The sequence below is a fragment of the Panthera leo genome, chromosome A1 (genome assembly GCF_018350215.1).
Source record: "Panthera leo isolate Ple1 chromosome A1, P.leo_Ple1_pat1.1, whole genome shotgun sequence".
Classification (NCBI taxonomy): Eukaryota; Metazoa; Chordata; class Mammalia; order Carnivora; family Felidae; genus Panthera; species Panthera leo.
Genome location: NC_056679.1, coordinates 17,233,199 through 17,377,377, shown reverse-complemented (window position 1 = coordinate 17,377,377; position 144,179 = coordinate 17,233,199). Strand labels below are relative to the sequence as shown.

General features: G+C 41.7%; 3 protein-coding genes, 1 long non-coding RNA gene and 1 other non-coding gene across 12 annotated transcripts; 3 read left to right on the top strand and 2 right to left on the bottom strand.

Moving 5' to 3' along the window:
• Positions 1-31,423: 31,423 nt before the first annotated feature.
• Positions 31,424-113,088, top strand: PROSER1 (proline and serine rich 1). 5 transcript variants are annotated; one of them, XM_042903856.1, is made up of 17 exons: positions 31,424-31,461; positions 35,804-35,847; positions 72,926-73,105; positions 77,287-77,324; positions 78,073-78,145; positions 88,623-88,688; positions 91,146-91,214; positions 94,082-94,176; positions 95,210-95,303; positions 97,427-97,537; positions 99,101-99,184; positions 100,526-100,604; positions 101,187-101,282; positions 105,081-105,125; positions 108,775-110,557; positions 111,006-111,156; positions 111,780-113,088. In XM_042903856.1, the coding sequence occupies exons 7-17, from the start codon at positions 91,197-91,199 to the stop codon at positions 111,900-111,902; spliced, it is 2,679 nt and encodes an 892-aa protein (XP_042759790.1). In that variant the 5' UTR covers positions 31,424-31,461; positions 35,804-35,847; positions 72,926-73,105; positions 77,287-77,324; positions 78,073-78,145; positions 88,623-88,688; positions 91,146-91,196; the 3' UTR covers positions 111,903-113,088. The 5 variants fall into 5 exon arrangements, with proteins under 5 accessions (XP_042759790.1, XP_042759860.1, XP_042759938.1 ...); XM_042903926.1 differs by lacking the exon at positions 31,424-31,461 and adding an exon at positions 31,542-31,557; XM_042904004.1 differs by lacking the exons at positions 31,424-31,461; positions 72,926-73,105 and having other exon boundaries at positions 35,810-35,847.
• NHLRC3 (NHL repeat containing 3) lies at positions 73,431-85,064 on the bottom strand. Of its 4 annotated transcripts, none has more exons than XM_042904296.1 (8): positions 84,662-85,043; positions 84,414-84,442; positions 84,045-84,197; positions 83,594-83,741; positions 81,252-81,452; positions 79,139-79,230; positions 76,328-76,440; positions 73,431-75,741 (listed from the first exon to the last, which is right to left on the bottom strand). In XM_042904296.1, exons 1-8 carry the CDS (start codon positions 84,732-84,734, stop codon positions 75,486-75,488), a joined length of 1,065 nt encoding a protein of 354 aa, XP_042760230.1. In that variant the 5' UTR covers positions 84,735-85,043; the 3' UTR covers positions 73,431-75,485. The 4 variants fall into 4 exon arrangements, 3 of the variants coding, with proteins under 3 accessions (XP_042760230.1, XP_042760115.1, XP_042760310.1); XR_006193462.1 differs by adding an exon at positions 76,079-76,222 and having other exon boundaries at positions 75,652-75,741; positions 84,414-85,064; XM_042904181.1 differs by having other exon boundaries at positions 84,414-85,051.
• On the bottom strand, positions 107,474-110,703 carry LOC122199411. The gene is made up of 3 exons (XR_006193505.1): positions 110,603-110,703; positions 108,296-108,369; positions 107,474-108,178 (listed from the first exon to the last, which is right to left on the bottom strand). It is a non-coding gene; the product is annotated as an uncharacterized LOC122199411 (long non-coding RNA).
• Positions 113,089-114,584: 1,496 nt separating the features above from the next.
• Positions 114,585-114,716, top strand: LOC122202993. The gene has a single exon (XR_006195009.1). It is a non-coding gene; the product is annotated as a small nucleolar RNA SNORA1 (small nucleolar RNA).
• Positions 114,717-121,979: 7,263 nt separating this feature from the next.
• STOML3 (stomatin like 3) lies at positions 121,980-143,754 on the top strand. The gene is made up of 7 exons (XM_042903727.1): positions 121,980-122,109; positions 134,888-134,991; positions 135,071-135,143; positions 137,289-137,371; positions 138,829-139,032; positions 140,931-141,065; positions 143,138-143,754. Exons 1-7 carry the CDS (start codon positions 122,058-122,060, stop codon positions 143,360-143,362), a joined length of 876 nt encoding a protein of 291 aa, XP_042759661.1. The 5' UTR covers positions 121,980-122,057; the 3' UTR covers positions 143,363-143,754.
• Positions 143,755-144,179: the final 425 nt, after the last annotated feature.

The following is a 144,179-nucleotide window of genomic DNA, read 5'->3' as shown; positions in this document are numbered from 1 at the left end:
ATATAATATAATATAATATAATATAACAATTACAGCCACCAGCAATAGATGGGCCGCCTTAGGAATCAGTGGAGGGAGATGAAGTATTAGACTAATGGAAGGAGAAATATGGTCATTTCAGTATCATGATCCTGTGACTGGAAAAGATTCAACAAATAGCAGAACACCCAATTTTTATAACTTGACTTAAAGTTGCTATATGGGTCTTTATGTGTAGGTTTCCCAAGATTAGTCTCTATTTCCATATTCTCTATTGCTTAGAAACTCCTTAAATGCTTACCTATTCACTAATGTCTCACTCTACTCCCTTTATCTACAGCCTCCTGGGAGAAAACACTTACTATGTTTAGATACTTCAGCCTCATTCATCCTACTATGAGGAAACTGAGTCACACACAGATTAAGTCTTCTCACTTTTTGGTAAGGGAGCCACATTCTCGTGTGTCGGATGCTCAACCGACTGAGCCACCCAGGCGCCCCTGTTTCTTTCTTTCATCTGGATGCCTTTTACAGTTTATGCCAAAGGCTTTCGTGCAGATGCAGTTCTAGAACAGTTTCACTATCACCTTAGACTGCCATACACTATTGTTTGAGAACTGTTTTCCAAACAACATATTAAAATAACTTTTTAAGATCTGAAGTTCTGGAAGAAGCTGGGAGGTCCAGCCTGCTAATTCTAAGATGGAGTGTTGTATTCCGCTGCTCCCCCGTTAGACACACAGGTTTTGTCTTCCTACGGCTTCCTGTCAGCTTCTAGAGTTTATTTCTGCTTGAGAAAGCAGCCAACTCCTTTTCCCCAAATGTTGGCCGGCCAGAGGAAAAGCAAATGTGCAGCCGCCAGTCGGCCTGGCTAGCACTGGCATGCCCCCTAATCGAACTTGCATCTGCCTGCCAGTGTTCTCTCCAACTTTTGAGAGTTGACAGAACCCAAGGTACATTTCTTCCAAAATCTGTGTTCCAAATCCAATTTGAAATTTAACACGTGTCAGCCTTGTCATCTGACAGGGGGAAAAAAAAAAGAATAAGAATAAGAAACTTTTAACTATTTATATTCATTTACCATGTTTCTCCTCCTCAGAGGAAAATTTAAAATGAAGACAGATTTATATGCCTGTTTCTAAAAGCAGACATGTTCAGATGGCTTCCTGTCATAAATTTTTAAAAAGCAAGTAAAAGGTTTGATTGTTGTTAAAAAGTGATCTGTTGGGGCGCCTGGGTGGCTCAGTCGGTTAAGCGTCCGACTTCGGCTCAGGTCCGTGAGTTCACGGCAGTCCATGAGTTCAAACCCCGCATCAGGCTCTGTGCTGACTGCTCAGAGCCTGGAGCCTGTTTCAGATTCTGTGTCTCCCTCTCTCTCTGACCCTCCCCCATTCATGCTCTGTCTCTCTCTGTCTCAAAAATAAACGTTAAAAAAAAAAATTAAAAAAGTGATCTGTTTAGGTCCAAGAAATGCTCTTACTTTTATACTTGTCATCATCTGTTTCTACATTCACCAAGCTGTCTCACTAGAGAAATGAATGCTGTTTCTAAAGTACCTGCCACTTGGGATAAAAACACCCAGTGTTAATGCAAGACCTTTTCTCTCCCTTGCCTGGCTGTGCCCCACCCCCACCCACCCAACTCATCACTCACAAGGGAAAACCCTATAATTAGACAGATGTGCTTTGTGCACGACATAATAATAATGAACACTGAACCTTGGCTGTGTGCCAGGTACTTTACATAGACTATTTTATTTAACCGATGGGGGTAGAACTGCTGTGATTTCCATATGATTGAGAAGGTTGGTCCAGGGTGGTTCGGCCACTTGTCCAAGTTTAGCCAGCTGGGAGGGAATGAAGTTGGCCAGACCCAGACCACCTTTTTTTTTTTTTTTTTTTGAGAGAGAGAGATTGAGAATCTCAAGTAGGCTGCATGCTCAGCACAGAGCTTAGTGTGGGGCTCGATCTCACAATCCTGAGATCATGACCTGAGCTGAAATCAAGAGTGACACACTTAACGGACCCCCCCCCCACCCCAGACAACATAATTCTTAAAGGACAGTCACCCCTTAGCTATCCTGCTTCTTATCATTCAGTGTCAGTTAACAGAGACTGTTTTGTAATGAGACTCATTGCATAAACAGGGTAGACATCTCTTAGTGTATGAAGTCCTGAGTATACAGTATTGGTTAAGAAAAAAAAAAAAAAAAGGACGAGTCCTCAAAGTTATGTTACAGGCAGAATATTCCTTTTTGCTGCACACTAACTGAAGTTTTTAGAAAGAAATCAATCTGCATTATTGGAAATAGTAGGAACAGCTGCAGCCTGAGGGGAAGCCTCCTGTTACAGTTCATAGCCCTCGCACCCTCCAGAAGACTAAGACTCATTTTATTATTTTTCCCAGGGGCAAGAAGGCACATCCAGCCAGAAACTACACACACCTCTTCATGGAGAAGCACTAACTGGATGGAGCAAACACATAACTGTCGTCCAACACGGTAGGTGGCAAATTGTGTTAAGTGCAGAAGACACAGTTGAATCGGGAGGCCCTGGCTATAGGGGACGGGGACGCAGAGATGGGACACAGTATGGAGAAAAAGTTAAAGGGAGAGTGCTTTACAAGATGAAAGAGAAAGGCCTGAGAGGTAAGGAATCAGAGAGTGAGAACCGAGAGTAGGAAATGAGAGAAGTCCATTGGGGGAGGGCAGACAAGAGATCTGGGGGCATCCAGAGGGACTCTTGGCAAAAAGCCTAGACGGTCAACACTGTAACTGTGCAGCAAGATAACTGGTAACTAGACCCAAGAGCACAAAACCCATATTCTCTCTGCGTGGACTTACCACTCATTTACCCTCCCCCAACCCTTTCAATAAAGAGCTGCTGAACCCTCATGAAGGTCACTGGTATTCTCCCAGGGAACAGCGTGTGAGAAGCTGTTCCCAACACAACAGCTCCAGGAGGGCATCTACAAATAGGGACCAGAAAAGGGGAGGGGGGGTACCACCCGGCTCAAGAATACAGCCATTCTTCCCAATACCATCACCACCACTCCCATTGTCTAAGTAAGACTCAGTTGTTTTTTAATTGTGAAATTGAGACTAGATTCCATTGTGAATAATGTACATGTTAAAGAGCAACGGTAAAATGAATATCCACGTAATCTTTAGCCAACTTAAAAGACAAAACATAACCAGGACTTTTTGTTTTGTTTTTAAGTTTATTAATTTTTGAGAGAGAGACAGAGCAGGAACAGGGGAAGGGCAGAGAGAAAGAGAGAGGGAAAGAATCCCAAGCAGGCTCCTCGCTGTCAGCACAGAGCCTGATGTGAGGCTTGATCCCACGAACTGTGAGATCATGACCTGAGCCGAAAGCAAGAGTCGGATGATTAACTGACTGAGCCACCCAGGCACCTCTAGATAACCAGAACTTTGGATGCCACTGCTGTGGCCTGCAGAAGTTGTTTCCCATGCCCCCCTTCAATCACTGTTGTGATGTTTAGTTAACCACAGTGCTGGTATTCTTTGTAGTTTCATCGTTCTCATTATCCTTTCACAATATATTGCTGAGTTTTTAAACTTTACATAAATGAAGTATGTTGTAGATTTTCTTTTGGAATTACTCCTTTCATTCAGTGTCGTGCTTTGGAGGGTCACGAATGATGATATGAGTGACTGTCGTTCATTGATTTTTTTCTACTAATGTAGAGTATGCCAATAAATAAATGTAAACAAGAAGTATTTCTTTTTTTTTTAATTTTTTAAATGTTTATTCATTATTTTTGAGAGAGAGAGAGAGACAGAGTGCGAGCAGGGGAGGGGTAGAGGGGGAGGAAGACACAGAATTTAGAGCAGGCTCCAGGCTCTGAGCTGTCAACACAGAATCCGACGCGGGGCTTGAACTCACGGACTGTGAGATCATGACCTGAGCCGAAGTCAGATGCTTAACCGACTGAGCCACCCAGGCGCCCCAACAAAAACTATTTCTTTCTCCCACTATTAATAAACATTTGGATATTTCAAATTTATATCACAATGTCACTATGTCCTTACTAGGTTTTGTCCCCATAAACAAGAGTTTCTTTGTGTTATAGTCCAAGGAATAAAATGTCTAGCTCAGAACATACGTATTTGTTGAATTTTACTAGCCAAGGCCAAACTAGTTTCCAAAAGATTTATTTTCACCGAGACTAACTCCAACATGTATGAGAAATCTTTGTTTTTAGATTCTTACAGACACTTGTTCTTGTCAGACTTGAATTTTCGCTAATTTGGTGAATACCAAATTGTGTCTAATTTTTAAAAATTTCCATTTTACTGATTATATATAACATTAAAGACATTGTCATATTATATGCTTTTTTTGATTCTATGAAATTCTTGCTCATATGTTTGCTCATTTCTCTATTTTTTCTTACTGATTCATAGGAATTCATTATGTATTCCAAATGATAACCCTCTGTTGAATATTCATGAAGTAAATATCTTCTTTTAGTTTATGACTTGTTTTGAAATCTCTTGATGATGTCTTTTGATGAACAGAATCCTTAATTTTAATGTAGTTCAATTTATCTAATATATGCTACCAATTCTTATGTTTGGTTTTGGCAGTTATTTGTTATTATTTTTGGCTGTACAGCACCTAATAAGCCTGCCCTTGACTTTAACTTGGGAACTAGAGATTCAGAGAGGCAAAGAGTTCTCTCTCACGCAGTGGTAACAATTAGTATAAATGAAGTTTTCAAGGTAGCAGTGAGTACTCATAATGGTGTCCTTTGGCCACCAATGTGGCCAATGTTCGAGGCTAACAACATTAGGAGTACAAGCTGTATACGTTCACAACTAGCTTAGATGTGTCCTTTGGGGACTGTGTGTGTGTGTGGCTGAGTAACCCCCAAGCCACATTCTCTAATCTTGTTGCTATTCTGTGAACTCTTCAGTGTCTTTTTAATAAATTTCATTTGCGAATCAATAATTATGCAAATAATAATTTTCATGTGCGAATCAATCAGAGTAGATATCATTTGCTTATAATGAAGAACTCTAGCCAACATGGTCAATAGAAGACTGTTTTACATTATAAGCCATTTTGCTGCTCGGTATTCCCTTGCCCTAATCTCTGCAAAAAGTTCAAGTATAACACACTCAGTGTGAGAGAGAAAATAACTAGAAAAGTGCCCAGTAAAAATTTCCTTTCTCATTCTGGCTATCTACCCATTTTGTGCAGAAATTTGGTTTTCTTCTTTATTTCTCAATGTTTTCCCTACCCCATCCCCTTGCAATCTCCGTATTCTGTCACATCCCTGCCTGTAAGGTCCCAATTTGGAAGCCTTAATGAGACCCACTCATCTACACGGCGATGCCTTCAGTGTTCCCATCTCCCCAGTGGATCTTCAGGTTTCTGATAAACATAGTCATATGCTTATCAACATTCATTCGTTCAACAAAATCGCTGTGTGAGTTTTATGGCAATAACATTGGTAAATGTGAGAACAGCTAGTGAAAATATTTTAAGGTGACAGATTGATGGCAGCTTTGCAAACAGATTCAGAAATTCTCTCTCAGACATGTTATTCATAAAATGATATTTTTAAAGCACTTCAGTACAGCTTTATTTAAGTCCCAGCCTTATAATGAACAGGCATACAGAATATAGCAGGGAAAGAAAGGATTTTCACAGAAAGCCTTTTATGATCAATTTAATGGATACAACAAATACACTCAAAAATGAGGTGGTTCTGAGATAAATCGAATCACTTTAGCTCATGATTTAAAGCGACTGTCAGCAAAGCTTGAGTTAATCAATTTTACTAATCAGAATGTTGCTTAATACAATCAACTACCCATTGAACAAACGCTGAGTGGGAAATACTAAAAGAGGCCAGGTATAGGGTATAAGACAGCCCGCAAAAGAGCATTAAGTCTTGCCAGAAGTGAAAAAAAGTTGGAGGTGGGGGTGGAGATCTGTCTCATGTGGAGGGAAAAGCACTGGAAGACAGAGAGATGATGTCTGGGTAGTTCAGTACAGCTGGAGAGTACAGTAGCTGCAAGGGAAAGGGATATAGGTGACAAGGTACTTATTGGAAAGAAAAGGAGGAGGGGCGCATGGGTGGCTCAGTCGGTTAAGCGTCTGACTGGCTCGGGTCATGATCTCACGGTTCATGAGTTTGAGCCCTGCGTAGAGCTCTGTGCTGACTGCTCGGAGCCTGCTTCAGATTCTGTGTCTCCCTCTCCCTCTGCCCGTCCCCCACTCATGCTCTCTCTGTCTCTCTCTCTCTCAAAAATAAATGAACATTAAAAAAAATTTTTTTAAAGGAGGAAAGGAACTTAAAGGGCACTGTGTGATTCGTATCATATAGCTCATGGGTCAGGGTGAGGTTTGGATATTGTTAGAGTTGAAGGCAAGGGGAACTTTGGGAGACTCGAAGCATGGAGTGAATGGCTAGATCTGTGCTAAAGGGAAATTACTCTGGCTTCAGTGTGAATAAACCAGGGATCAGGAATGGAGTTGGCAACGGAAGAGGGTATTTAAGAGACTGTTGCAGTAGGGGCGCCTGGGTGGCTCAGTGGGTTAAGCATCCGACTCTTGGTCATCATGACCGGACGGTTTGTGGGTTCGAGCCCCACGTCAGGCTCCAGGGTGGCAGTACAGAGCCTGCTTGGGATTCTCTCTCTCCCTCTCTCTCTCTGCCCCTCCCTTGCTCGAGCTCTCTCTCTCTCTTTCATGCACAAAATAAATAAATAAACATTTTAAAAAAGAAGCTGTTGCAGTAATCTGAGGGAAAGGTGCCAGTGGCTTGAACTAAGGAAGGACCTGTGTTTGGAAATAAGGTTGTATATTTGAAAAATGTTACAGAAGTAGAATAAATAGGACCTGTTGGCTGATTGGACATAGTGGTGGAGGAAGACAGAAAAGGACGCTAGGGTTTCTAACTTGACATCTGAGTGGATGCCACCATGATGTCCACTGAGAGAGGGCACACAGAAAGAAGAGGAATGGGAGATAAGGTTGAGTTGGAGGTCACTATATCCATCTTTTCTAATGGAATAGAAGGTCCACAGGACAGGACCGTGTTCCTTTTGTTTAGGGATATATCCTAAGTGGTATACACAAATTCATACTCAATAAATATTTATGGGAAGAATAAGAAGTTCTGTGTGTAGATCTCGAGCTTAGGAGAATGTCCTACCTTTCCACTGCTGGTAGTAGTTTTCTACTACTTAGTTTTCTATGGCCCTTCTAAGTTTATGGTAGAAACTTCTACTAAACAGCACCCAAGTGCACCCAAGTGCACTCTCACTCACAATCCTGTAGGTGGGAAAGTCAGGTGGGCTCTCCAGTGTTCTCTGGGTGGGGCCTCACAAAGCTGGAATCGGGGTTTTGGCCAGGCTGTGTTCTAATTTAGGTGCTCTGGGGAAGAATCTGTTTCCAAGCCCATTTAGGCTGTTAGTGGAATCTAGTTCCTTGTGGTTGAGGGTCTGAGGTCACCATTTCCTGGCTGGCTGGCAGCTTAACTGGGGTCACTCTCTCCTCCTAGAGGCTGCCTGCATTCCTTCAAACCAGCAAGAGCAAGTGGAGGCTTTCTTATGCTTTGGATCTCTGGGAATTCCTCTCTCACTGGCCAAAGGAAACTCTAGGCACTTTAAGGGCTCACTTGATTGAGTCAAGGCCACTGGATAATCATCATATCTTAAGGTCAACTGACCTGACATCTTGATGACATATGCAAAATCCCTTCACAGAAGTACTACCTTAGTGTTTGATTAAATACCCAGGAGGCAGAGATCCTGGAAACCACCTTTGTAATTCTGTCTACCACTGAGAAGAATCTGGGCTAGAGGTATAATTTAGGAATTTTATGCTTATGTACATTTGAAGGTTATTTTTGCCAAGTATGTTAGAACGAATAGGGCAATTGTTATTTAAATTACTGTATTAAACTCTAGATATTTTCTGGATATTCTTATTTACTAATTGATATTTTCTTTTAACAAAGAAAGTATGCCTTAATTTTAAAAAAAATTTTTAATGTTTATTTATTTTTGAGAAAGAGACAGAGTGTGAGTGGGCAGGGGCAGAGAGAGAGGGAGACACAGAATCTGAAGCAGGCTCCAGGCTCTGGGCTGTCAGCACAGAGCCCGATAAAGGGCTCGAACTGACGAACTGTGAGATCATGACCTGAGCCGAAGTCAGACACTTAACAGACTGAGCCACCCGGGTGCCCCAAGTATGTCTTAATTTTTAAACTATTTATGGATGTGGATGTTATTTTATAAAAATAAAGAGACCTTTGTGGTCATATTTTTAAAAACATAAAAAATCTTTATCCTAAGGTTCTTTCTAGATTAGAAACTGTGTGAGGTTACCTGAGTCCCATCACATCCCTTAGTCACAAGGCAGCAGGTAAACTTGGCAGAAAGTGGAGAATGTGGGTTTGGAGAAGGGCAGGCCTGGGTGGAGCCCACCCTTTTCCCTGTGACCTCCAGGAAGGTGCTTGTCCACCCAGAAGTGAGGTTTTCTCATCTTCAGAATATTAATGAGAGTATCTGCATCACTAGGCTATGTAAAGAATTAACCTGAGTGGTAAATGAAGAGTCTGGCCTATGGCAAACTTTGAGTACAGATGAGTTCTCTTTCCCTAGATTCTGTGTTGTGACCTCTCCTGTCCTGTGATTTCACTGTGCTATGTCCCTGAGAAGGTATCAGCCAAGGGAAAGCCACAGGACAAATAGGGACTCAGGTTGTCCATTTTACATTCAAGATAGACGCATCCTCGACAGCTTCTCCTGAGACTGGGGCTCAGCTTTTACACAGCGCTCTATCCTTCCCTGGGCCTGGCCGTCAGGGCAGGACCAGCCCACCCCCTGGCACATCCGAGCCCCAAGGCTGGCTGTTACACTCGACACATCTTCCTCATAGGCTGTATCCTCCTGAGGCTCACCTCCTTCTGAGAAGCAATGGCTGTGCTTTGGGTTCAAATCTTCCATGTTTGATAAACATCAAAGAAATCTTATAACCAGTTTCTTTGCAGGGCCCCAAATGCACCGTCTATGTGCATTTACTCACAAAAAAACCACACTTGGCGTGTCTTTCACATCTCTTCAAAGGGGAGAAAATTAAATGTATATGTATAGATCTATCTATGCCAATATCTCTATACTGATCCTTCTACCAAGGGAGAAAGAAAGAGAAAGTTTTGGGAAATTACCCACACAAATGGCAAAGCCATATATTGGTCAGGGTTTTAGTTTGTGGGGACCAACGCAACTCAGTATAAACAAAAGAACATCAACAGCCTACAGAGTTACTGGACAGTCAGGTGCACCAGGCTGGATGGAGGCCATGCAGCCAGAAGTCGTGCCAAGATCTCCCCACTGAACTGGCCCAGCATTCCCACTCCAGAAAATTCACCTTCCTGTAACTCACATTGCTGCCAGAGAGAATTTTCTACCGTCCCAGAATTTTTGTACCAGAAACTCCTGACTCAAGTTCCAGGATGCATCTCCCAGTACATGCCCGTGCCCTCCCTCCAAGGAAGAACAGGAAAGTGAGCGACTGGTATCTGCTCTTTCCAGTTACTAATAGAAAAATCCGTGTTCGTTTTCTGTGGTTGTTGTTAGTAACCACAAACTTAAGACAAGAATTTTATTCTCTCACAGTGCTGGAGGCCAAAGTCCAAAATCAAGGTGTCAGCAGGGCCCCATTCTCTCCTCTCTTGGGGGTGGGTCCCATCTTTGCCCTCCCTAGTGTCTGGGGGCTGCTGGCATTCTTGGCCTTGCGGACGCTACTCCAGCCTCTGCCTCTGACTTCAACTGCCTTCTGGGTGTGTGTTGCCAAATCCCCCTCTCCCTTCTTCCAATAACTTGCAATGACAGATAAGGCCCACCTAGACGATTCAGGATAATCGCTTTACCTTGAAATCCTTAATCGCATTACTTCTGCAAAAACATGACCCTATAAGGTAACATTTACAGATTCCAGGTATTAGGGCCAGATATCTTTAAGAGCCAGAGGCAAGGAATTATCCTTTACCTTAGAAGGGATATCTGGACCTGCTGTACATCACTGGGTCCCTAGAAATTTCATGGGGGTGAGTGGGTTAGGCCCCTGAATTCTTCTCAGATTTATCTCCCACTCTTTGACATGCAAATGTCTTAACAGCATGTCTAGAAGAAATGGCTGCTTCTTGCTCACTTAGATCCAATCAGAAAAGAGGTAAGGAATTGCTAAAATATCATGAGGTTCAGATGATGGTCATCAAAATGATCAGTGTCTAGTATAATTAATACACAAGATTTATAACATAAGAACCTATAGACTTTTGTTAGAAGCATCCCATAAATTTTGTTGAACTAAATTGGTTTTAGAAAACAAGACTTAAGCCCAAATTGCTTGTCAATTTGGGAATTTTCTTTTTTAATAAATAGCACAATAGAACAAAGATATATTACATATATATATATATATATATGTAATATATATATTACATACACATATATATATATATATATGTAATATATATATTACATACACATATAACATACACATACATATATATCACCAACAGAGGGATAGCTGCCCAGCTAAGCCTATAACTTGCAGACCCCTTCACAGTGAGGTGTGCTAATGATCTGGTCAGTGAGATGTGCTTAGAAGCGATACGCGGAGTTTCCAGTTTGTGCATGAACAGGCACACCCCTCTCTTCCCCCTTTTTCATCTTCCACTCATTGGATGTATTTTGCTGACGCGGACAACTGCACTAGGGTGGACAACTGCACACGAGGTACCATACGCTTAGTGTTCTTCTCTATTGTCAGGGCCTCCCTTCCCTGGGCAGCTGTGGACACTAACACTGAACATGTACAGACTCCACCTTGCATAGCCCCTCAGCCAGTTCTGACCAAGGTGGCCCATATATCAGCAGGCACCATACCACTGGGGTTGGTGTGCACTAAGCCCAATATATGAGGCCTTTTTGCTCTTGAAATCTCTAGTGCCTAGCAGAGGGCCGGAAGCCGTTGTTGGTCTTTGATTGGCAGGGCCTAGATGACAACCTGTAGCCCAGCTTCTATGTGTCCTCAGAGTCATAATTTAGGGGATTTTTTTAAATATGGGAAAGGTGTTCTCTTCTGCTGGATGGCCAAGAAATAGTGAATAATCTGCACTACAGTGATAGAATATGCAAGGCACCTACTCTGTCTAGTGCCTGGTCTAAGAGGTGATCGATGCTTAAGTGAAGAAATGGTTGTTTACATGAAGAAATACACAATGAGTGTCCGGTTCAGCTCCTTCCTGTACTAGAAACTCTGTGGGGCTGAGCATCTTCCCCAGAGCCTAAGTTATGTGACTGAAGCCTTGCCAACTCTCCTCTACCTTACTAGCCCCACTTTCCCAGAGTGTAGACCCTTCCTTTGATCACTGTTCTGGTTAAGGGTCTGTTCTAACTCAGATTATGCAGAACGACAATGTTACCTCCGGCCGGACTTCGAACACCTTCACTGCGTGAAGACCTCTGACTACTGAAAGACTACTGAAGACCACCTCCTTGGTTTACTGTGCCCAGTAAACTTCTGGTCACTTCTTTCAAGGGCCAGATCTACAGCTGAGTCTATTGCTGAGTCAGAACCCATAGTCCTTTTTTTAATTAATTTTTTTTTTTTTGAGAGAAAATAAATAAGAGAGAGAGAGAGAGGCAGAGAGAGAGAGAGAGACAGAGAATCCCAAGCAGGCTCCACACCATCAGCACAGAGCCTGACGCGGGGCTTGAACCCATGAACTGTGAGATCATGACCTGAGCCAAAATCAAGAGTTGGAGGCTTAACTGACCGAGCCACCCAGGTGCCCCAGAACCCATACATAGTCTTTGATCCTGGCTCTCTACTTGCCTATTCTACTGAAGTCCTGTTATGTCTTGAAGTCTAGTCCATTGTAATCCTGACAGTAATAAGGTGACACAAAGTTCAGTTTCTAGGAGTGTAGAGTAAATAATTATATTAATAGTGCGTGAAGTTAAGTAACATTGGATAACACATTTTCTGACTAGATAACCTGGATTCACTAGGTCTATGATGGTGCAGGGCAATCTGTAGTTTTAAAAACACCACAGGTGAGCTCTCTGATGCATAGCCTGACTTAAGAATCATTGTGTTAGAATTGTGTGAGTGCTAACCACAGAGGCAAAGATGATTTAGGTTAAGAAGGCAGATACTGGGGTTTCAGACCTGCTAACCATTTAAAGTAAGCAATGGTTTTCTAGAAAATAAAAACAGATAAGCTTGAAATCATTAAGGGCCCTCCCAACTTAAAATTATCAAGTACAATATAGAATGGAGAGCTTTTCAAGAGTATTGAGATTCATGGTGAGGCAGGAAACGGGGCGCCCGGGTGACTCAGTTAAGCGTCTGACTCTTGATTTCGGCTCGGGTCATGATCTCACAGTTTGTGGATCTGAACCCACATCGGGCTCTAGGCTGACAGCACACAACCTGCTTGGGATTCTCTCTCTCTTTCTCTCTCTCTCTCTCTGACCCTCTCCCACTTGTGCACATGCACTCTTTCTTTCTCAAAAAAATAAACTTTTTTTTTAAAAAAAAACACAATTTTGGGGTCAGACAGACATGAGTGTGAATTCTGACTTAAGTCAAATTATACAGTTGTCTGAGACACAGTGCTTCGTCTGAAAAATAGGGGTAATATTTGGCTATTAAATTTGTTATAAGTTTAAAAGCAGTAATATGGGGATAAAAACTGTGCTAACTTTTGTGGACCAATGTGAGGATTATATGAGTGGCTATGTGTAGAGCAGTTGGAACTGTGCATGTGGAAGAAATGTTTGCAGCTGTCATTCTTATCTTAAAGACTGCACGGTGGGGCGCCTGGGTGGCTCTGTCAGTTAAGCTTCCAACTTCGGCTCAGGTCATGATCTCACAGTTTCTGAGTTCGAGCCCCACGTTGGGCTCTGTGCTGACAGCTCAGAGCTTGGAGCCTGTTTCGGATTCTGTGTCTCCCTCTCTCTCTGCTCACGCTCTGTCTCTCTCTCAAAAATAAATAAATGTTAAAAAAAAAAAAAAAAAAAAAAAAGACTGCACTGTGACTGGCTCATTTTAAATGCCGGAAATGTTCATTCCTTTCTCTCTGCCAATTCTCTGGCTATTTAATCCACTAAAGGGCTTTAGGCAGAAAGGTCCTAAATTCTATGAACGTGTTAAATTGGTTTTAACTGGCTGAGTGACTTGGAAGTCTTCTTTTCTCTTTTCTAGTTTATTTCAATGACTTATTTCTTCTCCCTGTCGCAAGTCCGCTTGACTGTGATAGGGAGTGCAATGAACCTCACGCCCCATTTAGTACAGAAAGCTCATGCACTGGGTATTGTTCATCTGGTATCTTACAAGCTAGGTGCTCTCTGCTGTTTCTGTGGGTAGGAGAGTCAGGTTGCCCATGGGAAATGGCAGTCGTGAAAAGCCAAAGAGTGTAATGTATGGTCTGAATTAATATCAGCTGCTGCCAGATTAAGAATGAAAGCACAAAAACATTTCTCAAAGCACAAACAAAACAGGTTACAGTCTTAACAATGGTGTTGGTAATTAATCTGCGGAGAGTTACAGATGGTTAATGACTCGTTGATTTGAGCAGACTCAATTACGTCCAGGAATGTGCTCCGCTGGACATTAGAGGATATGAATGAATCCTTTCCTGGAAGGCTGATTACATGCTAACTTCAGCAGAAACGAGACTGAACCTGGATGCAAGCGACAAATGTAAAATATAACGTCTTGACAGTGGGAGGTCCTCTGGCCCAACACTCTCAATTTAAACATGAGGAGATTTTGTTTTGAGTGGTCCACGGAGGTTGAGTGTTTGCACGCCAATGAGCTATGAGTATAAATATTTTATCTGCATCAAGGTAGATAATCTAAACTACAGAATAGCTTTTACCTGTACTTTAAAGTTGAAACATTTGGTGATTGGAACTTCCACATTCACATACAAACATCTACAGACATTTATTGTATGTGACAGAAAATGTCTGGAATACTGGGATTTATGTGGGTACAGTGAGCAGAATGCTCGAAAACAGGATGGCCCAGAAATTCGAAGGGGTACCATCATGATCGCCAAAGGCCACACATGTCTTACACCTACTGAGAGGTGGGATAGCTGAGTGGTTAAGTGACTGGACTCTGAATTCAGACTGCTTGGGTCTGATTACAAGTTCTGTTTCTTACTGGCGGTGTGCCTTTGAGGATATTACCTTTGTTCTTTGTACCTCAGTGTCCACATTTGTATAACAGGATGATACAAGTTGGTATCTACCTCATATGGGTACCATTACGGGTATTAATATAATGTATTTGGAAGGGTGCCTATACATAATAAACACTGCAAAATATTAGCATTCTTTGTGTTTCTGACCCTCACAGTGATATTAACTGAGGGACTCCTGTTTTCAGTTTTATTTTATTAAAACATTTTTTTCATTTTATTTGTTCTAATTTTACTTTTAATGTTTATTAATTTTTGAGAAAGAGAGAGAGAAAGAGAGCAAGTGGGGGACGGGCAGAGAGAGAGAGGGGACAGCGGATCTGAGGCAGGCTCTGTGCTGACAGCACAGAGCCCTACACGGGGCTCGAACTCAGACCGTGAGATCGTGACCTGAGCCAAAGTAGGATGTTTACCCAACTAAGCCGCCCAAGCGCCCCCCATTTTATTTACTTTCGAGAGACGGCATGAAAGGGGAAGAGGGGCAGGGGGAGAGGGAAAGGGAGAAAATCTTATGCAGGCTCCACAATCAGCGTGGGGCTCGATCCCACGACCCTGGGATCATGACCTAAGCCAAAATTAGAAGTCGGAAGCTTAACTGACTGAGCCACCAATGCACCCCTCCAGTTTGCAATTTTAAAGCAGTCAACAGCTGTGTGCTGCTGAAAGAAATTTCAGGGCAAGGGGCTACAGAAGCGGAGTCCAGTGGGAGGGCTTTCTGTGGATGGTGTCTCTTTTGGAAGTGGTGGTGCTCTCTATTGATCTTTTACATTCACGATTTTATCCTTTTCTTTGAAAAGCTCGTTTCTGACTCAATTCTACTCTGCTCTTAACAATAATCAAAATTATTAATTTTGGGGGGTTTTTTGCTAGGGTCCTGGGGCAGTTTTCCACTATACCACACATACAGTCAGGCCTCTCATCACTTGCTCTGCAGTGTCTGTTCTAGTATGCCCACTGATTTGTGTCTGTTTTTCTGTCTCACACCCAGCTTCTGCCTCAGGATAGCCAGTCTGAATGTGCCACTGTGCACTTGCCATATTCCATGTGTATTTTCAGTATATCTTTATCTTCTGTAAGCAAAACTAGTGTTTTAAGTAGCTTTGGGGTTACCTATTTGATAATGACTCAAGTCATGGTCAGGTTAAGACCTTTACCAATCTCTGCTAAGACTGTGGGAGCCCCACCCTGCAACCCATATCACTGCCCCAAAATGTATAATTGAAAAGGAAAAGAGTATTACAATATAAAACTCACATAACAAAGTCCAACAGAATTTGAATTTTTTCTCCATGATGGCATTTTGAAGTATCATGTAGCAAGTTTTTCGCTAAACTGTCTCATTTTTGATACTCATGTCTTCTGGAAAATCCTTAACCAAATTTCCCGTCACAGACCTAAAACCCTTTAACATTTACCAGACTGGCAATAAATTTTCTCTTCTTCAGAGAAATAAGAGAAATTAGCAAATGGAAACCAGTGCTTACTGTACTGAAATACATCACACAATAAATTTCTATGAAAGATAAAGTTCTTATTACTGCAACCAATAGACTAGACCACGGTTGCAAAGTTCCTGTGAGAAATCGCTGCACCTCATCAGGCTGGCTTGCTGTTTAATAATGCTTAAAAAAAAAAAATCCAGAAAGGGATCTGTAGGCTTTTCTGTCCTCAAAGGAGGTAATGAAGTGTTCAATCATTTGTACTACAAGGGAAGTTACAGAATGGGTCCAAATATCTCCTCCGTCTGGAAACAAATGTTTTGTTAGAAGTCAGATCATTTGTATATGCACCCTAAACATTTGGAGGTACATTCCTCCTTGGATATTTGAAACAAGAGGGGAAATCCCACCAGTTAAGGGCTGACACCAGTGTGGTAACATGGGCATAAGATAGTGTACAGGCACTGGGCATAAGATAGTGTAACAGTGTTGGGAGTGAAAACTAAATGGATGTAAACAATAGCCTTTTGACTGGCGGCTGGGTCTCTTGGTATTCAGAATCTCCTGCTTCACTTACTTTTTTAATTTTTTTTTTTTTTTTTTTTTTAGATAGTTACCATTAAGTCAATTTAGATGGTCAACAGAAAGCATGATTCTAGTTTTGGCAAGTACCTAAATGGTGCTGATTCACCCGTGCATTGGCAGGTACTTAAGCTGCTTTTTGCTGGAATGATGTGTGATACATGATTAGCCAGGAGGAAGACCATAAGATCAGGCAAAGAAGAAGGAGGGGGAAGGGGGTTGGGGAAGGAAGAAATAGAAGAGAAGCAAACTACAGAGAAGGAAGAAAATCTACTGAGTGTAAATTATGTGCTAGGTAGTCTTACTCTACAACGCTTCCTAAAGTCTTGACACAGAATGCATTTTTATCCCCCAACTTTACAGGAAGGGCACTGGAAGCCCCAAATTTAGTAATTCTCTGGATCACAGAGATTCACTGGATCACACAGTATTCTTTCCCCAGTGATATTTTTTTCATTTCTGCTTTCAGTGAAGTATTCCCTGACACTTTCAGGTGCATTTCTTGATCTCTCCTTTCTCTATGTCCCCAAACGCTTTGTACAGTGATCCCACTACTGTATTAATGGTGGTGGATGCCCTCCTTCCCACTAAGGTTGTGAGCTCTCAGAGGGCAGGAAATATCTCATTCATTCTCGGTGCTCAGAGCTCAGCACTCAGCAAAGAGTAAACAAACATGACTATCTAGGTAGACAATGCTACCATAACTCACTCTTTATTTCAAAAGTCCTGCCAATACTATTCCAAAGAAATAGTTTTGACCATTTTAATTTAAAAAAAAAACCTGTTAGAAAACACTTTTTCCTAAATTCTTAAAATGGTATTTTTCTCTCTTTTTTGAAGTTATTTTTACTACTTTATGTGAGCTTAAGTAAATCTACTCATCTTTTGCACTAAACCATTGCTAATGGGTGCAGCCAATTCAGTTAAAATTGCTGAACTTTGTGTGTGGCCTGAAACACTGTTCTTGTCTCTTTCAAATCCTCTAGCAAAATATGCTGATCATCGCGTGGTCACAATCTGTTTGCATGACATATTTTTAAAAGAGATTTTAGAAAATTCTTGTATTGGGGGCGCCTGGGTGGCTCAGTCGGTTAGGTGTCTGACTTTGGTTCAGGTCATGATCTCGCAGTCTGTGGGTTCGAGCCCCGCGTCGGGCTCTGTGCTGACAGCTCAGAGCCTGGAGCCTGTTTCGGATTCTGTGTCTCCCTCTTTCTCTGACCCTCCCCTGTTCATGCTCTCTCTCTGTCTCAAAAATAAATAAATGTTAAAAAAAAAAAAAGAAAGAAAGAAAGAAAATGCTTGTATTAATTTGCCAGGGCCACAAGAACAAAGAACCACAGACTGGTGCCTGAAACAAGGGAAACTTAACTTTCTCACACTTCTGCAGGCTGGAGGCCAAGATCAGGGTGTTGGCAAGGTTTGGTTTCTCCTGAGGCCTCTCTCCTTGGCTTGGAGCTGATGGTCATCTACCTGTGTCTTCATATGCTTTTCCCTCTGTATCTTAACTAGGTCCATGTCCTAATTTCTTCTTCGTATAAGGACGCCAATCACTTTGGATTAAGGACCATCCTAATGACCTCATTTTGATGTAATCACTTCCTTAATGACCCTGTCTCCAAACACGCAGTTGCATTCTGAGATATGGGGACTTAAGACTTCAGCATATGAATTCTTCAAGGGACACAATTCAGCCCCCAGCAGTGCTTCACATCATGTCCCCTGCTGTCATTCCTTCTGGAGGATCCTGCTTAAAAAGAGGAAGCTGTTAAGAGGGCTGAATGCCTCCACCCAGCAGGGCCCCTGGGCACCGAGTGCTGGGCTGTCCAGCTGGCTGAGGCCTGCTGAGTGAGGTGGAATTTAGCTGAAACTTCCAGATCTAACTCTGTCCTTCTCAGAAGGAATTCAAGAATTCGGTACAGTGAAAGATCATGCTCTTCTGTGAGCTGTTCTCCAAACTTCTCTCAGAGCCAGGAGCACCACGTGCCTATGAATGTATAAGTACCTAATAAGCCACTTTATCATCTCGGAGCTATGAGAAAAGTATCAAGTTATCTGCTGAGCAATGAGCCATGTCCGGGAACTCTTGGGCCGCTGTAATGGCCTTGGGGTTTGGCCTCGGTGCTAACGGATGCAGAGCCTCCTTGCACACAGAGGAGGACAGTTCTCTGATGACAACTGATTTATGGTGTCCGTAGTGGGGCTTCTCTAATTAGGGACCGGAGCCAGCCTGCCCTGTTCCAGACGCCCTGGAAGAGGCCTGCTTTGTAATACTGTGCCCTGAAATGATGGCATCGTCCTCTATTTGCGGTGTCATTAACAAGTTGAAATAAAACTCTTTTGACGGGTGTTTTTCCTTCATGACTAAGAGTCGATAGCTTTGCGAATTGCAGGGTGTTTTTACGAGCACACATAACTCACCGGGGCACGCATCGCAGTGCTACTTCTCTAGTGAGGCACCGAGCGACGGGGTCAGACCAAGACTTACTTAGACATACACACCCCGTTTGCCTAAAACTGACATGCACTCAAAATGCTCGAAGCCAAGAGGGGGAAGACACCCTTGCTCCGTCCTGGCTGCCATCTGCTTGTCGGCAGCTCGGATGGAATGAGGTGAGAGGAAGCACACGTTGAAAGTAACACAATCTAGCATAACCTCCGGTCCCCGCTTTTGAAAGAGTGAACAGCTAATCAAATGATCAAAGGTGCTTTGATATATCTCATTCTGGCTTCACGGCTGACTTCTTGTACAGTTGTCGAGATGATTAGAAGCCCGGTCTCTTTTAGAGCTGCTCTGGAGAGAGGTTCTCCAAAGAGAAATAGAACCTGAAAACTTTCTAGAATGTACTCCAAGTTTTAAAAAATAAACAAGGTTTGGGGCACCTGGGTGGCTCAGTCGGTTGAGCGTCTGACTTGTGGCTTCAGCTCAGGTCATGATCTCATGGTTCATGGGTTTGAGCCCTGCGTTGGGCTCTTGTTGACTTGGAGCCTGCCTGGGATTCTCTGTCTCCTTCTCTCTCTCTCTGCCCCTTCCCTGCTCATGCTGTCTCTCTCAAAAATAAATAAATAGACATTAAAAAAATAATAATAAAAAATAGGGGCACCTGGGTGGCTCAGTCGGTTAAGCGTCTGACTTCAGCTCAGGCCATGATCTCACAGTTCGTGTGTTCGAGCCCCGCGTTGGGCTCTGTGCTGTCAGCTCAGAGCCTGGAGCCTGTTTTGGATTCTTTGTCTCCCTCTCTCTCTGCCCCTCCCCCACTTGCGCTCTGTCTCTCTCTGTCTCTCAAAAATAAATAAAAACTTCAAAAAAAAAAGATTTAAAAAAAATAAAAAATAAGTTTTGAAAAACAACATGTATTGACCGGAAAACAAAGAATTGCCTTGAAAATCAATTTTCTTCCCAAACTGGTTTATACATTACTCAAATTACATGAAATTTCAAAAATGCCCAATCTTTTCTTCTACTTACACTTAGATTGATTGAAGAAGGTGTCACTTATACACAAGCTAACTTTAATCACTTCTGGGAAATAGTTTTATTTTTTATGTTCTTAGAAAAGAAATGACATTTTAAGTTTAGATTCATAGTAAATAACCCAAGATGCACTTTAGAATCCCTCTGATTGACTAATCAACCACAATTCTAAGCGGTGCTTTAGAGTTCTAAATTAAGTTGAACTGAGCCTCAGTACATTAGACACAACAGTTGAATATTGTAAAATTCTCTGAACCACTGTGGGAGTGGCCAATGCTTCCCCCACAGTAGTTCATGAATGATGGCCTAGAGTTGGCCAGAATACTTGGTGTGAGTGACACCCAGGAAATGATGGGCAGTAAACTACGGCAGCTTCTTCTCTGCCCTTTGTGAACTTAGGAAGAGTGACAACTATTGTCTCTTCCTACTTGGCAATATTTTTCCCCATTTTTTATGATTCCTATATAGAGAACAATGACGTAACTCACGGTACAGATAACATCTCTCACATCTATCTCTGGTGTGACCTCTCCTGACTTTCAGAACTTTTTTCCTAAGTCTTATGAGGCCAGTCTGTAGAGAACCACAGACATCCTAAAACCCGCATCTTCAGAATTAAATTCATTCTCCTCTCTCCCCGCTAATTCAGTCTTTTCACCCGACAGCTTAATTAGACACTCCAAGGCATCCTGATTCTTTCTCCTCTCTTTCCTATACTTGTCACTGCATCTTTCTCAAACCCTTTCCCCCTCTCTCACCTACCGCCAATGACTTGGTTATAGTCCTCAGCAATTTACTTTGTTTGCTTTTTTGATGAGATTTTTGTGGAGGTCAGGCATTAATATTAATGAATTCACACCATCATTTTACAAACCGACACAAATATGACGGGACCTGTGCTGAGCAATGAAGACGCAGAGATAAAAGATACTAGCCTGAACGTATAGATCTGAAGAGGTAGTTAAACCATGGGGGTGGGGGGGGGGTGCAAATAGTGCACTGTATTAAGTCCACCTGGTGTCAGGCGAGTGGTATGGGCTGCGAAGCAGGAAGCAGACTTAGATAATGTTGGGGTCTGATGAGGATTTTGAAGGATAAGTAGATAGTAGAGAGGTAACGAAGTAGGATGGGTATTACAGGCAAAAGGGAGGATGTGCAAAAGCAGGAGCATAGAAAAATCACAATGAGTTCATACGGCTGTGACTAACTTAGCAGATCTGAAGGAGTAGAAGAGGAAGACAGTGTTAGGAATATTGTAAAAGGCATGGTAAGATTTTTCAGAAGGTGTGATGGTCTTAAAATACATCTATGATTTGTTCACAGTCACCCTCCACACCCCAAATATGGAGGCTAATTCTCTTCCTGTTCTACTAATGACTAGAATGTGGCATAAAATGATGCCTGTGACTTCTGAGGCTAGGTCATTCTGCACGAATCTTTCTCCTCTGGATCTCTGCGCTGTGGGAAAGCCAGTAGCCTTATTGTGAGGATGTAGCCTGGGGAGAGGTCGTGGGGGGAGGAGCGGGGGCCTCCAGCCGACAGCCAGCATCTCCTTGCCAGCCACGAGCTGAGCCATCTTGGAGATGACTCTTCCAGCCCCAGTCAAGCCTTTAGATGACTGCAGGCCCAGCCAACATCTTGACTGCAATGTCTTGAAAGACCTGGAAACAAAAGCAGTTGGCTAAGCTATGCCTGAATTCCTGACAGAAATGATGAGATTAATAAATGTTTATTATGTTTCAAGCCACCATATCTTAGGATAGTTTGTTATGCAGAGAGAGAGAACGAAGACAAAAGAGGAATGAGGCGAGCAGACTTATATTTTATAATAAAAAATGTGATTGTATTCTGAACCATAGAGAATTTATGGGACAGGAAATAGAACAGAAATAGTTAAATAACATAGGTGGCTGTCAGAGTAATTAAATAAGGATCTGATAAGACCTGTATTAAGGCCTCAACCTTCCGGTGTAAGAGGAGGAAAACAGTTTGAGAGGTTTAGGCAGGAAAAGTGTGACTGGTTAGTCATGGGGCATGAAGAAAGGAGATCATCAAAGATGTGATTGCAGTTCCTTGCTTAGCAGACCAAGGAGTGGTGGCATCATTTATGAAAATGGGGAGTAAAGAAAGAAAATAGGGTCGCCAAGGGAAAGGAGTTTTTAGTTTTGAATGTACGGAGCGTAAATTGTCTGTGGAATATCAAAATGGAGATGTCTTATTAGTTATATAGACACAAGAACCTTGACCTCGGGAAAGGGAAATAGACTAAAATTACATTTGAAACAAAGAACAGTAAAGGGTGTAATACAAGTTATCCAATGATAGAACAGAACATTGGATCACGTTAACATTGATGATAGACAGAAAAGGAGACAGGGCAGGGTTGTGAGAGATCAAATAACAACAACCATAAAAAAAACCCAAAGAGAAAGCATAGAGACCAAAAGAGCAGAGAATTTAAAGCAAAGGTTGCAGTGAATGAATTAAGATAAAGGCTAATGGGTATCTACTAGAGTTAGCAACCAGAAAGTTACTAGAAAACTTGGCAAAGGGAGATTCACCTGGAGTGACAGTGACAGAAGCCAGGCTGAAGTGGGTTAAAGGATGACCAGGAGGAGAGGCACCTGGGTGGCCCAGTCAGTTGAGCAGCCAACTCTTGATTTGGGCTCAGGTCATGATCTCACGGGTTTGTCCGTTCGAGCCCCTAGTGGGGCTTGGCACTACATGGAGCCTGTGTGGGATTCTCTCTCTCTCCTTCTCTCTCTCTCTGCCCCTCCCTTGCTCTCTCTCTCTCTCTCAATAAATAAACATGTTTAAAAATGACCATGAGGAAAAAAAACAGAGGCAGTAAATGCAGGCTGTGCTTTCTAGAAGCTCACTGTAAGACAAGGGACCTCCTCCCAGCTGCTCCTCATGCCTTAGCTCTGCCTTCTCGACGTCCACTTCCCACTGCTATGGGTGCTATCTTGTCAACATCCAGCTTGGCATGCACTCCTGATCCAACATGGTAGACCAGCCTCAGAGACATCAGTGGGCGCGGGACAACACATTTGGGGAAGAAGGAAGGCAGAGGAGGAGAGGCAACACTTAGAGAGAGGAAAGCTCAAGCACCTGTAGACAGCTGGAAGGGTCGGTCTGATTTACCCTCATAAGACCTCTGGGACTCAGAACAAATGCACACACATGCTGTGAGAGAGAACAGGCAGCGAAGCGCGTGGCTGAAGAATCCAGAATTAATTAAGGGCTGCTTCTACACTGGCTGGGCTTCTATGTGTGTTGAAATTCACTTTTTCGGATAAACAGTCGGGCGACATTCCAAAAGATGATGCTTTCAATACCACAAGCTTAAGAAAGGCTCTCGGGAAAACTGGCAAGGCCCGCAGAAAGTTCTGAAAGCTGACCCATCAAATGGTCGAGACGAGAAGGTCAAACATGAAGTGAAAGGTAATGTGGAGGGTCATCATATAATTCGAAGGAGAATTTTCATACCACTCACAGAACAAACCTTTGTTTCAGCTCGGCTGGTTATGTAAATTAGTGTGTAGAAGCGATTTTTACTAAATTTTTGTTCATTATAAGAAATGCTTTTTTCATTTTTTATTGTTGTGGATAAAGTCCTAACCCAATCTTTGATCCACTACTTACCCTGAAATGGTAGGTACCTTTTAAGTTCTTTTCGGGTGACATTTTCCTGATGTCAACAATTACGGGTACAAATGACCTCCCAGCCGTCCATCGCCCTAAATCTCCTCACAGTACAGTTATTTCCATACATGCTCACGGTTTTGACAGAAGCGTCCTTTTAACTATGAAAGAATTATGACTTTCTCAGTCTTGAATTTCTAGAATCCTGCACAGTGCTTGATACTTTAAATGCTTAGAGAGAGAGAGAGAGAGAGAGAGAGAAAAGAGGAGTGAGGAATGCATCTTATTTAACTATAACAATAACTACCATTATCTCTTTGCTCCTGAACAAGGACCCTGCCCTTTCAGTGGCCTGCAGTGGGGGCCACGGGGCCACAACTGTGCCTACAACCGTGGCCAGAACTGTGGGGAGGGGCTTCAGGCTTTTCTGCGAGACAGACCTCATTCTTGGGAGACCTGCTGGTCAGGAGCGTGACCCCCAATCAGGTAAATCTGTAATATGCTGTCTCTTTTCTCCTTTCCCCCAGGATCTTGACTGGGAACAGTCACTAGAGAAGTCAGTGCCTCATCACTGCCCTTTTACCAGTGTGATGCCCCATAGGTGCGGATAAGGAAGTGAGAAAGAAATGGAGGAGGTGACAGGGCACAGGAGAGGCCAGAACTACAGGGGAAGTCTTACTTCTAGTGTCCACAATTAGATCCTTTTATCTTTTAGGTGAGGCTGCAATTTATAGTTAGTGCTAGTGTTATCGGTACAGAGTTCGGCAATTATAATCGGAAGTGATTAGGCAATTATCCCAATATTCTCCAGGTAGCCCGTTCTGGACCCTAAGTTCGGAAAATGTCACATTGAAATAAAAACTTTGTTCGTGCCAGTTTTGAAAACACTTATTGATTCCCCGTGTTCTTGAATGCCTTAGACTCCAGGACCTATTTTATGTTTAAAAACTATTTTTTAATGTTTTATTTATTTTTGAGAGTGAGAGCACAGGCGGGAGTGGGGGAGGCACCGAGAGGGAAACAGACGATCTGAAGCAGGGGCTCAAACTCACCAAATGTGAGATCATGACCTGAGCCAATGTCGGACACTCAACCAACTGAGCCACCCAGGTGCCCTGACCAAGACCTATTTTAAATACCTTCAAGTTCCTGCTAATGCTCACTTGCATTTGCTTAAAGCTGGCATGTTTTTTTATAAAAGGCTCCTAAACTCTTTCCCAAACACACCAAATCTTTTTAGGGTTTTATTTTTTCCATATATTAAAAAAAATTCACATATTTATGTTTAGATGATCCAGTGCTCTTTCAGAAGAGCGTGGTGCGGCCAGTTCTCAAGATCTGTTATTGCCAGAGCTCTGGGGAAAGGCTGTGGTTCACTGGAGCTCTCTTGTCACGGGACTCTTCTCGGCAGACATGACTTATGCTGAAGGATTGCTAACTCAGCAGGTGCAGGGAGAGACACAGACCCAGGCAGGTGCTCATAAAAAACCTGGAGAAGCACAAAGGGAGCATTCTCTGCTCTCTGCAGAAAATGCCACCCGTAGGAAGTAACGCTTTGTCTGTGAGGCGTGTGGGATTCATCATGGCCCACTAGGCAGAACGAGATCAATGCTATGGTCTGGGACGGGCTCAATGCGGACTATTGTGGCTGCTGTCGTGACTTCAATGACAGAGCAGGATAAACCCCATCTGGTTCCCGCACCCCGAAATGGCCATGGCATCAAGTGGCCATTCCCATGTCCAAGGCAGAGTCGACCTAAAATCCCCCTGGTTACGCTGCCCTGTCTTAAGGGTCCCTCAGTTTCTACCGTTGTTTATTCTCCAGTATTCTGAATTTACACCTACACATAAACGTGTGAAGGGCTGGGAATGCAGAAAAGACCAGGCTGATTTTTCCAAAGACTTCCTCATTTAATTCAATTCTCACCTACTCCTCTGCCCCCGGCCTTAGCTTTTTTGTGTCTATAATTTAGTCCAGCTAGGGTTTGGTGCTTCTCCATCCCCATAGGCATACAGATTTTGCTCAGTGTGTAAGTTCCTTAGGCTGGAAATAAAACAAATCAGATAATTACACACTAAGGAGATAGTGATAAATCTGATTTTTTTTTTCTTTCAATGTCTGGGGCTGGTTCTTCCTTTAAAGAAAAATGTTTATTTATTTTTAAGAGGTAGGATAGGGGCAGAGAAAGAGGGAGAGGAGACAGAGAATGCCAGGCAGGCTTGGCACTCTTAGCACACAGCCCGATGTAGGGCTTGACCTCAAGAACTATGAGGTCATGACCTGAGCTGAAATCACGAGTAGGACATTTAACTGACTGAGCCACCCAGGCGCCCCAATAATTCTTCCTTCTATAAGACAGTCCCTCCCGTTGCAAGATATTTAGTAATCCTGGCTTCATCATTTCTGCCATTCCTGTCTCTATCCTACTGCATTGTGATAACCACAAAGTGCCCCCCCATACGTCTCCAAATACTCTCAATGAAGATCCATCATCAGAGACCGTCATGCCTACAATGCTAAGAACAGCTGCGGTGATGCTGTAAAGGCCTGCTGGGTACTCGGTACTGTACTGCTGGCTATCCTAGATAAACTAATCTCTAATGGTGGAATTTCAGGCACCTGATTGCGTGAATATTTGGGAGCCGACGAGACTTCCTGGTATACTCCAATCACATAGGAAGAGAAGCTGTTCCTGTGTGAGGCCAACCCTTGGCTGAGACCCAAAGTGAGGCAGGTCTCCTTCGTCACTGCCAGCGTCTCGAGCAAGAAGGCTTCATCCACGGACTATGATATTTATTAGGGGCTGTCTGAGGACGTGGTTCTACAAAACAGAGTATAGCTATTTTGTCTGTCATTGCCAGAATTTATAAAAGGTCTATCTAGTTTACACCAAGCTTTCCCACTTCAGCTGCCAACATGGCACGCAAGGGCTGTAAGAATTCAGAGTATCTGATGGCCCGCCATGCCTCCAGCTGTCCTGGCCCTCACTGGCTCACGAACAGTGCTGTTCTGACAGCAGGGAGAAGAACCCCCATAAAGCTGTCTTCGAACACTAGCTCCTAGCAGCCGCAGTTTGAATTCAGAGAGCCTTGGAAATCAGTTTTAACCTGTGACAGAAAAGGAGCCACATGAGAATGTCTGTCTTGAAATGATGGCTCCTTCGAGGAGTTTTGAGGCTTTGGAAACAATAATGAATATTTACACTGACTGAAGAAACTGGTCATTACTTACATCCATTTTTCACATTAGAATCATTGTAACATTTTGCTTGGAAAAAAAAAAAAAAGACTTTCCAACTGTTAAAAATACTTCCAGCCCAATGTTCTCGGCTCCATTTAGGATAAGCATATTCCTTGCTCAGTTTACCAGATTAGATCTCCAAATAGGGTCTGTCACTGGTTTGAAGAGTAATGTCTGACTGAGGAAAAAAAGAAAAAAAAAAAGATTCCTTATCTTTTTCTTGAAAATTATGGAAAAGATCATTTCCACTTTATTTTCTAAGCATTCTTAGGTGCATATATACTGAAATTGTTGGATAGCACTTAAAAAGCCATCTCTTCCATAGATGCCTCTTCTTTCCCAATTTACCTTTTCTCTCACTGTGCACTAGAGAAAACCAGATGTTTCTAGGTGACTGAAACAAGGGAGCCTACAGCGTGATGGGTATGAATGAGTTAAAGTCCCTCAACTGCTTCTGTCAAGGGTCTGCTTCTTGGGGTCACACATGAGCCTCTGGTTTCACTTCAGAGACCAATCTGAGAATAATTTTTGTAGTCAAAGAGAGCATAATCTCAACACGGCCCTCAGCGTAGCTTGCGGTGAGCCCGAACTTCTCCAAGGCATCATGAAAGGAAGATATACCCCATGCTAAGTGCCCTGAGGTTGCAAACGACTCAAGGCTATTTAGTAGTTAACAATTAGTAAATTCTATCTGGGAAATACCAGTTAGTCTTCACTAGTTAGAGGTAGGAAAGTTGGATAGATCTTCTTACACACAGCACTGCTGAAGGGGGGTATATTACACTGAGAGCAAATCTCCGATCCGGTTCTGACATCCATACAAGCCTTGGCAAGCAAGCACAACACCAATCACAGCCTATTCTGTAAGCTCAGTGAAGTAGCAGCTGTCTGTCTTTGTAAGCACTCCCATAAATATCATGTCTGAAAGATTCACTCAGGGCAAAAATCCAAGAGGTGAAATCTTGTCTCAGTAGCCATGTGTGAGACAAGTTAGAGTCTTAAGCCAAAGTTGCCTTTCTTCAGGGCCTGGATTCTCACGGTACCTGTATGACACTTTTGGGCAATCCACATACCTTAGGTGCCACTCAGTTTGCCAATGGAAAATTATCTCTAACACCCATTATGCTCAGATTAACTAGCGATAAAGTCTTTGATGTCCATTGGAGATCGCTGAAGTTCTTGTGACTGCCTCTCTAAGGTAGACCTTTGATTAAGAATCTTTCAGATGTTTATGAATCTCTCATGGGGTCTGTACTCCAGATTGGAGCACATCAATTGTGAAGCAATTGCCCCTACATGTAGAGTCAAAAATATAAATCACATGTTCTACATGAACTATGTAAGATATATTATGGATGATATAAAAGACGGTTTAGAAAGTCACAGGACCATCAGACCAGATAAAGTCATCCATAACTGAATAAGTCAAACAGAGAGAGCAAACATTTCATGGTCTAATATTTAGGACCCATATTTAGGTCCATATTTATAAAAAATAAACAGTCCAGGAAGATGAGTTAGACATACTTTTTCTCATTCCTCCCACTATGTACAACAAAAATCCCTGGATGTTTTATACACAGCAAACATATGCAGAATCTGAAAGGTAGAGACAAACAGGCAGGCTGACTAGGGACTTCCAGGCTTGAGAAATGACATGGTTGTGTGTTCCTTGGGTTTTCCTTCTGCCTCATGTATCCCGGACTGGGTGCTTGGAGAAATGAGCAACTTAAAAACAAAATGCCAAGGGGCGCCTGGGTGGCCCAGTCGGTTAAGCGTCCAACTTCAACTTGGGTCATGATCTCGTGGTTTGTGAATTCGAGCCCCGCGTCGGAGCCTGGAGCCTGCTTTGTATTCTGTGTCTCCTCCTCTTTCTGCCCCTCCCATGCTCATCCTCTGTCTCTCTCTGTCTCTCAATAATAAATAAACGTTTAAAAAAAAGTGCCAGTGGGTCCAGTCAAAACAACAAGAACAACGATAATAAACACCTGCTCTCTCTAGCCAAAGAACCAGGTAAGGGGAAGATCAATAAGACAGAATATTTTTATTTATGCATTTATTTAAAGTTTATTTTTATTTATTTTGAGAGAGAGAGATAGAGAGCAAGGCAGGGAGAGGCAGAGAGAGAAGGAGAGAAAGAGAATCCCAAGCAGGCTCCACGCTGTCAGCACAGAGACCCTTGAGGGGCTCAAACTCATGAACCGTGAGATCACGACCTGAGTGGAGATCAAGGGTCCCAACACTCAACCGACTGAGCCACCCACGTGCCCCTAGACAGAACATTTTTAGATAATAATTGTTCTACTCTAGCCAGATCCCTCACCCATGACAATAAAAGCTGAGTGGGAAGACTAGAGTTTCCCTACTCACCAGGCTGTAATGAGGTCCCCAAGACCCTTCACACAATCATCCAAATGGCATCAGAAAGGGCCAAGTAATGGGCTGGGACTGCCACCCCGACCTGCAGTAATGAGATGCCCCACTGTGATGGTATCAGAACAGAACGAGGAAACAGGACGTTACCAATACCCGGTGGTAGGGAGCCACCCGCCACACGATGGTGTTGGTGGACCTAAGAAGAGATGCTTCAACCACTTCCGGGCAGGGAAGTGTCATTGGAAGCCTGGTGGGGAGCCAGAACTCCCAGCCCCACCCAGCAGTAACAAGGGGTCCTTCTGGTGTCAATGGAGATTGTGTGAGGAACCTTGACTTCTATCCCTGTTTGCAGTAACCAGATGGCCCCTCTCCTCCTTCCCCTGCTAGAGTGCTGTCAGCAAAAAACACCTAAAACAGAAACTTTAAATAAGACCCAGAGTCTCACAACATAAAATTCAAACTGTCTAAGTTTCCATAGAAAATTACTTGTCAACAAGGAACCAGAAATGAAATATATATTCCTCAGACTGAATGAGAAAAAAATCGAAAGATGCCAGTATCTAGATGACAGAGATGCTAGAATTGTTTGGCAAAGGTTTTAAAGCAGCTATCATAAAAATCCTAGCAATTATGAGCAGAATTGAAAGAAATGAAAACAACAGAAAGTCTCAGCAAAGCATGCAATAGAAGATAGAAGAAAGGACCAAATGGAAATTTTAGAACTGAAAAGTAGTCAAAATTTAAAAAAAATTCTTGGGGTGCCTGAGTGACTCAGTAGATTAAGCACCTGGATCTTGATTTCTGCTCAGGTCATGATTTCACAGTCCTGAGATCGAGCCCCACATCAGGCTCCAAGCTGGGCCTCAAGCCTACTTAAGATTCTCTTTCTTCCTCTCCCTCTGCCCTAGCTTGGCCTCACTCATGCTCTCTCTCTCTCTCTCTCTCTCTCAAAACAAAAACACAAAAACAAAAACAAAAAAAATAAAGTAGATGAGTTCAACTGTTAAATGAAGAAGACAAAGGAAAGAATGAGCAAGATTGAAAAATTAAAAAATAGAAATGATCCAATCTGAATAAAAGGGAAGGTAAGACTTTAATAAGAACAGGGGCACCTGGGTGGCTCAGCTGGTTGAGCTTCCGACTTCAGCTCAGGTCATGATCTCACATTTCTTGGGTCCGGGCCCCACATTGGACTCTGTGCTGACAGCTGGAGCTTGGAGCCTGCTTCGGATTCTGTGTCTCCCTCTCTCTCTGCCCCTCCCCTGCTCATGCTCTGTCTCTCTCTCTCTCTCTCTCTCTCTCTCTCTCAAAAATAAATAAATAAACATTTAAAATAATAACAAAAAAGCCTCAGGGACCCATAGAGCTATAATACAAGAGTTAACATTTGTGTCATCAGCCTTCCCAGAGGAGAGGAGGAAGAAGATGGGGCTGAAAAAATACTCAAAGAAATAATGGCCAAAAAGTTCCTGAATTGGGAAAAAGACACAAACCTACAGATTGAAGAATGTCAGAAAATCTCAAATGGATAAACTGAAAAAAGCCATACCAGGAGCTGTCACAGACAATCTTCCCAAAACTAAGAACAAAGAAAAAAATTTTGAAAGCAGAAGGTGGGAGTGTTTGGGAGGGAGGGAGAGAAGGAGAGAAATGCCTTATCTATAGGTCAAACAATTAGAATGAGAGCAGATTAGAATGAACAATTAGAATGAGAGCAGAGAGTCAGGAGGAGGGGGTGTGACATTTTTTTAAGGGTTGAACAAGACAACATTGTCCAGCCAGAATCCTGTATCCAGTAAAAATATCTTTCAACGGTGAAGGGGAAATCGAGTCATTCTCAGGTGAAGGAAAGCTAGGAGAATTTTTCACCAAAGAACTATCCTGACCTAAAAGAATGTCTAATGAAGTTCCCTAAACAAAAAGAAAGAAACTTGGAACATCAAAAAAGAAAAAAGAACATGGCAAGTAAAACCATGGGTAAATAAAATAGGCTTTCCTTCTCCTCTTGAATTTTTGAAACTATGTTTGACTGTTTAAGCAAAAGTCATAGCACTCTCTGATGCAGTTATAAATGTATATAGAGGGGATATTTAAAGACACTATATTATAAATGGAGGAAGATATAGGATGTAAAGGGAGATAAGGTCCTATACTTTGGTTGAGCAGTTAAATGACATTATCAGTGATCATTTAACCATGTATATACATACACAGACATATACTCAAAGTGCACTTAAATACAGTATGTGTACTCCAAACAAAATTCTTAAATGAAATAAAAGTCTCTTGGAGGGGCATCTGGGTGGCTCAGTTGGCTAGGCATCTGACTTCTGCTGAGGTCACAATCTCAGGGTTTGTGAGCTTGAGCCCCACCCCTCGCTTTGCACTCTCTCTCCCTTTCTCTTTGCCCCTTGCTCATGTGAGCTCTCTCTCTCAAACGAATGAATGAACAAATGAATAAATAAGTAAGTAAATAAATAAATAAATAAGAATTGAGATTCAATGTTACCAAAAAAAAAGTTTCTTGGATATTTCATGTTATTCTGGAAAGAAGATGAAGGGTGAGGGGATTTTTTTTATTGACTGAATTTAATCTTTAAAAGGATGATGGTATTTGCTTATAATTAACTAGATTTAACTTTCTGTATATGTAGTGTGAGCTTAAAATAATATATAAATTTATTTTAATAATTATAAAATTATATATTAATATATATATTTGTATTTGCATATGATATTTTTGAATTAGTATCTTGAGAAACTCCTACGAATTGCATGTTTAGTAGCAAAATAGTGGAGTATTTTCTCCTGTGAATTTACAACACTCCCATAAGAGACACCAGGAAGAGACACCATATTTAGAACTACTTTATAGAAGCAAAAATTATGTCTTAGAGAAGTTCAGTGACATATAAAATTGTAGATCGAAGATTAAAACCCAACTCATCTTATTTCAAGTAGGGTCGTCTTTAGTAAGCATTAGGTACAAGAACGTACAGGTGGCATTCATTTCAATTCCTGCTTAAATGTCAATAGCTTTCATTTTGATTCTCTTTCTGTCACTGAGAACCAGTGTAACCTAGTTGTTTCACTTTTTCTCACCACTACCAGGGACATTACTTCTATTTCTCTTCTATTGCCGGGAGTGTAGTTGCTCCGTTTTGTCTCTAATGTCCTACATTTCTCCTAAGATGTTTTTAGGTATTTGTTCAAATGTATTCAAAGAAAAAAAAATACTCTAGTACATGATATTTTTATCTAGAGCAGAATTAATCAAATAAATCACTTATTTTTGATATGGTACAAACAACATACAAATCCTGGAATGAAAACCAGGTTGCTGTGAATTAAGAAGCTTCTCAGAACTGGGCAGATGCCCCACGTCTATTATATAGTCCCGTCTGGGACTCTGACACAGCCCCTCTTCCTTTATGGTCTCCTAGGGAGCCATATTCTCTCTGGATCACAAGCACAGCATATTAAAAAAAAAAAAATAGCATTACATTTGGAGTCAGAAAGCCTGAGCTTGATATAGTGGACATCTGTTGGCTGCTCTAATATTGTGTGTGTGGCAATTTAAAGTAGTATAAAAACAATGAGATGATTGGGCACAAATCCATCTCAATCTGTAACATAGTTACATAGCATTTTGAAGTTCTCTAATCAAGACTTCATGCCCCACTTTTAGAGGTGGTTACTCACTTTAAAATATCCTTACCAAAATATGCACGAGGGGGTCTACTGGGGTAGCTTATAAGACATTACTAATAACTTGTCAATGGTGAAGTGAGTAATGCTCAAATCAGGTAATGTGGATTGGGAATATTGCACAGTCTCTTTCAGGAGTTGAAGTGTAAAATCCATCAGGTCCGGTGGTCATGCCACGTGCCTGCTGGACGACGGGAGCAGTGGTCTTCAATCGGGGCCACATGTACCCTTGGAGGTATGAGAAGATTTTCCAAAGGATGTTAAGGAAATCTACCTCCAGATCTTTACGTTTCTCTTGTACTCTTTTCTAAAATGGGTTTGCCTGGGAATGTGCCTGCTGAAGGTCTCCACTCCTTTCTGTCACCACTCTTGCAATGTTCTTCTATCACAAAAGAAAAGCAGACTTCTCCTCCAGGACCAGGGACATAATTTTTGGAGCCCTGTGCAAATGAAAATGTGGGGCCACTTTTTCCAAAATTATTAAGATTTTCAAGACATTCACAGCAGAGCATTAAACCTAGTGTGGGACCCTTCTGAACTAGGGGCTCTGTGCCAGCACCCACGATACCCCCCTGCTCTCAGCCATAGCACACTTCATAATAGCACATTCTTTGATGGAGGCTGGCAATGTAAAGACACTGGATGACAGATAAAAAAAAAAAATTCCCCATATTAGAATTGGTACTTTATTTACCAATAAAGTACTTTTACGGGTCAGGTGGTTTCTAATTTATTGTTTTCAAAACACTAAAAGAGGATGGAATCAAGTTGTCAGATGAAAGAGAAAGATGATCAAAATTAATTTCGAGGACAGATCACTATGTGATTTTTGGCACATAATTGAGAAGGAGTTCAAAGAATTGAATGACATTCCTATAACAAAACTCCTTTGATTCCCATTCATTTATATGAATTAGTTTTCTCTGAAATTTTGTCTATTAGAATGCTAAATAGGAAGAAAATCAGTCCTGAATCCTGTCTCATTTTAGTTAATAAATATACATGAATATATGTAGATATATACGAAATAAATGTTTTAAATCTCCAACTATCTTATGAAAAAATACAATTATAATAAAATTTTATCTTCTGTTTAATAATTTTCTAACAAAATATGTGCAATATGTTTATGATATTTTTATTAATTTTAGTGTAATTGCAATGACAGCTTAGTCCAGGAAGGAAAAAATTCTTGAGTTAAAATTTAATTGTATCCATGTATTTTTATTATGATATGTTGATCACTGAAGCCCTTTCAAGCATAAAATATAATAAATTAAGATGAAAATCTATAAGGGAAGAAAATGAAAACAAATTCAAAGAGAAAGATGAATACTATAAAACTTCTTACTATTGAAGAAGTTGTTCTTTTTGTAATGGCTGGTGATGTTATAAATTCATGGTATTTAGATTCTATATACTACATTTTGAAAAATAATGTAACCATTTTATTTTAAAATGCCAAATATTTTCAACCTCCCAGAAATTAGGTCCTTAGCAATTACTAAATCTTATGACAAAAAAATTTACATATCATTTTTAAATGTGTAAGTTTCATTTTTTAAAAAATTGGTAGAGTTCAGGATTATAAAGACACTGGAGACTGCCATTTGGGGGCCTAAAGGGCCCTGTGCAAGCTAGTCCTACCTTCAGAATATTGTTGGGACTTTCATATATGTACTAGTTGCAAGTGCCCAGAGCAGTGGTTTTTAACTCTGGCTACACAGTAGAATTACCTTGGGACCCTTTAAAAATACTGATGGTTGATGGAATTAACAAGTCATGGGAATAAAAGGCACAGCGTAAGGAACATAATGATATTGTAATAACATCGTGTGGTGGAGGATGGTATCTACAGTTCTAGTGAGAAGAGCATAATGTATAGATGCTGGTGAGGATGTGGAGAGACGGGAACCCTCTTGCACTGTTGGTGGGAACCAAACTGGTGCAGCCGCTCTGGAAAACAGTGTGGGGGTTCCTCAGAAAATTAAAAATAGACCTACCCTATGACCCAGCAGTAGCACTGCTAGGAATTTACCCAAGGGATACAGGAGTACTGATGCACAGGGGCACTTGTACCCCAGTGTTTATAGCAGCACTCTCAACAATAGCCAAATTATGGAAAGAGCCTAAATGTCCATCAACTGATGAATGGATAAAGAAATTGTGGTTTATACACACAATGGAGTATTACGTGGCAATGAGAAAGAAGGAAATCTGGCCTTTTGTAGCAACGTGGATGGAACTGGAGAGTGTTATGCTAAGTGAAATAAGTCAGGCAGAGAAAAACAGATACCATATGTTTTCACTCATATGTGGATCCTGAGAAACTCAACAGAAGATCAGGGAGGAGGGGAAGGGGGGGGGAAAGTTACAGAGCGGGAGGGAGGCAAACCATAAGAGACTCTTAAAGACTGAGAACAAACTGAGGGTTGATGGGGGTTGGGGGAGAGGGGAAAGTGGGTGATGGACATTGAGGAGGGCACTTGTTAGGATGAGCACTGGGTATCGTATGGAAGCCAATTTGACAATAAATTATATTTAAAAAAAAAGAATAGCATAATGTATAAACTTGTTGAATCACTGTAATACACCTGAAACTAATGTAACTAATGTTGTCACTAACACACCTGTAACTAATGTAATGCAGTTGTGTATCAACTGCACTCAAATAAAAAATATAATAATAAAAATAAAAACAGTGACATTTGAGTCCCTCTCCAAAGATTCTGATTAAATGGTGAGGCATGAGCCAAACCATCTCTGTTTCCCAGGTGATTCTAATGTGCAGCCAGGACAGAAGCCACCGGTCTGAGACAAATATTGGAACTTTCCTGAGCTACAACCTGGCAGTGTGACAGTTTTGTGTGTGTGTGTGCCCGCTTGCTAAATATATGTTGGATGAGATTTTGTTGGAGACTTGCTGTCATTGTAGCATTCTACCTGGAAGCAATATTGGAGGACCGAATTATAGCCCCCTCCGACTCTTACATGAGGTTCCAATATTTACCAAAGAGCACAACATTTGCCATGCAGTCAAACTAACTTAGATAAATTCACACAACAGCCTTTCCAACCCCCTTCTTCCCTTCCCAACAGATATCTGCGTTATGTATGTCCGGGCCTGAAGTCCATCAGCCAAGGTAACAAAATAGCCAGGACTGGATTTGGGGATGGGGGCACGTGAGTTAAGGCTAGAAACAAGATAGCTTCAGGAATATTGCCAGAATGTTTTCTCCATACTGGATATAAAGATGGACATGTATGATGTGAGTTGCTGCGGGCCACTGTTGTGGGAACTCAAGGGAAGCCAGTCTTAGGATGAAGCCAACACTGGAATACAGAGGGCAGAAAGCAAAGGAAATCTGGTGAGAGAGCTAAACCACCAGACTGAGCTGCATCAAATGTATCACATACTTAAGCCCATATACTCTCTCTAATAAGCCAGTCTGAGTCAGATAAGACCATGGGCTTTAAAAGCAGGCTGCCCAAGTCTAAAGCCCAGTTTGGTAATTCACTAACTAGGTCATCTTGGCAGTTACTCCAAGGCACTGTCCCTCAGTGTCCCCATGTGTAAGATGGGCTATTAACACCTTCATTATAGAGTTGCCATGAGCACTAAGTGGGTTAATGCTGGAAAATTCCTTAGAACGGAACAAGGCAAGAACCATGCTATGATTTAAAGCAATTATTGCTTTACTTGGGCTTAGTGTTACTTCCCGTTGAAAACATCCTAACTGCTATGTTTGAATTTTGATTCCACGAGTGATCTGAAGCAAATAATTTAAACCTCTGGGCCCTGGTTTCCCGATTTATAAAGTAAGAAGGTTGATCTGTGATCTCCAAGGTACCTTCCAGCTCCGTTTTAGTAAATATGGTTAATATACATTACATTTCAAGCTGTTTTCTCTCCCAGTATGATTTAGAATGCAAATACCAGAGTTCATGAGTCTTTCTTTTATTCATGTGTTCAATAAATATTTAAGAACCCACCAAGTGCCAGGCACTGTTCTAAGCACTAAGAATATAGTGATGTTCAAAATTGATTTAAAAAATCCCTACTTCATGGAGTTCCTATTTTGGTGGACATAGATAAACAAATAAGTACATAAAATATATAGTATATGAGGCCATGATGCGTTCTATGGAGAAAAGGAAAGCAGGAAAGGAGTAGGAAATAAAAGGGGGCAGGGCCAATTTTAAATAGACCTGTAGATTCCCAGGTTCTTGAGGACTGACTGACATAAATCAGTAAGTATAAAAATGAGATTAAAATTAGTGGTCTCAAGAAAGATAATGGTGGTGAGCCTGTGAGCAGGGTCCTATTTAATGTGAGGTAAGGAAGCCTAAGTTTCAAAGACCCTCACGTGCATGTGCCATTTTGAGGACCCCATGGGGAGCTACCAGTGAGTTCTCATGGTATTTTGTATTCTTTTACTTGAAAAGGACACCCCATAATGTAGAAGTTTTAGGTCCCACAAAATTTGGATCTGCCCTTGTTGTACACATTCAGTGGGCAGGGAGGCAATGGTGTGGATCATGCTAGAAGCATCCAGAGCACCCAGGATGCCCACTCAGACCTGCTGCTGCATAATTATCTGCCATCTCAAAACCACTGGTGGATTGCATTATTGTTCTCCACTCTTCACCCCACCCCTGCCTTTCTCTACCACCTTAGTCATGGGATTTCACAGCTCATCCTACAAGAGACAGGATCCTTGTCTCACTGATGTTACCTTTAACTATAGGGCTTGCTTAGGCGAAAGGAACATTCTGAATGCGATGAGAATAAAGACTTTAAAATATGCCTATGGGCTGGTGATTTTCCTTTTGTGCTCTTTCCTTTTGTCATGAAAAGAATCTGTCCAGCGTAGCCTTCTGGCCTTGTTCAAGGAGTAATACCCAGAGCAGATCTGAACTCAAGCTAAGCCTGAAGCCAGGCCCAGCTAAGCCCGCCTAGATCAGTTGCACCCAGTCAACCCACAGACAAGAGTGAGAAATAAATGCTTATTTTTTGGTACCAACCACGATGAGATTTTGTGGTTTTCAACTCTTTGCATAATTATAGCAACAGCTGACTGATAGAACAAGTTATGCAATTTTGTCAGCTTAGGCTAAACTATGCTGCAGTAACAAAGACCTCTACATTTATGGCTCACCTTAGATGCCATCATGGGGCAGCTGAGGCTCTGTTCCGTATTTTCACTCAGGGATCCTGTCTGTCAGAAAGGCCCTTGTCTGGATTTACTGGTCTCCTAGTGGAGGGTACAGAGATGGGGACTCTGTACTAGCTCTGGAGACTTCTGCTTAGAAATAACACACACATGACTTCGCTCACATTTTACTGGCCAAAATACATTATACAGCTGTACCTGCTTAGGGCAGGAATGCACAGTCCTCTTGCATGGAGCCACACAGAAGGAACGAACCCACAGGAAGGCCTCTACCTCGGGTAGAAGCAGCGGATACTTTGAAAAATAATAAAAATCTACCACAACAAAATAGCTTGAACATTTTGGGTAGACACAATGAAGGCATGGGTTGACTCTAACTTGTGCCACATCATTTTCTGATTGACTGGAATTATGCCATAACTTGAATCTGCAAAGCAGAGGCTGTGTTTGTGTGCTCCTGTGGATCATACACCTCCTCTCATGGGATGTGCCCATCACTCTTCCTAGGACAGACAAGCAATGATAGAAAGCCTGTAATTTTCTCCCTAAAACTATCAACACTGCTCTGCTTTCCAAGCATCAGTGTTGTCCATGGAAAAGAAATTAGATATATAATGAAGGTTCCAAATAAAGCAAAACAATTGCGCAGGGAAGCCATGATGGTATAAGGCCCCCCATTTTCCTTTGTTGCTCTGGAACAGGGAGTTCCCAAGTGTTTGGACGTCGAAATTGATACTGCTGACCTCGGAATTCATCCAACTCCCACCACCCTTTTCACACCACAAAAGCCAAGTTTTATATTTCATCCTAGCACGGAAGGAACATTCTGTAATTTCTTTCACCCATGAATTACTTTCTAAAGAACCAGTAAATCAAAGTTGTGCATAATTTCTCTTTCCCTCCCTCTCTCTCTCTCTCTTTTTTTTTTTTTTTTTTGAAAAGTCATCTTTATTATTGTGTGGTTCTTTCTGGCATTAGTATTTTGCTCATAAATCAAGATGGTCACCTTCTGTGAAGGGGGTTACCAAAGTATAATTTAACCATCCACCTAGCCACTTGAGCTAGAGACCTAGGTATCTCCATAATCTTTTTCTCTTTTTTCTCTGCTACCATGGCCTTAGTTCAAGCCCTTAGAAATATTTGCTATGTTATTCTCTTAGCCTTCTAATGGCCTCCCAACCTTGAATCTCTTCCGTCTCTACTCCCTTAAAAATGCCAGTAAGAACAGAGATTCTTCTAGTACTTTCTTTTGGTAACTGGCCTAGGGAAGTTTGGAATGGTTTGTAATCGATTAGAAATAAGAGATTGATACCTCAGGTAAATTGGGCATCAAATAATGAAACTTTAGCTGATAATTTTGCATTTTCTTTTGATATGTGGTGTCTTTTTGGAATCACGCCGCCTCCCCAAAAAAGCAAAAAGATAAATAGAATCTATTTTGGAGTCTCCTTTATCAGAAGAGCTTAGGAAAACAAAAGGCCTCAATAATAACAAGGCAACTCAAGGTATTTGAGATCTTGATTAAGCACTTGTGAAAGGTGATAGAATTTCATGAATCCCTGGCTCATGGCAGTCACTAAATACTTTTTGTTCTCCCAAGGAATAGCAAATGATTGCTTGCATTGAAATTTCAGGAAGATACTGGAGTTGGCACAGATCCACAGCTGTAAAGTACATGGTTCAGGGAAGGATCAAGGAAAAGAATAATATTTGGATTTGGATCCCAGAAAGATTTTTAACCCACCCTCTATAGCTCATCATTTTATTTGTATCTAGCTTATCCTTCCCAAGTTTCTTTTGAAAAATTAAGCATGTGTTTGTGTGTTTTTGAGTGTGTATGTATGTATATATGTGTGTGTGTGAATATGTATTTACACAAACATATATAGGTATGTATATATATATATATATATATATACTTATATTTACATACGTATGTTATATATATAATTTCCCCTTATTTCTTTTTTAAAAAAATTTTTTTATGTTTATTTATTTTTGAGAGAGAGCACAAGCAGGTGAGGGGCAGAGAGAGAGGGAGACATAGAATTCGAAGCAGGCTCCAGGCTCTGAGCTGTCAGCACAGAGCCCGATGCTGGTCTTGTACCCATGAATATGAGATCATGACCCAAGCTGAAGCCAGAGGCTTAACCAACTGAACCACCCAGGGGCCCAATTCCCCCTTATTTCTTATACAAGGTAGCATACTATATATTTATTTGCAATGTGCTTTTTTTTTAGCTTCTGAATATAGTTTGAAAATAATGCTATACCAGTTCATAGAGCTCTACCTTAGTATTTTTCATTTTTCACTAACAATCTATTATATGGCTATCTTATAGTTTATTCAGTCAGTTCTCTCAGAATGGTCCCAGTTTTTCTCCAATATTTTGTTATTTCAAACAATGTTGTAATTAGTAACTTTGTGCAAATGTTGTTTCAAATTGATTCATGTTGTGGACAGGTGCCTTCACAATACAGTCCCAGAAGGGAGATTGTTGGATAGAAAGGTAAATGCATATGTGGTATTACTGGATACTGTTAAATTCTCTTACGTTACGTTTGTGATAGTTAATTTTATGTGCCAGCTTGCTGGGCCATGGTGCCCAGATACGTGGTCAAACATTATTCTGTGTGATTTTGTAAGGGTGTTTCTTGGGTGAGATTAACATTTAAATTGCTTGGCTTTGAGGAAAGCAAATTGTCCTCCAGAATGTGGGTGGGCCCTCACCAATAAGTTGAAGACCTCTATTGAGCAAAAGACTGACTTTCCCTGAGCGAGAGGGTAATTTCTGCCAACAAACAGCCTTTGGACTTCAACTGAAGCATCAGGTTTTCCTGGGTCTCTAGCCTGATGGCCCACCCTGCAGATTTAGGGCTTGCCAGCCTCATAATCATGGTAGTCAATCCCTTAAAATACATACATTCACACCTACATACACATACACGTACACGTACACGTACACGTACACGTACACGTACACGTACATATACATATACATATACATATACATATACATATACATATACATACATCCTATTGGTTCTGTTTCTCTGGGGAACCCAGGCTAATTTTGTGGTTATACCATTTTGCACTACCAGTAATGTATGAGGAATGCCTCTTTGCTAAGCATTTGAATTTTTGCCAAACTGATAGGTAAGAAATGGTATCTTGGTGTAGTTTTAATTTGTGCTTCTCCTATTATGAGTGAAATAGAGTATCTTTTTATATAAAAGACCACTTATATATTTTCTCCAGTGAAGTACCCTGAGAAGATTTTTATGACGTAAACATCTCTTGTTGTGGACCAAGCTAAATTGCTGTCAGAAAGATAGACTAGGTCTCCAAGGTTAATGTAATCACGTTTCTAATAAGCATAGCCATTCCTCTGTAGAATTCAGAGTACGCATACCCTTTATTTCACTGTACTTACATTTCATTTTTTGTTAGCCAGTATTTGAGTAGCAAGATAGTGTATACCGAGGAATTCTCTTTGATTAAATGTGTCCTGATAAGATTCTAGATTTTACAACACAATTGAGAAAACTCTCAGGTGTAAGAGATGCTTTGTTGGGCACCTGGGTTCCTGACCTGGCATCTTTCTATTAGGTAGAGTAGGGTTTTCTTTCTCTTTATCCTTCATCTTACATGCCCACCCCCACCCCACACCCCTCCAGGCTTTCTGAAGTCGTCTTTGTACTGATTGAATAAACACAAGTCTGTGCTTTTTCCCTGTATAGCCAAATGCTTTCTTTTATTAACACTAGCAAGTGTAAATAGCTTCTCAAAAGGTACAAAGTGAATGCATTTCAAGTCAAATCTGCCTCCAAGGTGCTAACTCTGAAGAAAACTTAACTTTAACATGAACATTAGTTTCCAAGGTGGATTGCGTATCCCTAAATGCTCATCCATTTTCCCAAAACTGCCAGCAGGAAATGTGTTTGATAGGAATGGAGATAGAAAGGACCAGCAAATAGAAAGCTAGCATTTCTCCAATAGCTGATGGTTGCCATGTGGCAGCATGTGAGATGAATACACCTTGCAGACATGTTCTGTTTTCTTTAAGTTTGAATTAGTTGCATTCATCTAAAAGCTCAGAAAATTTATTGAGCAATTTCATTGTGGACAGTTCCTCATTTTTCTCTACCATTTTCTTTCAAACACGTTGTGATGAATGCATGTAATGAATGCAAATGTTGCTTTGCCTGGTGGAGGTGTAATTCCATGAAAAGTTCCCAGAAGGGAACTTCAAGAGTTTTTAAAACTCTGAATGTTTACTTAAAAAAAGGGAGAGATCTGGCAATGCTGGACCAATATTCCTCACTGGTTATAATTCATATGGACATCTTGAGCAAGAAGAACAGAGGTGGAGGCATCACACCTCCTGATTTCAGACTGTATTATGAAGTTTCAATAATCAAAACAGTATGATCCTGGCATTAAAATATAGACAGACCAATGGAAAAGAATAGAGCCCAAAAATACGTTCACACATTTACATTCAACTAATCTCCAACGAAGGTGCCAAGAACACGTAATGGGGAAAGGGTAGCCTCTTCAATAAACGGTGGGAAAATTGGACATCCACAGGCAGAAGAATGAAATTGACCTCTTCTCTCACACCACATACAAAAATCAACTCCAAGTAGGTTAAATACTTAAACAGTACTTGAAATTATAAGACTACTAGAAGAAAACATAAAGCAAAAGCGTCCTGACATTTGTTCTAGATGATTTTTTGGATATGATCCCCAAAACATAGGCAAGGAAAGCTAAAAAAAAAAAAAAAAAAAAGACACATGGAATTGTATGAAATTAAACTTCTGCCCAGGAAAGAAAACAATCAACCGAGTGAACAAACAGTCTATCAAATGGGAGAAAATATTTGTAAATCATACATCTGATAAATGGTTAATATCCAATACATAAAGAACTCAAACAATTCAATAGCAAACAACAAAGAACCCGATTTAAAAATGAGCAAGGCATATAGCCATGTCTTGGAAGAAGATATACAAATGGCCAACAGTTAATTAAAGTGTTTTTAGCATCACTAAGCATCAGGGGAAATGCACATCAAAGCCACAGTGCTGTATCATCTCACACCTGTTGAAATGACTATCATCAAGGAGATAAAATATGATAACAAGTGTTGGTAAGGACGCAGAGAAAAGGGAATGCTTGTGCACTGTTGGCAGGAATGTAAATTCATACAGACATCATGGAAGATAGTATGGAGGTTCTTCAAAAAATTAAAATAGAACTACCATATGATCCAGCCATCCCACTGCTAGATGTATATTCAAAGGAAACAGAACCAGTATCTCAAAAGGACGTCTGCTCTCCCATGTCCATTTTAGCATTATTCACACTAAGCCAAAATATGGAAACAACCTAAGTGTCTGTTGAAGGATGAAGGGGTAAAGAAAATGTGATATAGGGGCACCTGGGTGACTCAGCCCGCTAAGCCTCTGCCTTCGGCTCAGGTCATGATCTCACAGTTCGTGGGTTCAAGACCCGTGTCAGATTCTGTGCTGACGGCTCAGAGCCTGGAGCCTGCTTCAGATTCTGTGTCTTCTCTCTCTCTGTCCTTCCTCTGCTCAAGCTCTCTGTCTCTCTCTCTCAAAATAAATAAATGATCACCTAAAAAAAAAAAAAGAAAGAAAATGTGATATAAATATATACACTAGAATACTATCAAGCTTGAAACAAAAGAAGGAAATCCTACCAGTTGTGACAACATAGATAAACGTGAGGGCATTATGTTAAGTGTGATAAGCCAGACGCAAAGAGATGAATACTACATGATATCACTTATACATGGAATCCAAAAAAACAAATTCACAGAAGCAGAGTAGAATGGTGGTTGCAAGAGTCTGGGGGTGAGGGAAATGGGGAGATGGTGGTCAAAGGGTACAAAGCTTTAGCTATGCAGGGTAAGTTTTTTAGATCTAATGTGCAACGTGGTGACTCTAGTTAATAACACTGTATTGTACACTTGTAACTTATTAACAGAATAGATCTTAAGTGTTCTCACCACACACACCCACACAAATGGTAACTATTTGAGGTGATGGAAATGTTACTAGCCCGATTATGGTAATCATTTCACAAGGTACATGTACATCCAAACTTCATGTTGCACACTAGAAATATATACAGTTTAATTTGTCAATTATACCTCAGTAAAGCTGGGGGGTGGGGGAAAGAAACCAAACTCAATGTCAATTTATGCATGATACCTGGAAAAATGTTCTGTTCCTGCCTCTGGTTCACAAAGTAGTTGCCTGTGTCTTTACTATAGATCTCATCATATCTCTTGTGTTTATGATTACCCATCTTTCTATATACCTCATGATGGAGATTTCCTCAAGGTCAAAGGTCTATGTGTCTTTGGATCCGCAGCACCTATCTGGCACGTAGTTAGATGTGATATATGTTTGTTTGTTTGTTTTCTGTGAATAAGCAATGAATGGTCTCTGGATCTAAAAACAGTAGAACACCAGGAAGACAGAACAATATCGCTGTCTGAAAGACCAACATCCAAAACTGGCTCAGCCCCTGGGCTGCACATCATTGGTTTGGACTAGTTTGTTTGCAATTCATACTTGAAAACCTGAAAATCAATGGAGATATAACCCTCCTACTCCAAACAGATAAAGTTTCCATTTTTGATTCGGTCAATCTTAGCTATGTAAAGTGAATTAAACTCATTATCTAACATTTCCCAGGGGCAACACAGCCACCCCAGGAGAGCTAGAGGCCCACAGGAAGAGCATTTACGTATGAAAAAAAGTTCTAAACACAGGCCCCTAAGAACCACAGCACACAATCTTTTGAACATTCTTATTTTTCTTATTCCTTAGGATTTCCTTAACTTTTCCTTTTGTTTCAAAAACAACATCTGTGAAAAACAAAGATCTTTTCCTCCCTTCTTCTTTCAAGCCCATTGCCAGCTAAGAGGGACACGGGGGTTCATGGTTCCTGAACTTTAAAATCTGATCCAGTGCTCGTTTCGGCAGCACGTATACTAAAAGTCCGATCTGGGTCGTCATTTGAGACTAGACTGGATCTGACAGACAGTTTTATCTGCCTCAGAGAAACTATAAATTTTTATAAAGTCTGGCTTTTAACAGCCGAAAGGCCAATCTCATCATGGAATAGGAGAAACGCGCAGGGAGAGACCGAGGAAATTCATCTCTGGAAGCTCGCGAGTCAGACGTTTTCTAATGGAACAAGATTCGGAACTGGTTGCTTTCAGAAGATATTAAACTCCACCTCGGGTCTCATCGGGCCGGGGCTCCTCGGGGATCTTGCGGACCAGAAAGCTCCATGCGAAGGAAACATGACAGAAATTGTCATTCCCCTTGTCACTCGGAAGAGCCACCTGCTCCTGAGTTAAAGCCGCTTTCTCTTCAACTCGCCAGCATGCTAATTAAAGAATGACTGCAGGATGGTGCAGCTGCCAGGTGCTATGAAGATCCATCACTGTCTTTTTATACGGTTAGGCGAACGTTTAATTAAAACTGCATGCACCGTGTCTGCCCTACCCACCAGCACAGCTACATTTCATTTACCTGAGAAGACCATTCCCTATTAGTGTCTTTCAAGAGGTAAAGCACGCTGAAACAGACTTTGCTGAAATATTTAATGTCTCTGGACATGATTTAATTAAGGGCGTCAGGAATTACATCAGGACAACACGAACCTGACTTTCCTTGGGGTTCCTGTTGTGCCTCCTGATAACTAGTCAGCTGCCTCTTCAATGGCATCCTCGTCTGGAGAAGACGGCAGAGAACCGAGGATGGGTAGGAGTGCTGGCCTGGCTCTGTTACATGTTACTCGGGCATACGAGTGTTAATGCGCCGAAAAGCCCTCTTTTTGGAAAGAGAGAGAGAGAGAGAGAAACTCTGAGAGGAGATGGAAACGGAAGGTGCTCCCAGGACTCGCTTGTTACGGAACTCTTGCTGACGACTGGCATGATCATCCACGCTGCAGACCTACACTGAGCACCCTCTTGAAACAAAATTATAGGCAATTTCTTTCGTTTTGTTTGAATTTTGAGCTTATGCACACTCCCCTCCCTTTTAATCGAGCAAAATATTTTGGCCGGCGGTAGATTTTAGCTGGAAAACATGCTGCATGCCACAAAATTCGAAAACAAATCGTAACTATGGATGGATGCTAACTTCAGGTCAAAGTAGAGAAAACTGTCTTACGCGAGGATCTTGAAGACTGGAGATAGGTCCTCTCCACTTGTGAGTTTTCAGGTTAATGTTTTCGGATCAAGTACAAGGGAAAGGGGTAAAAATGAGGCTTAAAAGCCCTAGGTCCGCTAAGAGCTGAGCCTTAATTACAGATTCCCCTGCTCAGCTTCAGGGAACAGAAGTTTCCCTGGAGGTGGCCCTCTCAGTCTCTCTGCTCGGCAGATCTCCAGATGGCTCTAACAGTCCCTCGTGGCCCTCTCAGTCTCTCTGCTCGGCAGATCTCCAGATGGCTCTAACAGTCCCTCGTGGGTGGGATGGCTTGTCCGAAAGAAGCAATGGTGGGGTGTGGCAGGAAGTGTAAGAGAACCATCATGGGCCTTGACTGAGCTGCAAATTGAACCCAAAGAGTTTTGGATTCCATTGGCTCTCCCTTGCCAGCATGCTTGACATCCCAGCGAGCACTCGTCAAGCACAACCAGACCATTTGTTTCCTTCAGACTTTCCAGCACCAAGGCGGTTTCCCTCCCAGAAGAGCGAGGGAGGCATGTCCTCGTCACCATTTTGAAGGGGCAGACTCACAATGTGCTGCCACTGGGGCTGCAGGTTGGACTTCACAGTTATTTTTCTTGCTGAGGACCCAGAAGGAAGTTTGCTTGGAGAAAATCTGCGATATTGTCACATCAATGCAGTAAATATTTTATCACCCTCGTACTGGAACAGCTTGGTACCTCACCAGCCATCCCTGGAAAAATGGCTCCCTCCCTCAAAAAAGAGTTTCTAGAGCACCTGGGTGGTTCAGTCGTTTAAGTATCTGAGACTCTTGATTTTGGCTTAGGTCATGATCTCATAGTTCGTGAGTCCAAGCCCTGCATCGGGCTCCATGCTGATAGCGTGGACCCTGCTTGGCATTCTGTCTCCCTCTTTCCGTCCCTCCCCTGCTTGTTCTCTATCTCTCTCTCAAAAGAAATTAAAGTAAACTTTAAAAAAGGGTCTCTAAGAGCAAGAGCTGAGAATGCCCAGGAAAGCAGTAGAGGAGACACATAGAGGAGGTATGAAACAGTAAGAGCTTGAGGGGAGAGCACTGTTTGGGAGCCTGTACCCTGGTGTGAATTGTGATCCATTTCATTCTAATAGTGTCAAAATGTATGACCCTGAAATCTCTGGAATCAGCCTTTTCCTTCCAGAGGTTTATTGTTATTATTGTTTGCTGTTTTTTCTTTTTAAGGAGAATATTCACCATCCTATAATCATGCCACCACCATGTTTTGATGGTGTGAGAGACACAGCCACTAACATATGGGTCTCTTTCTTAGTTTTCATTTGGGAAGAAACCAATGCGGAAACTAAGAAGGCACGACACACAGAATTGGGAGTGGGATTCCTTGTAAGCAACTTGACGGGGAAGCGTCAGACAATTACTTCCTAGCTAGTCTGTCTTAGATCAGTCCTAGGAGTGTCTTCTCCACCTTTTTGAATATTGAATTGATGCCCCGATTAAAAAAACAAATCAGACAATCAACCAGGAGGTTACAACTTGACTTGGGCCTTTCTGGTTTCAAACTTACCATTTACTGCAACCTACCATTGGCAAGAGTTCGAGAAAAGCACCGCGGCTCTAGCTGCCCAGTGTATTCTGACCCAGACGTAGGCTGGACTGGAAGATATTAAACCAGAAGCTCTAATTACAAATAGGTATGATTTCACCTGTTGTTCCTTCATCAGGATCAACTGATCCATGTGAATTCTCTTTGGGGAGAAATTTATAAGTGGAGGAGGTAAATATGCCTATGGGAATTCCCCCATTCTTCTTAAAAACACACGGAGTAAACAGGTTTAGATTCTTAAAAACCTAATTCATAAAAATTAAGTATCCATGATGACATAATTGAAGAGCCATTCATTTTCCTGTGAGTCAAATAAAGAGGGGGAAAAAAATTAGTTACCAAGAGTCAATTACAGGAAAGTAATGGAAAGTATATCAGAACAATATTTTGTTCTTAATTTATAAGCATGGCACTTATAGACCACTACTCAGGAGGAAATGGGCTTTGGATTGATTTCCCAGCAATGGGGTTATTCAGTTTCACTTTCCTGAGATGACTGGTTGTGGCTAAGAATGTAATTTGTGACTTTGTATTACAACAAGCTAATTGATCTTGGCCTTATTAGCACCATCTGGAAACGGTTGAAATGTACAGTCAAGACAAAGCAATAATTTGTAGAAAAAGTATAATGTGTATTTTTTGGGAGGTTCCCAATCATGGCTCTTGACAAGAGCCAGAAGTAGCTAATTCAGATGGGACAGTATATTAATCCGCTTAGGCTGCTGTCACAGAATCCCATAGATTGGGTGGCTTAAACAACAGAAATTTATTTTCTCACAGTTTTGGAGGCTGGAAGTCCAAGATCAGGATGCCAGGATGGCCAGATTCTGGTGGGAGTCTCTTCCTGGTATGCAGACATCAAGCTTCTAGCTGTGTCTTCACATAGAAGGGAAGGGGACAGACACATGGAGAAAGAGAGATTAGAGGGCTCACTCTCTGATGACTCTTCCTTTTTTTTTTTTAAGTTTTTATTTATTTATTTTGAGAGAGAGAGAGTAAGTGAGGGAAAGGCAGAGAGGTGGTGGGGGGGAGAGGTAGAGAGAGAAGCCCAAGAAGACTCCATACTGACAATGCAGAACCCGACATGGGGCTCGAACCCATGAACTGTGAGATCATGATCTGAGTTGAAGTGAAGAGTGGACATTCAACCTACTGAGCCACCCAGGTGCCCCCTGATGTCTCTTCTTATAAGGGCACTAATCCTATGATGAGGGCCCACCCACATCTCAACCTAATTAATTCCTGAAGGCCTTATCTCCAAAACCATCACATGGAGGGTTAGGACTTCACCATATGAATTTTGGGGGAATACATTTCAGTCCTTACAGTTAGCAAGAAACACAGACTGATAAATGCACTCTCAACTCAGTTGTGCTCTTATTCATTTAGCAATTATTCTTGGACACTACTATGGGCATACAAAGAAGGCAAATATTACTATTTTAAATGTTTATTTATTTTTGAGAGAAAGAAAGAGAGAGAAGAGACAATCCCAAGCAGGCTCTGTGCTGCGAGCGCAGAGCCCAATGCAGGGCTCAAACTCACCAACCCTGGACATGAGAACCTGAGCTGAAACCCTGAGTCAGATGCTTAACCAGCTGAGCCACCCAGGTGCCCCAAGGATGCAAATATGATTATGACACACATTGTCTGACCTTGAGTAGCTTTTAACCTCGTGAGGAAGCTACACATGGAAATCAAAAATTGCAATAGGATGTGATAATTATTAAAATTTTTTTAAATCTTTATTTTTGAGAGAGAGACAGCGTGTGAGCAGAGGAGGAGCAGAGAGAGAGAGAGACACAGAATAGGAAGCAGGCTCCAGGCTCCGAGCTGTCAGCACAGAGCCCAATGCGGGGCTCGAACCCACGAAGTGTGAGATCATGACCTGAGCTGAAGTCGGACGCTTAACCGACTGAGCCACCCAGGCACCCCTAGGATATGATAATTATTATAATAAATGTTTGCAAAAGACATTACGGCAGGGCTTTATTACAGTGCAATAGGCTAGTCCATCATCATGTCCCCGACTTTCTTGAGAACCAACCACATGCCAGGCAATGTGCTCGGCACTCGGAATATAAAGATAAATAAAAACATAGAGTACTAGCTCAGCCTGAAAGATCCAGGAGAGAGATCCTAAAGAAAATGATGGCATATGTTCACCTTAGATGAGAAAGAATTATCCAGCTTGGCAAGAGGGGAATGCGCATCCCTGCAGGGAGAAGAGAGTGGGCACACACAATGGTGTGATGTGCTGGGACACAGCAAACCCAACAGGGTGGGTGGAGCACAACATCCAGGTGTGAGAACGGCCTACGCTGGTGGCCTGACTCCAGGTGGCAAGGATGGGAAAGAGGTGATAAGCAATAACCTGGATCATATTCCGAATACATTTTGAAGATAGAGCTATCCAACTGGCTGTGTAGGAGAAAAGTCAAAGACGACTCAAAGATTTTTGTGCAGAGAACTAATAGAATAGACTTACTATTGATATAAATAAAGACTTGTAGAAGGAACAGATGGCTGGGCTACCTGAGAATCAGGGGTATGGTGACTATGGAGACTCATTTATCCCACAAGTTTTTGGGGGGGTGGGCCTGGAACTGAAAAAAAGATAAAGATTTAAGAACTCTTTAGTAAGTAAGTAAGCAAGTAGTAAGTAAGTTCACAGAGCCTGTGAACTTAGCGGATGAAGGAAGTGAGGAAGAAGGAGAGTAAAGTCTAGGATGACTGACTGCCCAGTGGGATTGCTAGATGGACAGCAGGGCCTTTCATCATGATGGGAGAACAGGAGGAAAAGGGATTTTATTGTGGGGAGGGGTCAAGCTCTGTTTTGTATGTGTTCGATTTCAAGGGCCTGTGATAGGGGCACCTGAGTGGCTCAGTAGGTTCAGCATCCTGCCTTGGCTTAGGTCATGATCTCGTGGTTCGTGAGTTCGAGCCCCACATTGGGCTCGCTGCTGTCTGCACAGAGCCCGCTTCGGATCCTCTGTCCCCCTCTCTCTGCCCCTCCCCTGTTTGCACTCTGTCATAAATTAATTAATTAACTAATTAATTAATTAAAGGTCCTGTGATACATCCAAGTGGAGACAACATTTAGGGCCTCTGAAGCTAAAGACAGTGCTAGAAATTTGGGTAATACTCTTCAGTGGTAGAAAATGAAGCTAGGGGGTGAATGAAAGGCATGTAAAGATTGGACAAAACGCAAAGAGAAGTGATGTAAGGACAGAACTTACATGAGCAACATTTAAGGAGACAATGAACCCAAAGAACATCAATCCGGAACTTAGTTCAAACCTTCCTATTGGAGAAAGTTACATATTATCTATACAGAAGAGTCATTAGAGGCTTAAGGACCAAGTCAAATTTTTATAATAAGAAGAAGACAAAGAACTAGGTTTCAAAGATCAAAAGCAAGTTTAATGAAATTAATTCTCCTATGCTTTATTTTTGAGAAATCTAGGCTATCTGAATTTGAGAAAATATCTAAAACTTTTCATTAAAATGTGTCTTCAGAAAAGTACACATATCACAAGAGTAAAACTTGATGACTTTTCATAAACTGAACACATTCATTTAAGCAGACCCCCAAAAAGAAACAGTATATTAATGACGCCTGAAAAGCCCCTCCTTGGGCTCCTATCCAGTCATTACCCCATCAAGGTAACAATTGTCTCATTTTCTAACAGCACAGAATACTTTAACCAGTTTATGTACTTTATAAAAATAAAATCATACAGTATCTATTCTTTTGTGTCTGCTCCTTTGCTCCACTTTATGTCTGAGAGGTTCATTCATATATGTGTGGATATATATCTATATGCATTTACTGCTATATGGCATCCCATTGAGTGAATGTTCCATGATATAGTCATCAATTTTAATGTCAATGGGCACTCGGATCACTTCTAGTTTGGGACTAAATGTTGCTACTATAAATATTGTAAAAAGTGCCTTTTGGTGAATATATATAGAAGCGGATTGTGGGAGCATAAGCCGTGCCCATATTTAGCCCTACTTTTCCGAAATGGTAGTACCAGCTTGTACCAAGCAGCAGTGTGTGTGAGTTCCAGTTGAACTGAAAGCTTTCACGAGGGGAAATTGTTGCCAAGGGAATTCAACAAGAAGAAAATGGCCAAATCCCACGACTAAAGTTTTTTTCTCATTTTAATGTTTTAAAGGCTAAAGGATTAGAGATGGAAATAGGAATTGCTTGAGTACTACCTATATAATTTTCATTCTATCACTAGTGAACTACAACCTCCTCATCTTCCAAGTTAAAACTCACTTTCTCGAAGTCCAGCTCGAATGCCATTACTGACTCCATCAAGTTTATCCTCTCCACTAGTAGGGATGTCATTCATTTAAGCTCTTTTTCACTTTATGTTCCTCAAGCTCCAATGTAGTTTGGACACTTTGTATATCTTGTCTCCTCTGATTTATTACTGGCTTGAGTTGGCTTGAGGGCAGGGATTGTACCTTTCCTTTTCTTTTTTTTCTTTTTAGCATCATCACCTATTCCACATAGGCTTTTGCCCATAAAGGGAGGTTTTCATATACTTGTTTGGTGACTAAATAATTTTCACGTTTATTGGGCTGAGTCTCACTCATTACTCTCCAGCATCGCCATGTGTCACTATCCCCTTGCCCTAGAGAACAAATGACTAAAGAATTTCATAAAACTTAAGTTTGAAGCTCATCTCCAGCTCGCCCCAGGGAGCCGGGTGTGGGAAGGAATGTGGAAGGAAGGCAGAAAGTTAAGCAATTTTTATTGTTCAAAGGAATGTGATGCAATATGCTGTCTTGGAGCTCCGGGGATTTAAATATCAGAGGGATTGCTGGCCGCTTGGGTTTGCATATGCAGCACGGTTTGGGAATGCTCATCTGGTGTGCGATTGTGCCGTGCCTAGAACTGACAATGCCATCTGTTCCTTCCTCTACTGAACGATCGGACTTAGCCTGTCCTCTCCAAATGAGCACACGTGCATGTACACTCACACACACACACACACACAGCCCCAACCCCTACCCCAGCCTAAACAGAAAACACTTAATTGGCTTTCCATTTCAGGTTTTAATCTCAGCAGGAAATTTAGATGAGTCAGGTATCTAAATCTAAATACAGCCAGAGTCAGAGTCAGATCTTCCTCTTTCATGGAGAACTGAGAGGTCCAAGTGGCTAGGAGACCGGTAATCATCACACGCAAAGCCACTCAGCATAGGAGAGGAGTTATAATGACAGATGGCAGTAGTCAAAAACAACAACAACAACAACAACAACAACTATAGAAAGAAGCATGCTGCTGAAAATGTATCAGTCAGACACGGGCAATGTGATAAAATAGCGACAGGAGATGATGGAACAATTTTTTTTTAGTGTTAAGAAGAACTATTTTGTTAAGTATACTTGTAAATCTATCCATAGTTTGCAAATAGTAGTTATTTCCTTATGTCATCATCATCACCGTGAAATTATAGAAAAACAATGGAGCTCAGTGTTCCACAGATGCAACTGTGTTGCAGGAGATCATGTGCCCTGAACTGAAAGGGAGAAATTGAGCGACATGATTAATGAGCCATAGGTGCAGAAAACATATGTCCAGTGTTTTCTGGGTTTGCCTCAATTGTATGTGGTTTTATTCTTTCCCAAATATAGGAGTGAAAGTTTCACGAAACATAACATAATTTGATTTTTACACAATGGCAAATCTTTTCACTTTAAAAAATCACAAATCAAGAAAAGTTTTATTTTCGGAATAGAGATCTTCATTTTGGACTCAGAAAATATGGCCATCGTGATGATGGCCTTTGGAAGATAGATGCACGTTGGTGTCGACATATGCAGGTTGCTGGAAGCAGCAACTATTTTCAGCAACATGTTCTAGTTAACCTGAAAAAGAGTCGTTCATTCCAAAACACAGTGAAATGCTAGATAAAGTGTAACAAGCGTTCTTTCCAGTGTAGTAACAGAGCTTGTAAGACAGTAAGAACAATTCCTGTGGAGCCAAAGTGAAAAGGAAATTGAAAACCTTCGAGGTAAGCTTGTAAGCTGACTCTGGAAGACTTCTGTTTTGAGGAAGGAGGAAGTTTCAGTAACCTAAGAGCTTCAGTTTCATGCCCACTGAAGACTAGGTCTTGGGTAGCCTGGTGCAAAAGTTCAAGTCCAAATAGGATATCTGCAAAGCTTCAAAGTGTCTATCCCCAAATATGTAGTAATTACAAAGGGAAAAGTAGTCAATTTATGTGTGCGCTTCCTGGCAGACATCTTAGCCAAGTGACGATGAATAACAGTAGCTCTATTCTGACCTCATGTACCCCTGGTATGATGCGTTTGGAAAGTGACAGCACTCCGGTGGTATCCTTCCCAATGATGCATGACATCAGCACAATCATGAGAAGACATCAAACAGACCCAAAGTGAGGGACACTCTACAAAATAATTGAGCATTACTCTTGAAAAATATCAAGGTCATGAGAGACAGGAAAGAATGGGGCACCGTCACAGATTGAGGAGACGAAGTGGTCATGTAAATGTAAGACAAGTGCCTAGAATGTGAGATCCTGCATTAGATCCTAGAACAGAAAAAAGACATTAATTGAAAACCTGGTGCAATGTGAGAAAGTTTTTGTTTTATTTTATTAACTTTAGTAAATAGTATGGTAACAAGGTTAATTTCTTTGTTTTGATAAGTACACTGTGGTTACGGAAGATGTTAATGTAAGGGTGAACAGGTGTATGGGAATTCTACGCTGTTTTTGCAGTTCTTCAAAACTAAAATTATTTCCACAAAAATTAACTGCTAAAACAGAAAAAAAAAAAAGGTACCAGTGATGCAGTGACCTCACTGTGGTTATAAAAGGGATCAAGAAAGAAGGTGAAACACTAAAAACAAAAGGGCCATTAAATCACAAATAGATGAATTTATTAAATTCAACTCATCATGGGCTGGCAGGGACTCTCTCTCTCTCTCTCTCTCTCTCTCTCTCTCTCTCTCTCTGTCTCTCTCTCTCTTCACTATTATAGACTGTGTAAGAAGGTGTGAGACCATACTGAAGTCACCCCTATGAGTTACAAGCCACGGCTAATGGAAACGTAAACCTCAAGAGGAAGCTGTCAGACAAGCAGGCACCATTGATGATGCAGGTTGGCTTGAAATTTCCTGGAAGCAGCTCCTTCCTCCTTTAGTAAAACGCTGCCCCGGGCACTGTGACCTTAACGGAACCATGAAAGTAACAAGGCATTAAACCAATCTCGGACTGGAAAAGTGAGAGATGGCGAAAATATTTAAGTTAATCAAATCCACCTAATGATACATTCGATCGGCGTAAACCAGTTTCTCCAAGCCTTGTGGTCCTCCAGCTCCTGAGGTTTTGCTCTGGCATTCTTAAGAGAACGGAAGAAAATAGCAAGCAATGGGGCACCTGGGCGGCTCAGTTGGTTAAGTGTCTGACTTTGGCTCAGGCCAGGATCTCAACATTCGTGAGTTCAAGCCCCACATTGGGCTCTGTGCTGACAGCTCAGAGCCTGGAGCCTGCTTCAGACTGTGTAACTCCCTCGCTCTCTACCCCTCCCCTGCTTGCATTCCCTCTCTCTCTCTCTCGAAAATAAATAAACATTAAAAAAAATAGCAAGCAAAAACTGATACGACTTCAAGGAAAATTAACAAATTCATTTTTCTCAATAGCTCAAGGACATCAAAAACTTTTTAATACAAATAGCAGACTTTATAGAGTGACAATAGTTAGAGAATACTCATTCTTTTTCAAGCATAAATGGAGCATTTACAAGATTGGCCATATACTTAGCTGCAATTCAAGTCTCAATATTCCAGATCATCTATATCACACATACTGCTTTCTGTGTCAGTTATGCAGTTGAGTTTGAGATCAGTAACACAAAGATGAATAAAATTCCTCATACTTGTAACCTTAAAAACAGACTTTGAAGAAGAATCATTATGGAAGTAAAGTATTTGGAACAGAATATAATGGAGATACACACATGAGAACTTAAATGGCCCAACAAAAGTGGCACTTAGAGGGAAAACCATAGCATTATGCGACAGAAGAAGGATTTAGTATAATGAGCTAAGCATACACTTAAGAAGTTAGAAAAAGAACAGAATAAACCCAAAGAGAACAAGAAGAAAGAATAAGGAGCAAAATAGGAAATCAAGGTATTACAGAAAAAAATCAACAAAGGCAAACACTGGTTCTTTGGAAAGAAAAATGGGTAAGTCCAGCAATATTGATTTAAAAAAAAAAAGAAGGAAATTTCAAATGAACAAGATTAAGAATGAAAACAAAAGTGAATAGAGCATAGCAGATATTTAAGGAAAAAAAAAACAACAGTGCATGTTTATGGTTGAGTGGGTATTAAGAAGGACCTATTTTAGTCCCTCTGGGTTTCAGCTTTTTTTCACGGGCCGCTCCTTTTTTGGTTCACCCTATGCAATATTTTGGTCTTTAAAATGGAATATTCCATTTCTCAGGCATAAGCTCATCTTCTGGTGTATTCAGGCTTGTGCTTGTGGAATCTGTATAGCTCTTCAGTCAACAGAATTATAGAAAAAGATGAAGGTATTCAATCATAGCACCTCAAAGGAGAGAAAAGTCTCACCCAACACAGTGTTCTCTCGTAGTCAGACCGGTGGTGTTCCTTTTCCCACTATGCTCCCAGTCTTTGTTACCCCACTGGCTGATGCTCTTATAGCCAGTGAGACGTCTATCTCTGCCCTAATCTCTAAGGTATAAAGTGACAGACAACTTAATTGTGGCAGATTTGGAGATCTGAGCAAAACAGATTTTTCTTTCACTCTGTGTTTTGATGAGCACTCAGAAGCTGGCTATGAAACCAACCTGCTATAGTTTCTGTCGAAATTTCTGCCCAACTGAAGGGGACTGGCATCATTTAACAGGGCACATTTGCCCAGGTAAGGGACAGTTGGTGGACACCACAGTTACAATCTGTGTTTAGATCTGTTGGGTTCAAATACTGCCTCTTTTCCTGTCCTCCCTTCGAGGTTAAATCCTGATTTCCTGTGACACATCGTCTCTCTATTTATGCACCTTTTATGTTTTCCATGCTTTGTGTGACTGCCTTAACGACTTCCAAACTGATACCAACATAGGTGTTCTGAATAATTTTACACTAAGGAAGGATGTTATTTAATTGTTTATAAAGCCCTAAATGCGATGTGCCCTCATCAGGCTCTGCAGGCACATAAAGTAAACCTTCCACGCAGTGAGAGCACATTTTGTTCCAATGGTAATCTGTCTCTTCACTTGAAAAATGAGAGAAAGATGGAGAATTGGAGCAAATATGCATCCTTTCCGTCCCACTTGACTAATAAACTGACAGTACGGGGACAGACTTCCCTCCCTTCTGAAGTATCTAAATTAATACTCGCAGGGATCACAGAAAGAGCTGTAATGTCTTGGGAACTGATTATCACCAATTCTGTAATACCACAAAAATCCTAAGGATGCACTTTAAGATAACTGAGTTAACAATAGCTTCAAGTCTACCCTGTGTTTGAGATCAAGCCAGTGCAGCTTTGTGTGGTTTAAGTGAGAGGTTTATACTAATCACAACTATACTTTTTATTTATAACATTGTTCCGACACACAATCTCTGTGCCTATAAATGTGCGTATCTTCAAAATCTTGAGGCAGTGAAGGGGTTATGGGCTCACTGTAGAGAAAAAGTGGGAAGTTATGGGTAGGTAAGGAGGGAGAAAACAAATGTTTTCCCCTTCCTCTGTGGTATTCTTTCTCTTGCTTTCCCAATTTGGTGGAAGGAGCTTAAGGTATAAGAAAAACGAGGGCAAACTCCACTGCCCATTCTGTGGTTTCCCGTCCCTTCCTGTGACAACCATCCCTTCTTTTCCATTTTTAAACTCTCTTCTCCTCTCAGCAAATATTTACAGTTTTCTTCAATCTTAAAATCAGACATAAATGCATTAAATCCTGGATCCTTCCTCATTAGCTGCCCACTCTATTTCTCCCGTTCTCTTCTCAGGCAAGCTTCTTGAAAATTGCACTGTTCATCTTTCCTTCACCTCCACTTGATTTCTCAACCCATGGCAAATTGGTTCCCATCTTCCCAGATTGTTTAACTGAAATTGCAGTTACCCAAGTTACTGAGAACCTCCTCTTGGCTCAACCCAATGGTCATGTCATTATTTGGTCTGTCTTTCACATGTTGAAACGCTGACCACATCCTCTTCTTAAAATTATTCTTGCTGTCATATTACTCTCCCCCAGATTTCCTCCCACTCTTCTGGTTGCTCCTTCACAGTGTCCTTCACTAACTCTTCTCTCTTACTCTCCTCTTAAAACTTGTTGCTTGAGACTTCAGTTCTCACTCTTCCATTACTCTTTCCACTCTGAGTGATCTCACTTATTGGCTTAGTTTCCACTTCTACCTAAGCAAAAGATATCTCCCAAATCCCCATCTCAGCCCAGACCTTTTTCCAGAGCTCCAGGCTGGGATATCCAACTGCCTGTAAGACATCTAATGTTAAATATGCCACAAGCATGTCAACGTCAAGCCATGTCCCAAATTAAGTTCTTTGCTTTTTTGCTCCAAATCTGTCGAGAGTCTTTAGTTTCCTTTTCCAGAAACCTCAAGCCAAAAATCTGGAGTCATTCTTAACTCCTTACTGTCCCTGACTCTCCTCATCCGGTTCTAGGGAGAGAATCTGGTGCCATAGATTCTAAAGTCACAAGATTACTCATTTCTCTTTCCTCCTTTATACCAGACTGCTGGAGGAGGTCATCGGGAGGATGTGGCCACCTGTTGGACCCTTGAGCTGAACCTGGGCAATTGGAGGCCCCTCACTTCCTCTCCCATTGTTGGAATGTACATTCTACCCATCATTCTCATACAGGGAGCTGCCACAGGATGCAGCCTTGAAAGAATAATGTGTTATGGCTGTGTATAGGACTGAACTCCATTAGCTGACATATATTTGTTAGATGAATGAATGCCCCAAAGATCTTTCTAAAGGATCAAATGCCCAAATATTAGAAAATGAAGCTAAATGGCAAGAATTGGTCTTTGATCTGAATTAGGTCCAATGGGGTTTCTGGGTGGTTCAGTCGGTTGAGTGTCTAACACTGTTGATTAAGGCTCAGTTCATGATCCCAGGGTCATGGGATCGAGCCCTACATCCGGCTCCACACTGAGTGTGGAGCCAGCTTGGGACTGTCTCTCTCCCTGTGCCCCTTTCCCCAACTTGTGCTCTCTCTCTCTCAAAAAAAAAAAACAAAACACACAAAAAAACATCAACTCAGGTAAATTAGTTCCAATAAGTCAAAAGCTAGACCAGTATCAAACACCAGGATCTTTTAGTCCCTAATCCTTACTTTTCAATCTGATGCTCTGATTCATGGGTCATTTGCTAAGCGGTATAGCAGACTCTGGAGAGCCTAGTGTTTAGAATATTTATATACCCACGGATGAAATAAACAAACAAACAAAAACCCCAGCTGTTTTAGTGATGTCCATCAAGGATCAAGTATTGTCTCTTGAGGAACCTATCACAAGCCAGGCATTGTACCTGCCATTGAGAATACAAAGATTAAATAAATACAGCAGAGTTATGCCCAAAATCTATTGGGACACAAAAAATGTATTTGATTAAATCTGCCTGAAATACTATGCCCGGTCTATGAATTCATAGAATATTAGTTTATGGAAGCCAAAGGTGATTTCTTAGATAATAAATGGTTATTGTTCACAGCAGAACTTGTACAAACAAGATGATAATAATGCAGCTATAATAGCTGTCTATTTATGGACCAGAGCCCAAGCTGTGATAGATGCCAATAGTGGCTATAGAAGACAGCAATGATGAAGTAACCAGTGGAGTCAGATCTATGTGCACTTGTTTACTAATAGTTTTAATTATTTTCTTAGATCAAGGAGGGCCCTATGCCTTAATTACATCTGGCAGTGTAGAAGTATTGACTGAACCTGGATTCCTGATGTTCAAGTAGAAATCACAACGTAGGTTCTTCATCACTGGGTCATGCCGATTTAAGGGAGGCAGGATTTCATATATCTCATTTTCATGGGGGAAAAAAAACTATTATTTTGTACAAAAGGAAACTGAAACCCCAGAGAGATTTCAATAAATGATTCAAAGTAACATACTGGCAGTCGATTTCATTTCAGACTCCAAGCCCACTCTCTTTCCGCTGCACCCAAAATTGGATTACCATAAATAACGGGCTGGATTTACAACACAAGTGTAAATTGTCACTGAATTCACTTAACTGATCATTTCTATTCCAAATATGCTGTGGCCCAGAAAATGGTACAGCAATACTAAAAGGGTGCATTCCTTCAACACTCTTATGTCCCGAGCCGTTAATACATGAGTGACTTGGGAGGAACTGTAGTTTTTTCAAGTACCAGGAGAGGAAATCTGTTCTTTAAAATTCCAGGCAGCCTCCAGAGGGGTCAAGTCAGTGAAATTTCTCATTGTGATTTCTGTCTTCATGTGATAGAACTTATGACCTAAAAATGAAAAAAAATGTCAAGAATTCTGCTTATTAGCTATTAGGCACGTACTGGCCAGTAGTGGGAATAGCCAGGCTCCAGAGGCAGGGAGATCTGGAAAGTCAGCTTGGCTACTTTCTATCCTTGTAACTTTGGCCTTCAGCTCCCTTATATAAATGATAATGCCGGGACCGCTGGGGGGCTCAATCGGGTTAAGCCCCGACTCCTTCATTTTGGCTCAGGTCATGATCTCACAAACCGTGAGATCAAGCCCTGTGTCAGGATCCACACTGAGAGCACAGAGCCTGCTTGGGATTCTTTCTCTCCCTCTCTCTCTGCCTCTCCCCTGCTTGCTCTCGCTCTCACGCTCAACAATAAATAAATAAACTTTTCAAAAAGCGATCATGCTAACAGTTGCCTTGAAGGGTAGCTGTCAGGAGTAAAGGAAATAATGTATGACAGGGAACCTGGCACGGGATGTTCTTAGGGAGGCTTCATGCCCTCTTTTTTCATGTGAGGCCCCAGGATTATTCCTCAGGCTCCAATGGATGCCAAGCCTTCTCTTCTTCCCCAATTCAGGATAAGGATGAGGTGCGTGAGGCACTCTGCTCGGCCACAAAATTTAAGGGGTTTCTAAAAATGCAGTGACTCACGTAAATAACATTTTAATGCAGTCTTTCGAACACTCATCTTGCATAACTTGGCCTCAATTGCTTCACCTACTATTGGCCTTATTTAAAAGTTTGATATTTTCTTCTTTATGTTTTTTTTCCTGTTTAAATTTTCAAAAATATTTTATTAAATTTTTCTTGATTATTGAGTATTTTGGTGAATCTTAAATTTTATACCAAGCCAAGTGGCCCACTCGCCGTTTCCTAATCCTAAACCCGTTTCTTCCTCCTCTCCAGCCACAAGCCTCAGCCGACTTTGTGCTCCTCAGAAAAAGCCAACATTCTAGCCTTAGAGCTCTTCCGTTCTAGATGGGTGTTTGCAGTGGGAGGCGGGCTTTTCAGTGCTCCTCTTCCCTTGCCTCCCAAAGGCAAGAAAAAAAGACTTTTTTTGTCTTAAGACCCACTTTGAAGAAATGAGGGAGAAGACAAATGTAAACTGAAGGCCATATTGTCTGTTAAGAGTCACTGCATAGAGCCCAGAACCAATGAACTACAGAAGAAAGAGTACTACAGACACTACAGAAGCGTAAGAGTGTGGTGCTCGACCACCTATCGTCTCCACCCCTCACAGGCTGTGTGACCTGGGAGGGTACTTAGTCACGGCCCCTTACCAGCTGTGCCATCTTGGGAAGTTGCTTGAAGCCTGCTAGTTACCAGTTGTTGCCCTAGTAGACAAGTTCCTTTAGCTCTACCCGTTCATAGTTTTGTCACGTTGGTCAAGTACCTTGAGCTCTGTCCTTCCTAGTTGTGCCATTTCGGACAAGTACTCAAGCTCTACTGGTGTCATGTTGGGTGGGACATTACGTGAGCTCCGCTCCTTACTAGCTATGCCATCAGGGGAAGCCACTTAGGTTCTCTGCGCTTTGGTTTTTCTCATCTGTACAATGGAGGCAGTAGAGGTACCTATCTCGTGGTTATTGTGAGGATTAAATAAGTGAAGGTATGTAATGCTCGTAGGACAGAATCTGGTGAGCATTAAGCACTCAACGCACAGTGGCAATTATCATTTGAAAAGTGTTTCGGACCTGGGGCGCCTGGGTGGCTCAGTCGCTTGAGCATCATCAGACTCTTGATTTCAGCTCAGGTCATGATCTTACAGTCATGAGATCAAGCCCCACGTCGGCTCCTTGCCGGGCCTGGACTCCGTTTAAGATTCTCTCTTCCTCTCCCCCTGCCCCTCCCTTGCTTCTGCGTGTATGTGCGAACGTACGCACACGCGCTCTCTCTCTCAAAAAATCTTTCAGACCTAAAAAAAATATATCCAAAATGAGGAAAGCTGTCAATAGTAAAATTATATGTATTTTCAAAAATGTTATGACAGCAATTCCATTGACTTGAGAATTTGACTATATATATTTTATCTGTTTATTTTGTGTATTGGGGTCTTCCAAACAAGAGGCCCATGGTTCTTTCAAGGTCCTAAAACAGCCTTGAATTCAAGTCATGAAGTTTGTGAGTCCCACAAAGTATCAAGTATCCTGACAGCTGTATCTGTTGTGCTCCTCTCTACAATAATAACTAGTATTTATTGAACGGTATCTATGTGCCTCACATGGTTCCAAGCTCTTTAAGTGCAGTATTTCAATAAATCCTCACAATATTCTCACGAGGCAGGAACCATTGTCACGATCGTATTTTAGAAGAGGAAATGGGTCTGGGGAGTTTGAATGACTTGTCTGAGATCCCACTGCAAGTGGAGGTGAAATGAGGGCCATCATGCACTGTTTTTCCAATTTCTTTCCTTTTAAGGTAAAGGACTCTCTGTGACCACATCCCTGATTCCTAGGCAGAGGTGATCTGACTATTCTGGGAATGTACATAGTTAAAACAAAAATGTCCCCAGATATGGAGGCGTCCCTTTGGAAAGGATTCTGCTCGTTTAGAAGTGTCTTTGGTGCGTTTTCTGCTCTCTAGACCTCGAGTAGACTGGAAATTTATTCAACATGCATTGACATTATGAGATCCAGTTGTACAGAGGAGAGGCGACTTAGAGAGGGGTAGATGACCCACCCAATAGCACGCCACACCTGGGAAGAATTTCCAATTCTTCACTTTACCGCTGCCTCCCATGGCTATTCATTGTATTAGATGGTGGCATTCCGGGTTCTGGAAGTCTACTGATGGAGGACGAGAGGATACAGGTGAGTGGCTCATGCCATTATCAGACCTTTCAATCCTCTCCTGATGAGAAACGTTGAGATTATCCTTGTATAGTCACATAGGGGAAAGAAAGTTAACCTGTTTAAGGGAGGGCTCCTTTGGGTCTAACAAGTGGGTACTTAAGTTCTGGAGGAAGAGCCCTTCCTCCTTTCTGTGCTTGCACCAGTCACTGTGAGAGACTCCCCCTTGATACATCCTTGCTGCTCTTGACTCACCTCTGAGAGTGGAAATTCTGCCTTATAGCTCTCTTATTCTCTACCATTGAAGGATCTCAGAATCCAGGTGTGACTGTATTAATTGAGCATTTATTATGTGCATAGCACTAGGCAAAGCATTATGAAACATACCAAAATTCCATTCTCTATTATTTTGCAAGCTTGATGGAGGTCAAGACATACAGAAGCAATTGATGGGGCACCTGGGTGGCTCAGTTGGTTAAGCATCCAACTTCGGCTCAGGTCGTGATCTCACAGTTTACGGGTTCAAGCCCCATGTCAGGCTCTGTGCTGACAGCTCAGAGCCTGGAGCTGCTTCAAATTCTGTGTCTCCCCCTCTCTCTCTGCCCCTCCCCTGCTCATGCTCTGTCTCTCTCTGTGTCTCAAAAATAAATAAACATTAAAAAAAATTTTTTAAAGACATACAGAAGCAATTGAGAATACATTTAAGTACAAAAGTGACAAATAGACAATAGTACTTTATGAATTGAAAGGGGAAAGGTCAGTGCAAGAGGAGAGTCTTCAAGAAACATTTCCAAAGCTATTAAAAAATAAGTCATGATCTTGATAGCTGATGTCCTATCAAATGTCCGAATGACACTTTTGTTTCAAACTTGCCTTTTCTATGCTCCTAACCAGGAAAAGTAGTGTTCTTTTTTTTCTGTATTAATTATAAGCTGTTGTTTCTACATAGATACTTATAGGTCTGACATACAGTTGGTGCAGGTAATACTCTTTATGTGCATTTGTCAAATTAATTTAAGATTGACTTTAAATTCAATCTCCAGACATTTCTCAAGGAGTCAGGTGCTTTATTGATGAGCCAAAATCTCTTTGTCCTCTTTTTCTCGGGTAGGAATCATCCATCATCAGCCCTATTAAGGCCCTGAGAGGCTAAAAACATTTTAGTCCAATGTTTTTTCGTGGTTTGTTTTTTTTTTTGTTTTGTTTTGTTTTTTGTTTTTTTTTTTTTTTTTTTTTTGTCTATAGTGAACTTGGCTTATGCTTTTAGGAGTTACACCTTAAAGCATACCCTGCACTGTGGTCGGTAAGGCCCACAATGAATTGAGAGACTGGGCACCAAGTAACTCTTAAAAAATGTGTCATCGAGATCCATACACTAAGGAGAATGAGAAATACATTTCTGTCAAAGGTACAAGTTGATAAGTTTGATGTCCATTGAGATTATTCCCTACAGAGAAGGGAGGGAGTTTTTTTTAAGTCTGTACCCAGTAGAAGTGTTTTCTCTCTTCAGCCTCAGCTACCTACCATTACTACACAACTTTGGAAAGCTCAGGTTGCATCATGTATCAACGGATCATAGAAAATATTTTTCTTAGTCCCATTCTGACATCTCACCTTTCCCATATTTCATACATGCTCTACCTGTTCTTTCCTAACCAAGGTTTACTGCTCCTACCCTTTAAATACCGAGCAGTCTTATCTACCTTGCTTTCCTAACACTACGTACTTCCGAGCCATATGTGCTCTGCAATTCCTAACCCTTAGTAATGCCTCCTCGGTGCTTTCTCGAGGCTACAAACCATGGCTAAGGAAACTAAAGGAAATGACAATACCTGACATTCAATATTCTGGCTCTCTGGTTTCAGTTGACAATGAATTCATTCATTTTGTTTTCCTGGCATCTGCTGTACAACTGCTGTTCACATTCTTTTTACTTCCTCTTACACCTAATCACGTTCTTTCACTCACCAGATGTGCTTGTGGGTCAAGGTTATCCGACAGCTATTCTCTCCGCCACCATTCCTCCACCGAAGTCTCTTTTCTGTTGTTTTCATTCTCCGTTTTCCCATCTTCTCTCTTGTTTCTGTTCCCATTCTCCAATCTTCAGTTTCATTTTTTACTCAAATCTATCGAGGCTTAATTTACCTTCAGTAAAACCCACCCATTTTAAGTGTATGGTTTGCTGAATCTTGAGAGATATTTTAATCACCAAATGACATACAGATATTTTAATCACCAAAATGAAGATAGTTTTACCTTTTTCTATTGGCTATTCCATATGTGTTTGTTTTATTTTTGGTTGCACTAGAATTTACAATACTCCTCTTTACATTGTCAGAATCTACTTCAAATATTATATTATTTCTCATATTTTTACAACAGCATGTTTTCATTTTCTCATCTCATCTTTTGTGATATTTTTGTCATTTTTTTACTTCTACATGTTATATAAATTCATCAGTCATTAGTTCTGCTTCAAATGGTCAGTTACCTTTTTTTTAATGTTTATTTATTTATTTTTATTTTGAGAGAGAGAGAGAGAGAGAGAGAGCTAGCCCATGCATGCAAGCAAGGCAGGGGCAGAGAGAGAGGGAGAGAATCACGAGCAAGCTCCAAGCTGTCAGTGCAGAGCCCAACGTGGGGCAGGTTCTCCCGAACCATGAGATCATGACCTAGGCCGAAATCAAGAGTCGGATGCTTAACTGACTGAGCCACCTAGGCACCCCGATAGTCACTTATCTATAAAAAAATTTTTCTAAAAGAAAAAAAGTTCTTTATATTTAGCCATAGATTTTCCAATTCAAGCCCTTCTTTTTGTTGTTGTTGTTGTTGTTGTTGTTTACTCAATTTTGAGAGGCAGAGAGAGACGAAGTGTGAGCAGGGAAGGGGCAGACAGAGAGGGAGACACGGAATCTGAAGCAGGCTCCAGGCTCTGAGCTGTCAGCCCAGAGCCAGATGTGGGGCTTGAACCCACGAACCGTGAAATCATGACTTGAGCTGAAGTTGGATGCTTAACCGACTGAGCCACCCCGGCGCCCCAATTCAGGCCCTTCTTATTCCTTTGTGTAGATCCAAGTTTTCAAATGGTATTACTTTCATTCAGACTAAAGATCTCCATTTACTATTTCTTGTAGTATAGATTTGATGGCAATGAACATTCCAGCTTGAATGTTTGAAATATCTTTCCTTTTCTTCAAATTTCAAAGAAACATTTGTTGGATACAGAATTCTAGATTGGCCTTACTTTTTCCAGCAAGGTAAAGGTAGTCCATAGTTTCATAATTTGTAGCCATTCTTGTGTGTTCCCACCATATAACAAATATCCCCTTTCCTCCAGTTTCCAAAAACATGTTCCTCATTTCCTTCTGAACCTTTACTAGCAACACCTTTAAATTCAAATGTTTACTAACAGTCTGTTTACGATGCATGTATTATCTAAGATAATACAGGGTTTCAACACTGTGCTCAGTTCCTTCCGAGCTCTCACCAGTTACGTCTTTAATATCTTTCTACCAACCATCTAAAGCAATCTAATCTTGTTTACATCATACTTACAAATTTTTTCCAGCTTCTACCTATTATCCAATTTCATATTATACTTTTACATCTTTAGGTATATTTTCCAGGTATCAGCTCGGTATTACTTTCCTACAGCTGCTGCAGCAAAGTATCACCAACTTAGGGGCTTAAAAATCACAGAAACTTATATTCTTTCACAACGTGGAAGACCTAAAGTCCCAAATCAGTATCACGAGGCCAGAATCAAAGCCCAGGCAGGGCCACGTCCACTGTGGAAGTGCTGAGGAGGAATCTCTCCCTTGCCTCTTCCAGTTTCTGGTGGCCGTTGGCATTCCTTGGCTTTGGTGGCATCACTCCAATCTCTGCCTTTGTGGCCATACTGACTCCCCTTCTATATGGCAGATCTCCCTCTGCTTCCCTCTTACGATGAAACATGTGATTCTATTAGGGCCCACCCAGATAATCTAGGATAATTGCATCTCAAAATCCCTAATGCAGTCACATCTGCAAAGCCACTGAATGCCAGCTGGACACAAAAAATACAGCAGTTGTTGAGAAAGTAACGTTCGAAAGTGGATTTACGGGGAGAAACAATAGGAAAGCAGGTTGGAGGTGTCTGTGTAAAATGTAATATGGAATACAGAACGTTTTCGAAATTTCTTTGAAAACAGTATTTCAATACCTAGGGAAGGACAATAGATTCTTGTACCTAATTTGATGAGGAAGAAGCAGGAGGTGGCATACGAGTCCTCTCTCTACAGAAAAAAATAAGCAATAGAGATAGCAATGCTCAAAGTCACAATATTAGTATGGATATTCTAGTGAGGCCCTGAATTCTGAAAAAGGAAACAAATCCAGAATTGGGGAGGGGGAGGAATGGTCAAACAGTGACAAATGAATAAAGGCAAGCAGAAAGGAAATATGAAAGGAAATAGGTCTCAAGAAAATAGAGTAGGGCAAGTGCAGACTGAAATAAAATCCAAGTAGATAGATTAAAAGATTATTTGACCTGAGAAGCTTAAGCTAGTTAACGATCCAATAACTATTAATATAAAAGTTGAGTAGATCATTAACTAGTAGGTGATCAAGTAGGTGGTCACTTGGTCAAGTGTGGACTAAATGAATGACACCTACTACGTTCCAGACACTTGGGCACTGAACAAATTAATCTCAGCCTTATATGAAAATTTATATTCCAGGGGTGCCTGGGTGGCTCAGTTGGTTGAACGTCCAACTTCGGCTCAGGTCGTGATCTCACAGTTTGTGAGTTCGAGCCCCGTGTCGGGCTCTGTGCTGATAGCTCAGAGCCTGGAGCCTGCTTCGGATTCGGTGTCTCCCTCTCTCTCTGCCCCTCCCCTGCTCATGCTCTGTCTCTCTCTGTCTCTCAAAAAATAAAAAGAAGGTTTAAAAAAAATTAAAGCATACAAATAAAGATGGAAACTAATACAATCGTTAGTAAAGATGCAATAATTCAATATTACCAGTAATGAAGCTGTGATTGCATTTTAGTGCCTTCTAACCTGATTTTTAAGATATTTGCAACAATTACTGTGAATACCTCTATGGAATGCATTAAAAAATCTATATGGGGGGACCTGGGTGGCTCAGTTGTTTAAGCGTCTTGACTCTTGGTTTCAGCTCAGGTCATGATCTCACAGTTTGTGGGTTTGAGCCCCGTGTCGGGCTCCTTGCTGACAGTGTGGAGCCTGCTTGAGATTCTGTCTCCCTCTCTCTCTGCCGCTCCCCTGCTTGCCCTCTATCTCTGTCTCTCAAGAATAAAGAAACATTAAAAAAAAAAAATGTATGTGAGACAAGTTTGCATTGAAACCTGAGCTGTTGCATGTGAAAAATAGTTTCTTTTCAGGGGGGAAAAAAAAAGATAGAAAAACAGATATGTTCCCAGAAGTGAGCTGATAAGTAAGTACAAGCACACATAAACACTTAGAAGCTTTTTGAGAACCATTTTCCTCAGTTCTGAACAGAATGACTTCACTTTCATTTGGAAACTATTTAACAAAAGTTTCAACAATGAAGTATTTCAAGATGCATGATAATTTTTCATCTTTAATCTTCGTGGAATTATTAGAAACATTGCCAAAAGGCCACACTACAGAGAAAGCAAATCATACAAACGAACAAGGAAACTGAGTCGAAACAAACTGCTGGCCATTATTATGAAAACCTAGTCACCTGCTGTGTTTGTCCAATACAGTAGCCAATAGCCATATGTAACGATTTAAATTAAGTAAAAAGAAGGTAGAAAATTCAGTTCCTCAGACACACAAACTACATTTCAAGTGCTCAAAAGCCCATGTGTTAGGGGCTACCATGCTGGACAGCAGAAATACAGAACATTACCACCATCATTCTATCAAGCCCTGACAAAGACTGTGCGTCCAATCCGTGGTGTATACGACAAATAAGAATACTTAATATTTATTGAGCCCTTAAAGACCCTATCCCTTTCTCACACCTCCCGTGACTTTTCATTACATTAAAAAAAAAGTTTCTTCGTGTTATATTAAATTTTTGTTTTATAAATATTTTTATAAATAGTTTATATAACTTATATAAATTATAAAAAATATATTTTATAAATATTGTTTCATTTCACCTTTAAAGGTCCATGCAATGGAAAAATGGGGAAAAAAGTTCTTGCTTCCTTAAAGAATGGATCTATTTCCTTTTATTAGATGAAAATTATATATCCACATTTCCTTCTTTGGCTACAAGAAAACTCAGAATTAACTTAATGCTTAATTGCCATAACTATGAATCCAGGTTTTGAATAAATGTGTTTTCCTCCTTTCTATGCAATTTTTGACATTACTCTATTTTAACATATTTTTAAAATGTTATCGTAAAGAGGTTCAAATTCTTTTTGGAGATGGGTGGACCATAATTGATAAATTCTATATGATGGCACTCTACTGCCCTCTTTCTTTGAAGAATAGAAGTTTCAAGCAAGAAATCAATTACCAACTAAAGTTTTTCTAACAATAACCATAAGAAAATATCTGTACCTTTCATTAGCCAATATATTGTACACATCAATGCCAAAAGCCATTATAAAATTAAGCAATAATTCTTTACAACTATTTAAAAAAAATTTTTTTAATGTTTATTTTTTAGGGGGGGGGAGGGGCAGAGAGAGTGGGAGACACAGAATCTGAAGCAGGCTCCAGGCTCTGAGCTGTCAGCACAGAGCCCGATGTGGGGTTCGAACCCATGAGCTGTGAGATCATGACCTGAGCCGAAGTCGGACGCTTAACCAACAGAGCCACCCAGGCAACCCAAAATTAAGCAATAATTCTTAATAAAATTCTGAGATTAAAAAACTAAGTATGAAAATTACCAACATTCAATAGCAAATATCATATTTGGTAAAGTACCAATATTTCCATTAAAATCAGAAATAAGACAAAGATACATCATATCGCTACTATCATTTAACATTGTTTTGAACAATGTAGCTAATGCAATAAAATTTTAAAAAATCAAACAAGCAATAAAAATCTTGAAAGGCATATAGTTATCTTTATTTTCAGAGTGGTATACCTACAAAGTCTGAATATCTATAATAGCTAATTAAAATTAATAAGGGTTTATTAAGGTGAACAGATACGACATACATAAGAAAGAATTGATACCCTTTCTCTATACCACCCAAAACTAATTAGCAATGGGGAAAAAATCCTACTCTAGTAGCTACAATTAATAAATGTGCAGGATAAATTTGACACAGGAACCTAAATGTGTCTCAGAAGAAATGCACAGAATCTAAATTAAAAAAAAAAAAACCCCACCAAGAACATCTTATTAAAGGACATAAAATAAGACATAAGAGCAGACTATTTTCCTGGATATAGAATCTTAAAACCATAAAAAAAATATCAATCCAAATGAACATAGGTTAACTTAATACTGAATTTCTTAGGAATGCTTTTTATCTGCAAGAAAACACCCAACCAAAACACTGGCTTAAGTTAACTAAAACATTTAATTATCTCACATAAAAATCTAGAGTAAGGAATTACCAGGCCAATACAGTGGTTCCCCAATGATAAAAACCCAGCCTTCTTTCTGCCTTCCTTAAGAAGTCATTTGTTGCTTTATAGTTCCAAGATGGCTGCTGCAACTCAAGGCATTACATTCAAGTTCGTCAGGGAAGGAGGGAGAAGGCGGTGGTGCTAAGCATACCTGTTTATTCTCTTAAATCCAAAAGCAAATGATTCTCCAGAAATCCCCCAGTAGACTTCCATTTATGTTGCACTGGCCAGAACATCATGCGACTACCCCTAGATGCTGGTTAGGCTGAGAAAGCAAGCACCTAGCTCTTCCAGTCTCCAAAGTGGTAGAAGGAAGACAATTGAGAATGGGTGTTTAGCCAACCAAGTGTTAGTATTTACCACAAAGTCTCATCAGAATCTCACTTTTTCACTCAAACTGTTCTGTTTCCCAATGTAGAATGTGTATTCCAGAAAAGGAGTCTACCTTGCTCACCACCATATTCCTAGATGACTAAAAAGTGGCCATTCCTAAATGACAGATGACTCAGTGTATTACAACGGTATCTTTAGTCTTCAATAGTGTGACTAAACACAGAATCATACCATAGGGAAGGTCATCTGGTCTTCTCATCTTCCCAGGGTAAGAATTTCTGCCCAAAGATGGCACGACTGCCGGTCTCTGGCTGACATACCTCCAACGAGTCTCTTAAGGAGTGGGGAGTGCTTACTGTGTGTCAGGGACTAGGTTTAATGTTCTACCCGCACAATCTCATTTCTATTCACAATGACCCTATGAGGAAAATACAAATATTTCCATTTCACAAAGGAGAAGAATGAGGCAGTGTCAGAACAACGCAGCAAGTAAGTGGCAGAGCTTGGATCAGAACCCAGGGCAACTTAACTCCAGATTTCGGGTTCTGAATCACTGAACTTTACCACCTCCCATATGAACACAGTCTGTTCCACTGCTGAACAGCTCTTTGCTAGAATGTTCTTTCACTAAGCTGGACCAATGGGCCATACTTATTTCCATTTATTATCTTCATTCTGAAGGACAGCTCAGTAATCCTATGCTCTATGATCACCCTTTGAAGGTCTCAGAATTATTTCCAAACACCATGTTATTATTTTGGTCAACTGCTTTTGGATTAGAGTCTATTTGTGGGATTCTTACATGTAGCATCCCAAGGGAAACTCCACACCACAAATCTGTTTACCAGGGTCACAGACTATTATAGGCGCTGAAAACAGGATCCCCCAAGATGGGCCACTTTGACATAAAGGCAGAATTAAATCATAACAATATCCTTTCATTGTTTACCACGGAAGAAACAAAAGTTTCAAAAAGCGCTATTTTTCGCTGCTTAAATTCCACTCAGTTCTTACATACCAAGGGAGTATCTATATGTCACTACATGTTCACAGGACTAACTTACTCTATAAACTCATGGATTCTATGGGTAAGTGTCTGGTGGAGAAATCACTGGGCCTCTTTGTAAATAATATTTGTAAAAGAGTCAGCAACTATGAAGCAAAATTGTTTAAAACAAAAAAATCTAGTAAGGAGAAAAGGAATAATTTTCTGCTAATATGAATGTATTTTCTATTACACTAAACTCCTCTTCAGGTTACAGTTTAAAATAAGTTATTCCCTTCTGGCTGTTAGTTTGGCTTTTATTGAAAGTGTTTTGGGGCACCTGGGTGGCTCGGTCGGTTGCACGTCCGACCTCGGCTCAGGTCACGACCTCGCGGTTCGGGAGTTCGAGCCCCGCGTCGGGCTCTGTGCTGACAGCTCAGAGCCCGGAGCCTGCTTCCGATTCTGTGTCTCCCTCTCTCTCTCTCTCTGCCCCTCCCCCACTCTCTCTCTTTCAAATATAAATAAACCTTAAAAATTAAAAAAATATTAAAAAAAAAGTGTTTTGGTTTTTTTTAAAACATGGAAATGTCTCAACAGTAAATATCCCAATAATCCTTGGAAAGGAGGTCACCTACAAGCTAATTTCCTCAAGATACACAAGCTAAAGAAAAAAAAGTATGGTTTACCTCAATTGTTAAAAAAGTCAAAGTATAAAGATGAAAATCCACTTCTGGTTTCAAGAAATGCTTGTAAGCAGGACTCTACCGCCCTCTCTTGTACCAAGAACGTAAGACACCACCAGTGCAAGGAAGGCACCTCCCAGGGTGAACTGAAAGGAAACTTCTGTCCAGTAGATGGCCAACTACAAGGGCGAGGGCAGAGGACACCTGCCTGAGAGCCTTCACACATCTGCGCTTTCACGTTTTTGTTGAATAAATGAATCTCTTTTTTTAAAGGTTTTTTTTCTTTGATTATCGCTGAAATTTTAAAGAGTAAAAGAAAGTCATACATTTAGGGTACTTTTTTTTTTCTTCTTGATTCCAACAGACTTATTTTGGTGAGTCAAAGGAGCAAAAATCTGGCAGTTTCCAGTTGCAGTGTGGGCTATCCAATGTACCCTGTTTTAAAATCCAGGGTTCAAAATCAACAAATGCAGGATAAAAGTTGGGACTTGACTGCCTTTATTTAGCCTGACGACCGCAATGCTTGAAGCAGTCTTTTGACCTGGTAAGTGACCGAAGCACAAATTATATGGGTCTTCTTAGTTTACCCTCTTGATTTCACACAGGCTGCCTCTGCGGACAAATAATTCCATCATAGAGACCCGATGTTCTAATAGGGGTTAGGGAAGATACAGTCTTTGGTTCCCTAATTTAGAAAAGTAATCTCCCCCTCCGGGAGATGTAGCCTATACTTTACACGTGAATGAAGGATATTCTCTCAGTGCCAACTTGTGCTATCAGGATTGCTGAAATTCTTTAACAGAATAAGAAGTTCTAAAACTGCTTTTATAACAATAAAATCAAACATTCATTAGAGAGCCAGATAATACTGCCTTTTCTTTCCAAAAGTTTAATTCATATTTTTTAGTCAAAATACAACACATTTTCTCAATCATTTAACCAATTAACCCAAAGGAAAAAAAGTGAAATACTATGATTACAAGTATGCTAATAAACACTTTTAGCAAGATATATGGCAACAATACTTTCAACAAGTTTTATAAGAAACTGGCATAAAACAAAGTTAACTATAACATTTTTAAAATGACAAGATCAGTTTACCTAACCTGTATTCCTTCTAAGAGGTATTTGCACTTCTTGTCCTGGCTTAAAAACAAAACAAAACAAAACTCTCAAATCACTTCCTTCTATCCAAATAAATTTACTATATTTGCTAAGCTGCATAAAGTTCACGACGATAGGTTTTGAAAAAAGCACTCAACGCAAAATTAAGGCAAACTGGATAGTTGCTATCAGGTAAATTAAGCAGCTGGAAGGATCTCTGTTTAAGAATTTCTTCCTCGAATGCCCTGGGAGCTTAGATTTCAAAGGGCACATTTGTATCTGTCGTACATATGATCCTTGCAGCATTTCTGAAGGAGGAAGGAAATGATGCTCCCATTTTACTAAGGAGAAAAACTAAGAAGACTCACTGAAGATCATACAGCTTGGTCAGTGGCACAAACACACTTATCAAAGGCCTTGGAACACAGGACAGTTTCCTGTTGGTAGATTTAACTTTCTAACTGTGTCAAGATATGATCCGAGCATCAAAATAGTGTGAATTCCTTGAGGTCTGGAAAACAGACGGCAGCTACAATGGGTGATGAGGAAAGTCAGCTCAAGATTTCTCACATGCTACACGATTTACAGTGCAAGTCCGGGATAAGGAGGGAGGTGAATACAAGAAGAAGGGGACGAATGAGTTGACATCATCATACGGCGAGGTCTGAACAGAACCCAGAATAAACTAGAACCGAAAAGATGGTCTTTCATCTGGTATTCAGACCAAAGGGTAGAGAGACGTAGAAATAGAAAGCTAAGAAATTATTCACCTTAACAGATCCCCATATATACAATTCTAAAACTTCTTTGAGGTAGACAGATGTTAGGAATGAACTGAGTTCATGTTTTAAAAAAAGAAGATAAGGAAGGGAGGGGGGTCGGGAGGGAGGGAAGGAGGAAAAAAGGAACGAAGGGCCCTATTTTCAGTCGTACCTTTAATTAAAAAACATCCCAGTTAGTACTTGTAAAGATCCCTTTCAGTAAAGTGCTTAAATGCCTGCTGTCTTATTCCTACATTTAGAGGTTGAGACGAAGTATCTTCCAGCTAAAGGACCCAGGCCAAGCTGGCCTTTTAAAAGAAAGCCTATCAGGGTTCTCAGCAAGTCTGTAACTTTTTACAACTTGTCCATTTAGACCACCTTGTTTTCCCCTCTTTGGTTTCTCAAGTTGGGAGCTCGAATGGACTTTCCCTGCAAAATCTCCAGGATTCTCTCAGTCAGATGTGATGTTCCTACAAGACACGCTTGAGGCCTGCTGACACGCTTGTATCAGTTTGCACACTTGTGTCCCACTGGACTAGATGCTACTGAACAGGCTCACACAGCTAAGTCCTGATTCTTCCTCTCTGAATCTTTAGGAGCTAGCATCCTGTGGGTACTCATTGATCAAGAGCCCATCTGACTTAATCGCTCAAAAGGTACATTTTATAGAAGGTGAACAAACTGGAGGTTTGTAGTCCTTCACGTGAAGTTCAATATATCCTGCAAAACCCGTTTTTATTCCTTTCCCTCTTCCTCCCAGGGAGGATTAGTCTACCTGGGCAAATACCTACCTTATGGTCTTAGTCCCTCTTTCAGATCCCATTTTTTAGAATTACATTTCCTTCGTTAAAATAGCCTTATGCACTTACAAGTAAAACTAAGTCAGGAAAACAGCAACAAAACATATGGTTCTGAAGGATATAAGAACAAATTCTTCTCATCACTAGATCACGGGAAAATAAAGAAACAAATACTGGTGCCTGAAGGTGATTTGTAAGGACATGACAATGAACTTGAGAATCTGAACTTCCACTTGAAACATCTCCGGGAAAAGAACCATTACGAATGTGTGAACGAAGGAAAATAGCCCTCCACTGGGACATATTTTTGCACTTGCTTTGCTCCGATTTCTGCTACATAGATTGCTCCAGTCTTCCCGCTGACATCTAAGAGATGAGGTAAAACCTGGTCTGCTAGTTGGATTGTGTTGATCACGGAACAGTTGCCAATGCTTCCCACTGGGGGTGCGGCCACCAGTAAGACCCTGCTGAGATTCAGCTGGGCTACGATCACGTACTTCCCGTCGGGAGTAAATCTAAGGACAGAGACATTTTACAGAATAAATGTATATGCAAAATCAATATAAATGTTGACTTCAACATTTTTCTCCCCTACAACGCTTAACAACAATAGGCACCTATACTTGCTGAAGGTTGCTTTCGAGGAGAATTTAAGTTTGTCTAATTCTGTTTATGAGGGAATAAAGATTTGTGAAGGTAGATGTAGCCAAAGAATAGCTTGAACAACAACAAAAAGTAATACGCAAGAACCACACAAAATGAAACTAATGGACAGGAGAGTCGGTGCTAGGCTGACACTACAGACTCCAGATTTCTATTTCCGTTCTACGTTTAAAAATTCACCACATGTACCCTGAGGGTGAAAGCTGTAGGAGGTCCGGCATATGTTATCTGACACCCCGATCCCACAGTGCACTGGGACTTTAATTGCTTTTCTTCCTCTGCTTGGGATCTGAAATATTCTCTGCAAACTTGTTTCTGTTCCTTTTCCACCTTCTGAAAATAATATTTTAACGTTTCAGCTAGCTCTTCAGAGAAGCAAACATAAATCAGATTTTAAAAAGCATTAAAAAAACAAAAAAAAAAAAAGGAAAACGTTACCTGACTGAAGAAGGTCCCTCTTCTGTGAAACAATTAGTCCATGCTCCTAACCACTCCCCAGTGTCTTTATCAAATACTTGAATTCTTTTATTTCCTCGGTCAGCAATCCATACCTGAGAAAGCAAAAAAATGTTTTTTGGAAAAGATCCACATATAATGAGAAAACAAAAAGGGAGAGGGGCGGGATGGATGTTCATTTCTACTAGTTTCCCATACATCATCTCATGCGGTTCTCAGAGGGCCTCAAAGAAGGTAAGCCCTATCTTCAGACAGGAAATTAAAGTTCAGAAAGTTTAAATCCCTTGCTTGAAGTGAGCTTCCAATACGTGGGAGAGCCACTTTAGGCCACCTGTCTCAACTCCAAGCCCATACACAGTACTCTGCCCGCTCTACCAAGCACCCGAATAACAAGAAAACCAGAGTCCTCCATCATGATGCGGAACATGAGCAACACTGAGGAGGGACAGAATTCATCCATTCCTCTCACAGGCATTCACCTTCCGGCTGAGTACTGCCACCCTGCCAGTTCCAGGGCTAGGTTAGAAGACAAAAAGAAAGAAACACAGCCTTGTTCCTCAGGAGCCCAGGCTAGGGTATTCATTCCTACTGCAGTATCACTAAACATCCACCTGCTATTTAGCAAGGCATGTCCAAAGTGCCAACCCACTGGAAGAGGAAGCTCAGAAGACTTCGGTAACTTTTAAGAATGACAGTAGGCTAACAACAGGTTTAATTCCGTTTTGCTATAGGCTGGTATGAGTTACTAAGGAAACTACTGTCATAAAACAGGAGAGTAGATTCATGTTAAATGGCATCTCATGTACTGTATCTGATACATGCAACCTACAGCATACATACAGCGAAATCATTTTATGACATGCAGCTAGGATTAGAGAGGGGTAAGAATGGACTGGAAGTATGGGCCTGCCCCACTGACCTCTACCTTCTTCTCCTTTCAGGATCTTGGGTTTGTGGATTCAGGGACTGTTTCTTCAAGGTAACCCTAACTATGTATTTGTCAGTATGCTTGAGTTTCAGTAGCCACTAAATTCATCTACAATAAGACACAAATAAACTGTTTCACTTTAGAGAGGTTGTTGATCTCTATGTAAGGCAATTTCTCAAGACCTTTTCCTGATCCATGATTCTTTAGTAAGGATGGATTTCCTTAAAGATTTTGGGATTACTGTCTTAGATGAGTGACCAAGGAAGAAATATAGTTTAGGTCGTAAGACTGAATAATACTTTAGATTGTTACCATTATCTTTCCTACTGAACACAATCTGAGAAATCTTGTTTAAGATAAACACCGGCAAGTTTACCTCTGGACCTAATGAACTTTTCACATAGGCTTGGATGATGACTGAGTCAATCACGTAAAACGTTCAGAACAGCATGACTGTGGTTAAAACACAAGTGTGCGGAAATGAACACTCTCATTTCTCATCATTCAGTAATGCCAGAGGATGTCCATCAAATGTTCTCCAAGGCCTCTCAAAAGGGCACTTATCACTGTGGAGAATTTACCAGGGTCTAAGTCTTGCCTGCTCAGAAACTTGATCTTGTTCTTATCCCACAAAGGGAGAAGTTAGCCAGGCTCAGCAGGGTAATGTGTTTAAAACCAGAATTGCAACTTTCTAACTCCCCATTTACAGACAAAATTCACATGTTCAGTTATCTTCCTATCTACACTGAGAACTACCCGAAGATTTTATGATTAAAACAGTCTCATTTTGTCTGCACAGGAAGCCAAATCACAATCAGAAGGTTGCTTGCTAAACACAGAGCCAGAAGTGGAAACGGATTAAATTTCTAACGGTATGAAGCCAAGATTGTCTGATGCATCCACTGTGTGTGTAGTAAGTCCTTTAGTCATTTCAGTTACATATAAGACGACCAGTATGTGCCAGACGCCGAGATAGAAAGCAAAAGAGACTCAGTACGTGCCCTCATACAGCCTACACTCTGTCAAGGGAGACAGTTAATTGATACGATAGTGTGACAGTTACTATAATGGGGGAAGTACAGGCCACTACAGGAAAACAGGAAAAACTAAGGTAACATTTTGGGTGGGGGTTTGGTTTTGGGAAAGTAACCCCAAAGAAGCGGTATGTATGCTTAACGGTGTGCAAAAGAGACGGGTGGGAAAAAAGAAATGGGTTGACATGCATCAGTTAAAGTTTTCTGTTCCCCACACCGGAGCTAGTGAGAACAGAGCTTGCCAAGGTGGCTCTTGTTTTCAAGCTTCCGAGGTTAACCTCTCCCTTCTCCCTTTTGGTCAACATATTCTAGAATGAATTTATTTCTAAAGTTAAAAATATATTCAAATACATCGTAGTTTTCTTAGTGGGAGGGTGACTCATTTCTTCTTCAGGTTACTTATTGTTCTATTCCTTTATTTGTTCCTTCTACCTTTAAGTGACATAGAAAATCTATTTTGTTCATTTTTAAATATTTGGGGAGCTCTCTCCAGTATGGGACCCAAACATTTGTAAGAGTACGTGGGTATACCCAGCCCCAAAGGAACTGCCCAGACATACCCAGATACACACAACCACAAACATTCATACATAATTTATATGTCCAGAAACACACATGTGCACCAAGATCCACATATATATATATATATATATATATATATATATATGTATATATATATATATATATATATATGTATATATATATATATATATATATATATATATAGGCCCATACACCAACACACACACACACACACACACACACACACACACACACACACACACACATTTAGATACACAGTTCCAGATACAACGAGAGTGTATTTTTTACCCGACCAGACGAATCAACTGTAACGCTGTGAGGTATGTTGAACTTGGCAGGCCCTGTCCCCCGTTCTCCATGCAGCCAAAGTATCATAAAATCTGGACAGTGGTAAACATAGTTAGTTGGTCAGAGCAACATATAGAATACCTGACACATTTGCATGTTATATTTTATGTCTTAAGTGGCAAACAAACTATTCAATTATACCTCCAATTGATTATGCTTTACTGGCTTTCTGTTGGTGTACCACTTTGTTTAATTCTTATGCTTTACCAGAAAAAAAAATTCCTTCTCTGTGTCAAGCAATTAATCGACTTCTTTAATGACTATCTCCACTTGAATCTTTTATCACTCAAAACCACTGCTGTGATTCATGTCAACATCTCCCTCAAACTGATACCCCTTCCTAACTAATCGGTTATTTGGTACTACAATTCCTCTGAGCTTAAAAATTCACATTGTCTTTATATTCTGTCTCCTTTATTACCTCTACCCCTATTACCTCTACCCCTAAAGATATGCCCAAGCCCGAGTCACAGGTACTCCTGTATCTGTAAATGTGACTTTATTGGACACAGAGTCTTGGAGATGTAACGAAGTTAGGGATCTTGTGAAGAGATGATCCTAGATTTAGGGTGGACCCTAAATCCAATGACTAGTGTCCTTGTAAGAGAAAGGAGAGGGAGATTTGAGACACAGACACACACACAAAAGAAAGCCATCTGAAGACAGAGGCAGAGACTGGAGATATGCTGCCCCAAGCCAAGGAATGTCTGGAGCCACGGGAAGCCGGAGAGGCAAAGAGGGATTCTCCTCTTGTGCCATTAGAGGGAGCATGGCCTGCCCATTAGGTTCAGACTTCTGGATTCCAAAACTACGAGAGAAAACATTTCCATTTAAGCCATTTAGTTTGTGGCAATTTTTTTAAAAAGATAGTTTTGAGAGAGAGAGAAAGAGAGAGTGCACGAGCGCAAGTGGGGGAGGGGCGGAGAAGAGGCGGGCAGAGGATCCAAAGTGGGCTCTGTGCTGACAGCAGCAGCCCCAAAAGGGCTCAAACTCATAAACCTCGAGATCGTGACCTGAGCCGAAGTCAGATGCTTAACCGACTGAGCGACCCAGGTGCCCCTGTGGCAGTTTTTTTTATCACAGCCATTCAATCTGTCTCCTGAGTTTGGTTGTTTCTTTCATAGAATTTTTTGAGTCTTGCTTTATCCCTACGTCACCTCCCTTTAACTATCACCAACCAAACTCAGTTACTGGGTGATAAGCTGACTACACAGCTTCCATGTAGGGGTTTATATCCTGTCCAAATAACAGCGCTTACTGCAAATATATCTCGGTACAGTGTCTATTGTAAACACTGCTTCTATAACATCGCTTTCCCACTAAAAAACCTCAGACATTTCAAAGGCAAAATTATGGCTTCAAAATTCTTTGATGAGCCTTCAACATCCCAAATCGTACTTTCTACTATTCAAAAATTACATCCTAAGCTCCTTTCCTGGAAAACTTGCTAATTACCACCTGTAGACCTTGTGTGATGGAGCTTGTGAACATTCCTCCCATCTCCCTTCTCCTCCCACCAAAATCAGTGTAGTTCAAGAACTACTTCTTTTAGGAACCCTTGCCCTACTTCTCCAGTCAACAGAAGCTTCTCCTCCTAGTCCCATTTTACTTTACCAGTACCGCAGAGTACCACTTAACGGTTTTATCTGAAATAGACCTGCACCTAGAATACTACTGAGGACACAACAACAGTAAAATACAAACACAAACTTTAGCTGATCAAACTGAAGGATACCTCAGCCCTGGGATGTCAGGTTCCCAATCTCCTTATTCTGAACTGGACAGGATAAGCACTTACTTCTTGAGCCCACTATAAATCCCCAAAGTGCTTCCAGTGTCGTTCAAAGCAAACGCCTACCTTTTGAGAATTAAGCAAGCCTATCATCAGCACCATTTATTACTGGCCATCCCACACATCTCACTAGAGCCCTTTACACACAGCTTCATATACAACCTGCAACAGTTATGATATTTACCAAGTATCAAGCAAACTAAAGCAATGCAACTTATTGAATAACATTCTTACAATGCCATGCAAAGCTAAGCCAGGTACCTTGGGACAATTTGATCAATCTGTTATTCAATCCTCCGTCTCCATCCACGATGTAAATATCTCCTGTGTCGGCTACGTACAATTCTGCGGGGTTATCAAACTGTAGGGGAGTCAAACCAGTGCCTTTCTTGCCTGGGGTACCCAACACTTGAACAAGATCACCAAAGGAATTGTATTTTTTAATAGTATGACCATAGGATCCTATAAAGATAAACACACACACTTCACAAATACAGCCACTGTCCAAACATTCACGTTTTTCAAGTAAGCAGAGAGCAAAAATGTACTAGAATTAAACAGTTAATTGAGCTTCTTCATTAGTTACAACCAAACTTATTATGAATTAAAATCTCAGGTACTTCTAAATTCAAGTAAATCAAACCAAAACAATTGGCTCCTTATACAGGAAGCTTGTGATGCTAAATTATAGGTAGATCATTTTCTTTTTTATCATAAATACAACCTTGAAGGAGCATTCCTTGCAAAAAGAAACCAAAAAGGAACTGGAAAAGGAACTTATATTTGAAAATCATTATTTCAATCATATGCGCTCAAATTTTAGTAGGTCAACAAAAAGTGCACTATAATACAGATTTTAAAACTACCCTTTCTCCTAGTGGAAACAAGTTCAAATTCAACCCATTAACATTTTTTTCCTAAGAAGGGAATAAATCTTCCCAAATTGTTAGTATCATATCCTTTCACTTACATCAAGACTTGAGTGGAAATTCCTTACAAGCAAAAATATAAAGTATTAACAAATAGGAAAAAACCATAAAGTAGTTAAGAGAAATCAATTTGAAGGCATACCAAGACCAGACTAACTGTTAGGCATTCAAAAGATAAATTGGATACACTGAGCTTACTGGAAATAAAGTGAATCAAACTTGCATTACAAGTCTAACTTAAAAAGTATATTTATTATTATGCCTCATTTGAAAGCTTGAGTTAGTTTGTAGCAATAAGAGAATATAATATTATTACAGAATGCAACCTTCAAAGTTCCTAAAAAATTGGCAAAGGACACAGAATACCAGTGGAAAACATTCTTGTGGGGTTTTTTTTTTATAGGCTCATTTACAGCCATATTTTTATTAAAGGAACGTATTTCTTCAAAAAATGGGAAGGAATATAAAGTGTCTCCAGATTTGTGCATGAAAAAAACCAGCTATAATGGAAAGAATGAAGAGGTCATGTGTGTTCTTTTTATTGGTGGGAATCAATGAAGTATTTTATAAAAAAGGATCACATGAATGGAATAAATGAAAAACTAAAGGCTTTTAACAGTAAATTCTGAAAAAAAGAGGGAAAAGAGCCATATTTCATTACAGTATTACAATGAAATCAGATGCAGTCTAGATTTTTTTTTAACCAAAATCTTACAATCCAAACTACATTTTGAAATGAATGGATTATCAGCTGAAGCTCAGAAATCTCTTGGGTTCTGAGAACAAATGGTAATAGCACTTCTAACAAAAACTGAGAGTTCATTAATTCCAAAATGGCATCTGAACTAGCCAGAAGTGAAGAAACAGGATGTCCTTCAAGCCATGAATGTAACTGGGCCAAAGAATACTAGAAACACTGTCTTTATGATCCCATTCATCCCTGAGATCCTGACATAATTCCAGGTTATCTAGAAATACTGTCTTTATGATCCCATTCATTCTTGAGATCCTGAAATTATAATCACAAGTCATCTCTGGTACTATCTTGTCTTAAGCCACAATAATACGCAACAGTTACCTATGAAACCATTCACAGCTATAAATTCAACTGTGCTTGATTTACAACATACTCTACTAAAAATGTTTTTTGGAAGGAAAATTTCAGACATGCTGCAGTAGGTAGGATTTCAGAAACATTAACACCAGCAGTTTCTGCAAATCTTGCATTTTGGGCAACAAAGCAGTTCTGGTTTCTTAGCACAATCTCTTTTGAAAGAGAACTGGTAAAGGAAAATGAGACAGGGATTTTACTAACTCTCAGAGATTGTTAGTTCTGTGGCTTCACACGAGAGGTTTACATTTAACCTGGGAGGAGCAGCTGATGTTTTAAAAACTATAAAAAAGGACCCCTGAAAGGACAGTCTCACAACTGGTGCTACAAAGAGGAAAAGTCCCTTGACAAGTTAATGGAAGAATCACAACGGTAGCCTTCTTGTTAAATGTCTCGACTCTACGGAAGTACAATATAAAGATTTTTAGAAAGAAGTGATTTCACAAGTCATTAAAGAAATTACAATTAGATTTAGCAACTCTTGATTTTAAAGCATACAAGCAAGAACATGGGCAAAAATATGATTTCTAGCAAGACAATTTAATAGATATTACTACACATACCACTTCCTACATCCGTGATCCAGACAGACTGTTCATGTAGTGTACTGGCTGCAAATATACCATGAGGTGTGTCAACTGTATAATTCCAGGATCGTAGGAAATATCCATCCTCTGTGAACACTAATACCTTTGGGATGTTATCCCCTCTCTGAAGGTATATAAAAATAGCTGCTTAGATAAGATTATTTTTTAGAAAGTAATCTTTATATTGGTAGAGAGAAACAACAATTAAAGGTTAATTGAGAAATTAATAATGCTTAAAAACCATCTTCAAAACCTAACAGTATTAACTATTATATTCAAAACCAAAATATTTACTCAAAACCAATCCAAAAAAAACAAATTTCACGATTACCGTAAACATACATGGTTACTTAGTGCAGCAAATCAAGAAGCTGTTTCCTTTGTATTCATAATTTTTTTTTTTTTTTTTAATGCCAATTTTACTAACCTGGGCTACGTAAACCAATCCGCTGAGGGAGTCAATTGCAACACAAAATGTCGTTCCAGTAAAGTATTCTGGACGATTAGGCCATCCCACATCCAGCCGGTAAAGAATTTCCTCGGTTGTCCAGGAAACTTGAAAAGCAAATTTCCTTAAAACCTAAAAAACAAAAACAAAACAAAAAACAAAACAAAATAAAACAAAAAACCCAGAAGATTAAGATTCAGTTCACTCTCTAGGTTAAAAAAATAAATAAATAAATGTTTATTTTTAAGCATGCCTTGACACCTGACACAGAGGTGTTGAGGCTGCTGGACAGAAATGATGGGGGAATGGGTTTATACGTCGAAAGACCAAGGGGGCCACAATACAAACCTGCAAATTATCTGGAGACGTAGTGGGGTCTGGGGAAAGAAAGAACACAGGGAAACGGCGATGCATCATATACAAACTTTTAAACCCGAAGAGACAAAGCAGGACGTCGGCAGTTCGGCCCGGGTGGGGGTTTTGAGACAAGCCAGTGCGGGAGCCAAGGCCCGCCACCTCCACCCCACAACAGCGGCGTCGCCTCTCAACGGTGCTGTCCACACACCCGACAGACACGTCTTCACTGCTCAACTCACCGGTGAGCCACAAAAACGCGAATGCAAAACCAGTAATGCAACAAAGAAGCCAGCGCCTGCCAGGCCGACCCATAATCTCGCCATGACGAGACGGAAGGGTCCGCAGGCGGCTGGGGGCCACCGAACGCTCTCAGGTCCACGCCGTTCGTCGCCGCATAGGGCGTCGGCCCAACCTCGGGGCCGAAGCTCCTATCTCCAATTCCCTCTCCCTGGATGTGCGGGTTTTGAAAACCCAGAGGAGAGCACAGATCGGGGTGAGAGAAAATCAGGATCTCGGGTAGCGGTTTCCTGGTGCGTTCGGGGTCCACGCCCCCAGGTCACGCGGCTCGGGCTGACCCACTGACCACCCTTTTCCGCCCCTTGGGGCGGTCCACACTGCGGACTTCGCCCGTCCGCCGAAAATAAGGGTATCCATAGATATGCCTTAACCACTCGACGTTCATTTTTTTTTTAATTAAGATTGAAAAATCACAACCCAACACACGCAAACCCGCAAAATAGAAATGTGGCTCTCAAAAAATGATTTTCAAGCTCTGAGAAAGATTTCAGCTACCTCCGATTCTGAGGAATCCAGGCATTTGCTGTAGACACCTACGTTCCCACACCAGGACCCCCTCCTTTGGCTTTCGGGAAAGAGAGGCCGAAGCTCTCGGCGCAGAGTTGGGTTTACAGGGGCGCGACGAGCTTCTTTAAAGGCCCCCAGGAGCCGGTGGGAGCTGTAGGGGTAACCAGGAAGGGCTCTAGACGCCGTGGGCGCCGCGGTATTCGGGAGTCCCCCTACCGGAGAGTGTGGGCCCCCTCGCCCGGCTCCCGGTGCTCTCCGGCTGCCGGCCCGCTCCCGGAAGCCGTGGCAGCTGGTAACAAAGAGCCTGCCCGGCCTCCGCTGCCCGGGCTACGGGACCCAGGAGCCAGCGCAGCTGCTGGGGTTGAACGCAAGTCGGGCCATGCGCCGCGGTGAGGGGCGGCGGCCGGCGGCCTAGGCGCTGGTGCGGGTTGAGAGGCCGGTACCTCCTTCTTCGCCGCCCGCAGGATCCGGGGCGCAGGTGCATCTGCTCTCCCGGCCGCTCCACTCGGGAGAGCGGCTTCACGACCTTTCCCCGGCGGCGCCTGGCCTTCAGTTGCAGGGGACCGCAGCTCAGCTCCGGCTGCCAAGCCCTGGGCTTCTTTGCAGGACTCCGAGAGCACCGGACTCTTCCCCGAGGTGTCCTGAAGCTGAGAAAGTCTGGCGGTTTTTGCTTTTAATAAAAAGTTTTTATAAGTGTCCATTTTTAGAATTTTTTGCAGAGTTTGAAGTACTCTCTACCTCTTTGCATCCTTTTTCTTGCTCCTGGAGTCTTTCCTCCTCAGCTATAAACGTTTTTACTATTAGAGCAGACCAGGGATGAACATTTTCTGATTGAAAGTGCAACTGTGTAAAACCACGTCGAAACTAACCAAGATGGACAAAAAGTCCTTTGAAACGGTGTTGGATGAAATTAGAAAGGTAATTTCACTTAATGCCTTAAATCAATCTGTGAGCTACGAATTCTCGTAGTTAATTCTCTTTGAAGGACTGCGTGCCGATGGTGCAAAATACGAGTTTTAGGATTGCAAAATTGGTGGGAATTTTAATGTACACTACGGGAGCTTGTATCGCGATATATTTCACGATACAAATAGAAATTAAGTTGTTAATGCTAAATTTGACGATCAGTGCGGTATTGTGGAAAATATATTAAAAGAATACTCGTTCGGAAGCCGGCTCTACAAATCTAATAGCTCTGTACTTGGCGGAAAAGTGATTTAATATTTAACTTTTTATCTCATCTTTCAGTAACCTAAGACTGACAATTAAGAGATAATACGTATAAAATTTCTTTAATGGGAGTTCTCATGGCAGGTTTTTCAAATCTGAAGATAGGCTATGTGTTGCCTGGACGGACACAATGTCCAAATGTATTAGGTTTAAAGTCATATTCTTAGGAATGGGCTTCAATAACTTGAATTTCAACACCTTTTTTCTTCCTGTTTTCTAAATTTTTGCTTCTTTTCGAGGCTGTTGTATGTAACCTACCTCCCAGAATGAACCAAACAGCAAAAATACTTGGAATGTAGCCTTGAGCCCAGTAAATACTTAAAGCACAAAAGTGTTTACATAATTAGATCTGGAAGGACCATCTGTACCATTAGTATGCTAATACTGAGTGTTTTGCTTAGAACTTCTGGCCATTTCCAAACCTTTAAGACCCTTGACTGACAGGGTAGCATTTGTTACTTTATGCTCTGGTGATTGATTTATTTCAGCTTATGAAATGAATGAAATTGCCTGTAGACATGCTGTTTTTCTGCATTTTCTATAAAGCAAAGTGTTAGTTTTCTTCATCTGTCCTAAAACTGTTTTGCAAATTCGCGTATTAGGTTAAATTTACATGTTGGGCGATATTGAATGTTGTTTTTGGTCAAAATTTCAGCTTTTGCAAATCCAGCTTGTCCAGTTAAAATTTGCTATAAAATGTCAGGTTGTCAACTATATGTATAGAATTTGTAACAATTTGTTTATGAACTGATATTTACTGTTTATGAGGAAGTAATTTGTGGGTTCAAGTAGACCAAGTAGATTTCTACTTTTGGAAGTTATAGGGTGCAATTTGCAAAATCTCTCCCTTCTATGTTGTGAAAAGATCACATACACACACACACACACACACACACAGATATTAATGAGGGGAATAGGATATTTTCCAGAGATCAAAGTCATACATGAGATAGCAATTTACTTTCTTATTTAAATCCTTATTTTTGGTCTGCAAGCAAATTAGATATATCAGCATTGTCTTAAGTCTGTTAAAATGGGATAAAAATGTAGGCATATCTAAATGAGAATTACTATTGGTTTTTAAAAAAATTGCTTTCAGACTTTGTAGATATAAATTCGTTTAAACCAGGTAATCACTTCCTGAGATTACATCTCAACAGTAAGAGTACCTTACCCAGAGTCCCATGCTCTCTTCCTCACTTCCCTTTTCAGTGAAAAACTACTGGGCAACCTGGATGTTTCTTTCAGTAAACTGGTCATATTTTCTCCTAGCAAATGATATATATACCAAGTACAAATATTGTTTTATAGTACAAAGGGTTGATTTTTATTGATTAGTAGCTACCAAATTATGGTTGTTTCCATCTCTAAGCTTGGCAAACAGTTGCAAGGACAACATATGTGATTTCAGCTGGTTCTGGATAGTGCTGGGTCAAGACCACCATACTTTCTCCCTGAACTTCCCATTGATAGAGACCCTGTGAGGAAAGGAACCATAAGTTAGTACTATTATGTGTCAGATCTACTATTGATTATTTTAATTTTCACAGTAACTCTGAGGTGGGTAGTGAATGTTGTTCCCTTTTTATGGTTAAAAAGGTTCTCAAGCTAATTAAAATGCCTTTCAGAGGCCACGAGGCCAGTTAGTAGCAGGCACACAGATTGAATTGAGGGCCCTTTTAGGCTCCCTGGAGTCTTAACATTCCAGTGGAAGTACTGAGAACCTGACCAGACCTTGTCATTCATGTTTCTCTATCACTTAGCACATAATAGCTGCTCAATAATTGATGCATGAATGCGTGAATAATGTTTGATATAATTAGGCTTCTTAAAAATGACAGTTTGGTTGAATTTGGGATGTTCTGAACCTCTAATAACATTTACAGGAATTCTGTATGGAATTTCTATCAATGTCAACGCTTGCCTATTACAGCTTTGTTCCTTTTCCTGGTAGGAGTGAGTAGGGAGACTCAGGAGGTTTTCCTGCTGTCTCAACATATCCCTTATTGCATGGAACCTGGAAGGGTAGAATGTCATGTCACCCCAGTGACTCGCTGCCTGGGCTGGGGCTGAAGAAGGGCTGCCATGTTGCTTAGGCAGTTTTGACTCTGCATGTTACTATTTAGCTTACATATGCTAATGCTGTTTTTGTTTTTCCTTTCTTAGGCTGTTCTGACAGAGTACAAATTAAAAGCAATTGAATATGTGCATGGATATTTCTCTAGTGAACAGGTATTTGTGTATACAAAGATCTTTTTTCACTCTGATATTCTCCTTAATGTCTATTTACTTGCTGGTCAAGTTCAGAATTGCTTTTAGTTTGTTGCTGTATTTATTCAGAAACTTTAGAAGCTTTCCATTTGGGGAGAAAATTTTACCTAGTGTATAGTTAGAGTATTTTATAAACATACCTACTTTCACTGCAATATCATATATTAACTTTATTTTATTTTTTGTTTTAGAGAGAGAGCACGAGCGGGGGAGAAGGGCAGAGAGAGACAGACAGAGAGAATGAGTGAATCTTAAACAGGCTCCAGACTCAGTGTGGAGCCCAATGAGAGGCTCAATCCCAGGACCCTGGGATCATGACCTGAGCTGAAATCAAGAGTCAGACATTCAACTGACTCAGCCACCTAGGCACCTGTGTTAACATTATTTTATTTTATTTTATTTTATTAATTTATGTTTATTTAGAGAGACAGAGACCAAGTGGGGGAGGAGCAGAGAGACAGGGAGACTGAGAATCTCAAGCAGGCTCCACAGCTGTCAGCATAGCTCCCGAACCGTGAGATCATGATCTGAGCCGAAACCAAGAGTCAGACTTAACCAACTAAGCCACCCAGGTGCCCCTGGTAACATTTTAAAATTCAGTGTCCAAGACCAGTTTTCAAATATTTATTCTGAGCACAGCATCATGAATTTATAAATTTCTAATGGTAAACATACCCAAATTTGTACAGTATTTATAAGTCAGTAATTACGAAATTGACTACACGTTAAAACAAAATGTGGTGTTTAATAAGTAGTTTCTGTCACTGCCAGACAAATAATGTTTTAAGCATGGTAGTTTAATGAAAACTCATGCAGCTTTAGGGGGAGTTTGCTAATTTAAAAAGTGTATGCATATGTATGCATACACGCAACATACATAGAGAGGCCTGATTTCTGAGGAATACTTAAAAAACACTTGATAGAGAAATAGGGCAGAAAGAGAAATGTGCATCTGAAGAGTTCTGGGAAAGGGTAAGAATGTGGAGAGGGTAGACAGTGGATGAATCTGTAGGTGGCGTTGGTAAATGCCCCAACTTCTCATCTGTTATCTCAAGATTTTTAAAACTTGAGGTTTGGATCACTTTAAGCCTACAGAGGTTTTGACTCTTAAATGCCTAAAAGCCACTTTACAAATTGTGCATTTACAAATGCATTGTATTGCTGTCTATTTAGTGAGTGTTTTTCAGCTGTCCCATTACTTTTCAAAATCACCTTAATTTAAATGTTTTACAAAGATTTATAATATCTCATAGATGATAACTTTTCTTCTTTCGAGTATATGTGTGTGTGTGTGAAATTTTGTAGAAAACTTCCCTTGGTGGTTATTCCACTTTGCTAAAGTCATCAAAAACTTTAAAAAAACTAAAAGCTATTTTTTAAGTATGACCTTCTAAGCCTCCTTATTGTATTGAAGGTTTTTCTTCCTATCTCAGACGTGATAGCCACGTTTTTTTGGTTGGTAAAGTGGCAGGTAGCATTTTCTACGTGTATATATAGTAAAACCATTATTCCCATGATAGTAAAGAACATATGCATAATACCCATTTGCAGCATACACATCACTTTATAAGGAGTGAAAGTATTTTCTGCTCTTCATATACCTCTCCAGTCTCTAGCATTAATTTTGCTTTGTAGAATAATTGAAACCTTAACACATTAATTCACTAACCCAGATTTTATTACTCCCTCTTTGAGTCTTTTTTTTTTTTTTTTCTTTTCTTTTGGATTTCCCTTGGAGGCAGTGAAAAGGGTGGTGGTGACTATGCAGGAACTTCAGGGTTGTGACCTTGATGCCCTCCTCCTCTTTTATAAGAGATCTCGTAGTATCTCCCTCATTCATTTGAAATTCGCTGGTGGCAGTAGTGGTGGGAGAGCCTGGCTAACTGTGTTCCCCAAATGCCCTACTGTTTACAGATTGCTGGAGTAACTCATGGTGATTCTTAACACGTTTAGGGAATAGATCTGTGGTGTAAAGACGAGATCCGTGCCCTTCAGATTCAAGGAAAAGAGCAGGAGACAGCAGACCTATTCTAAACTACACCACTGAACACCCTTTTGTGATTGATTAAAACTGTCACTCTCCACGAAATTTTTAAAGTTTTCCATTCGTAACACAGCTGACATTTATCTCCATCTAGTACTTTTTCATTCTCTTTTCTTTAGGTACTTTGTTTTTCCTGTATTTCACACTTCTTGTTTATTTCTGTAGCAGCGCTGCCCCAGTCTCTGTGATGATCAAAATGTTCTCTTTTTGCACTATTCCTCGTGGTAACTACCTACTTCAGATGGCCATTGAGCACTTAAATTGTGATTTGTGCCAGTAAGGGACCGAATAGTAATTCATAGTACTGAAACAAATCTTGTAGAAATGTTGGCGAATACATATCATTAGAGCTAAAGGAGTTCTTTCTTTTTCAGGTGGTCGATTTACTGAGATATTTCTCCTGGGCTGAACCTCAGTTAAAGGCAATGAAAGCATTACAACATGTAAGTAACTTACTTTTCTTTAGAATGAAGAATTTAAGTATCTTGAATTCTCCCCTTGTTTTCTATAATTGATCTCAGGTTGTAATTTGTTTGCATTAGAAAAACTAATCCTAAGTTTTATTTTACTTTGATTAATCAAATAATTGTTAAAAAAAAATTAAGACTCCCCAAACTGTGAATTTAAATTGTATGTACCTTATTAAGTTGTGAACCATAGGATCCTAATTGGCAGGTTGGAAGAGAAAATATTTATAGGCAAACAAAACATAGAATTTGAATTTTCTTTTATAGTTTATTTCTTTTGAGAGAGAGAGAGAGAGAGTGCAAGCAGGGGAGGGGCAGAGAGAAAGGGGGAGAGAGAGAGAGAGAGAGAGAGAGAGAGAATCTCGAGCAGGCCCCCCTGCTGTCAGCCTGGAGCGCAGCGCAGGGCTTAAACTCAAGAAACTGAAATCATGACCTGAGCCAAAACCAAGAGTTGGACGCTTAACCGACTGAGCCACCCAGATGCCCCCCATAGAATTTGAATTCTTATTTTTTTTTAAAGCTTATTTATTTTTTTGAGAGAGAGAGACAGAGCGTGAGTGGGGGAGAGGCAGAGAGAAAGGGAGACACAGAATCTAAAGCAGGCTCCAGGCTCTGAGCTGTCAGCACAGAACCTGGCTTGGGGCTCAAACTCATGAACCACAAGATCATGACCCGGCCGCTTAACCGACTGAGCCACCCAGGCACCCCTAGAATTTGAATTCTTAAGTGTTTTTGTGTATGTCCTTCAAATTTTTGATATCTTTATCCTTTCGTATTTAGTTTTAGAACAGTAGTCAGTTGGGTTTCTATTTATAATTCTTTAGACCAACACTGTCCAAATGGAACTTGCAGCGATGATGGAAAAGTTCTGTATCTCTGCTGTCCAGTATGGTAACCACTGACCACATGTGGCTTTTGAGCACCTAATGTGTCTGGTCTGCCTGTGGAACTGTATTATTTCTTTCATTTTAATTTAAATAGACACATGTGCCTAGTGGCTACTGTATGGCCAGCACAGTGCTAGAGCCTAAATTAAAGGAGACATTTAAGTCTAACAGTATCTGGCTATGTAGGAAGATTCTCCTCGGAGGATCAGGCACGGATAGCTTTAAGGAAATCTACAGATCCTTAGCTTCCTAAACTAATTTGGCAAAGAAAGTGTCTGGATGTGTTAGTGTTTCTCCTCTTTAACAATTTTTTTTTTAACTTTATAAAAAAAAAAGGTTATCTCACCCATCCACCTGTCACCCCAGGGTGAAAATCTTTTCCCCAAGGACCAAAGAGACCAGTAATTTCCTAAGAGGGAGAGCAAAGCAGAGAGGTTTTGTAAGAAATACTGATGGGGACCTCCCCTTATTTTATTAAGACAAAAAATTCATGACAAAGCTCTGAGGCCTGCTTACTTGGACCTACCTTAAAATTAAAATTCTAAGGTATTTAGAGGCAAAAGGCTAGCATGGGCACAACTTAATGAGTCCAGCCTTTTCTGACAAAGTCTGATTTGGTTGTTTTCACAGAGGACTAATCTTGACAATTAGGTTATACAATAGACATTTTCATAAATGAAGTGAACTAAATCAGTAGTTCCAAACTTTTTACAAATATATAACGAAGATAAATCAATTTTTTGTAAATATTTAAACTTGTAGCATAGTTTTTAGATGTCCATTTAAAGACTTGCAAAAGGGTATATAGTTAAACCAATTCTCTTGGTGCTAACCTGGATAAAATTGTCTGAAAACCACTGCTCTAAATTGTAGGAATCTAGGGGCACCTGGCTGGCTCAGTCGGTTGAGCGTCCGACTTCGGTTCAAGTCATGATCTTGCGGTTTGTGGGTTTGAGCCCCGCGTCGGGCTCTGTGCTGACAACTCAGAGCCTGGAGCCTGCTTCGGATTCTGTGTCTCCCTCTCTATCTGCCCCTCCCTCACTCACGCTCTCTCTCTGTCTCTCAAAAATAAATAAATGTAAAAAAAAAAAAAATTTAAATTGTAGGAATCTATTGGGCAGTGATTCTAAATGATCTGGCATTGACTTTCCTTTGAATTCCGTCCACTGTTAACATAAATCTGTAAATTGGCTGAATCTTATCTTCAAAAACAAAAGTACCCTAGTCAAATTATGTAACATTGCACACAATCTTGGAGTGTCACAGTGCATGTTATTATAAGACTCCTAAGAAAGTTCTGCAGTAAAGTTCTGTTTAGGGGTGCCTGGGTGGCATCTGACTCTTGATTTAGGCTCAGATCATGATGCCACGGTTCATGGGGTCAAGTCCCAAGCAGGGCTCTGCGCTGATAGTTCCTGTTTGGGATTCTTTCTCTCCCTCTCTGTCTGCCCCTTCCCCTGCTCACACACGTGCACACTCGTACTGTTTAACCTGTCCTTTCCCTACTGAGGTGACTCTGCTGTCACCCTATCTTAGTAACAGTATTCAGCACGTGGACATCACTTTAGGAATCCCTGATTATAGACTACTTGGTGTTCTAGCTGAGGAATGTAGTTTTTTTTCTACCTTCTCAAGCCAAGTATTTCCCATATTTATAAATCCCCCCTTTTTTATGACCTTTCTGAGAAAAGTAGTATATGTAAGTATTTTTTTCTATAAATGAATCCACTGAGAAATGATAAGAAAGAGTGCATGGGGAACTTAGGTCTTCAACTGAAATGGTTCTATAGAAAAAGCCTGAGTTGAAGTCACATGGTTGTTAGGGCTTGCTTTTGAGTAAGCAGTTTTACCTCAAATATTTACATTAAGAACATTTAACCATGTTTCCCTAAAAAAGGCAATTTCTGGCATGAAAACTTGTCATGTTGAAAACAACATTATTTTTTATATTCATAGAAAATGGTGGCTGTTCACCCAGCAGAAGTGGTCCATATTCTCAACTGTTTCACCTTCAGTAAAGACAAGCTAGTTGCTCTTGAGCTGTTAGCTTCGTAAGTATTTCATTTTCTTGTTACTTCACTGGAGAAAATTTGGAAAACTTTTTAAATCTTTTTTAACTCATTAGTGTGTGTTAGAATTTTATCAGCAAATGGAACTCTAATAAGATCTGTGAAAATGTAGACTGAATTTTTATATCTAAATATCTAGTGTACTTATTACACGTGGTTATACCTTAGAGAATAACAGGCCATACTGAGATTATTTATTTGGTTTGTCCGCATTTCAGTGACTTCCATTGCCTTTCTACTCTGAATAGTTTGAAAGGCTTATTGAGAAAGCTACGGGTTTGTGGTTAGGTTCTGCCACATTCTGATCAACGTGTTTTTTTTGGCTTGATATGTACTTATTCTTTATGGACCTTATTTTCCTTGGGTGTAAAGATAAGGATCTCACCTACTCGGTAGGATATGTGAACTTTTGATACTGTAAGATATGTGAAAGCACTCAGCGCTGCATGGAGTAGGTGACTGTGATGAATGTCAGCTCAAGGAGAAAAAGAGCCTGCTGTTCTGCAGGATGGAACAGTCTGTAGGTTGCTGTTTATTTCGAGCACGTGCATTTTGAAGTGCTGTAAGGGACTTATAACATATACCATGTAACATATGGGACTTACAACCTACAAGTGTTTTGTAGATGTGCACAAAAATACAAAATTAAAGCACAAGGTAAGCTTCAGTGTTAGATCAACCATGACTCTTATGCGTTTGGCCACATAGGTTTTTTTTTTTCTATTGCCTTAGATCTCCTACTACTCCTCGTGAGGGGACGTTTTCAAAGAATCTCAGAATGGTGCTCTTTATTGAATTACTTTGTTACTTTTAGGTAACCAGATGAGCCTCAGCTCAGTTATATTTATCAATTTTATGTAAGCATGTTGTTTATATTCACCAATTAAAACGAAATAATCACTTTTCTCCCTGTGTCATTGGGGAGAAGCTTACTCAGGTAGAGTTGTATGGTAAAGATTGTGGCCTTTGTATTGTATGTCCAGGTTCTTAAAAGCTAAATTGCATTTCCTTGTAGAAACATTGTTGATGCACAGAATTCTCGTCCCATTGAAGATTTATTCAGGATAAATATGTCTGAGAAGAAACGGTGCAAAAGAGTACTTGAACAGGTAATTTTCTCAAGATTGCTCTATAAATAGAACACTGGGTTCTTCTGAATGTTGATGAAAAAGTACAGTCTTATTCCCGTGTTTCTGTGACAAATGACCTGACTGCTCTTGTGCGATGGGTCAAGAATGACAGCCCTACAGTCCGTGGAGGATGAGAGCTGGGTGAAGGGGGTACTGACGGATGAGGAAATGGCTTGAGAGTGACCTATTCAGCTCCTCAGCTTAAGCCTCAGTCAGTATTTATTCTCTATCCCCTAGTAGCTTTGCCATGCCTCCAAACTTTTGCCTTTAATCTTCTGTAATTGTGAATGTGATGTTTTAAATTTGTATCGTTATCAGTCTTTTTTTTTAACTTTAAAGAAAATTTTTTTTTAATGTTTATTTATTTTTGAGAAAGAGTGAGAAAGAGAGGGACAGAGCACGAGTTGGGGAGGGGTGGGAGGGCAGAGAGAGAGAGGGAGACCCAGAATCTGAACAGGCTCCAGGCTTGGAGCCCTCAGCACAGAGCCCGACGCAGGCCTTGAACCCACAAACCACGGGGTCTTGACCTGAGCCAATGTCAGAAGATTAACCGACTGAGCCACCCAGGCGCCCCTCATTGTCATCAGTCTTATGTTAATCAGATCTAAGAGATAGATAATGAAGCAAAATTCCAGTTTACTACTTTAAAATCTCAAGAATGGAAGAAGTAGTACTTACTGAAACCTACTTGATTTGTTACTTAAGGTATTTGTTTCTTAAGATCGTGATGGCTGGAAACTGAATTAATGACTAAAAACCCGCTTGAGGAAGATGCAGACTCCTCTCCTGGGACCTGACTGCCGAGGCACATTAAATCTTGCAGCCTCTGCTAAGCTCAGAGCCAGCAGAAAACTTCGCCTTACTCATGAACTATTGGAGTGGAAGCAAGATCTGAGCCCACAGTTCTAACATTAATAACTTGTTCATTGGTTCTCTTGACAAAATTCTTTAAGGCACACTGCATTTACTGCTGTTGTTTTCTTCCACATAAAGCATTCTGATCGGGTCACTTTTCCTTCTCAGAAGTAACATGGGCCTGAGTATTCTGTGGAATAGGCTGTCTAGTCAATGTAAGTTAGTACAACTTCTCTGGAAGGTAAACTAGGAGAGCCTTAAAGTGTTCATGCCTTTTGACCCCAAAACTCTATTACTAGGAATTTATTCCAAGGAAATAAATATATACCAATTTGTATATAAGGGTATTTACCCTGGTACTATTTATAAAAAGCAAAAATTGAGATAATTTTTAGGGTGGGATGATATAGCCAATTATATGTGTTGTGAGTGAATTTATAAAACCAATATACTTCTGCAACAGAATATGTGACATCGTACGTAGCTGTAAAATACAGCCATATATAACCTCATACCCCTGTAACATAATATGGGTCTATTGGGATATATGTCGCCTAATGTAGTGTTTTTCATTCATTTAATATTTATTGAGTATGAATTCAAGACTGGTTAGTGTACCATTGTAGAAGCTGAGAATGCAGTAGTAAGCCAGAACATCCCTCATTGTGTCTCATGACTATGGAACACTATGATGAATGCAGTTTGCCCAGATATCTCTTGCTTTTTAAACAGTACAGCTCTTTGGATACCCAGTGTCCCTCCCACGTTACTTGCTTGTGTTTTCTCCACCAAGTTACACGTGTCTTCAGAGCAGACCCATGTCCGTGTCATCTGTTGCTCTCTTTGCCTCGCCTGTAACATAAGCTTGGCATTTGTAGAGTTGGACGATGTTATTTCTTGGTCATTGGAGAAATGGGACACGTTAAATAGTAAATGAACTTTTTTGCGCACAATTTGCAAAACCTCCTGTGGAGATATCTTTGTGTAGGAGTCTGTTCGTTGTGACCAATAGAAAGCTAATTAAACACATGTTACCGCTTGAGTAATTCCATTGAAATAAAATGATTTTACTAAAGAATTTTGGTCATGTTCACTACTGTAAGTGCCGATGAATGTATGAACAGATTAATGTCATGCTGTTCCTCAGTTCATGTTTTTTAACGGGTCTTCCTAATACCCAGAATATTTAGCCTATGAGTTTGTTTTTTGTTTTTTGTTTTTTAACTACCCTCTTTTTTTTGTTACAGGCTTTCAAGGGGGGCTGCAAAGCTCCTCATGCCATGATATCTTCTTGTGGAACAATCCCAGGAAATCCATATCCCAAAGGAAAACCTAGTCGCATAAATGGAATTTTCCCAGTAAGTATATGTTTGTGACTATAGAAACTTCTTGTGGCTAAGTATGAAATTTAGCACGGTTAAGATATTTAAAGAAAATACCAGTTGATGATGCTTCTACCAAGCAGAGGAAATTTATTACGTTGGCAGCTTAATTCATGGATTCCTTACTGATTGAAAGTTCAGACTACTTTAAAGTACGCGTGTCAAATGTATAGAAAACAAGCCAAACAGAAAGGAGGATGAGTTTGTTTTGTTAGAAGCACTTATTTGCACTTAATAAAGGACCATTTCTCATATTCTCAGTGTTCCTCGGTTTCACAATTAAGTGTGTTTAGAAAATTATGTGCAACGTTTCCTTCCTGGAGAGTCACACTGCATGCTAAAGGCTCTGAGAAGTCCTGTAGGAAAAAAATTCGTTTTGATACCAACCGGTGTTCCTCAAATGTCTTTAAAAGATAATCTTTTCAAAGAATGGTATATATTTTTTGTGCTATAACAAATAACCCTAAAACTCAGTGGATTAAAACAGTGGATTAAAACTCAGTGGATTAAAACAGCCTCTCTCAGTGGGGAGAGGCTTAGATTGGTTCTGGCTCAGAGTTTCTCATGAGGATATAGTCATCAGAAGGCTCCATTAGAGCTTGAGACTCTGCTCCGAAGGGGATTCGTGTACATGCCTGGCAAGTTAGTGTCGGTCGTTGGTGGGGGTCTTTGTTCCTTACCATAAGGACTTTCCTGTAGTGCTGCTTGAATACCTCATGACCTGGTAGCTGACTTCCATCAGAGCAAATAATCCAGGAGAAAGCAAGTGGAAGCTGTGTTATCTCTTAGGACATAGTCTTGGAAGTCAAATTGCCATCATTGCTGGAATACCCTATTTGTGACACAGGTCAGCTCTGTTCATTCTGGAAGGGAACTTCACAAGGGCATACAGGATGTGGGGACCTCTGGGAGCCATCTTGGAAGTTGGCTTCCTTACTAGTATGTACCATTTAGGGACACACCCTTAGGAGGATGCATCGTAAAAGTCTGTCCGCTCATTCTGATCTGTTAATAATAGCAGTCTTGAATGAGGTCTCGTTTATTCTTGCGTAATGTAAACTATCACACTTAATGCTTACTGAGAACATCATTTTTTATCATCTATTTTTGGTTGTAATATAGGCACTCTCTTTGATCCTTTGACCGTTACACATCCCTAGGCACGGAAGTCTTGTTTCTGGTTGCTCCAGTTGCGGAGGGGAAAAATTAAAACCTACTTCATTCTGCTCTCCTGTCATCCTCATGAGTATTGCGTGCTTCTGGGTGCCTGCACATGTTGTGAGGGTTCTATGGCAGAGGAAGGCTGAGGACCTTAACAGGGTCTTAAAGCCAAGTCAGGATTGGATCTGGAATCCAGGTCCTTAACCCCCTTACCGTGTTCAATCCTTTTCTTCAGTGTAATACTGTGAGGGATTTGTTTTGGTTTTGCTTTGAGGTGATTTTTTCTTTTTAAGTCTCAATTCTTTTCTATTTATTTATTTGCTTACTTACATATATACGTACATATTTATTTACATATTTACGTATTTATTTAAATAGGGAACTCCCTTGAAAAAAGATGGTGAAGAATGTACTAATGAAGGCAAAGGAATCGCCGCACGGATTCTTGGACCATCCAAACCGGTATGTGTAGAGAAGAAATGATGAAACGGGTCTTAACTCTTACATGTAGTTTTCTGTCTGTCCACAGCAGACAGCATAAATTCTGTTTTTGTGTTGTAAAGTTTAGAGTGTACCAGAAACTCCAGGAAAGTGAAGGGTCTAGGGAAATAAAAAAGCATAATTAGTTAACAGCGTTAAGGGCCATTCTGAGGTTCCGTGTTTTATTTCAAAGCGAGACCAGTCAAATTTGTTTGTTTTGTTTTGTTTCGCCGTCCCTATTCAGCTGCTCCCTTGCAGGAGTGGAGTCGGAGACCTTTAAGGTTGTGGCCAAATGAGTGTTACTGGTGAAGCAAGAGCGGAGCCAGGAGGCTGAGGGTATTTTTAAGGGAGTGATTTTAATGATTGGTTAGGATATAAACTAAACCCACAGATGACCCTGCAGGTTGAAGGATTGTTCGAGTTGAAGTGGCTGAGGCCTTTACACAGCTGTCTTGCGGTCCCTGCTTGTTTACATGACAGGAATTCCAGTGGCAGTTGTTTATAGCAAAACAGTCACAGATCATAGTCCTTGCACAAGACTAGTGCATCTTACTGGGCTGCCGTGTGTGAGAGCTAGAAAGAATCTAGGTCTTTTACTACCAGTGGATGCCCTCTGCTTCAAGAGCATGAGTGCGAGATTCCCCGAAGTGGGGTCCCTCTCTCGCTCACTGTAGTGAAAAATACAACGTTTGGCGTAGCTTCAGATACCTCTGGCTTTCTAGAGACCAGCTGAACTGTAAAATAAAAGAGTTGTGGATTTCAAAAGGCAAGAAGACCAAAACACCGAATTCATAGTCCCCCCCAATCCACGTTCTCCTGGAGTTGTCAGAGTGCTGAATGCTAACAGATATAGTGCTTTTTTTTCCCAAGGTGACAAGAGGGTAAGAATGATAACATGAATCTCTGATGAGTTTAGGAGGATGTTGGAAGTTCTTGGGTAGCCAAGGCTCCAAAACCTAGCGGAATTCTTGTGTGACAGAAGAGGAGCTAGGAATTCTCACATTAACCTCTGCTGGTTCAGAGAGGAGTTTGCTATTTTGGAGAAGATCTGATCCTTCATGAGAGAAGATTTAACACGGAAATAAAAAACACCTCTACAGCAGTCTTTGGCAGCATCTGCCTTTGGAAATTATAGGAACCACATTTATTAGAGCAAAGACATTTCCCTCATTTTGTGCCGCGTATCGGTCCAGTAGCCTTTGATATGCTGGAGCATTTTTAGCCTCTTAGTACTAAATATGTCAAAAGACGAGTTGTATTTTGTTTTGTAGGGAGGCTCCTGACTTAGTTTTCTTCTAACTGCTGTACTTCCCCTTCGTCTAGCCTCCTCCAACATACAATCCACATAAGCCGGTCCCTTATCCGATACCTCCGTGCCGGCCACACGCAACTATCGCACCAAGTAAGCAGCAGTTCATACGTTTTTTACTTTTTCTTCTTTTTGCCCTTTATTCTTAAGTTGAAAGTAAATGTTGGTCTATGTACTTGGGAAAATTGGAGCACTTCTGAAACACGCTCTGATGAGTCTCATTCTGCCCCCACAGTGCCTTGGTCTATAGCCGCGCAGCAGCCAGTTTAGTTTAGGGCATTTACTTTTTGGTAAATTAATTATAGATTCTTTTTAATCATTATTATGAGTTTTTGCTTTGGTGAATCATCTTGAATCCCATTTCAGTAGTTGGTTTTCAAAGGTATCCTCAACTATGTGTGCTTGACAGAAGAGGCAGATCATTTAAGTACGGCGGGATCTGCCCGCCATGCCGTTCAGTGAGCTCATGTCCGGAATGAGCCTGCAGTGGGAAATCACAATCTCCAGTTGTCTCATGTGATCTCAGCTTTCTCCTAGCAGTAGACCCAAACCGCCACGTAAAAGGCAACTCTATTACGTAACAGTTTTAAAGATTAGATAGCTGTGTTAATACGGTTTGAACTCGTGGCCACAGAATGATACTGAATTATGCTTTTTCCTCTAATTTTATTTTAGGTGCTTATAACAATGCAGGTCTGGTACCATTAGCCAACGTCATAGCTCCGGGTGTCCCCCCTCCGCCTCCATATACTCCTAATCCAGTAGGAACAGGTAAAATCGTGTTGTTACGGGATGTTAAAAGTAAGAGTTTACTTAGACACAAATGTACACTTGGAGGGAACGGTTGTTTGCCGTGGTGTCCTAACGGGAGAACGCGCTCAGCCTGATGACGGATCTGAGTGTGATGTTTAGGTTCTACCAGAGCGGCCTTGGCCCACCTGTGCGAACATGAGCGGGCTAGAGACAGGAACGAGGAACAGTTGCGCGTGAGCAAGAAACTTTGAGAGGCTGTAGAAAAGTACAGTTGACTTAATGAGTATTACCATTTGGGCACATCACTCCTATGTGGGGAGGAAAAGCTTGTAAGAAGGTGCTCAGAGGGGCTTAAACCTCCCCTGGGTTTTCAGTTCACCATTTTCCTTTGAGTCTGTAGGGAACATGGGATTTAGCCTATATTTTCATTTGTGTTCTTTCACAAAAATGTAATATTTCACTTAGGTATTGTTTATTTGACTCCTCTGAGTTTTGTCTTGCTAAGGAAACCCTTCCCCATCCCAGCAGTATGAAAATGTCATCTGTATTCGCTAATTACTTTTATAGGGATTCTTTCTTAACATATAGCTTTTAATCTACTCACGATTTATTTCTAGATATGTGTAGGGTAGGGACAGAACTTAATTTTTTTTTTTTCTATCCTTCTCAGAGACCCAGAGTTACTTAATACCATTTATTAACAAATTCTTTTTTAATCACTGGAGTGGTTCCGTTGTTTGCAGCCAGGTACTCCGATGAGAGTTGCTAAACAGTTTTTTCCAAAATTATCATTTTATTTCTTACCCTTGTTTATGGTACCTTTAGCCTTTAGAGTTTTGTATTTTTGCATAGACAAAGAGAGGCTAAGAAAGAAAAGCTGGAACTGTTTTATCTTGTTTCAGATCTTCTTAACCCTAGGGAGTCCAGGTTATCCGGGTCTTGTAAGACTCTTCGGCATCTGGAATTTATTTTCATGTAGGGGTGAAATAGAGGGTCTTCTTAATTTTTTTCCAGAGAGTAGCCCGTCATGCCAGCACCATTTATTAGCTAATCTGTGTTCCCCATTGATTTGAAAGATGCAGTTGTCTTAAGTTTTCATATACACATGTGGTTCTAATTCTGGATTCTTTATTCTGTTCCAGTCTAGTTATTTTATGTTATGATGACATGTTGATTTGATTAGCAGATTTATAGTGTGTTCTGATATCTGGTAAGGCTAGCTTTCTCTTACTATATTTTCTATTTTTCTTACTATATTTGGAAATTTTTTTTTTCTATCTGAACATGAAGATCATTTTATGCAGTTAAAAACAGTTGAATGTATGTGTACATGTGTATATATATATTTATAGTTATAGATATTAATATTATATAACTTTATATCATTAATTATACATATAATTAATATGTAATTATATAATATATAGAGTTATATAAATTTAGAGAGATCTGACATTTTTATGATATTAAGTCTTACTATTCAATCCTGTGTCTGTCTTTATGTCAGGTGGTAGTGATTTTGCCCCAAGGCATATTTTATCTCTTTGAAGATTTTATAGTTTTCTTTATATAGGTTCTTTGCCTTAGGTTTGTCTCTAGGGATTGTAAAGGTATTTTTTATTAAAATTATAAATGGAATATTTCATTTGTACGTGCTTATTACTAATTACTTATTCTACTTTTTTTTCTTGAAAGTCTCTTGAGTTTTCTAGGTATAAAAAAATGTCAGCTGAGTTATACTTTAAGATAGTTCTTTTCTTGTGTGGTGTTATTGGGTATTATTGTCTTTTTTGTTTTCATATTGTAGAAATAACGATATTTGATTTTATGTTTATGTTTACTTTTAATTTTTATTTTAGGGTTTTATTTTGTTGTTAGGTTAGTTGGTTTATAGATTACATATAGCTGGATTCTGATTTTTAAACCAGTGGGAATGAGGCTTAATAGGCATTTTCAGTCATCATAAAAATTGCATATTTGTTCTTAGTCCTTCCATTTTATTTTTGTATTCATTATTAATCTTTTGTCCCAGTTTTTCATTTCCCTTACTTTTGTTTACTTGTATTGGTCACGCTGCTGTTTTATTTTTAATAGCTCCTCTCGCCTTACCCCACCCAAACTTAGAACTTTTGATCACTAGTGATTACTTTGTATCGTTAATGGTTGTCAGTATACAAAAACTTGAGAAAGCTGCTCCCTGCTCCACTGACTTCACTCTCACTCTCCTTTTTCATCAATATGTGTGTTTTGCTGGAATACCATACGTGTTTCCTTCTGGGCCTCTGAACTTAACGGCCTCTTACTACTTCCTCTGTTCCCTGATCCTCGGTCCCGATGTGCTCATTGTGCTTTTCTGTGAGCAGAAAATTTCTCTAAGTGCTTTTTTAAAAGGGCACATATACAGAGTTGTAGATGAAAAACCCAATTCCAGTTAACTTTCTCTTCTTTATTAGAACCTCAGTCTCCTTCTGTAAGCTTACAAAGAAAATATTCCTTATCTTTCGAATTCAGAAGTGTCTTTGATCTTGGAGTTCAGCTATTTCATCAGGATGTCTAGGTGTGGATCTTAGCATTAATCTTTCACAGAACTCTGTAAGCCCTTTAGATACGAAAATTCAAGTCTTTAAAGCTTAGGAAAATTTTGTTTTCATTATTCCATTAGTTACTGCTTTTTCATCTGTTCTTTCTTTCTCCTTCTGGTACTTTTATTTTGCACTGTATTTGTCTTCTAAGTCTCTTACCTATTTATTTATATATCCTCTTTTTTTGTTGTATTTTTACCATTTTAAGTGTGATTTTGTTGTTGTTTCTTATATAATCCCAACTAAGCAATTTAGCTTTTATAATGTTATTTCTAATCTTCACCATTCTTTACATCTATTGATTTGGAATCAGATTTCTATATCTAAACCTTCACCTTCCCTGCTTATATTTTCTTGCATATTATGTGTGTGTATGTATGTGTTCTCAGTTTGCATTACAAGTTTTTAAAGATTTTTTTCCTTTCATTGAATCTTTATTGATAGACACCGTATGTTGTGGTTGTTTATTTGTACCAGGTTCCTTAGCCAAGCTATGATCTTTTTTTTGCTCACCACGTCAGAGCTTGCAGGTTCCTTCTGTGCCTTGTATCTGTCCCACTGTTTGTTTCTTGGGCAGTTACTGTCAAGCTATGAGGTAATTTTCTTCCCGTTGAATCTTTGACTGATGGTCTAGTTAGGTCCTTTCCCGGGGGGGGGGGGGGGGGGGGGAGTGTGCTCTTGGGTCCGTGTTACAGGCTTCAAGTCTACCTCCATTAGGGTGGTTCTCGGCAGCTCCTAGCATAGGGCCTTTTGCAGAAGTGTGAGTGCAACCGGAAAGCAGGGCCCCTTTCTTTCTATTTGCTTGGATCGTCACACGGCCTGTGAGATCGCTCCCTCAGGTGGCAGTGGATTCTGTGCTCGGCATCCGTTTCCCACCTCTAAGTCCTCCTGCACTTGCTCCTGGGTGGCAGTCTCAGGCCATCACCTTTCCAGAAAGTGTTTTTAAATATGTCTAAAAATATCAATGGTGATTTAAAGCCCTATAAGTTAAGGAGAAGTGGTGGGGGACGGAGGTTAGGGGTCAGTTGCTCATGATGCTGTCAGTCTTCACTATAGTTACTACCATTGTCTCCATTTCCTTTCTCTCTCTGTAAGCGTGCGTTGTTTTTCCTAACATAGAATGCATCCACATCCCGGGCTTTTCTTTTTTTGATGCCAATCTCTGGTTGTTATGGTGGTGATTAACTTGAATAAAACTTGAAATCAACCTTTTTATTTATTTATTTTCATATAGAAAATGAAGACCTTTCCAGTCAGTCAAAACCTACACAGAATCAAAGTAAGTACCAAATTTGCTCCAGACGTAGCTGAAGTCTTTGTCCCGGTTTTCTGCTCGGTTACCCACTGACAACAGTTTGAATTGAATGTATCTGGAATCTATGCTTTGGGGAAAGTTCCTACTTAACGAATTTCATCAATACTTGCTAAAAGTTGCTTGATAGTGGTACATTATATACACAAGGAAACGTACATATTAACTGGGTTTAAAATTAACCATATGCCTTTGTGTCTTATGTGAAAAACTTGCAATATAGTGGGAGTGCTGTGTGGCGTTACATTCCACATTCACTTTACATTATGTAATATTAGAAACCTCATTTTTGTTTTGATAGAAACACATAAGGTTTTTGATAAAAACCCTGTTTCCCAAAAGCTATTTTAAATACTCGTTTCAGATTTCATTATTTTCATAAGTATTAGGGGTAGCGTAGTTTAGTGTAGAACAAAAAGTAAGGGTTGCCAAAGCAGAAAGTGGAATTGAAAAATGAAGATGGAAAATGTTGCCAGCACAATGCCTGCAGGGGGCAGTAGAGCCACAACATTTTCTTCTTCCTCTGGATGAGGATCTTTGTGGTCAGGAAGGAGATGCGAGCCCTCTGGTAGGAGACAAAACTTGGGCTCCGTTCTTGTGTAGCAAAGCAGCACATGAATCTAATCATTAGAGGGCATAGTTAGGAGCCTCTGTGGGAGAGTTCTCGCCCCTGAGCAGGGTGCCTAAACAGGGCTTTTTAGCTGTGGCTTCTAAAGGGGGTAGCATAATGGGCTGGAAAACACTGAGATGTCAGGACATCATTTTCTTATCCTGGCTCTGGTGCTGCCTAGCTTTGTGACCATGTCATTTAACTTCTATGAAATGGAGGTTAAGGAAACTTGAGCCTTAATGTTCAGCTTCACTAATCTATTTTTGAAGGGAGTTAAGAGGCATAAGAACCAACGTTAGAAATAGCATACCTTGATTTCCTATGTTGTGAATGTTAGCATGATATTAAGATTTTATTTGCCTTTTGAATAATATCAAGAAACGAAAAGATAAACTAGGATAGTGGTTAAGGATGTGGGTCTGGGGTTCAAATTTTGGTTCTATCACTTAATAGCTGCATGACCCTTTTAAAATTATTATTATAATAAGATCTCAAAGAGATCTACCCTCTTAAATTTTTTTAGTACACAATACAGCATTGTTAACTGTAGGCACAGTGTCATACAACAGATTTCTGGAATTTATTTATTAGCTTGCATAACTGAAACTTTATTCCCTATCTTTTTAAGTTCATTTACTTATTTTGAGGGGGAGAGGGCACGCATGTGTCCATGTGAGCAGGTGAGGGGCAGAGAGAGAGGGAGAGAGAATTCCAGACAGGCTCCATGATGTGTAGATCCTGGGCACGGGGCTTGAACTCACGAACCATGAGATCATGACCTGAGCCAAGATAAGAGTCGGACACCCAACCGACTGAGCCACCCAGGTGCCCTGAACCTTAGTTCCCTTTGAAAAATACTTAATAGCTATATGATCTTCTAACAAATTGCTTTAACCCCACCAAGCTGCAGATTGCCCGTCTGTAAGATGGGGTTTTTAGTACCTATCTCAGAGGGTTATGTGAGGGCAAATGAAATGACAGACATAAAGTACTTGGCACCGTATCTACTGTTTTCTGGTTGACACCCAAATCACGTGACAGGAAAGTAGTATTTATTATGGTATATTTTTGGAGTTTTTTCGATTTGTTGTTGTTTTGTCACATTTTAACTGTAGGCACTACGATCAACAGTGCATGACTTTTGCTCTGTTATATAAAAGATCTCCAGTCTTTTGGAGGCTGCTGTAAAGAATGCTGTCGGACAGTTTGGTCTTATCTTATGATCTGCCATTAACTGCATGGTCCTCAGCATGTCATTGTATAAAATAGTGAATTCTCAAATATTTCCCAACCAATGCTGACCTAAATAAATTTTTAGTACATTATTTGGTACAAAACTAGGTATATATTCCTTGAGCTTCTGCTTATAAAACAAATGCCAACAAAAGTACAAATCCATTTTTCATATGTTCTCTAAATTTAAAATAGCTAGTCTTTCTTTTCTTGAAACGAAATTACTGGCAATCACATGAATATGGTACACGCCTCTTGGTTTGAAGTGTATGTGTTTATATATTACTGTTTGTCAATTCTGCCATTTTTCCTTTTTTTAAAAAAAGTTTATTTTTGAGAGAGAGAGAGAGAGAGAGAGCGTGAGTGGTGTAGGGGCGGAGAGAGAGGGAGAGAGAGAGAGAATCCAAAGCAGGCTCTGTGCTGTCAGCATGGAGTCCCATGTGGGTCTCGAACTCACCAAACCATGAGGTCATGACCTGAGCTGAAAGCAAAAGTCGGACACTTAAGTAACTGAGCCACCCAGGCGCCCCTCTTTTTGAAACTACTGTAAATTTGTTCAGCCCAATATAGCATCTTTTGGCCGTCTCTTAGTACGAATGGATTATGTGTATGTTATTTTCTTCCATTCTTTTCCTATGGTCCCTTCCCCACCATGATTCGTATAGTACATTACTTCATTGACCATGTCAACTTTTTTATGTAAGAGTCTTTATTATGCATAAACTTAGAAACTTGAATCTTAGCCCATGAAAATATCTTTTAGTTGATTATCACTGCAAAAGGAACATTCTCTGCCTATAACTGAAACAGACTTTGATAAGAGCGTGGCAGCAGAAGATAGTTGTCATTAGGACTTCAGCAACCTAAGTCATGCTTTCCATTTGACACTAACAAGATCATCAAAGGCTAACATTGTCACTAAATTGATTCAGGGAGAAGGCACAGATTATCCCCCAAAATACTTACAGTAATTATTCGTAGAGTTTATCAGAATAAAAATGTGATAGCCAACTATAGTACAGTTCTTCAGAGTAAGTCCTTGGATGGGTCTGGTAACTATAGTTGAGGTAATGGTGATATATCTAGTGTGGCAAACATTTATTAGATGCCATGCACAGCGCCAGGTGTTAAGGCTCTAAAGATGAATTAGATACAGCTTTTGCCCCTAAGGGAGCTCCTAGGACAAAGCAAATATTAGAGGTTGAGATTGCGTAGAGGAGAGGAGGCAGTATGAGAAAATGCTTGGGAGAAAAAGCCGTATAGGTTATAAACTGGAATATCAAGTTCAACTCACCGAGTGGCCATAATACTGGAGAAATAGGCATGAATCCTGGAAGGCCTACAAGGAAAGTGATGTCCCAAAAGCTCCTAAGAGGGGCAATGACTTGTTATTACTCTAGGTAAGTGGTTTGAAAGAATGAAAGGTAAAGTCAGTACACCAACACTAACCACAAAATAAATTTTTAATTTTTAAAAATTGGGAAAATATGAAAAGAGAATTTGCTAATGTCTCAAGGCTTTCTCCATGTGCATCAGAGGGCTCGTCTGGGCAGAGTCTAGATAGAAGACAGCTAGCTCTAATGGAGGCTCCGCAGTGCAGATCAGGGTCGTAGAGTCCAGCAACGTGGGTGCCAGAATAGCCCCTTATACCTGTCACTGGTTTTCTTTGTGTTTGTTAAATGTTACAGATACAGACATTTGGCTATTTCTCTTGGGTTACAATTTGACACTTCAGCATGGTGACCGATTCTTGCCTCTTTCTTCCCTCCATAGCATTCTCTACCCCAGGAAGTCAACTCTTCTCTCCTCATGGTTCCAACCCTTCAACGCCGGCTGCAACTCCGGTCCCCACCGCATCCCCAGTCAAAGCAGTAAATCATCCGTCAGCACTGGCAGCTGCTACCGTTTCTGGGATGAACATGCCGAATACTGTCCTCCCTGTGTTCCCGGGGCAGGTCTCCGCGGCCGTCCATACGCCCCAGCCAGCAACGCCAAATCCGACAGTCATCCGAACCCCTTCCTTGCCTGCGGCGCCCGTTACTTCCGTCCACGGCACAACTGCGGCTCCCGTCCCGTCCGTTTTCTGTGGCCTGGTTCCCCTGCCGGGTCCCCCTGCACCTTCCGTCCCAACCCCTCAGGCCACATCCGCACCTCGGGCCGCTCCTGCTTCCAGCGAAACCTTCGCTTCTACGTCTGCCCCTTTCCCCGGCCTCCCCTTTGCTGCCACCTCTACCGCTGCTTCTACCAACAACCCGAATTCCGCCTCTCTGTCCTCAGTGTTTGCGGGCCTCCCCTTGCCCTTAACACCCACATCCCAAGGCGTGTCCAAACCTGCCCCTCCTGTACTTGCCGGCGGCTCTGCCTCCAGCGTGGCTTGTCCCCTCGGTGCAAACAGTCCTCTTCTGTCTGCTTTGAAAGGCTTTCTGACCTCAAATGACACCAGTTTAATCAACTCATCTGCTCTGTCCTCTGCTGTTACAAGTGGGCTGGCTTCGCTGTCTTCTCTGACTCACCCGAACCCTGACTCCCCCGCTCCAGGCCCCAGCAAGTGCTACGCCCCCTCGGCCGTGCCCGCCGCGCAGAGGTCGTCCACCCCCGCGTTGGCCACGTTCCCGGGCCCGCCGGCTACCGTGGCCAACTCGGCCTCCACGCCATCTACTTTGCCCGCACATTCTCCCCTGGTGACGCCGGCGTCGTGTCCCGCCTCCGTGCCGGTCAGCGGGGGCTCGTCGGCTCCGCTCTTGCAGGGCCCCCACCCGGGTAACTCGGAGCTGCACGGCGTGTCCGCCCCCGCCGTCACCACCATCCCCGTCATGATCAAAACCGAGCCCACGAGCCCCACTCCCTCGGCCTTCAAGGGCCCGTCTCACTCGGCGAATCCCCCCCACGGCACTTTAGGTTTGGGGACGCTGGGCCGCGCGTACACGTCCGCGTCGGTGCCCATCACTCTGTCTACTTGCCTTAACCCCGCCCTGTCGGGCCTCCCCAGCTTGCCCGCCCCCCTGAACGTGTCCAACCCGCTCTCGTCCATCTCGCTCCCACCGCACGTTTCCTCCGCGCCCATCACGCCGGTGTTCACGGCTCTTCCCCCGTTCACGTCTCTGACCAGTAATTTCCCTCTAACTGGCAACCCGTCTCTCAACCCCTCCGTGTCTCTTCCAGGGTCGTTACTAGCCACCTCGTCTGCGGCGGTCACGTCCACGCCCGTGCCCGCCGCCAGCTCCACCGCAGCCGTGCTGCCGGGGCTTGCGGCCTCGGCGCCGGCCTCGGCGGCCCCTTTCCCCCTTAACCTGTCCACCGCCGTCCCCTCCCTCTTCTCGGTCACGCAGGGACCTCTGCCGGCCTCAAACCCCTCGTACCCCGGCTTCTCCGTCTCCAACACCCCCAGCGTCGCCCCCGCGCTCCCCTCGTTCCCGGGGCTGCAGGCGCCGTCCACGGTGGCCGCCGTCGCCCCGCTGCCCGTCGCTGCCACGACCCCGTCCCCGGCTCCCGTCCTCCCGGGATTCGCCTCAGCGTTTAGCTCCAATTTCAACTCTGCTCTCGTTGCCCAGGCCGGGTATGTGGCTCGTGCGTGGGGAGGCTGCGGTCGTTCTTGGCCTACCTTGTGGTTTAGAGTCTCCGAGCAAAATCGTTGTTCGCCGGTGCCGCAGTCTGGTTTTTCGGGGCCGGAACTTCAGTACCCAGGACACGGGGAGCTCTGCAGCCACGTTGAGCGCAGCGTGTGCAATATTAACGCCCGCGCAGGCAGTTGTAGTGTTTGTCACGTGTCGTCATTATAAACCAGCGGGAAGTATTCTATGCAAAACACAGACTTCCTGAATTCAGAATAACATACTGTGTACGAGAAAGTACATTTGCTATCAGTGAGTGGCTGACTTTTAGGGTTCCTTGCAACAGAGAAATTTAAAGGTTGTTTTACGTCTTAAGGTGGTATTTGACAGATATAGAAGCAATAGCTTTTGTCTTCGCTGCATTTTGACCTATTCTTCTGTCTATTGTTTTAGCTTGTCATCTGGCCTTCAAGCTGCAGGCAGTTCTGTTTTCCCAGGCCTGTTGTCCCTCCCAGGTATCCCCGGGTTCTCCCAGAATCCTTCCCAGTCATCCTTGCAGGAATTACAGCATAATGCAGCCGCACAGTCTGCCTTGTTACAGCAGGTAAGCAGGCAGGGTCCACCGGGAGTTCAATGGCAAGACCCGGAGGTGGCTTCTGTAGTGGTGACCTGGCTGTGCAATAATGGTAGCCCAACGTTGGCCACAAAATGGCTCTCGTAGCAGAATGTTTGCAGACTTAGGATTAATCTCCCCAAATGTGCAGATTATCCTCGTCCTCCTTCAGGAGAGTAACAAAGGTGCTGGGGTCTATTCGTCTGTATGAATTCTTTTCCCGCTTTGAGACTTTCAGATCTTAGTTTAGAGCTTACAAATGGAATCTTCATAGGTGTCTGTTAAATATGAGCTGGTCTTTTATAATTTAAGCTGAAATAATGGACCATTAAAGCATATTTTCTCTAGAAAACTTACTGACTTTTCGGAAAGAATATGAAGTCTTTCAGTGGTATCTCTCATTACCTCCAGCATCTGAAGTATTTTGAACGTTTCTTAAAAATTTCAGGAGAATAAGCAGACCTAATCTTGCCCCAGTGTTTGTTTTGTTTTGTTTTGTTTTGTTGTTTTTTTTGTTCTTTCCCATTCTAAATATCTGTGGTGGGGTGTAAGCAAAAGCAAGTACAGACTTGAATGAATTTGGCACTTGCTAACCTGCACCTTCTTTCTACCAGGTCCACTCAGCTTCGGCTCTGGAAAGCTATTCAGCTCAGCCAGATGGATTTCCTAGTTATCCTTCGACACCAGGAACACCATTCTCTTTACAACCAGGCTTGTCCCAAAGTGGGTGGCAGTGAATATATTCTCATTTGTATTCTCCTCCGGAGCAACATCGGATATGCCTAAGGACTGCAGTGAACAATCTGACTAATGCGAGGTTGGCTGACATTCTCAGAAAATGAGAATGAGGATAATCTTGGGGAAATTGGGATAAGAGTTTAAAACAATGACGATTGCATTTTTTAATGGTTTTAAGTGTGAACACTCCCCTATGTAAATATGCTGATGTCGAACTGTATGGAGAATAGTATTAAAAAGGTGTCGGGGACTTTTCATCTCCCACCCTATGAAATGTTGAGTCATGTATGTGATCTGTGTGGGAAGAATACTAAAGAGGAGGTTGAACTCTTTATAGCCGAATACAGCCTTAAATCTGCTTGTATAGCATCCACTGACAGAAGTAATAGTTGTGCCTCAGACTCATGGGTTGCATCTGGCCCTGGGGGCATTACTGCCCTTGGAATGCAAGAGTGGTTCCTGTTAGCATCGTTGGAACGCAGTACTCCGTATGTAGCCACAGAAGGGAACTTGAAACCCACCGTTATTTCTAACTTCTGACATTTATGCGCAAACATTTACTGCTGAATTTAACTTAATATATTTCAGGTAAGTGAAAATGGTGCTTAATATAGTCTTTAGAATGACTTTCAGGTGTTTTCGACTAAAAATGTATCCAGAACTACTTTCTTACAGAAACGCAAGTAAGGCTTGTGATGACTGGCCTTCGACACTTATTTCTTAATCTCAGCAGTATCCGAGCGAGTGAGGGACATTTGACTGACCATAGGGCCACCTCTATTACTCATTGTACTCCGGAAGCTCTTGGTGAATGTTTACAATCACGGGATATAGTATTTCTTATTTGTACTTCAAGTCCAACGCTTCTCCAAAAGTCTGATGTGACAACCAATAGAGAAGACTTGCTCTGTTAGTAAACATGAAGTGTGTGCTCTAAGGGTCTGTGGTAGCATCGAATGTGAGTGAATGTCATTCATTAACGGGAAGAACTGCCACATTCGGGGGGGCGGGGGTGGGGAGTAGTAGGGAGAATGATTTGCAATCTTAAAAGTGTAAACTATAGAATCTACTGTAGTACATTTCAGCATCTAGAAGTTTTACTTTTATAAAGATGGTGTCTGGAAGATGTTGCTAATGTATTTTCCTTCAACACGGGGAACAAACTTTTTAAGTATATTAATAAATATTCCTGTATGGTTAGTTTTTAACAATTTTTTAAAATAAACTTTATGGATATGACAAATATTTTAGAAGTGTTTTATTAAGTGCTTTGATAGGCTTTTTAATTGTTCATATACACTAATACATAGAGCATAATTTTATCCAAATTCAGTTGAAACTCCACGTAGACTACTGATTGTTCAGTCCTTTAAATGATATCTTACGTGAAAGTTCTATTATAACCAACACTAGAAACAAGCTATTGACGCCTTAAATTATCTGCAAACAAAGAATGTAACTGCGTAGTTACTCCAATGCCAGTTGCTGGAAGTTGTCATTTGTTCTAAGTTTACACTTATAAAAATTTTTAGAGGTTATATTTTTTTTATATGTTGACCACCCAAAAAAATTTACTGAATGAGTAATCGCTCTATAGTGCTTCCTGCTGCCAGGTTTAGTTTTACCATCCAACGAGCCCCTATTCTCACAGCAAAGGAGCTATGTCCTGTTCATCTTTCAGATGCATTCCTGGCCTCTTGTGCATATCAGGCACTTCAAGGTTTATATAAAAATGGAGAGAACATTTTTGGAGCACTTGTAATAATGACTGGGGTCTGGTTTTACGTATCATAACCCTCTGAAGGAAGTACTAGCAACTTAATTAACCAGATAAATAAGATGTAAGTCCAACAGTGAGTAAATGGTAAATTTGAACCAAGCATTTAATACCAATACGAGGGTACTTGTACTACCAAGTGCTTTGAAAATACATAGGAGAGGGGCGCCGGGGCGGCTCAGTGGGTTAGGCATTGACTCTTGATTTCGGCTCAGACCAAGATCTCACAGTTCGTGAGTTTGAGCCCCGTGTCAGGCTCTGCGCCTGCTTGAGATTTTCTCTCTCCTCTCTGCCCTTCCCCCACTCGTGCTCCTTCTCTGTCTCTCTCTCTCTCAAAATAAATAAAATTTCAAAGAACTATTTAGGAGAGAAGGTGAGTACCTTTCTGCCTGAGGGAGTCCAGAAAGCCTTCTTAGTGACCTAAAAAGTCTTAGGATGAGTAAGAAATAACATCCCTCATGGAGGCCCAGTGTGACAGACTAGGACAACAATATCATCCTGTAACTGGACGGAGTTTGAATGAAGTTTGTAGTTTGGGAGACTCGAAAAAGCAAGGGACCTGATTGTAAACCATGCTAAGGGTTTGGGCCTTTGTTAGGGGTCAGCAGTTTGAAATAGAAAGCACTTTGCAAAAAATCACTTAGGCTGCAGCATGGAGGTTGGATTAGAGGTAGAACACTGGGTGGTTTTTACAGAAATCTAAAAACGAAGATGATGATCTGCATTATGGAAAGGGATCAATGTGCCCTTGAATGTAGGGAAATGTACCTCTTCATTCTCTTTCCATAAAGCCCCACAGTCTCTGTGGGATTTGCAAACACTGTGAATTCATATAATCGGTTAACCTTAATTTTAAGCCTTACCACTTGACTTGGTGAATCTAGTCAAGACTTTATTCCCTCCAAGCCTCATCCTAGATGAGAACGGGCATTGTTGTTTGTGGAGTCCACAGATTGTTCGTGCGGCTACATTGAGGCACAGGTTACGCTCCCATCACAAGTGTATTGCAGGGGTGACGGTGAGACCCGTACCATTTCTTGTAGGCTCATGAGTTCAAAGTGGATGGAACAAGACTTTTCAATATTAGAAACAATTAAGGAATAATATCCTTTACATCACTTGAAAAAATAAAAATCAATGAACTTTCTAGAATTTAACTTCTAGGGCCCTACAGCCAATTGCTTGAAGAAATTGGATTCCAAAGATTACTGGTGGGGACTTTGTGACATATGTCCATATTCAAGTGGAGATCAAAGAAGTCCAACTGAAAGAATTATGGACTGACTGACCATGACAACTGTGGGTTGAGCCAAAGTTGTTTTTAAAAAGGGCTACCTTGGGGCGCCTGGGTGGCGCAGTCGATTAAGCGTCCGACTTCAGCCAGGTCACGATCTCGCGGTCCGTGAGTTCGAGCCCCGCGTCAGGCTCTGGGCTGATGGCTCGGAGCCTGGAGCCTGTTTCCGATTCTGTGTCTCCCTCTCTCTCTGCCCCTCCCCCGTTCATGCTCTGTCTCTCTCTGTCCCAAAAATAAATAAAAAATGTTGGAAAAAAAAAATTAAAAAAAAAAATAAAATAAAATAAAATAAAATAAAAAGGGCTACCTTGGGGTGCCTGGGTGGCACAGTTGGTTAAGCATCTGACTCTCGGTTTCGGCTCAGGTCATGATCTCAGGATCGTGAGATTGAGCCCTGGGTCAGGGTCTGCGCTGAGTGTGGAGCCTGCTTGGGGCCCTCTTCCTCTTTCTCGGTGCCCCCTCTGCTCGTGCTCACTCCCTGTCCCTCTCTCTAAAAAAATAATAAATAATAAAAAGGGCTACCTCGAAGATTATGACAGACTTTGGAGGAACTAAGGTAGTAGGAGGAATCACATGTGAAGTTCCTTAAAGTAAAATTTATTGACTTAAAAAGACTTCAAATCAAATTTAATGAGCCTTTGTTCCTAAAGATGACACAAGACTAGTAAGCAAATGTCCCATTTGGGTCAGTTAAGAGATAAAATATTGGGCAACATTGGCAAGTCAGTTGGGAAAGGAGGTCAAAATTAAAGTAGTCCCAGGTCCTTGTATTCAGGAGGGGCATTTTGATACTAAGTAAATATTTAAATTTCTAATTTAATTTATATCTGGTAAAAGTTTTATAGTAGAGTTAAAATCCATTGGTGTTTTTATTTTTTTAACGTTTATTTTTGAGACAGAGAGAGACAGAGCATGAATGGGGGAGGGTCAGAGAGAGAGGGAGACACAGAATCTGAAACAGGCTCCGGGGTCTGAGCAGTCAGCCCAGAGCCCTAGGCGGGGCTCGAACTCACGGACCGCGAGATCGTGACCTGAGTCAAAGTCGGACGTTTAACCGACTGAGCCACCCAATCGCCCCGCCATTGGTGTTTTTAACTCCTAATTGGTACAGAGGGAAAGTGGAGGAAGATAGAACACCAAGAACAAGGCACAGAAAAGTGGAGGAAACCAGCACATGGTGAGATGTCCTACTGCATGTTGGTTTCACAACACTTGGAAATGGAAAGGAAGCGGGAGGCTCAGAAGGCTTTTTAGCCTCATTCTACTGCATAGACTCTTCCAAGAGAATATGAGGAAACATTCCTCAACTCACTCTTACAGACCAATTTAATACTAAAACTCAGACAAGCGTAGTATGAGAAAGAAAAAATGCAAGTCAGGGGCGCCTGGGTGGCTCAGTCAGTTGAGCGTCCGACTTCCGCTCAGGTCATGGTCTGGCGGTCTGCGAGTTTGAGCCCTGCGTCGGGCTCTCTGCTGACAGCTCGGAGCTTGAAGCCTGCTTCGGATTCTCTGTCTCCCTCTCTCTCTCTGCCCCTCCCCTGCTCATTCTCTGTCTCTCTCTCTGTGTCATAAGTAAACATTAAAAAAAATTTTTTTAAGGAAAAAAAAATGCAAGTCAACTTTACTCAAAAAAATAGTGAAATATAAAATATTAGCACAAATTTATTCCTAAGAAATGATACACCATAATCAAGATAGATTTATTAGTAGTAAAGCAAAAATAAAATTAACTGTTCAATCATCACTAACAAATGGAGAGAAACCGTTTTCTCAGTCTATAAAAAATGGTTAATGAAACTCAATCACAATAATGGTTAAAAAACATACACTTGGCAAACTAGGAAAAGAAGGAAGCTTTATCAGGTAAGGAAATCTATAAAAATAGAGCACACATTATTCATAACTGGAATTTTATAAAAATCCCTTTAAAATCAGAGACTGGTCAAGTAAAACGTAATTGAGCATTGTACTACACACTCTAATGTGCTAAGGTACAAAAAAGAAATAAAACATAATTGGAAAAGAAGATATAAAGCTTAGTGAGATTTAAAAATATATATTCAAAAGTCAGTTGCATTTTCAAATATGAGGAACAGCAAAAAATGCCATTCAAACAAAGGGAAATGCCAGGCAATGGAATACTACTCAGCACTGAAAAAAGAGGAGGTATCAGGCTATTAAAAGACATAGTGGAACTTTTAATGTATAATACTAAGTGAAAAGCCAATCTGAAAAAGCTTCCCTATGATTCTACCTAAGTGACATTCTGGAAAAGGAAAAGAAAACCACGGACAGAGTGGAAAGGTCAGTGGTTGCTAGAGTTTGCGGGGGGTGGGGGCGGGGGCAGGGAAGGATGCAGAGGTGGAGGGAAGAGGATTTTTTAGGGCAGTGAAAGTCTGTATGATACTATATGATACTATAGTGATGGATGACATCCTCATGATAGTATATACATTTTTGCAAACTCATAGAATGTACATCAAGAGTGAATCCTAATGCAAACTCTAATGAGTACGGAGAATTTTTTTTTAACTATATGACAGTCATTAAAGAGAAACTATTTAAATGGAGGATACACAATCATCATGGTTACAAATATACATACTCTTCTCAAGACCATGAAGAACCTGCTCTACCAAACACCAAGACTTATTGGGCCTTAGAAACTAAGACAATGAAGAATTCATTGGAGATAATCAAAATGATAGTGGAATATAATAAGGAAACCATGAAAACCCACTCGTAGGGGAACTAATTTATAACTGGCACGGAAGATCCGTTAGATATTTGACTATTTATCAGGTGCTGTGATAACGGGTTATTTCTGTGAAAGAAAATTAAAATGGATCCCTACACTATGCCATGCCCAAAAAGCAACTCTAGGTAGATTAAAGACTTACAGTCAAAAAGAACAAATAACTCTTAAAGCTTTCAAAGAAAATATAGGAGGAGCACCTGGGTGGCTCAGTCGGTTGAGCGTCCGACTTTGGCTCAGGACTCGTGATCTCACGGTCCGTGGGTTCGAGCCCCGCGTCGGGCTATGTGCTGACAGCTCAGAGCCTGGAGCCTGCTTTGGATTCTGTGTGTGTGTGTGTCTCTCTCTGTTCCCCCCTGCTCATGCTCTGTCTCTCTCTCAAATAAATAAATAAACATTAAAAATGTAAAAAATAAATGAAACATAAGAGCATACCCTTAAGACCATAGAAAGGGAAGGATTTTTAAATAAGGCGTACCAAGCACTAAATGTATTGAAGCTTCCTATATTTGACATCATAGCCATCATTAAAAAGGTGAAAAGATAAGCCACAATGGGGAGAATTATATTTACCACTCATGTAACTATCAAGAATCAATATATATGTTGATATATATTGATATCTATATATGTATATAGAAAGGGGATGAAGTTTAGGAAGAATACTCAAATAGCTTTAATGGTGTTGGTTATGTTCTAGTTCTGAGGTTGGGTAGTATATTTATTGCCCCTTTTATTCAATAAGCACACGCACACATTATATACATACACACATTGTATATATTATTCCACATGCATCATCAAAATTTCTATAACAAAAATCTATTTAATAGAATGCTTTCTAACAGGTAGAATATTTCACTGGTGGGGGGGTATATTTGGGTAGAGATATTTCATGAGCTGATAGTTGAAAGTACTTATTATTCTGGAGAGAAGTCTAGGCCAGATTGGCAATTTGGGGAGTTATCGCTACATAAATATCCATACGGATCTGCAGACTTCATTCGTTATTTAAAGATGTGGAAATTCAAGAATTGTATACACGAGAATGAATAAAATAGAATGGATGATATATACTGGTGAAAAGTTAATGAAATCAGAGCACTTCATCATTTAAAGAAAAGGGAACATTTTCCTAAGGGAGTAGGAAATGTCGTGGAATGTATTTGTGCATCTTAGCAAGAAACGATGGTGGGTGACCAGTGGTGGGAGAGCATTCCTGAAACCTGAAGTTTGGGGAAGAAGACAGGTCTACGGCCAGAAGGAGTTGTTTCAAGATAGCGTTTGTGCTCTACGATGAACATTCAGGGAAAATCAAATATACATATTTAGGGACATCTTGCATATCAGGAGCTGGAATGGAATTAGGGCTTCTAAACACACAGCTGTCCGAAAACAAACAAACAAGTAAACAAACAAAAACCAAACAACTGTCCTCATTCAGGACTTTGCCCTAGTTCGGTACTTGACAGAATGAAAATGTAGAAACACACGGGAAAATGCCCATTGGGAGTACATTCCAGCAATTCTTGACCCGCTTCATTCCCCCACCTTCACCACTCCCCCACTAAGGGGGGGGGGGGGGGGGAAATTCCAGTAACGGGGCCCACGACGGTTTATACTTTAGACAAGAGAGGAGGAAACCTAGAAAAGGATCCCGTGTTTCATTCATCCCCGGAGGCCTGCTTGTTCCTTGCTTGGTGAAATCAGTCTTGCTTTCTAGGCTGAGATACTTACAACGTTTTGCAGGAAGAAGAATAACAGTTGCTTAGTCATCTTCCACGGGGATGTATGTGTCGCAAGCGCGCTGCAGGCTCCTGCCAGCCGCCACCAGGGAACAATTACTGCTCCTGTTGTTTTCAGCGTTGCGCCTGCGTGATGGGCAGCGCTGGCGTAAGTGCTATTTGGCGAATAGTAAGGGCGGTATTTAGAAATGACCTGAACTCGTACTTCCCATTTTGCAGCATGACTGTGGAGGGTCGTCCGATTCGAAGGGCAAGGGGCTTCCTGTGCCAGGCAAGGAGAGTCCGTGACCGAGTCGCAGGAAATGATGGAAATAGGAAGTTTTCCTGTTCCTCTTTTCCATGAGAGGTTAGTCCCACTGCGACGACGCAGTGATTAAGCAGAGGCCAGGAAGAAACAGAGTGGAATGCACGGATTCCCAGAGCCGGGAACCGGGGGCGGACCCCCAGTTTTCAAATCTGCAGCAAGTTGGAGAAGCCTTAGGCAAGCGAGAGGTGGGGAGTGCTTTGATTCACCTCATCAGTCCCTACTCAAGCATGCATTTGCTGGAGGCAAGGATGAAAGAGTACTGTGAAGGTTAGCCCAACATCCTCATTTCAGAAAGAGAACTGAATTCTGAGAAATGCAGCTCGGCTGTCATCGACGGTAATAATAGTCACCATTTATTAATGGTATTAATCCATTGGTAATTATTTGATAACATAATGAGTATTTTACACGGAACATTTCATATACTTCTCATGCAGACAACTCTGATAGAGACCATTATCAAACCCATTTTACAGATTAAAACAAAACAGAACATGAGGGGGGGGGTGGTAAATGAGTTACCCAGTGTCACATGATCAGTTTGTAGGAGAGCCAAGGCTTCTTTATACCCAGGCGGTGCGAGCCCAGGGCCCGCTTTCTTACCCACTATGCCTCTGGCATGATTTCCACATCAAGCCATAACCAAGGATGTATGGGCACAAGGCAGAGAAAAGTATTCTACAGCAGACACACTAACTCTGTGCACACGTATCTGTTTTAATCTGAGTTTCTGGTCCCTAGCCTCCTTTCCCAAAGTTCTAATATTCCATATTAATTCTTATAATTACAAACTGTGCGTGACAGTTTTTGGCTATTACTGTAATTTGAGTTTGTAGAGGAGGCAATTAAGAGTCTCGAGTAGTTGGCAAAAGTACCCCACAATCTGGGAGAGGACAATAGCTAGATAGTTGGGGAAGAAAGACCGGAAAAGACAGGATGGCCTGGGAAAGATCCGAGTTTGTTCTTTATTGCTTTGTTTTCACACCTGGGAAACAAAATATTGTTTGGAATATTGATATAAGAAAGATGAACATCATTAAAGTAGAAGATTGGCTCTTTCTGTAGTGGAGGAAGACCTACATTGTCCTTGACCGTAAGTGGTATGATGAAAGAAGCCCTCCTGAGACAGGAGCCTGGGGACCTGAATTCGAGAAACAGGGTTGCCATTTGTGAGCTGTTATTGTTGACAAATTACTTATTCATTCATTCTACATGTATCTGTTGGGCATCAGCTATGTGCCTGGGTTGTTCTAATGCTGCAGGTGCCATGGCAAAAAAATAAAGAACTAGTCACACCCCTTAAGCAAGTTATCGTATAGTTCAGGGGTCATCAAACATTTTCTGTAAAGGGATAGATAGAAAATATTTCAGGCTTTGCAGGCTGCATGGTGTCTATAGCAAATACTCAACTATGCAGGTGTGGTACAAAAGTGGCCACAGCCAACACAGAAACAAATGGATGTGGCTGTGTTCCAGTAACACTTTATTTACAAAACTAGGTGGCAGACCAAATTTGGCTAGCAGGCTGTGGTTAGCCAACGCCTAGTCTAGAGGAAGAAGCAAGTATTAACCAGATAAGTGTGCATGTGGCAACATATGCAAAGGCCCTGTGGCACAGAGGACACAGATAGCTTTAGTGGGGTTCATAGAAGGTCAGTGTGGCTATTTGCCAAGTGAGTGAGGGGATTACCATGTGAGTGAGACAGGAAAGGGAGAGAGGGGCAGACTAGCAGGAACTTTGGGGGCACTTAAAATTTTAGTCTTTGCCGTACTAACAGTTGGCAGTCATTGGATTACTTTAAGCAGGATGGCAACATGATCAGATTCAGGTTTTAAAAGATCACTCACTACAGTGTATAGATTGAATTGAATGAAATCTCATCATCTGAAACATAAGAATAGGTAAACTATATCAACAGTTCATTGTGGTGAACAAATCACACAAGGTGCATAAAAGTGTGTTATGAAATATAAATGATGTAGAGAATTACCTAGAGCTGTTTTACAGGATGCAAAGGTCATGTTCTTTTGAATGTTCTCTATGAACAAAGGCAGTCCGAATTCATGAAAGAAATCGTTTGTTTATGTTAACGGGCTTCCTTCACCAGGGAAACTGCTCCTTGGGGTGCTCCAGAAAGGCGAGGAACTTCTCTCTCTTGCTCATTCCGTCTCTGTCTCCTTTCCCTCTCCCAAGCACATCGGGGTGCTGCCTGGAGCCCAGGCCTGGCTCCAAACCCATGAAAATTGGCCAAGCATAAAAGCTTCTCAAGAATGAGATGGATCCTGGGGCATCTTCCCCCGAGAAGCTGGATAAAGAGAATTTAGTGGGTAAGTCCCTCTTTTCTGCCCTAAGCTTGTTTTTTGTACGTTAAGCAGAGCAAGAGTTGTGGCATTTGTGAGAGTTGCAGGGTTACCCATGAAGGGGATTGATACATATCGGGACTGGCGTCAATTCCAGTTGGAGCCCAGGATTTTGGATTCATTGCTTTCTGTGGCTTTGTTTTTTCTTCTCAAACAGCAGTCTATCATCTGCTCTTTTCTTCAGTGTTAGCTAGAATTTGTGTTTGTCTTTACACTCTTTGTTTTTCTTTTTTTGCATTACATAGCAAAGACCTCAGGATACAGAAAATGTATCCATTTTCAAATATCAGCTGGTGATGCTGTGATTAAAAAGAAAAGTTGATTTGAGCTGCATCATGTTTGGTACATGGAGAAAAATTGAGGAAAATAAAAACTTAGGCCATAAGCACTAACTACTACCTTGAACGGCATGTCGGTATTATGAAGCATTTTGCTTGCGTTATATTTTTAAATTTTTTTTTAACGTTTATTCACTTTTTGAGAGACAGAGACAGAGTGCAAGCAGGGCAGGGGCAGAGCGAGAGGGAGACACAGAATCCGAAGCAGGCTCCAGTCCCTGAGCTGTCAGCACAGAGCCCGACGCGGGGCTCGAACTCACGAACCGTGAGATCATGACCTGAGCCGAAGTCGGACGCTCAACCGACTGAGCCACCCAGGCACCCCAGATTTTTAAATCCTACAATAATTCTGAGGTAGCTTCTTGCATAATCTCATTTTATGAGGGAGAAAACTGAGTTTGGGGGAGCTTAAAAACTTGTTGAACTTCCAGAAAGTGATGATATACATGTGTAGGTATGTGCATATGTGTGAGGAGGGAGAGGGGGGTCCTTACCCACCTTCTCTATACTTTATGCTGCTGAAGAAGTCCCAGTGAAAGCTAGAAATAGAGAACACACTTGGCATTATCGATTTGCAAAAGGAAAAGTATACGTGTAGAGATATTTATCTACATCCATATGTTGGAGGCAGTAAATATCCCTTGGAAGCTAAGAGGGAGGTCTCTCGAGAGTACCTTCCATTATCTTTTTAAACAAGAAGTTTCCTGAGACATTTTAGCTTCCCATCAACAAGAGAAAGCAGCAGCTGAGAAAAGGGTATGGCTGGAGCAGACCAGTGAGATATTTAAAACTGTCCACAGGGTTACTTGGTTTTGGTTGTTTGAAATCTAGTGAAAACCCTGCACTATCACAGTGCAAACAGACATGGAGCTTATATGTCACAACTTCTGACTTCATATGCTTTTGGCAGTTTATGAGAGATGTGGTATCGGGTCGTTCTCTGGAGATTTGGGGGGTGAGTTCGCCCTTGCCCTCCTCCATCTTGGATACGTCAAGGAGCTGACCTTAGTTAGTGTTTCAAACTGTGCAGAAATTTCCACTTACAAATGTTGAGGGGATTAAATGAGTGATTGAGCCCTCGTTGTCACCTCCAGCAGGAGACTTCTGCAGTACTGTGCCACTAGCTTGTGGCACAAACGTCCGGAAGCCACCAGTGTGCATCTCTTTCCAACTCCAAGCTCGGTGACATCACAGGGGAGATCAAATCTATAGAGTGCTATAAATTAGGGCTCCCTCCCTCCCTCCACCTGGTTGTTAAACACGTACTCATGTCACGTGTTTACACGTACTCATGTAACGTACTCATGTAACTCAGGACGACACTACTCATTAGCCGTTGGCTTCTCTCACACTCCTTATTTTGTTCCTTTTCTCTTTAAGGATTAAAGTGAAGCCAATTGGAATCTTAATCATCCAAATCTTGGAATTTCTTCTCCATGTTAATATGAAAAAAAATTTTTCCCAGGGAATTTTTTACAACACAGGGGCTTTGGTCCTCATCCCTGGAAGGCCTGGTACTCTAGTTCCGGGATGGGCTCACGATTTTGCATCCAAGTTAGTTGCAAGCTGGTGAGGTTGCCAGGCTGAGACCACACTTCGAGTAGCACGGGATTTCTTTCTAGCAATTCTGTGTTTTCCCTGAAGAATGTCCCTTGATGCAAGCTGGGTGCACATTTCAGAGAAACAGGCAGGAGGGAAAATGACTTACAGGTGATGAAAAGATAGTATTTACCACGAGGGGTTCACTTCAGATTTTATGTCGGGCACCTAAAATCCTTGATTCTCTGAAGAAAGAACCAGGAAGGTGCTGAGACTGTACTTCACTGACTGTATCTCCGCAGGATTGGAAGTGAATAGAAAGAGGAAGAACTTGTAACTCTACATCCCCAGGCCCAGGGAAGGTGATCTCGTTCTGCACACTTTTTATTTTTCCCCTGGGAGGCATCCAGGTTTTCCTGCTGTGGAAACAGAAAGGACTTTTTTTCTTTTTTTACTTGATGCGATTAAGTTTCTTATTTAAAGATCCCCTTTTAATATTATAAAGGTATCAAAAATTAAGAAAACTTAGGACAGTCTTGCGGAGGAGGAAAAATGTCCCCTTACCCTTCAAAGACTCTTCTGGCTGGCCTCGGAATTAAACTGACCTGAGACTAACGGGAGATAATCAAATCTAATTGTGTACAAACAGGAACCCCACATGCATAAGAGGTTCAAAGACAGAAAGAGAAAATGAGGTACATATGTCATCCTGACCTACGGAATGGGCCAGCGCCCTGGGGCCCCAAAGGGGAGGAGGGCAATTCTCAGGGCAATAAGAGCAGGTGCTTGGTAATTACATGTTTGCTCTGCCACAGAGATGGGTCACTTAGAGAAAATTCATCTCTGGTAAGAACTCTCATTCTGGGAAAACCCCCCGATTTAAGTTCTTCTAGGTAGTTAAGGGAGGAGCAAAGATGTCTCTTGAGCTCACTGGGTCTTGATTTCTCCTCCAAACACTCACATGCCAAAGTAGCCCACTTTGGGGAGATTTGTTCTGACCCCCTTCAGTATAAACCCATCATACTCGCACTGGTCAGAATTAACCACTGTTAATATTTGGGTCAGTTTCTTCCAATATTTTTCCATGCGTGTATTTTGTGCTGATTGGGATCATATCGTGCATAGAATTTTTCCTTCTCCTGCTTTTTTCTTTGAACATCATACCATAGGCATTTTCATGTTTTCATAAATTGTTTACAAAAATATCCGTGATGTGATATTGTGTGGGTATGTGGTGGTTTGCTTCATTATCTCTCCACTGGACTCTCAGAGAGTTTTTTACTTACCCGTGTCATAAATAACACTATCACGAGACTGGACCTAAATCTTAAGGACAAAGTATTTGTTGTTGCTGTTGGCCATGCTGTTATTTCATACAGAAGAGGGAGGTTGAGGAGACAGAAGAATGACGCAAGCAGGGGAGAAGACAAACCTTTTCTCTACCCTTTTAGGTTCTTTGGTGGGTCTACTAATTAAATGAACGTAAGACAACTCGCGGGAGAAAAACACCTGGCGTGAACGCGAGAGGCTCTACGACAGTCAGGCGATTGAGGGTTATGTGCCAGCCTGAGCTAAGAAGAAGGGGGCGGTGGGCTGGGGCTTCCAACACACAGGAAGGGGAGAAGAGCAAACGTTTGGTAAATAAATGTTGGTCATACCAGGCAGAAACCGTGGGACGCGGAGAGGAATTTAAACGAACAGGTCCTGCCCATCTCCCCTTGGCTAACCACACCCTTTGTAATGATCTCCGATGATCTCTTCCTGGACCAAAAGCTCTTCTTGAGTCTTTTGGGCCTTGCATACCTGCAGTTCAGAATAATTCGTGTGCCAAAGCAGCCCGTTCTGGGGAGGCTCATTCTGGACGCCTTCATAAGGAAAACATGTTCTTCGTTTTCTTCTCATAATGGTATGGGGGTTTGGTGCAGCAGTAGCGTGAAGGACAAAATGTGAGGCCAGATGGTTCTCAGTTTAATTGCCTCTCTGGAGAGCAGGCAGAATCTCTTCTGACGGATCATTATTTCCAGACAAGAGGCGTCAAACTGATCACTAAATCTATTGTGCTGCTGAACATCATCCTTTTTTTTGTTTGTTTTTGAGCATCATTTTTGATCATTCGGTGCATTTGGTTGCCATTCACCTCATTCGTTTGATGAATGAATTTAAAATCTACCGTGTGTCAGGAGATGGAGACCTAAAAATTAAATGCCTGCTCTCAAAGCCCCACAAATCTCCAGGCAAGACACACGAGTTAGCTGAAAATTACAACATCCTATGAACAGCCACGACGGAGGGTGTACGAGAAAGTCAGAAGAGGAGCGCCCAAAGGTGGGGGTGAGAGAGAAGACTCTTCCTAGAAGAGGTGACGAGTGAGGGGAGCGGTGTGGCCAGGTGAAGGAGAGGAGAATGGGGGACGTGAAGGGGGGCTGGGGGCCACAGAGGCCCACACAGAGGCACAAAGATGTGTGAGGACACTCGTGCTTAACTCTAATACAGGGGTTTGTGTGCTGTTAGCATGTGGCTTAGTCAGCTAGACCCAGGGGTGACAGACCAAAGCCCTGCCACCTGAAAAACTGAATTGAAGATTTCCTCAGAGCCCGTGTGTCAAGCCTGGTCTCCTAACGCGAGCTTGGGTGTTGCTGCATTTGACTGATGGGATGAAGGCTCATTGGAACTCATCGTGAGGAGGCTGCAGGCAAGGTTCCTCTGGGGGGAGGTCATGACACGGGCCGCACGAGGGGCTTCCCTTGGGTTGGCCGTGCTTGAATTCTTAAGCTGAAGGTGGGAGGGCATAAGGCGTTAGAAGCAGTTATTTTTACACCTTCTTGAACATTTAAACATTCTATTTCAAAATATGTCTTCCATATTTCTATAAGAGACCCCACGGCACAAAGGAAATCAGTATACGTGTGTCGTCAGGTTCACGTAACTATTCAGCACCGATCATCGTTCTGTGGGTGAGACGTAATTATCACATTTTAGAGAACCCTCATGGTTATGAAATGTGGTAGTCATAGGTGGAACGACGATAAGATCACCACGTAGCTCTGATTTAGTAGTTTTGCACTGAAGATCTGGTCTCTCTCTCTCTCTTTCTTTAAGTAAGAACTTACAGTCAGGGGCTCCTTTACTTTAGGAGGCAGATACATTCAGGGGTAGGGATTTATTGTACATTCTTGAAAATGTCGTTCTTGCCCACATAGAGGGGCCATCATCCGGACAGACCAGAATATCCACAATGTATATGTAGAATCTTATCTGGTAAAAGAAAGCAAATTACCAAATAAATAAATAAATAAATAAATAAATAAAATATTCTGTAAGTGCTCAGAGTAAAAAAATGCACCAAAGTTAAAAGACTTAGTGAAGGCTATTGCAATAGAGGAGAGAGGCCACAACTCAGTGTGAAGTCGGATGCTTAACCGACCAAGCCACCCAGGCACCCCAGGAGTGCTACCTTCTTAGAGGATTACATTTCAAAAGAAGGGCTCTCAGGTCCTCGAGAAAATAATCCTAGCAAGAGGCTTTTAAAAACCTTTTTTAAAAAGATTTATGGGGGCGCCTGGGTGGCTCAGTCGGTTGAGCGTCCGACTTCAGCTCGGGTCACGATCTCACGGTTCGTGAGTTCGAGCCCCGAGTCAGGCTCTGGGCTGACAGCTCAGAGCCTGGAGCCTGCTTCCGATTCTGTGTCTCCCTCTCTCTCTGCCCCTCCCCCATTCATGCTCTGTCTCTCCCTGTCTCAAAAATAAATAAACATTAAAAAAAAAAATTAAAAAAAAAAAAGATTTATGTCTTGGGGTGCCTGGTTGGCTCAGTTGGTTAAGTGGTCAGACTCTTGATTTCGGCTCAGGTCATGATCTGGGCTTAGGTCATGATCTCACAGGTTGTGGGTTCAAGCCCCGTGTCAAGCTCTGTGCTGTCAGCACAGAGCCTGCTCTAGATTCTCTGTCTCCCTGTCTCTCTGTCCCTCCACTGATCTCTCTCTCTCAAAACAAGCAAACAAACAAACATACAAACATAAAAAAAAAAAAAGAAGATTTATGTCTTGAAGGGACAGAGAAAGAACTTACCATAAGTGTTTCTAAAGAAAATGCTCTAAGAAAACAGAGATCTATAAAATCTATAAAAAATCTATAAAAATCTGTTTAATGTTTAGTCAATCTGATGGAAATGTTAAGGCTGTCTTTTTTTTTTTTTTTTTTTTTAAGTTTATGTATTTTGAGAGGGAGACAGAGAGAGAGAGGGAAAGAGAGCATGCTTGTGATCAGGGGAGGGTAAGCGAGAGGGAGAGAGATTCCCAAGAAGCTCTGCATTGTCAGCACTGAGCCTGACCTGGGGCTCCAGCTCATGAACTGCGAGATCATGACCATGAGATCATGACCTGAGCCGAAATCAAGAGTTGGACGTTTAACCGATTAAGCCACCCGGGTGCCCTACAAGTGTCTTGACCAAAATACACCTCTAGGACAATGCTAGGCAGTGTGTTGGTCAGTTAGAGGGCCTCCTGATACGGCTAATATCCTTTACATGTAACCTAATCCACGCAACTGGTTATTATTGTATTAACAGAGGAGGAAACTAAGACTTAAGTGGCTTGCGTGGTGAGTAGGATGTCATCCAACTTTCACGTGAAGGCGTCTCAATTAGAATGTGCGGTGAATGACTCAGGGCCTCCACTGCTCATCGGGGCTGGGCACTGTGTCCATCTGTCCACAGGCTGGCTTTGCTGAAGGTTTCCCATTCTGCCTGTCCTCTCTCTGAGAATGCAGAGTAAGCAGTGAGTTTTCCATCCTCAATACTAGCCTGACCTTATATCCTCTGGTTTATATTTGATTGATTGATTGATTTTTAATGTTTATTTATTTTTGAGAAATAGAGTGTGAGCGGGGGAGGGGCAGAGAGAGAGGGAGACGCAGAATCTGAAACAGGCTCCAGGCTTCGAGCTGTCAGCACAGAGCCCGACGCGGGGCTCGAACTCACGGACCTCGAGATCATGACCTGAGCCGAAGTCGGACGCTTAACCGACTGAGCCACCCAGGCACCCCTGTTTGAACTATTTATTGAAGTGTGAGATACATACACATAAGTGCACAGGTCTTAAGTGTTTATCTGGAGAGACTGAATAGACAAACAGACAATGGCTGGACCATATATAAAAATAGAACTCTGAGGACCAGCCTGTAGCCGCCTGTCCCCCAAAACAACCCCCTTTGTCTGTAATAACCAGCCCAAGAAGCCAGCCTGTCAGGAAGTCAGTCTTGCAAGAAACTGGATTGTTATCTCTAGTGACAACTCAGGAAGCTAAACAATAACTTCTGTAACTATCACTCCCAAAGGGCCGGGACTTGATAAATAACTGACAGCTTCTCTACTTTTTTTGTCCCTGCTTCCAACTTAGGACCAACTAAAGAAAGCCAAGTCTTCTCCTTTACCCAATCACAGGGGATGCCCGGCTTCCAGGGAGCCCAGCTGTAGCTTCCCCATGCCAACAGCCTCCAGTCGCCTGAAGCCTTCCCCCTTTTCCACCATGAAGCCCCCCGACTCCTCTGTCTGCCTTTCAGTCTCTGACAAAACTCAGGTGACAGAGGCTGACTCTTGTGCCAGATAGCAAGGCTCTGGATAAAGAAACTTTGCTGTTCTCATTTGATTGGTCTTTGTTTATTTCCACAGCCTTGATATGTGTAAGTCTATGCGATCACCACCCTGATCGAGATATGGAAAATAACAGCACCTAGAAAGTTTCCTCATCCCTTCCCAGAAAATACCCAACCCCATTAATTAGAGACAGCTACTACTCTGAATTCAAACCTAATACATTAGTTTTGCTTGTTTTTGAATGAGATGATGCAAAATAAGTGAGATCTTACAGTATATATTCTTATACATAGGGTAGGAATATAGATAAGTATAATATAATAAGTATATTACACATGGGATCAAAACACGTGCCCTCTTGGGTCCAGCTTATTTTGCTCAATATTTTGTTTTGAGATTCATCTGCATTTTGCATATGGCGGTAGCTTTGTCTTTTTTTCTTTCTGGGTAGTACTCCTTTATATGAGTATGCCACAATTTTATTTATTCATTTTATTATTGATGGATTAGGGTGGCTCTACATTTCTTGAATTTTATGAATAAAATTGCGATGACCATTCTTGAACGTGTTTTCACTGTCATTACCTCTCATTTCTCTTAAGTATTACTTAGAAGTTGAAGACTGAGTCATAGAGTCAGTGTGTTTAACTTTAGTAGATATTTTCAAATAGTTTTTCAAGCTGATCGTGTCAATTTGCATACCTGAGGGTTCGCTGCGGCACAACCTTGCCACAATGTGGTATTGTCTGTCCTTAACACTTGCCTCTCTGGAAGCCGTGTATTATTATCTCATTGTGGTTTTGCTTTTCATTTTCCTGATGTGTAGTGTATGTCCTTCTGTTCTGGTGTTTTGAAGCAATGTCACAAAAACCCAAACAGCTATTTCTGCTTAGAGAAGAAATAACTGTTTTGTAGTAACACGGATCTGCGGGCAAGGGTCGTATGTAGTATTGACCTGATATTTAAATACTATTGACCGAGCCAAAGTAAGAAATAAGCAACCAAGTCACCTCGCCTGCTTTACTAAAATTCGTTTCTACTTCGAGCGCCATATAAGTGGGGATTTGGAATAATCTCCCTTACTTCCTGGCCTCACCCAAGTAAGTTATCAATCTTGCTTTAAGCGTTTACCCCTAGTCCTAAAGGTTATGTAAGTTTCCTCTGGTGCTACAGGCCGGGGCTAAATGCAGAAACAAAGGCCCGGAGGCATGCCTCTGTAAGTGAGGCTCCATTTTGCCTCATTGCCTAAATCATTAAAGGCACACAGGAATTACTGTCAGTTTGGGAGACGTGCGGGTCCCAGTTTACCTAAAAAGAGATTAAGATGATGACGACACCACTAACCAGGAAGTTTTCGGGCTGCAAAATGAAGGCTTGGCCTCCGTTATCCCTGAAGTCCTTCCAACTGAAAGTCCCGGGGTCCTTCCCCCGAGGGTCAGCAGTGCAGGGTCTCGGGTTCTGTGCGTCACGGCTCTGCCTTTCTGTTTCCAGCTCGAAGGAAGTGTAGTGACTGAACACACTGCTGTTCTTTGTCACAGCCACGTACAGGAGGGAATCGCCGCTTACTCTGCCAGGGGGACATTTCCTAGAAGGCAGCACAGCAAAGACCCGACCCTGTGACTTGTCCCTCCTGTGTCTCTCCTGCAGACATGAACCCTTGCTGGCAAGTTCCCCGTCTTCTCCTCCTTTGTATCCTCGGCCCCAGCATGATGCCTGGTCTAGAACTGGGAAAATACTGCTAAACGGAGGGATGAGAAATCGAGAGGAATTTGTTGGGGGTGGCAAAACCCAGTTCTCTGCTGGGCAGTGAGCGTACGAGGATGGCCATGTGATACTGTGACAGTTACCGAAAAGACACCTCCGTGGATTTGGAGGAAGCGGGAGAGAATTAGGCGTGCCGCGAGCTTAGCGGGCTAATGCCGAGGTTGTATGGGGCCCTTTTCTTCCGTCAGGAAGGCTCCTGCAGCAACCTTGTGGAGGCTGCAATGGAGGCGCGATGGGAGGTTCCTGAAGATCCTTGGTAACACAATCCCTGCCCATCTTCTCAGTCAGAGTGGGGAGCCTGGGTCCCGCTTCCCAACACTTGCTTCGTGGGTTCTCTGTGAAGGGGAGGCTGGAAGATCGCCTCTGCTCAAAGCCTGTACAGCTGGCTGGCCAGGCTGGCCGCTGGGCCTGCAGGGAAGCTGGGTAACTGTGCTCCCAGCCCCACTTTAACGACAGCTAATGACACCCCCGGGCTCCACAACTCTCCCAGCGGTAGTGGCCTGGGGGATGCTAATGCTCAAGGGTAAATCTGGGCAGATTAATCACACTCTCATCTGTTGTGTCTCTCAGCACGTTTAGTACCTAACAGAGCCTCACTGGCAGCTGGTGACGCAAGGGCTTGATGGGGCTCCGGAGGCATGCCGACGGTTGGGGGGGACGGGCCTGGTTCTCCGCCGCAGACACTTGCTCATGCAGCGTGGTGTTCAGAGTGTAGCTGGTCTGGAAACGTCTAGCGCTCCCTCAGGGCACAGAGTGTAGCTCGTGTCCTTGTTGGAGCCCAGCTGCCTGTGTGCCTTGCCCTGCTGGAGTCACAGCCCCGGGACACCCCAAGGGGCCTGAATAGCAACGACGTCACCGAGATTCCAGGGAAGTGCAACTTGTCCCCGAGAGAACGTGTACGAGCACGGGTTCAGGGGGGGACAGTGTGCGGTAATTACGAAGAATGAGGTCGATCTGCACGTACTGACATGAAGCATCTCTAAGATACGTTTGGTTTTTAAAAAAGGAGTTTAGTGTGGTGCCACGGCTCACCAAATCTACAAATGTAAGCATTTTTAATGCGTATTTATTTATTTTTGAGAGAGGAAGAGAGAGAGAGCACAAGCAGGGGAGGGGCAGCGAGAGAGACACACACAAAATCTGCAGCAGGCTCCAGGCTCTGAGCTGTCAGCACAGAGCCCAATGCCAGACTTGAGCTCATGAACTGTGAGATCATGACCTGATCTGAAGTTGGATGCTTAACTGAGCCACCCAGTGGCCCCGAAGCCAAATGTTTTCTAATGATAGTTACATGTATATAAATACATTGAATCGGTCTATAATGAAATGCACCAAATCAACAACTATGGGACCATTCTAGATAAAAGTGGACTAAGGGGAGGACGGTCAGGGGGACTTTGGTTTTATCCATGTTGCTTTGGATTTTTTTTTTTACAATGAGAATGTTTATAAACAGGCTGTGTCATTAATAGTAGTTTAAAAAGCACTAATAAGCAAAATGCAGCAAAGATTCTATTAGAATGTACAAAATGTCTTTTTAGCCTGCATAATGATAGTCGCATCCACTTCAGTGTGGTCCGAGGCTTTGGAAGGTGATATTTTAAAAACTTTGGGGGCGCCTGGGTGGCTCAGTCGGTTAAGCGTCCGACTTCAGTTCAGGTCATGATCTCACGGTCCGTGAGTTCGAGCCCCGCGTGGGGCTCTGTGCTGACAGCTCAGAGCCTGGGTAAACTTTGGGTATGCAGGCCAGCCCTTACTGCTATTGAGTATATCTTTATGTGTGTCTAGAGCCTATTAAAGGGCATTTGCCCCCAAGTTTTTAATACTAAATATGTGTCTAAAACTTAGATGCTTCTCATCTGTCGGAATGTCATAATTGAGAAGACTCAAAATATCTAGTGAGGAGAAGCATGTGGAAATAGCCATGGTGTCACAGTGTGCCATTGATGACAGCGTGGGGTGGTCTGAAGTCTTTGAAGGGCACTTACCGCTTAACAAAATTGTCAATACTCATCTCTTTGACCTAACGCTTTCACTGCCAGGCATTTACCCTACATAAAGTGTGTCAAAACACATATTAGAAAGCACTCATCACAAGATTGTTTGTAAGCGCGAAATCCTAGAACTCTCCTGAATGTTCATACGCTTCTGGCGTGGGCACTGACGAGCCAGTAACAGTAAAGTGGATAAGTGAGGATGCTTTTGAGGTGGCATCAGTTAGACCTCGTGACTTCCGCGGCTGAACAGGGAAGGGGCAGCGATAACCCTGTGTCTCTAACGTGGACAATAAGGTGCGTGGTTTAGGCATTAATGGAGACAGTGCAAGTTGTTTGTGGAATTATCTGGGGAAAGGTATCTACTATGTGCAGTTAATTGGGGTGTTTGTGTGGAGAATAGGACTCGGTTGGAGGAAGTGTGGGGTGAGGTGGGGCGGTCGTCAAGAAGAGGAGAGTGAGAAGGAATGAGAACGAAAAAGAGGGTGGAATAGTGAATATAAACAATAAAATAAGCATACAGGGTCAGCCAGACCTGTGGGTTTTACAAACATGAGCTCGAAAACCTGAGAAATTATGTAATTGAAGTGGTGAAAGCTACCAAGTTTTTAAGTGATTGGAGTCTGATTTGAAGTTAGCATTGTAGGGCAATAGCCTTTAAGCCAAAATGGCCCTGTTATCATAACGTGGGATTAGCAAAAAGACATCCAATGTAATGAGTCAGTGTAACAAGATTCTGTGAAAAGTCAGAAATGTCAAATACCAGTGGCTGACAAGTCCCTGTAATATCTGTAAAATGAGAATAAGAGTAATAATATATATTTACTAATGTAGATGTTAATGTATGGGCCAAGTGCCATATAAAAATTATCTCATTTAGTCCTCATCAAATCCTTCAAGCTAGTTGACTGCCATCCCCAGCCTATAGATGAGGAAGTGGAGGCTTAGAAAGATTGAGTGCCTTGCCTAAGACCTCAGCACTGGCAGGTGAGAGATCTCTCGTAGAAACTCATACCTTGGGCTCTTCAAAATGGTTTTCCTGCCATACTGTCTCCCTTTGGGGGTAATGATACCTACCTGTCTCCCTAAAAGATTGTCTTGAATTTCAACCTGGAGAATCCTGGGGGCAAAGGAAGTTGTCTTTTAAAATGGTACCCTAGTGATTCTGATGTAGGTAGTCCATACTCTGGGCAACAGTGTTTTATATGTTTTGAGGATTATAAACCATGTCAATCCTACTAAATAGAATGGTAGTTATTATTATTGATTGCTATGAGAGTTTGCTTGGGAGGGACAGGTCAATTTCAATCTAAAGCCCTGAGTGAATAGTGAGTGTGTGTGTGTGTGTGTGTGTGTGTGTGTGTGTTTACTGCATTTATAGGTGTGCATGGATTTAGATCTCTGCCTCAGTGCCATCAGGCATGGCCAGCCGTCTGGGTAGCATCCTTACTCATGCAGCTGAATGGCTTTTTCTAAGAACCACATAAATTACAGGCTTGCTTCCTCCTCATTTTCTAGGCATCAGCAGTAAACGGCTTGGTGTATGTGGCTGGATCCTGTTTTCCCTTTCTGTCCTGTTGATGATCATTACCTTCCCCGTCTCCATATGGATGTGCTTGAAGGTAATACCCTGGGAAATAAATTGGACTCTCTAAGAGCTGATGAACCATTAAGACTAAATGCTGTCCCTTAATCTCTTAGATCATTAAGGAGTATGAACGTGCTGTTGTATTCCGACTGGGACGCATCCAAGCTGACAAAGCCAGAGGGCCAGGTAGGACACTGTGGGTGCCCCTGACAAGGATCACGGGCACCTAATACTATGACTATTGCCACCAAACCTTTTCCTGGCACCTTCTACTGAGAAGAAAAAAAAAATCACAGGAAGCTGGAACCCTTGCCTCTCTGTACAATTGAAGGATGTGGTTCTGTTATGCAAGTTAATATGAATGACCACTAAACCATTAGTTTGAGAGTTTGGAAATCTGGTTCTGTTTCTTAACATTTCCCTCCGAGAGATTCAATGAACCTGAGCAAACAGTGGCTCTGTTACTTTGGCTGGATGTCACTTATTACCGAGACCACTAAAGGAGTGACAGAAGAATGAGGGGAAGGAGTAAATGGCCAAGGTAGATGATTAAATTACTCAAGAAGAATATTCCAGGAGCTGGTTTTTGATTCCCAGTCTTCGAAAAGAGCTAATGGAAAAGTAAAAGGCAATTTCCTCTTCTGGCAAGTAGATTAATAGAAATATAGAGCTGGAAGCCATTGTAGAACTCCTTTGGCCAAAGGTAGTATTTCTTTTCATCTTTGCTCTTAGAATGAAGAGTGTTCTAAATTCATGTTGTAAAAGGATGGGGTTTGGGAGAGGGGGCATGAGAAGGTCTGAGGTACTAAAACTCTAGAAGTTAGATATTGATTTAATTCTCGTCACTTCTCTTGGTCTACATGTAGTTGAACTATATGAAGTGGCTAATATTTGTTTTTGACTCTCAAACATGACAATTTCATAGGATAAATTCTAATATTTTGAAAGGAGAGGTCACCAAAAATAGCATCCTAGAGGATACATGAAAAAGACGGGTTATCTGCAATACCTCTCTAATAACATCTGTTTCCTTCTCCTTGTTATGATGTATGTGAGTGAACACGTTCCCTGTCCAGCTGGACTATAACCCCTCTGGGGGGGCAGGAACTCTCCTATCCACCGTGACACTGCAAGTGCTCTGCACTTGACCATGCACCATGGCAGGCACTCAGATACCTGTTGCATAAAAAAATATAAGAAATCTCAAAAGCAGAAGCTTGCTAAAGACAGCTGGTCATTTCAAGTAGTATAATCTTACTTGTGTAACTCTGTAAAGGACCTAAGAGAAAGAATGCAAGAATTATTTACGATGGATGGTCTCCTGAGTTTGTCCAAATAGAAGTGTTAGAGTCATCCAACTCACGTGTATCAGACCAAGGTTGACCCCTTGTTGGTTATGTTGCATTTGGTGCGGCCAAATGTATAAGCAGGGTAAAGTTGGATAACTTGGAGGACTCTAGAGAAAACTGTATCTCTCTTAAATGAGTTTTCCCAGAAGATTTCACCACTAGATGTCCCAGGATAACAACTCTCGTCATACGTGTCTCTGGGGCTAATGAGTTACCTCAGAAAGCCATAAGAACTAGAGGGAAACAAGCCAAATTGCTAATGGAAAACCTCTTCGCTTTTGTAAATTGTCCATTATGCTTTAATAATGCAAGTATTAATAATAAGTTTTGCCAATTCTTTTTTTTTATATGAAATTTATTGTCGCATTGGTTTCCATACAACACCCAGTGCTCATCCCAATAGGTGCCCTCCTCAATGCCCATCATCCACTTTCCCCTCCTTCCCATCCCCCATCAACCCTCAGTTTATTCTCAGTTTTTAAGAGTCTCTTATGGTTTGGCTCCCTCCCTCTCTAACCTAACAATAATAACTAGTTGTGCGGATTAAGTTACATGTAAAGGATATTAGCCGTATCAGGAGGCCCTCTAACCGACCAACACACTGCCTAGCATTGTCCTAGAGGTGTATTTTGGTCAAGACACTTGTAGGGCACCCGGGTGGCTTAATCGGTTAAACGTCCAACTCTTGATTTCGGCTCAGGTCATGATCTCATGGTCATGATCTCGCAGTTCATGAGCTGGAGCCCCAGGTCAGGCTCAGTGCTGACAATGCAGAGCCTCTTGGGAATCTCTCTCCCTCTCGCTTACCCTCCCCTGATCACAAGCATGCTCTCTTTCCCCCTCTCTCTCTGTCTCCCTCTCAAAATACATAAATAAACTAAAACAAAAATCCTTAAAAATAATGTATCACATAACTAGGATATGATTTGTTGTAGTTATTTACCATAAGGTAAGATTTTAAGCTCTATTTTCATTTTCTTAGGCTTGATCCTGGTCCTGCCCTGCATCGATGTGTTTGTCAAAGTTGATCTCCGAACTGTTACCTGCAACATTCCTCCACAAGAGGTAATACTGGTTAAAGCTAAATCACTAGAAATAAAACCTGTATCTTCCCCATTACATGGCCAGTTGACATTTTACAGTTCGTTTTCAAACTATAGGAGGCCTGCTTGAGAAGCAGAGGATGGGTCCTAAAACCACTGGGCTTTGCTTTGAGAATAAAGCCAAGGGCAAGGGTTGGATTGCTCTAAGCCTTGGAATGGCTGGGAGGGGAAAGTGCCAGAGGATAGAGAGAAAAGGTACAGTTGGCAGAGAATCTGGGGTGGGGAACAATAGACAAGATGCTCGGAAAAGTCAGGTAAGTTGTATAAAGGAGCTAAATTTAATTTGGTGGAGGGCAGGGTTTGGTTATGATATTATCCTTGCTGTCATCTTTCGAGAAGGTGATATAGATATAGATATAGATATAGATATAGATATAGATAGATATATATAGATATATATAGTGAGTGGATAGAGCACAGTGGCTGGGCCTGGGGAAAGAACAGACATTGCACAGAGCCCACTGGCATTTGGATTTCCAATAACTATTTTCAGTTCTTAAAGCACGGTAAATAAATATCCAAGACCAGTAACTGGGCAAAAAAGGGAGGAGAAACAGAGTTACTAATAACCAGAAGGATTCACGAAGAGGAAAGAAAATGGGAGTGGGACCTACAATGTGGGAGGGCAGAGGTGACGAGAGGGTTATGAGTCAACGTTAGTTTTCTTTTCTCCGGCCCAGGAAACTCGGTCAAGACCCGGCAATCCTCTCACCATGCCACTGGTGGGAACTGAAGAGTCCTTACTTTGGGATTCGGCCTGTGTCATGAGAGCATTTGGGATGCCTTGCGACTTATCGTGGGCCTTTTCGTCAACAGTTCTAGATGGGAGAGGGGAGGCCTAAGTTCTGCTCCTATGGTACTGCCAGAGATCTCTCACTGGCTGCAAAGACCCTTGTCACCTCACTCAGAACAATTAAGGCAGAGCCTCTGTAAAATATAGACTATAGAACATCCTCTCTGTCTGAATGCAGAACGCGGTCTCCGGTGACGTCTATGTTTTCTAACAAGCACTGCTGTTCGTCAAATGTGATAAAAACTGAAAACCAAAAAGTTTTCAGGCATCAGGGAGACAAGCGTTCTACCTCTGTTTAGAGAGAATTCCAGAGAGGTGCCCTTGCTACATGTAAAATACAAGTGCTGATTCTCACCAGCGCAAATCAAGGGCCTCAGGCCACGGGGTGTAAGACTTCCCCGAGATGAAGTTACGGGGCTGGGGACGGACTACAAACGTATAGGAATTTTTGTCGCCAACTACAATGATGTTGTACTCAAGCCAGGGCGGATTTTGGGTGATGCTGGCACGAGCCGTAATCATTAACGCTCTCCTCCCGTGGAGAGGGCTCTTAGGCTGGCTGGCACTTTGTCAGTCGCTGTGCAAGTCGTAGTACACACGTGCTTTTCCCTGTTCTCGCCCTCCAGATCCTCACCAGAGACTCTGTGACTACCCAAGTGGATGGAGTCGTCTATTACAGAATCCATAGTGCTGTCTCTGCAGTGGCTAACGTCAACGATGTCCACCAAGCCACGTTTCTGTTGGCTCAGACGACTTTGAGAAATGTCTTAGGGACGCAGACCTTGTCCCAAATCTTAGCTGGCCGAGAGGAGATTGCCCACAGCATCCAGGTAAAGATGCTGGGAATGAAAAGCCCGTATCTTTAGTTGGTTCATTTTAATGATCAGTAATCACCATACATCAGCAGTTCTAAGAACCCCTCTCACGTGCATGCACACGCACTCACACAAAAACCATACGCACACACACACACACACACACACACACAGGGCCGCTGTAAACATTGGGCCTCAGTTTTTGGTTTTATTCCTTTCTAATCACAAGGTGTAGATTTTGTTTATGTATTTATTTATTTAAAAAAAGTTTTAATCTTTTATTTTATATTTGAGAGAGGGAGAGGGAGAATCTGAAGCAGGCTCCGGGCTCCGAGCTGTCAGCGCAAAGCCCGACGCGCGGCTCGAACTCGCGACTAGTGAGATCATGGCCTGAGCTGAAGTCGGACGCTTAACCGACTGAGCCACCCAATCTACAAGGTGGATTTAAATTTTGGAGCAGGAGAAGGGGAGCCATAGGAATCGCACACTTCACCCATTTTGTTTGGAATTCGAAATTATGACTTAGCATTGTTCACGACTTATTGTTCATGACTCATTGTTCATGACTTAGCTTTTCTGAAGAGCTTAGAGTCCTTTTTAGCTTAGGTTACTCCAGAAGAGGGGCCGCCATTTCTCAGTCAGGCTATGTGTTTCTGCATGCAAGTGGAATATTAAAACAGGATTCAATGGAGACAGCACGGGCCTGCCATCCCTGGAAAATCTGACATGACACTACCAATATCAGGAATAACATTGGTAGTAACCATAATTATAATATTGATGAGGATGTTGCAGGCAGCCTCCTCACCTCTTGCACACCCCAGTTTATAGACAGATTTCTGTATGATTTTTAAATCAATTATGTTTTGATCCTGAGCCTCCCTTCCGTACCTTAGGGGGGAAATTCAACTTCGGTCTTGGCATCTCCTCAGTCCCTACCGTGGCACAGAGTCCCCAAGGTTTCATGAGATAATATCAGTTCTGCATGACCCTCCAAATCATTTGTAAGAGCCCCATGAGTTTGACAAGTTGGATGTTTCCCCTGCCACAGTCTGGTCACTGGCTCCTTGGGAGGTCTCCCCATCTCCCCGGGTTCTTCAGACGTCATGGAAAGGCGAGAGATCACTTGCCTTTTGGTAGCACAGAGATCTCTACTGCTTGTCTGATCTTACTGTTTCGCAAGGCAGTTTTTTTTTTCATCCCTCCCCATCCAGGATAACCGACGTGCTATCCTAGGGTGGTCTTAAGTTTTTACAAAGGACAAAAATATCTTTGATTATAGGCTGCTTGTGCTCTACAAAAAAAAAAAAAATTGTGCCTGGCTACCTGTTTAAAACTGGACACAGGGCAGAGGTTAAATGGAGCAAGGCACGTAATATCTCAAAAAGTACCCTACGGAATTTATTGAGTTACCGTGAGGCACTGGTAGATTTCTTACATATATAGTCTCCAAGTCTCACGAAAATCCTGAAAGGAAACCTTTTAAGGATGAGAAAACTAAGAATCAGAGAGGTTAAGCAACTGGCCCAATGATGCACAGATGCAAATGGCAGAGCCAGGACAAAATCCAGGAATGTCTGAGGAGCCAGTGTGCTGCTGCCTGCTTGATGTCCATGGCAAGAAAATGTGGGCTATTTGCTCAGCTCTAGGTGGATGACAGTAGGAATAGTTTGGGGGTCAATCCTGATAGCTTTTGAAAGATCTATCCGGCTATGCTTCTGAATCCTTCCTGGGATTCACTTCAATTCCTGGACGTGGTCGGTAAGGACTCCTATTCCTTCCCAAACGGTCCTACTCGAAATGCCGTGAATACAAAAGGAGAAAAAGAAGAGGGATTTCTCTTGCAAATAGAAAGCATGTCCGTAATATCACCTGTCTTCTGAACCGTGGCCTTTCTTTTGCTTTGGAAACAGACCTTACTTGATGATGCCACCGAGCTGTGGGGGATCCGGGTGGCCCGAGTGGAAATCAAAGACGTCCGGATTCCCATGCAGTTACAGAGATCCATGGCAGCCGAGGCAGAGGCGACCCGGGAAGCCAGGGCCAGGGTAAGGGCTACTCTGTCTACACTGCAAGATGCCTCCCCTTGGAGCAGACAGGAACAGACCTTGAATGGAAGATCAGGCGTTCTCCATTATTTTGTTAAGAAAAGGGTTTCTTTTTCACGGTCTTTACTGCGAATTTTTTCCCAAATTAAAAGGTAATGGGCAGCTTCACGTACCTTGAGGAAGTCTGGCAATAGGTCTCGGGTCAGGGGTGACTCCGCGAGGCGGGTCCTAAGTCGGGCTGCATTTCAGAGTCTCCTAGAGAGAACTTAAGGCAGCAAACACTAATTCCCAGGCCTCGCCTCGGACTCAGCGAAGCAGAGTTTCTTGTGGCTCAGGAATCTACATTTTTTATTTTTTATTTATTTTTTTTTAAAGTTTATTTTTGAGACAGTGAGAGACAGAGCATGAACAGGGGAGGGGCAGAGAGAGAGGGAGACACAGAATCCGAAACAGGCTCCGGGCTCCGAGCTGTCAGCACAGAGCCTGACGCGGGGCTCGAACTCACGGACCGCGAGATCATGACCTGAGCCCAAGTTGGACGTTCAACCGACTGAGCCACCCAGGTGCCCCCAGGAATCTACACTTTTTAAAGCTAACGACTGTGTGTGGTTTGTTTTTTTTTAATTGAAGTATAACTGGCAAAGCTAGATTAGTTTCAGGTGTACACACACTGATTCAACAATCCTGTACATTAATCCGTGCTCATCACACTAGGTATACTCACCATCTGAAAGCCGGTAATTCTGAGGTAGCCAACCGGTGCCTGTCTTTTGAACATTATTGTTAAAGTGCCTACTGGATTAAAAGGGAGTGGTGGGGCGCCTGGGTGGCGCAGTCGGTTAAGCGTCCGACTTCAGCCAGGTCACGATCTCGCGGTCCGTGAGTTCGAGCCCCGCGTCAGGCTCTGGGCCGATGGCTCGGAGCCTGGAGCCTGTTTCCGATTCTGTGTCTCCCTCTCTCTCTGACCCTCCCCCGTTCATGCTCTGTCTCTCTCTGTCCCAAAAATAAAATAAAAAAAAAAAAAAAAAAAAAAAAAAAGGGAGTGGTGGTGGTAATTAAATGCAATCCAGGTCAGAATTACAAAATTCGAGCATAGCCTGGCCTCGAATGCTCTTGAATCTGTTGGACCTATGGTCTTCACGTCTGCATGGATGGGTTTCCTAGAGTGTCAGCAACCAACTAAGATGGGGGGCGCCTGGGTGCCTCAGTTGGCGAAGCGTCTGACTCTTGATTTCAGCACAGGTCGCGATCTCACGGTCGTGGGATCGAGCCCTGCCTCAGGCTCCACGCTGAGTGGGGAGCCTGCTTGAGATTCTCTCTTTCTCTCTCTCTCTCAAAATAAATGAATAAACGTTAAAAAAAAGAGCCCACTGAGAGAAACCTTTCGCGTACCCTCTTCAGAATCTTCCTTGTGAACCAATGCAAGTTTTCCTCTGCTCCCATCCCTTTCCCAGCTCTCATTAATCTGCAAAGCTCCAGCGGCTTCTCAGCAGTGGGCTTGGAGGGCGCTTTGGCACAGAGGCAAAGAGCGCTCACGGCTGGGCTGGGGCAACCTAGTGGCAAGCCGGTCTTGGGCAGGAGAGAACTAGGAGGGGAGGGAGCTCTAAAGGGAGCCTTCTAGTATTATCAGAGTGGCACTTGTAGTCAAGAGCAGAGAGAGCTTCAGACGGTTCTCACGTTGCAAGAATGAGGCGAAGCTGACAACAGAATAAAAGGAAAACATCTCCTAGGATAAGTGAAAACCCCAGAAAGAAGCCAGTTGGAGGCTTTGAATTTCAGACTTCTTTTAGTTTGAGTTAAAGTCAGGGCTTTTATTTTGTTTGCACATGAAATCTGGGGGCTCCTCATTTGTACAGTCTCTCCCGGCTTCCCGCAACCTCTTCATATTCCCCTGATCACATTAAGACGTGAAACTCTCACCCCCACGAACGAAGCAAGAAGAGACCCTTGTGGGAAAGTGGGGGCTGGCAGGGAGGCATCCGTATGCAGCCGCCGCAGCCGCCGGAAGCAGAAAGCACAAGTTACACCTGTAAACTTTGATGTCTGAACTTTTTTTATTTCCGTCCCTTTAGGTCCTTGCAGCGGAAGGAGAAATGAATGCTTCCAAATCTCTGAAGTCAGCCTCCCTGGTGCTGGCCGAGTCCCCCATAGCCCTGCAGCTGCGTTACCTGCAAACCTTAACCACCGTAGCCACAGAGAAGAATTCCACCATTGTGTTTCCTCTGCCCATGAATATCCTGGAGGGCATTGGTGGTGTCAGCTACAACGACCACAAGAAGGTTCCTGACAGAGCCTGAGGTCCCCCCGCTGTAGCCAGCCTTTGCTTTGGGAGTTGTTTCTGTCTGTCAAAAGAGCTCAGCGGTAGAAGTGCGGAGAATCCCAACATTATTGAAGCAGAGGACTCCCCAGCTGGAATAGCATTAGCGAGGAAATGCCATAGAGGCTAAAAAAAGGAGGGCTGTGTACTTTTATTATTCAAGAGCGTGAACAGCACGATCCTAACTGATCCTTGTAATCAGTTAGCCGGCCTTCCTGACTTAAGGCGGGAGCTTTTTTGCAGTGAGGGGAAGAAATCTTTGGGTGACTGTGACTAAGATTTCGGCATTACTTTTGATTGGTTTGAGGACGTTCTCTAGATAATTTATAAAGTCACATAGGCCTCCTGTTTACACGAGATGTTTGCTTTATAATTCCCGAGTAAAATTTCCAATAATCGCCACAAACTCCCACGATGTTTGAAATTCTGATGGATTTTTTAAAAAATGTTCATTTTTTTTTGAGAGGGAGAGCGTGTGCAAGCAGTGGGGGGTGGGGGGGCAGAGAGAGAAGGGGGCAGAGGATTCAAAGCAGGCTTGATGCTGACAGCAGAGAGCCCGATGCGGGGCTCAAACCCACAAACCATGAGATCGTGACCTGAGCTGAAGTCAGACGCTTAACTGACTAAGCCACCCAGGTGCCCCAATTCTGATGGATTTGGACGTTAAGGACGGAAGAGGCACTGAGGCTCCCAGCTGCAAACTCATCGCCAACCCTCAGAGCAGCCTGTACTCCCCTCTCTTGGTGCCCGTGCCCCTGCCCGGAGTGGTAGTCAATGCGCAGTGGCCTGGCACCTTT

Bases quoted from the DNA above. Each gene is read 5' to 3' on its own strand.
- NHLRC3 (XM_042904181.1), bottom strand. From the start codon at position 84,734: ATGGGTCGGCCTGGCAGGCGCTGGCTTCTTTGTTGCATTACTGGTTTT. The intron at 83,742-84,044 runs GTTAGTAAAATT...ATATACCTTCAG, and splicing joins GATTGGTTTACGTAGCCCAG to AGAGGGGATAACATCCCAAA. The intron at 75,742-76,327 runs GTAACGTTTTCC...CTCTGTCCTTAG, and splicing joins GAGGGACCTTCTTCAGTCAG to ATTTACTCCCGACGGGAAGT.
- PROSER1 (XM_042903855.1), top strand. From the start codon at position 86,100: ATGGACAAAAAGTCCTTTGAAACGGTGTTGGATGAAATTAGAAAG. The intron at 97,538-99,100 runs GTAAGTATATGT...TTATTTAAATAG, and splicing joins GCATAAATGGAATTTTCCCA to GGAACTCCCTTGAAAAAAGA. The intron at 110,558-111,005 runs GTATGTGGCTCG...CTATTGTTTTAG, and splicing joins GCTCTCGTTGCCCAGGCCGG to CTTGTCATCTGGCCTTCAAG.
- STOML3 (XM_042903727.1), top strand. From the start codon at position 122,058: ATGGATCCTGGGGCATCTTCCCCCGAGAAGCTGGATAAAGAGAATTTA. The intron at 134,992-135,070 runs GTAATACCCTGG...TTAATCTCTTAG, and splicing joins CCATATGGATGTGCTTGAAG to ATCATTAAGGAGTATGAACG. The intron at 135,144-137,288 runs GTAGGACACTGT...TCATTTTCTTAG, and splicing joins TGACAAAGCCAGAGGGCCAG to GCTTGATCCTGGTCCTGCCC.